General features: G+C 38.0%; 1 protein-coding gene across 3 annotated transcripts; it reads right to left on the bottom strand.

Annotated features, from left to right (window-relative positions):
* Window positions 1-40426: 40426 nt before the first annotated feature.
* KIF20B (kinesin family member 20B) lies at window positions 40427-117406 on the bottom strand. 3 transcript variants are annotated; one of them, XM_068961447.1, is made up of 32 exons: window positions 117260-117406; window positions 107917-108003; window positions 107699-107815; window positions 107093-107231; window positions 106337-106521; window positions 104144-104180; window positions 103445-103672; window positions 102146-102257; window positions 100924-100995; window positions 100689-100835; window positions 99834-99996; window positions 99016-99303; window positions 95418-95557; window positions 94762-94900; window positions 93534-93762; window positions 92743-92795; window positions 91350-91442; window positions 85320-85473; window positions 75364-76600; window positions 74888-75026; window positions 71033-71152; window positions 68960-69020; window positions 60321-60446; window positions 59347-59474; window positions 57599-57754; window positions 53550-53726; window positions 51727-51837; window positions 49955-50152; window positions 47544-47645; window positions 46985-47135; window positions 41812-41954; window positions 40427-40650 (listed from the first exon to the last, which is right to left on the bottom strand). In XM_068961447.1, exons 1-32 carry the CDS (start codon window positions 117404-117406, stop codon window positions 40573-40575), a joined length of 5457 nt encoding a protein of 1818 aa, XP_068817548.1. In that variant the 3' UTR covers window positions 40427-40572. The 3 variants fall into 3 exon arrangements, with proteins under 3 accessions (XP_068817548.1, XP_068817549.1, XP_068817550.1); XM_068961448.1 differs by having other exon boundaries at window positions 93534-93642; XM_068961449.1 differs by lacking the exon at window positions 104144-104180 and having other exon boundaries at window positions 103445-103496.
* Between the last annotated feature and the right edge of the window lie 26773 nt (window positions 117407-144179).

Genomic DNA, 144179 nt, shown 5'->3' with positions numbered 1-144179 from the left:
ATAAAATAAATGAGTCCTAGGGATGTAATGTACAGTATGGTGACTATAGCTAATAACATTGTACTGTCTATCTGAAAGTCACTAAGAGAGTGGATCTTCAAAGTTCTATCACAAGAAAAAGTTGTAAATATATGTGGTGAGGGATGTTAACTAGACATATTGTGAGGATCATTTTGCAATATATGCATATATTAAAATAATTATGTTATACAGTTGAAACTAATATAATGTTATATGGAATTCTATTTCAATTAAAAAATAATCATCTAACTTAATTCACAGAAAGGAATTTACTATGAGGAAAATATAAGCAATAAAAGAATAAAATGAGGAAAGTCTTTGCAATCTTCAATTTTCTAATTGATCTGAAAGAATTGGTGACATATTGAAGACATATTGAGAAAAAGAAATAAAACTGATTTTTAAACTTTTGACATGTTTGATCTCACTCATACTAAGAAAAATGCAAAATGAAACCAAATCTAAGTATAATTTTTAAAGCCATATGCTTGGCAAAGTTCAGAAAGTTTAACACATCCAGTTGGCAAGAGTGTCGGAAAACATTCTAATATACTGCTGGTGGGCGTATAAATTGCTAAAACTTCCATGAAGTGAAATAGGCAAATGAAAATTTCAAATGCATGTGCCTTTGTACCCAACAATTTTACTTAAAGGAATTTAACCCACAATTATATTCAATCATGTGGTAATGACATGTGTAAGGACATGAATTACAGCATTTCAGCATTTTTCATAAGAAGAAGCAACTAGAAACAACTCAGGGACTGGTTAAATTATGACATAGCTATACAATACAATATTCTGTGACAGTTAAAAATACTAAGGTACCCCTTCATATACTTATTGGAGAAGGAAATGGCAACCCACTCCAGTATTCTTGCCTGGAAAACCCTACGGACAGAGGAACCTGTTGGGCTACAGTCCATAGGGTCACAAAGAGTCAGACATGCCTGAGCATGCACACCCTCACTCATACACTTATATGGAAATGTCTCTCAGATACATTAAATGAAAAATTTAAGATTTATAATGGTGTGATAATTAAACACTACCACTGCATAAAAATAAAATTAGAAATGTGTGTGCATCTACATGAGTTTAAGTAACTTTGTATACACACACCTGGTATACACGCTGGCACAAACACAGCTGTATGGTCATAGAGCACATCACAACAGCAACAGCAAACTGATAAACTGCTTCCCTCCAGGACTGAAGACAGAGTAGACAAACTCCTAGAAGTTAATTAAGTCTAGTTTCTTGCCTCAAACTTGCTCCTTCTTTCATTTCTTCATATTCAAAAATATACTACCACTTATCCCATTCACTATGTCAGGAAAGTTGAACTCAGTTTTCTTCCTTCTCTTTTCCTCACCTTCCCTGAATTAAATTAATCATCAAATCCTGCTAACTTGACCTCCAAAACATCTCAACTTTGTCTACTTCTGGGCAGAAGATGTTAGTTGTCTCCATTGCTCATTGTCCCCTTTGCCTTTAGTCATAAAATCCTATGTTTTCAACTAGACCTTTAGTCCTATAATAATCATTTTATTTCCCTACACTTCTTGCAACCACCTGGGGCCATATGACTAAGTTCTGTCCAATGATCTGTAACTAAAAGTATCATGTATAATTTCTGTAAATGCCCTTAAAAGGAGGGGGCATGCCCTTTTCTCCCCTTCCTCATTCATGTTAGCTGTAATAAAAACAACAAGGCTGGAATCGGAGCAACAATCTTGGACCAGGAGGTAGAGACTAGATGCTGGAAAACAAGATAGAAGGATCTAGTCCCTGGTGTTGATGATTGTGAAGCCTCCAATCTAATTCTATGCTGACTATGTGCATAGTTCAATTATGTGAGCAAGAAATAAACATTTTATCTGCCAAAGCTACTATAATACAAAGTTTTTGGTCAAGGCTACTCCTAATTTCAAGTGATAAAACATCTTTCCATTTCAACCATCAACCATATGGTCCAAGCCCAACCCATCTCACCTGAACCACTGTAATAGCATCCTAACTGTCCCTGATACATCCAATCTTGACTTCTCTCTATTCAATTCTACACACTCCATCTAGGGTATTCCTATAAAAAATATACATATGATTAAATCACTTTGTTTACAATTCTTTACTGATTTTCCATTTGTTTTAGGACAAATTTAAAATTCTCATGACACCATTCAATCTCACATTGGCCCTTTCAGTTCATCACTTGCTATTTCCCATCCCATAGTCAGTGCTACTGTCGCATTCAATGTAAATCTTTTCTCCCCAATCCTTTTTGCCTAACTCCTACTAATCTTTCAGGTCACTGATAATTTGTAACTTTGTTAGAAATTATAGTGAGGGGCGACTTCCTCATGACATCTTGAGCTATTTGTATAGCCCGTGTTCAAGCTGGTATTAGAAAAGGCAGAGGAACCAGAGATCAAATTGCCAACATCTGCTGGATCATGGAAAAAGCAAGAGAGTTCCAGAAAAACATCTCTTTCTGCTTTCTTGACTATGCCAAAGTCTTTGATTGTGTGGATCACAATAAAGTGTGGAAAATTCTGAAAGAGATGGGAATACCAGACCACCTGACCTGCCTCTTGAGAAATATGTATGCAGGCCAGGAAGCAACAGTTAGAACTGGACATGGAACAACAGACTGGTTCCAAATAGGAAAAGGAGTATGTCAAGACTGTATATTGTCACCCTGCTTATTTAACTTATATGCAGAGTACATCATGAGAAACGCTGGACTGGAAGAAACACAAGCTGGAATCAAGATTGCCGGGAGAAATATCAATAACCTCAGAGATGCAGATGACACCACCCTTATGGCAGAAAGTGAAGAGGAACTAAAAAGCCTCATGAGGAAAGTGAAAGAGGAGAGTAAAAAAGTTGGCTTAAAGCTCAACATTCAGAAAACGAAGATCATGGCATCTGGTCCCATCACTTCATGGCAAATAGATGGGGAAACAGTGGAAACAATGTCAGACTTTATTTTTCAGGGCTCCAAAATCACTGCAGATGTTGACTGCAGCCATGAAATTAAAAGACGCTTACTCCTTAGAAGAAAAGTTATGACCAACCTAGATAGCATATTGAAAAGCAGAGACATTACTTTGCCAACAAAGGTCCATCTAGTCAAGGCTCTGGTTTTTCCAGTAGTCACGTATGGATGTGAGAGTTGGACTGTGAAGAAGGCTGAGCACTGAAGAATTGATGCTTTTGAACTGTGGTGTTGGAGAAGACTCTTGAGAGTCCCTTGGACTGCAAGGAGATCCAATCAGTCCATTCTAAAGGAGATCAGCCCTGGGTGTTCTTTGGAAGGAATGATGCTAAAGCTGAAACTCCAATACTTTGGTCACCTCATGTGATGAGTTGACTCATTGGAAAAGACTCTGATGCTGGGAGGGATTGAGGGCAGGAGGAGAAGGGGACAACAGAGGATGAGATGGCTGGATGGCATCACTGACTGGATGGACGTGAGTCTGAATGAACTCCGGGAGTTGGTGATGGACAGGGAGGCCTGGCGTGCTGTGATTCACGGGGTCGCAAAGAGTCGGACATGACTGAGCAACTGAACTGAACTGAACTGATACCAAAGCCACTCTGCTTATTTAACTTATATGCAGAGTACATCATGTGAAATGCCAGGCTGGATGAATCAGAAGCTGGGTCAAGATTGCCAGGAGAAACATCAACAACCTCAGATATGCAGATGAAGCCACTCTAATGACAGAAAGGAAGAGGAAATAAAGAGCCTTTTAATGAATGTGAAAGAAAAAAATGAAAAAGCTGGCTTAAAACTCAACATTCAAAAACTAAGATCATGGCATCCAGTCCCATCACTTCATGGTAAGAGATGGGGAAAAGTGGAAGCAGTGACAAAGTTTATTTTCTTGGACTCCAAAATACTATGCATGGTGACTGCAGCCATGAAATTAAAAGGCGCTTGCTCCTTGGAAGAAAAGCTGTTACAAACCCAGACAGTGTATTAAAAAGCAGAGACAGTACTTCGCTGACAAAGGTCTGTATAGTCAAAGGTATGGTTTTTCCAGTAGTCATGTATGGATATGAGACTTGGACTATAAAGAACGCTGAGTGCCAAAGAATTGATGCTTTAGAACTGTGGTGCTGGAGAAGACTCTTGAGAGTCCTTGGACAGCAAGGAAATCAAACCAGTCAATCCTAATGGAAATCAACCCTAAACATTCATTGGAAGGACGATGTTGAGGCTGAAGCTCCCATATTAGGTAAAAATACCCTGTAGCATCCTAACCAATCACCTAATCCCAGCCCTGCAGCAGGAATTGTCTTTGTCTTGAGACTAGAAAAATTGGCTACTAGCCCACAAAAGTGTTGCCACTCCCTTGAGCCAGCCCACTATTTTAACAGCATCTCCCACTCCAATAAACTCTATTCTCTTCTCATTCTGCTTTGTGACTAGAAATTCTTTTCCAACGCATGCACAGACCATGACATTCTCTTGATAGTCTTTTTTCTCCTTCCCACCTACAAAATTATTTATGCAATTTCCCTTTAACGTAGGACTTTCAGATGGTGTGTGATCCTAAAGTGCATAGGGAAATGTATATTCCATGGTCCAAAGAGTGTTTTCTTTTTCATTAAACTTGAAGGGACTTATCCAGTACATCTTTTTGGTCCGTCACAAATTTCACCAATTTGTCATTTCACTAACTTAAGTCCTTTTCTTCTATTCTCTAGGCCCTTGTCTTTTTGACCTGTCTCCTTGACTAAACAGGAAGCTTTATTAGCGCAAGAGGATGATGCTTGTCTTCCACATCATTCTATCCCCTCTATCTTAATATTGTTTGGGACATATTGAGGTGTTATAGAAATCTTTGCCCAGTGATTGAAGACAACGAACCACCCTTGCCACCATTTTTAATAGACATTTTTCTTTCTTTTTTTAGTATCATATACCACCGACTCGATGGACATGAGTTTGAACAAGCTCTGAGAATTGGTGATGGACAGGGAAGCCTGGCATGCTGCAATCCATGGGGTCACAAGGAGTCAGACACGACTGAACGACTGAACTGAACTGACCGATAGGAAGATAAATGTGGGACGCATCATTTCGGAATTGCTGCATACCAAATTTTGAACAAATTTAGTACACTGAAAAAGTACAGCATTCTGAACTTTAAAGCAAACATTTCCCTTCTTTTCTACTATTGGATTAAATAGAAAGTAAAATCATATGTTTTACCCTCATGAAAGTTTTGAGAAGGACACAAAAAACATTTCATCTGGGCCATTCTAGTTCTGCTCTCAGGAGTTAGGCATCTGGATGTCAGTGAGCCAATTCTACAGTGGCTTTTTAAACTCAAGATGCTCCAAAATGTGTGTCTCTATAAAGAGCCTGTCCTTGCCAGTGGCAACACTAAAAATGAATCCAGATCACATTGCTGAAAGTCCTTGTATATCAAACAGGATGCTAAAGACAAAACAGGAAGTTTTGCTTTATATAAAAAATTTTTAAATGAAGATACAGAATAATATATCCCTGTACTGTCTAGATATTTTATTTGTATGTTTTCTATTTCCTTACCCTTTGAAATGGCAAAATATTTTAGGATTTGTATTTATTTTCTTATTTTTTGAGATTATGAAAACTAGAGACTTTTCTAAAGCCCTGGGTCTTCTACATTTTGACAGAGAGTGTTGGGGATGAATCAGTTCTAAAAATTATAATTCCAGGTTCTACACCCCTCAGTTCAGTACAGTTCAGTTCAGTCGCTCAGTCGTGTCTGACTCTTTGCGACCCCATGAATTGCAGCACGCCAGGCTTTCCTGTCCATCACCAACTCCCAGAGATCACTCAAACTCACATCCATCGAGTCAGTGATGCCATCCAGCCATCTCATCCTCTGTCGTCCCCTTCTCCTCCTGCCCCCAATCCCTCCCAGCATCAGAGTCTTTTCCAATGAGTCAACTCTTCACATGAGGTGGCCAAAGTACTGGAGTTTCAGCTTTCGCATCATTCCTTCAAAGAACACCCAGGACTGATCTCCTTTAGAATGGACTGGTTGGATCTCCTTGCAGTCCAAGGGACTCTCAAGAGTCTTCTCCAACACCACAGTTCAAAGGCATCAATTCTTCCGTTCTCAGCTTTCTTCACAGTCCAACTCTCACATCCATACATGACCACTGGAAAAACCAGAGCCTTGACTAGACGGACCTTAGTCAGCAAAGTAATATCTCTGCTTTTGAATATGCTATCTAGGTTGGTCATCACTTTTCTTCCAAAGAGTAAGCGTCTTTTAATTTCATGGCTACAGTCACCATCTGCAGTGATTTTGGAGCCCAAAAAAATAAAGTGACACTGTTTCCACTGTTTCCCCATCTATTTCCCATGAAGTGATGGGACCAAATGCCATGACCTTCATTTTCTGAATGTTGAGCTTTAAGCCAACTTTTTCACTCTCCTCTTTCACTTTCATCAAGAGGGTTTTTAGTTCCTCTTCACTTTCTGCCATAACATCACTATATATTTTCATTGCTCTGAAAATGTCTTACACCACCTTAATGTACACACACATTTTGCTAGGTTTTCCTCACTTGGTGAAGACAGCCATCTTGTTAATATCTCTAAGCATTGTAGAGTTATTTAAGCTCAGATTAAAATATCAGAATCTTTTTTTAAATATTTTCCCCTATAACAGGCTGGGGTGGGGATAGGGAGAGGAGAGGGAGAGAAAGAGAGAGAGAGAAATCAATTTAAACTTTAAATATAATGTTCAAAATCAAAATTTTAAATGGAATATAGAGTTCCTTAGGAGATCGGTACAGAAAAAATATTTCTATAAGCAAAATAGTAAGAATATTTTCTGCCATTCAAAAAAAGTAAATCTAGACATACAGATGGCTAACACATGAAAAGATGCTCAACATCATCCATTATCAGAGAAATGCAAATCAAAACCACAATGAGGTACCGTTTCACACCAGTCAGAATGGCTGCTATCCAAAAGTCTACAAGCAATGAATGCTGGAGAGGGTGTGGAGAAAAGGGAACCTTCTTACACTATTGGTGGGAATGCAAACTAGTACAGCCACTATGGAGAACAGTGTGGAGATTCCTTCAAAAACTGGAAATAGAACTGCCATATTACCCAGCAATCCCACTGCTGGGCATACACACTGAGGAAACCAGAATTGAAAGAGACACGTGTACCCCAATGTTCATCGCAGCACTGTTTATAATAGCCAGGACATGGAAATAACCTAGATGTCCATCAGCAGATGAATGGATAAGAAAGCTGTGGTACATATAAACAATGGAATATTACTTAGCCATTAAAAAGAATACATTTGAATCAGTTCTAATGAGGTGGATGAAACTGGAGCCGATTATACAGAGTGAAGTAAGCCAGAACGAAAAACACCAACACAGTATACTAATGCATATACATGGAATTTAGAAAGATTTAGGCAACGATAACCCTGTATGAGAGACAGAAAAAGAGACACAGATGTATTGAGCAGTCTTTTGGACTTTTAGGAGAGGGTGAGGGCAGGATGATATGGGAGAAGGGCATTGAAACATGTAAATTATCTAATGTGAAACGAATCACCAGTCCAGGTTCGAGGCATGATACAGGGTGCTCAGGGCTGGTGCACTGGGATGACCCAGAGGGATGGGATGGGGAGGGAGGAGGGAGAGAGGTTCAGGATGGGGAACACATGTACACCCATGGCAGATTCAAGTCAATGTATGGCAAAACCAATACAATATTGTAAAGTAAAATAAATAAACAGAAAGAAAAGTAAATCTAGTGATGTTAATGAAAGTCAATCATAAATGTGATGTCATGAGTTGTTTTCTTCATCAATGTAATATCCCACCAAGTTAGAAAACCAAAACATCAGTCCACTAGTTTTGATCTGTGTTTGTTCAAACAGCTAAATAGTTTGTTGAAACTTTATATATTTTTCTATTTCTTTTACTTTCCCTTCTGCTCATACTTTGTTGAACTGATTTGAGGGCCAAAAGGAATCATCTTCTGTAACTTCAGCTCTCCATTTTAAAATATTTCTACTGACCTTTCCTTCAAGTCATTGGAAAGACAAATCACATTGTCTAAAAGTGATGAGTTGTGTGCTGCTATGGATGTTTCTTTTTTGCTGAGAGCAATCTGTCCAACCACCCTCTGCCCTTCAAAAATGAATTTCCACAAAACTTATAGTTCTCTAAATTACCCTCACAACATTTGTCAGGTGTTTAAATTGTTCCATATTTCCATTAGATGTCTCAGAAAAATCCAAAATCAACTGAGTTTGTCACTGATGCAATCACTGATAGTAATAATAACAGCTAGTATTTATTGAGCACTTACTCTCCTCCAGGTAATGTGTTAAGTATTTCCTAAGTGCAATTTCATTGTATGTTCCCAACAACTCATTATTAGTCAAGAATCTTTGGATTGCAAAGGGCAAAAATGCAGCTCTAAAATTCGGGAACATAGTTAGCTAAAGACATGACACAGCCTCAGTGATATCATCCAGACACTTTTTTTTCTCTCTGCTCCACTTCCTTCTAAATTGCCTTATTCTCAGGTTGTCTCTGTGTGATTATGAGATGAATGCCATTAGCTCCATGTTTACATCCTATCAGCAAAACAAACCTGCTGTGAACTGATTTCTATCACTCCCAACTAAATTCATAAGTTGAAGTCCCAGCACCCAATGTGACTCTCCTGAAGACAGGGCATTTCAGTTCAGTTCAGTTCAGTCGCTCAGTTGTGTCCGACTCTTTGTGACCCCATGAATCACAGCACGCCAGGCCTCCCTGTCCATCACCAACTCCCAGAGTTCACTCAAAACTCATGTCCATTGAGTCAGTGATGCCATCCAGCTATTTCATCCTCGGTCATCCCCTTCTCCTCCTGCCCCCAATCCCTCCCAGCATCAGAGTCTTTTCCAATGAGTCAACTCTTGGCATGAGTGGCCAAAGTGCTGGAGTTTCAGCTGATCTCCTTTAGAATAGACTGGTTGGATCTCCTTGCAGTCCAAGGGACTCTCAAGAGTCTTCTCCAACACCACAGTTCAAAAGCATCAATTCTACGGTGCTCAGCTTTCTTCACAGTCCAACTTTCACATCCATACATGACTACAGGAAAAACCATAGCCCTGACTAGACAGACCTTTGTTGGCAAAGTAATGTCTCTGCTTTTCAATATGCTATCTAGGTTGATCATAACTTTCCTTCCAAGGAGTAAGTGCCTTTTAATTTCATGGCTGCAGTCACCATCTGCAGTGATTTTGGAGCCCAAAAAGATAAAGTGCAAAAAAGATCTTCACAACTGAGATAATCATGATGGTGTGATCACTCACCTAGAGCCGGACATCCTGGAATGTGAAGTCAAGTGGGCCTTAGAAAGCATCACTACAAACAAAGCTAGCTGAGGTGATGGAATTCCAGTTGAGCTATTTCAAATCCTGAAAGATAATGCTGTGAGAGTGCTGCACTCAATATGCCAGCAAATTTGGAAAACTCAGCAGTGGCCACAGGACTGGAAAAGGTCAGTTTTCATTCCAATCCCAAAGAAAGGAAACACCAAAGAATGCTCAAACTACCACACAATTGCACTCATCTCACATGCTAGTAAAGTAACGCTCAAATTTCACCAAGCCAGGCTTCAGGAAGTAGTTACGGTTAAATGAGGTTGTATGGTTGGAGCCCTAGTCTGATTGGCTTGGTGTCTTTATAAGAGAAGAAGACAACAGAAAGCCAGTGCTCTCCACCATATGGGGACATAGAGGGGAGGCAACCACCTACAAGCCAGGAAGAATACTCACCAGAAACTGACCCTACAAGCATCTTGATGTTAGAAATCTCAGCCTCTACAACTGTGAGAAATGAATCTCTGTTATTAAGTAGTCCAGTTTATGGTATTTCGTCATGGCAGCCCAGCTAACTAAATACACAACCCCAGAGGAGTTTCTCTAATAACCTCAGCAAAAGTCCCAGAATTGATTCTGATTTGCCTGGTTCAGGTCACATGTCCACCACTGAACAATCACTGCAGCATGGGTTTTCCCATTACATTTCTATGTTACCTCTGACCCTTTGAGCTCCTTCTGTGAGTTCAATCTTACTTGAACTATTTGGATCAAAGTTAAGGGGAGGTTATTTTCTATAGGAAAATTATTACTAAAGAAACCTAGGAGAAATTGATACAAAGAAAAACAAACAAAACAGAAGTAGATAGCTTCACATACACTGTGGAAAAGGTATTTCCATTTTCTTTAAGAGGAAACAGGCTGAATAACATGAAATTACTTGCTGAAAAATTCAAGTCTGGCATACAACAGAGCTGGGTGGAATGCAGATTCTCAAGTCTAAACTCTGAGACACCGTACTTTTCAGCCTTATTGATGCTGAGGACCTTAGGGAGTGATATATAATGCTGTTCGAGCCCTCTTCACGGTCAACTGCCCTGCTTCCTTTATCACTGGAAATTTAGCAATATGCTAAATAAGTAATATGCTTCTTTCTCTACAATTTTTATCAAAATGATGAAAACAAACCCCCTCAACCAAAACAAACACAGAAAATGATAACTTTTCTGGATTGGATCAATGATCTATTTAGTCCAAGAGCATCTTCAACAATACATTGGGGATGTAATTTATCCCTGATTACCATATTAACAGGAACAACTTTCTCAAGCATTTCAGGGTCCTTTAATCATGGCTTTTTAATCTGTGAATGTATCAAAATATTTTTAACCTCTTAATATTTCTTTCCACTCACTGTCCACTCAGGAAGTACAGTATCTCCTTTTATTTATCCTAATCATGTCTCACTTCAACTCCAAAGAGGCTGCTCTCTCTTTTGTTCAGGATTTGGTGAGGCAGTTTCTACTGATAGCCAAATTAGACCGTTGATCTTAGAGATTAGCTGGGGTTTTATCTCCCAATGCACCTCTCTTCTTTCCAGCTTAGATCTTGGGAAGTTAAGCTTATCTTCTTGAGTCATCCCTCTCATGACATTTTTTCTGAAAAAAATTCACTTAGCAGTTGAGATGTGGTTCAGAATCATTTAAGGAAAAACATGTTCCAAGACAAGTTTCCAGTACAGGCAAAGACTAAGCCATCTCCATGTCTCTGGTCCCGATCAGTTGGGAAGAGAAATCATTGTGCAGTGGGGAAGACAGTGGAGAAGCTGGCAAGGGGTTGGTAAGAAATAGACAGTTGAAGGACTCCTTACCCATTGAGTCTGTAATAAAGCTAGGTTCCACAACAGAGATGTGAGTCTATAGTGTTCATCGAAACCCTTCAGGCTATTTAATTACGGGCATTGTCACAGTTTATTACAATCTTGGTGCAAGGGCAAAAGCCTCTAGTGAGGTGATCAAAAATGCATTCTTTATAGGAAAACGTTACAGGGAAATACAGAAGAAAAGAATGCTTGCTAAAGATGCTAGATTTTTGAGTCAGTCAGCAGGATAGATACATGACAGGCTTCCTAGAACAAGATTTTGTTCCATTAATATTTACCAGAAAATTACTTAAACATTTTCCTGGAATGTTCATTTCTTCCCCAAAAAGAGGTAGCAAATTACATCATATGCAAAGATTCCTTCCTATACCAGGTTTGAGGCAACTTCTCTTTCATAGTAGTCACAGCATTCAATGATAATGGTGGCCCAGTGGTTAAGACTCCGTGCTTCCACCACAGGGGGAATGGGTTCAGTCCCTGGATGGGAAACATAAGATTCCATATGCTGCACAGCGCCAAAATGAAAAAATAAATAAAAATCATAACACCTCAAAAAGGGTGCTTTCTTAAAAATGCAAATCATTAAAAATAAACGTAATGGCCATGGGAAATCATGTGACAATGTTTAGAAACTGTGTAGCAGAGTGGTTCTGAGTGTGGGTTTTGCAGCCAGACAAACCTAGGTATTCAACTTTAAGCCTCAGTTTATTCATATGTAAAATGAAGCTGATAATCGCTACCTTGTTGGGGAGAGAATATTAATAAATACTATTTTATTCCTGCTTCTTTCTCTGAATGTTTGTAATTGATCACTTTTACAATCATTATCATAAACAATAATATTTATTATTACTGTAAAATATTCACAGAAACCAGGACCTGTGTTTATATCTATCATGGTCCCTTTCAAGGCCCAAAGGTAAATTTTAAAAATTTAGAAAATCTGCACACTGGGATCTTAGGGAATATTAAGCATTGAGTTTCCCACACTATGGGAGTCAGACAAATTCCTAAAACCAAAAACTTTGTAAGTAGAACTGTTTCCTCCCAATAGATCATTGCCATGGCAATTCACTAAATAAAATAGACTTGAAGGAAATATTTTTAATGCTTTCTTGCTCAATGGCCTTGGTTCAGAGATCTTTTTTGTCTTCTAAATGGACCATCAGCAAGTTCCTGCTGCCTCCTATCAAACATTGAAAATCCAGATCAATTCAGGTTTATACTTCATATAAGGAAACATACCTTCATCCTCATCTCCACCTTCAAACTTATGTTTGGGGACTGTAGTAGACCTGGGGTTTGGTGGCCTGCTTATTCATCCGTGGAGTCCTCTCCAGCATGAAGCAACACACGGAATCCATCTGGCCACTGTCTATTCACTTTGGGAGCCCTCTGAGCAGCCAGGACAGAGGCACGGCAAGCCTTCCCTCAAATACATCAGTCCTCTGTGTGATCAGTCACGTTGCTCCCTGGCAAAGGCAATGTCTGTATTTTAAGATGTAAATTAAAGAAACATTTAATAGGAAAGCAAACACTGCACTTTTCAATGCTGGATTAAATCCTTTTCTGTTTTATAACCAATAATGAACTTATATCACCTATCTCAACAATCATCACACTTCAGTGTAATTCCTTGTCATCATCTGACACCCTCACTGGACTGTGAGTTGGGGATTCCAAAGAGAGTTATGTCTGCCTTGCTTAGTGCTATACGTGTGGAGGCCAATATAGTGCCTGATGAGCAAATATGCAGAGGTTAGGTGAACAAATAAATATTTAATTATAGTTAATTGCTTGAAATTGTGAAAAATAAGATGTATGGGACAATTAAGGAGAAGATTATTTTATCTAGGTTACTGCAACAAGGAGAATGTTCATTTTGTCAAAGAAAGGGGGGAAGTCTGGGTTTTTACAGAGTTGGGTAAACAAGGGTAAGTGTTTAGCAGTGTAAGAGCACATAATAGGCCCTTCCAAGTGGCAGCAATTGTCGTATCAAGTCAACAGAAAAGCAAAGGGTATCCTTCCTAGGACACCATCAGCAGATGCTTATCAGCAGATGCTTCCACCAGTGCCTGAGGTTCTTGGCTGCTTCTCACTCTAGGCTGCCTGCCAGGTCCTGGTAATTTAAAGGACCCTCACTGGTTCCCTCCCATCACTTTCACTTATCGGATGATGCATACTTATCAGGCCATCTCCCTTGGAGGCCTGTTCCTATCCAGCACAGTGCCAAACACATGTTTCACATAGTAGGTGCTCCATAAACATAAATTAAATTAATGCATGATCAAGGGCTGAGCTTTAGAAAATTTAACATCGTATTTATGACAATTGTCCTTGTTTTCCCTTCATAATACATATATTTGACTGCAGAAGCATGTGGGTTAATGTCATTAGGCAAGAATTTATCATATTCCATGAGTCTCTTGTGTCACATTTTAGAATCATCCTTTTAAATTTTTTTAATGTTCCCATTCTAAATGCATTATGTTGCTCATGTCCACACTTAAACTCATCTACCACTTTCCTGCCCATTAGCACAGCTTCCTAAGTCTTCCCTGCTCATCAGGGAATCAGTACTCATCAGCTTGGTTTTTCCCTACTCAGAATAGTTCAGCATTAGCTGCAGACTTGGAGATTTCACAGTACACAACCTTCTGCAGATTCTTTATAAAGGTACTAAATAAGGCTGACTCAGACCAACCCCTGAGGAACCCCACTGTGTTTACCCTTTTCCTTCTAAACAAATGTGCATTTCTACCTACTCATTTTGCTCCCCGTCTCTAAGCTGGTACCAAATCTGAGACAAAATGCCCTTACCCAATCTACAGTGACAGTGATTCCCATTAAACTGTACTTTGGGGTCTCACAAAGCACAAAATACCACCTGAGGGACAGCAGCAATTCAGTGTGCTGATATGACATTAGTGTCACCATCATGCCATTTAAGAACCATTTTAATTCAAAGGTCAAATCCTGTTCCCATAGAAATTCAGGCACAATGGAATATTTGAAACCTGAATTCCGTCAACAGCACTTATTCAGTAGATGGGGTTTCAGAATCCTGAAGACCTCATCATGATGTGCCCCTTTGGGAATGTTACTTACTTTGGAATGAGGCTTTGTCAATTGTTTACAGAATCCTTGGAGAGCTCTATGTAAATTAACATTCTGAATATCTATGAGCCAAAATGACTCTCTTTGGCTCAGTTTTGCGTCTGTGCTAACTTTAACATTTGTTAACTTTGGGAGTCACCAAGAAGGCCACAAGAGCTCCTCCTGTTCAGCACCTTCAGACTTCTCACACTGTAATGCAATTATCTGCTTATGTATTTCTCCACTATCAGCACATGATTGATTCATGGTGGGAATCATATTATATTCGTCTCTATGTCACAGGAACCTAGCACATGTAGGTACCTACTACATATTCCTTGAATGAGTGAATGGTGAACAAATGAATGACCAAGTAAACCACACAGCACTCATCCCCGTCCCCAGCCACTCGACTTGAAGCAGGAGCCACAGAGTGAGAGCGAGTTTATTAAGGACACTGGGCAAGTAGTCAATGTGTTTCACATGTGCTGAATGGAAACAGCACAGTGACCTGCGCAAACGTCCACGTGAGCACACGGTTAAGTTTCCAGCTCCATTTCTCTGCCCACTTCTCCTTTGCCTCTGACAGCTCCTCCCAAGACAGGAGTAAAAACTCTCACGCCAAACACTACCTGCCTACTAGGTGGCCACAGCAAAATACAACAGACATGGGGGTGACATAACAGAAATGTATTTCTCACAGTTTTAGAGGCTAGAAATCTGAGAGCAAGTTGCTGGCAGGTTTGTTTTCTCCTGAGGCCTCTCTCCTTGGCTTGCAAGATGGCCGCCTTCTCCCTCTCCTCACACGGCCTATTCTCTGTGTGCGCACATTACCAGTGTCTCTTCTGTAAGGACACCGGTCCCATTGGATTAGGGCCACACTCTTACGACTTCATTTAATTTAAAATACCTTTTAAAAGGCTCTGTCTAAAAATATAGGCACAAGGTGCATTAAGGCTTTAATATATGAATAAGGAGAGGAAAAATTCTGTCTATAACTACCCCACAACCGATGGTAGCCTCAAGGCGGCTTGGGCTCCACACTGACTTCTTACCTTTTTCCCTCCTAGCCCCTACCGAAGGGTTCTCTCCCAATTCAAGTCAAAGTTCCCACGTTCACTGCATTTTTAGGCCGCTTGCATCTATTCATTCAATAAATATTTATTGAATACCTATTGTGTGCTTGGCCTTTGAGGTGTATCAGTAAATAAAATACTTAATCTTAGGAAACTGTGATAGTAGATGGTGATGATAGACAATAAATGATACTGTAAATTACAAAATATGTTACAAAAAGAATAACAACAGGTAAGGAGGGTTGTGGGTGGGATAAAGAGGAAGTTTGCAGTATTCAATAGAGTGGTCCAAGTCAGCCTTATTGAGAAAGTGATGTCTGAGTAGACATAAAGAAGATGAGGGATTAGTCGCAGCGTTCATCTTGGGTGTGAAGAGATGCAAAGGAGACAAACAGGCAAAGAGCCACAGCCAGGATATGCCAGGACTGGAGATGCAGCAAAAGGCCAGTGTGGTAGGAGACAGCCCGCGAGAGCAGCAGGAGGCGAGGCCCAGGAGGTGACAGCTGGGGATGGGGAAGCTGGGCCCTTACAAGCCCTCTGACATTTGCTTTCAGCAGGACTGGATTTTGAACAGATTAATGACTTGGTCTAACTTAGGTTTTAAAAGATCACACTTGACATCAAAACATCAAATGGGCAAGGGTGGGGCGTAGTAAAAGGGTAGAGTTTTTGTACGCAAAGTTAAGTTTTTATTAGCATAAAATGGACTATTATGTACGTGTGTATATATACATAGTCAAACAAAAAACTATCGACTAACTACACTCTATCCTGCAAAACTGTCCTTCAGAAATAAAGAAGAGATAGACTTTTTCTGACAAATTAAAGCTGAGGGAGTCACCACCACTAGACCTCCCTTACAAGAAATGCTGAAAGACATTCTTCAAACGGAATAAAAGAATGCTAATTAGCAATAAGAAAACATATGAACATATATGACACACTGGTAAAGATAAACATATAACCAAATTTTAAAAACTCTAATACTGTAATATGTTAGAATGTTAACCACTTAGCTGTAGTACAGTTAAGAGCGAATCACTTTATCACTCATTATCAGAGAAATGCAAATCAAAACCACAATGAGGTACCACTTCACACCAGTCAGAATGGCTGCGATCCAAAAATCTGCAAGCAATAAATGCTGGAGAGGGTGTGGAGAAAAGGGAACCCTCCTACACTGTTGGTGGGAATGCAAACTAGTACAGCCACTATGGAGAACAGTGTGGAGATTCCTTAAAAAATTGCAAATAGAACTACCTTATGACCCAGCAATCCCACTGCTGGGCATACACACCGAGGAAACCAGAACTGAAAGAGACACATGTACCCCAATGTTCATTGCAGCACTGTTTATAATAGCCAGGACATGGAAACAACCTAGATGTCCATCAGCAGATGAATGGATAAGAAAGCTGTGGTACATATACACAATGGAGTATTACTCAGCCGTTAAAAAGAATTCATTTGAATCAGTTCTGATGAGATGGATGAAACTGGAGCCGATTATACAGAGTGAAGTAAGCCAGAAAGAAAAACACCAATACAGTATACTAACACATATATATGGAATTTAGAAAGATGGCAATGACGACCCTGTATGCAAGACAGGAAAAAAGACACAGCTGTGTATAACGGACTTTTGGACTCAGAGGGAGAGGGTGGGATGATTTGGGAGAATGGCATTCTATCATGTATACTATCATGTAAGAATTGAATCACCAGTCTATGTCTGACGCAGGATACAGCATGCTTGGGGATGACCCACAGAGATGTTATGGGGAGGGAGGTGGGAGGGGGGTTCATGTTTGGGAATGCATGTAAGAATTAAAGATTTTAAAATTTAAAAAAAAAATTAAAAAATTTAAAAAAAAACATGAAAAAAAAAAAAGAGCAAATCACTTTAAGTGTGATTTCAATAGGTGGCTTGCCTGTAATGGGGAATTGCTTTTATGACATTGGTTTCCTTTATTTATTTAGCTGTGTGGGTCTTGGATGTGGCATGTGGGATCTTGGCTGTGACACTCAGAATCTTCTGTTATGATGTGCAGGCTTCTCCAGTTGAGGCGCGAGGACTCCAGGCTGTGTGGGCCCAGTAGTTGCGGTGCATGGGCTTAGTTGCCCTTCAGCATGTGGGTCTTAGTTCCCTTACCAGGAATCCAACCCAGCCCTACTGCATTGGAAGGCAGGTTTTAACCACTGGACCACCAGGGAAGTCCCTGTAATGGGGAATTTTTGAACAGAGATGCTTCCCGGTATAATCCAGTTTATCTCAGTCGACACCCCTGCAACCACCTGCTTCCAGGCCTCATCCCCCTGACAAAGAAAACCTTAACCTGCCCCTCAACTCGACTAACTTTAAACTGGTTATTTCCGACGATAGGCCCACTACTGATCTCCCTTTTCCTAGAGCATTAACTTTAGAAAATTTGTATTGCAAATTCTTTCTCTGCCCCTTTGAGACGTAACACTTCTACAGCCTGGGCTTCTCAGGTGGCTCAGTGGTAAAGAACCTGGCTGCCAGTTGCAGAAGACAAGGGTCAAGAAGAACCCCTGGAGAAGGAAAGGGCAACCCACTCCAGTATTCTCACCTGGGAAAGCCCATGGTCAGAGGAACATGGCAGGCTACAGTTCATGGACTCACAAAGGAGTCAGACACAACTTTGCAACTACACAACAACAATTTCTACAACCTAAGAAGCATTTTCTATGAGGCAGGGGAGGGAAGGGCAGCCCTTGGAAATGTAATCATCTAAAAAGATTGGGTCCCTATTTCTCTAATCTGTGGGCTGACGTCAACAAGCAAACACATGTGGCCTAATCACATCAACCAACCTCCTCCTAATACTTTCAGTACTTTCCCATGCTGCTGCTGCTGCTGCTAAGTCGCTTCAGTTGTGTCTGACTCTGTGTGACCCCATAGACGGCAGCCCACCAGGCTTCTCTGTCCCTGGGATTCTCCAGGCAAAAACACTGGAGTGGGTTGCCATTTCCTTCTCCAATGCATGAAAGTGAAAAGTGAAAGTGAAGTCGCTCAGTCGTGTCCGACACTTCGTGACTCCATGGACTTTCCCATGAGCTCCCCTCAATACTAAACCCTCCAGGGACTTCTCAAGTGGTCCACTGGTTAACACTCTACACTTCCAATGCAGCAGGTGCAGGTTTGAGCCCTAATCAGGGAACTAAGATCCCACATGCTGCGTGGCCAAAAAAAAAAAGTAAATTAAAAACAAACAAAACCCTCCAGCCTTTTTTTCCCATGGAGTTCACTCTCTCTTCTGTTGTACCTCTATTACAATTAAACCCCTACCTAGTCTCAAATTAAATCTTTCTTGCCTGTTTAACTCCACCCAGTACAATTTTTCGTTGTCAACTTTTTCTCTTAGGTTGACTTTCTCCTCTTTAAGCTCTCAGCATCACCCACCCTGTTCTCAGCAGGCCTAGGGAAGTCTCAATCAGAGCAATGTTTCCCAGCTGCTCCTTTGCAACTTAACTAAGAGCAACAGCCTAGGAGAGGTGCTTGAGTTTCTCTTGTTATAAACAAACCGGAGAACAGATGCCAAATTGCATTATGCTGTAAGAGGATGCACTCTTCCTTTATTTCTTTTTATCTAAACTGTCCCAGTTACCCAAAGCTCAATTTTGTGTATGTGTAGAAATAAAATTCCTTTTCTACGTTCCTATATCCTAGTCAAAACAAACCATTTTCTGCCAGACAAAATCTGGCAAAGGGACAGCTTTAAAATGAGGAAAGAGCATCAGATTTTGGCCACTAACCAATTGGTATAATTTTAGGGAAACCTTCACCCTTCTCCAAAAATTCTTTCCTCTGCTGAGTAGTAAAGAAACACAACGAGACCAAGGATTACCTTTCATCCCGCATTCCCACTAATTACCAGGTCAAATAACCTGACTCCCACTGTGAGAGGGACCAAAGCCAAGTCATTCTGAGGAGGATATTTATATAGTTACAGGCCCCATGTTGCTCTATTTATTATCTTGCATGCGTTTAAACACTGCAGTGGTGAAGCTGAGAATACATTTTTTACTATCATTTTTAAGCACAAGAAAAATAGTAATTTCATTACTAGTAGAAATTTTGTAATTCCATTGGAATATATGTTATGGCTACACTAATCTAAAGCATGAAACTATTTTTAAATGTAAGAGTATAGTAATGGGGAGTGATTAAGAAAAACAAGAGATCCAAAATGAATAACCTATATATAGAGATCTTACTCAACTCATGAGCCTAGGGTTTTATTAAGTTATGTAACAAGTGGGGGGAAATATTCTTTCTTTCTCCCTCCCCCCAGACTCTGACGATTGCCTCGTCTTTCTTCCTATCTCCCCACCTACCTCTCATTGCTGTGTTTCATCACACTGATAGCAAGAAGGGCGAGAAATCAGCAAGAAGAAATCCCACAAGAGGGGGAAAAAATAATTGTGAGAGAAAATAAGAGAGAGGAGACAGAGAAGTGAGTCTGGAATTGGAGGAATATTTAAAGTTGTGAGTTGAAAGAAATTGAGAGCTTCTGAAAGCAGCTTTTGTCCATGAGGAATATTTTAAGAGAGGCAATGATAGGGACACATATTTTAAGTTCTGCTATATAGGAGGAATGTCCTTTCCCACCTTGTTAGACCGAGTACATTTTTTAAACTTATGCCTTTGTTGTCAATCTGGGTTTTCTTAAAAATCCCTACCATGCACGACTGGTGTATTACACCAGAAAGAAGCACAAGAGCCTTGCTTTATTCCAGTTATGGTTTTAGACTTTTTAAAAAAATCGTGAGTTCCACCATCCTGCAGTCTGTAATTTACATTAAGTACTTGGTATTAACTGCCTGCTAGCTCCAGGCTATAATCTTTAGTGGTCAGTTGCCCTAAGGGGAGCACCACTCCACAGGGGCAGCTGGTGTGGGAAAGACTGTGGCAGGAAGCCACACTTCAGAGCTGGCTCCTACGACCGGCTCAACCATCTCTATCAACGCCAGGTAGTGATAACGAACTATGGTTTTCCACGAGAGTGAACAGTCTTCACGACAATGGATTTGGCTAAAAGTCTTATAGTCTTTTACTGCTCTAGTGTGAGACGTGTAAACAAATTTAGCAAGTGCAGGCATCTGTATCCTCTGAAATGTACCCCCTTGATTCCAGACAGAACAGTGACTGATTCAAGGGATTCTTGCCATTGGGATTTAACTGTAGAGTTAGCTGAGTCTAGCCACGTTTTCTTCTCATGGAGGTATAGTAACAAAGATTTTCTCCTTGATCAAACTCTAATCTGTGTCCTCCGAGCTCTGCTTCAACAAACCTCTGTGCTTGGGCATGTCCTCAAGAGAAGAGTTCCACTGAGTCAGTTTAGCCAGAACCCCCATCTTCCACCTCTCCTTGCTCATTAGGGTCTCCATTCTCCACCATTCTCCAGGTGATATCTGATCATCCTAGCTCGCCTTCAGTGACAGTCTAATGAGAGCAGTTTAGCCAGAGTCCCTCCCTCCCCTTGATGTTTCCTCAATAATTTCCTACCCACTAATCCATTCACCCCACAACACACACAGTTCCACTTTTTAAAAAATTCCCACTTTTTCTTATTGTATCAGGATTTGAGCACAATCTCTCTCCCTTACATCAAAGCCCCATTGCATTAGTCCCTATACCTATCTCGAAGGTCCTGAAAAAAAACTCTGCCTTACTGTTGTAACAAATGTCGTGGATAATTTTTTCTTTAGCAATAGTCAAAAGACCTCAAAGATCAGATCTGATCATTTGGGGGTCTCCTTGCTACTAAATGTTGAGTATGTATGTCAGGTATGGCTTGAAATTTGCTTCCATCCTAACCTACTAGAAAGTTATGAGCAGGAACATATAACCCTTAGCAGCTTCTAATAATTGAAAACTACTTACACATTTGCCAAAAAGAACCCAGTGGTTGTACCAGAGCGATTTGGGTCATTTCACAACACCTACCTCAGTGATGATGCAGACTAAGGGTCAGAATTGTGAAGATCTCCCCAGCTACAACCTTCCACCATTTCATCATTTCCCTAAACGTGCACAGCATCTGGCACCCATGCCTGGAAGCAGTTACATAACCATGAAAGCACTCCTTGTCTTTCAATCTTCATTTTCATGTTGACTTTTTTTACCCCAAAGTAGATAAAGAAACTAACTAGGTTTTTCCAAAGCCAGCAATCCCTATTTTCAAAGGTGCTATTAAATGGTGATGGCATAATTGATGTTAGCAATCACTGGAACTCAACAATAAAGCCCCCGAGAGAGGAAAGCGGGTTTGTTCTCCTGCCTACCTGTTTGAGGAGACCTCCCCACTGAGTCATGCCTCCTATGGGGAGGTGATATTTGAAGAAAGAAGCTGTTCCACTGCTTTACTCTTTACTTGTCTGGACTGAAAGCTTCTTACTGATATCTCCTGCTGCTCTTTTGACGGAGGGTCCTTTCTCCTATAGCAGGAGTTCTGCCATCACAGGAGAAAACCAGCTGGAGACCAGGAAATGGGATTTTAAACTCTCTGGGTACCTGGCACTGACAGGTAGAGGTGACTACATGAGCTCCTAGAAGAGTTTCCATGGAAACATGAAGCACTTTGGACATGCAATGTTAGCATTAACCAGTATTGTTCCATGGACAAGCTCTCTTTTTCTAAGGGTGTGTGCTAACTTGCTTCAGTTGTGTAGGGCTCTTTGCGACCCTATGGACTATACCCCGCCAGGCTCTTCTGCCCACGGTATTCTCCAGGCAAGAATACAGGAATGGGTTGCCATGCCCTCCTCCAGGGGATCTTCCCAACCCAGAGACTGAACCCACGTCTTTTGTGTCTCCTGCATTGGAAGACTGGTTCCTTACCGCTAGACCCACCTGGAAAGCCCCCTTTCTTTCAAGGAAGAGTCCTTAAAATTCAGCTCAAACCAATATTTTATTGAACACCTCCTATGGGCCAAGCACAGTCTGCCATGAGTACAAAGGTGAATCAAATAGAGTCCTTTGCCCTCATGAAACTCTAGTCTAGCAGACAAATGTGTCCTGGAAAGAAAGATCCAAGGTATGATAAGAACATACACCAATTCGATTAAACCACTTCTAGAAGTGTGAAATGTGAAACCTGAAAGACAGCTGCATATATATATATATTTAAATATAAATGTATAAATATACATATATATATATATATAGGGACTTCCAGGTGGCTCAGCAGTAAAGAATCTGCTTGCCAGTGCAAGAGATGCGTATTTGATCTTGGAGTCAGGAAGATCTCCCAGAGAAGGAAATGGCAAGCCATTCCAGTATTCTTGCCTGGGAAATCCCATGGACAGAGGAGCCTGGCGGGCTACAGTCCATGGGGTCACAAAGAGTCAGACATGACTTAGCTGCTAAACAACAACATATGTTGACAATATATATTAAAAAAAATTTTTTCACTTCTAGGGGTGAGTGGTCAGAAATATTTAAAGTTTCCACTCCAGAGCAAATGATCCTCCAAACCTACTTCATATTAATTTCACCAAGGTGCTTATTAAAAGGACAGATTCCCAGTCCTAAGCCTGAACAATTAAGTTTGGTAGGTTTGGGGTAAGGTCCAGGAAACTGCTTTTTGTTTTTGTTTTTGTTTTTAATTTTAAAATCTTTAATTCTTACATGTGTTCCCAAACATGAAACCCCCTCCCACCTCCCTCCCCATAACATCTCTGTGGGTCATCCCCATGCACCAGCCCCAAGCATGCTGTATCCTGCATCAGACATAGACTGGCGATTCAATTCTTACATGATAGTATACATGATAGAATGCCATTCTAATAAACACTCTAAAAATTTTTAATGGAGTCTTGCTCTGCAGACCAGTTCCCTAAAAAACTAATTTTCTTTCTCTGCCCTAAGTCCCAAAGGAGATCTTTAGGTCTAGCCTATTCCAACTTCAGGTGGGGAGTAGATTGCTTTCATTTTTTTGGCATTTGATTATTTGCTTATTGGTTATTCAAGGTGGCCTCAGCAACCTCTCCAACTTCTGAGTTTCCCCAATTACTGAAGAAGTTCAGCTTTGTGACTCTGCAGACCTACTTCAAGCAGTTAACTCCACCCATATCCCCTTACTCCTGACCTCAGCCTATCCATCCAGAGTTCACTGAGGCTGTCTCTTTCTCAACAGTTTTTCTTGGTCCTTTCCAGGAGGATGACCAACTGTCTTGGTTGGCCCAAGACAGAAAGGTTTACTGGAACTCAGGATTTTCAGTGATATAGCCAGGAAAAGTCCAGGTAGACCAGGATGAGCTAGTCATTGTAAATAGCTGTGCATTTTGGCAAGTTAGCAGGGGAAAAGTTAATGCTTCCTGGTAGGGCTGATTTCTTCACCCCAACCATTTCTAAGCCTTCTCTGTTTTCATCTAACTTCCACCTAGATCCATAGAAACAGAACTAGAATTTGAAACTTTCTTGTCAATTTTAGCTGCTGGCTGCCTGCACTCAGAAATGCCAAGTTTTACCTGCCCCTCTTGGATGAAGGCATGGCAACCCACTCCACTATTCTTGCTTGGAGAATTCTATGGACAGAGGAGCCTGGCAGGCTACAGTCCATGGGGTTGCAAAAAGTCGGACATGACTGAAGTGACTTAGCACAGCACACACGTGTTTAGAGGGGGACAGAAATTAACACACCAGTGTCAACGTTCGTAAGTGCTGTCAGTCAACCCAATCAGCTCCCTCTCTCTCTGGCTCTAGACATGGCTTTGTATGTTTTAAAAGTGAAAGTGAAAGTGAAAGTGAAGCCGCTCAGTCATGTCTGACTCTTTGTGACCCCGTGGACTGTAGCCCTCCAGGCTCCTCCATCCATGGGATTCTCCAGGCAAGAATACTGGAGTGGGTTGCCATTTCCTTCTCCACTGTATGTTTTAACATGTATGTAAATGTTATATTAGTAAGATGTTATTCTTTTCACTCGGCTTGGGTTTTCCAAAATCATTCTTCTTTTTTTATTTTTTTCCTGGCCACATCATGTGGCATAAGGGATCTTAGTTCCCTGATCAAGCAACCTATGCCCCTGCATTAGGACTGCAGAGTCTTAACCACTGGACAGCCAGGTAAGTCCCCTCTCTGCTTCCGGGTAATTAGAATTACATGTCTTCAGGCCTGTGGCTTGCAGGGCTGTGCTGGATCCAAATGACAGGCCTCCTGCAGTGACCTGCTCTGTTCCTTGCAATCTGTGTTAAAACCAAAAACTAGAAAGAGGGTTATGTGAAATCATTGTCAATTCCTGCCACCCCAGGCTTGCTAGATCACCAGAGGAAAAGTTAGTTTCTGCTGAGGGAGGAAGAAATGAGCCAATATTCACTGAGAACCATCTACATGTTAGGTAGGGCCTACCATAGCTCTTTAAAAAACCCATCTCCCTTCATCCTCTAATCACCCTACAAAGAAGGCATTTACTATTCCCCTTGACTAATGCGAAACTCAATACACAGACAAGTGTTGGGAGCACATTCAAGCTTACACAGCAAGAAGGTACAGAGTCCAGATTCAAGCAGTGGAAATGGGCTGAGCAACAGCTTCCCCTTCACCTGGCACGCTCTGCTTCTCCCCACAGGGTTCCTGCTCCTTTCCCACATTCAGTTTAATTAACATGGAACAGGCAAGGAGGATGCTTTTCAAAACCCAGCTCCCCGCAGTGGAAGCTCGCAGCATCCCTCACTTCGTCCTAGCAGCACCTGGATTCGTAGAGAGCAGGGCAGCGTGCAGGCGTGCTCTCAACTCTGTCTCCCAGGAAGCAGCCGGATTTGACCCTGAGGTTTCCTGACTCTGCAGGGAGTCGACCCTGCTTTTCTCGCGGAGGGATCTACCTCTTGCCCGCCCTCAGCCCCACCTCCTCTGCCGCTGCTGCTCTCCTAATTTTTTCAGCAGCTGGATATTTCCAGAGGCTCCTCTGCATCTGAGATGATCCACTCTGAGAGTCCCCATCCATGATGCCTCTTCTTTCTAATGGCTTAAGAAAAACCGGCACTGCTGTCTAGTCTGGATTGACTGATTGTGGAGAAACTAGTTGTTCTATCTACAGTTCATGAGCCAGATGTTGTTCGTCAGGCACTAGAGTTTAGTCTGGACTTAATGCAACCCCACGAAACACCAAATCCACAAGCTTTCCCTGGCTGTTCTGTAAGGTAGAGCTTTTGTCCACCAACCCTGAAATTTCCCCAAGGAAATCTGCTCTTCCAGCCAGAGGCCAAACCCAGACAACAACATAGGAGCCTGGAAAAAGTCCCCACTTCCACTTCATTTGTTTCATATACCTCTTCCCCAAAATCTAAGGCATCATTCAAATAGTATTTTCAGGAGGAGCTCTGAGTATCTGGCTATTTTTCCCAGGAAAATAGGAATATTTAATTTTAAATTATAACCAGAGTTACAATGAAATCAAAATATATGTATAAGATCTTTATTTCAACAGTCTCTTTGCTGTCCTGGTTAGATCCTGGGCTTTATAATTAGATGGATAGCAGAGACTTTCAGATTCTTATATTGTGAGGGCCATGGAGAAGAAAGGAAAGACAAATCCCTACTGGCAAAAATATAGAAGAAGCAAAAAAAAAGTGAGAAGAAACAAATATTTTGGATCTCTTTGTGGACAGTTTACTTTCTGTGATGACACGATGAGCTTGGAGCCTAGATGTTAAACCTAATCTCTTAATTCACATCATTCAAATTTCTAGAAAACAACCTGACCTTCTCTCCTGCAACTTGGGAAAAACAATGGCATCAAATTACATGTTCACTGTAAATTATCTGCTGTTCTTTTTAACTCAGATATATCTTTTTTTCAAGCTGATTGGGTTAGCAGAGATACCCCCAAAGCATACCTGACCTACAGATTCCTTCCTCAGATACATCATCTGCCTCATGGACAGCAATGTTTTATTTCAGACAGCATCCAATTCAGCAAAGACCTGCTTCCTTAAACCTGCCTCCAAATTACCCACCACAAGCCCAAATCCTCCAAGTGCATTCTAAGACATCCCCTCTCCCTGCCCTGCCGCATTTCTCCGTGACAGTCGTTCTCCCTCTTTGCAGCTCAGTAAGCTCTGTTCTCGGAGCAGGCAATGGCACCCCACTCCAGTACTCTTGCCTGGGAAATCCCACGGACAGAGGAGCCTAGTAGGCTGCAGTCCATGGGGTCGCCAAGAGTCGGACACAACTGAGCAACTTCACTTTCACTTTTCACTTTCATGCACTGGAGAAGGCAATGGCAACCCACTCCAGCATTCTTGCCTAGAGAATCCCAGGGACAGAGGAGCCTGGTAGGAGGCCATCTATGGGGTCACACAGAGTCAGACATGACTGAAGCGACTTAGCAGCAGCAGCAGCAGTAGCAGCAAGCTCTAGTCTGTCTGGCAGTAGTGTGTACCTGGTGACTCTCAACTGAGGCACTGAGTGGGCACAGAGGTTCTAGGAACAGTGCTGTTGCTCAATAACTGAATCCTTGAATAAATCACTCCTTTTCTCTGGGTCTCACTTCTCACATGAAAAATATAAGAGCAGATGTGACTTAACCATAAATAATCTACATGCAAGCATAAAATTCATTTTATTTTCACAAATACTGAAATTTTTCTTTCGTGAGAACTTATCTGGGCTTCCCTGGTGGCTCAGATGCTAATGAGTCTGCTTGCAGTGCAGGAGATCTGGGTTCGATCCCTGGGTCAGGAAGATCCCCTGGAAAAGGGAGTGGCTACCCACTCCAGTATTCTTGCCTGGAGAATTCCATGGACAGAGGACGTGGTGGGACATAGTCCATGGGGTTGCAAAGAGTCGGACACGACTGAGTGAGTACAACTTTCACTTTTCATTCGTTATCAGAAATGAGGAAACTAAATTTACGCCAGTCTGGAAGACTTGATTCAATCTAGTCATTTTCTATCATTTCGGGTTTCAAATGTCGCTTTCTTAAGTAACGTCATTATCATCAGCCACCATGGAACCCTAAGTCCTCTGCCCTAAGTTCTCTCGGACCTGAGTCCCACCAGCCAGTCTGTCAGTGCAGGGAACTCACCCATGACCCGCATCACATGAGTCTGAGTCTTGTGGAGGTCAGTCCAAACATCTGGGTGCACAGGATCCTGATTACTCATCAGATTTTGGGGTTTTACTCTGCTTTTTTCTCCCACCCAGTGAAGTTTCATGGGTGATCCTATGCAGACAGTCCTGCTTCCTCCCTGTCAACAGCACAGGCGTTCAGCAGTGGAAAAGTGACCAAGCCGTCCCTGCTCTCCACTCACTTCCCCACTCTCTTGGGGCCCATGGGAGAACTTGAGTGTGTCTGCCGGTTGTACCACAGGACACAGTTGTCGTCTTCCCTCTCACTCAGTTGTGTCTCTGCACAGGCCCCCCTGTCCGGCTCTCAGAGGCACCAGATCAGAAGCAAGCACTAGCTGGTAACTCCAAGTCAACTCTTAGCCTCTGGGGGATTCTCTTGGGCCCCCTTCCAGACCCAGAAGCAGCCTCCTCTCAAACAAGACGAAGAGACTGGGAACTTTAGGTTAAGACGTGACGTCTGCTTACTTTAGGAAGGCCCTCGCTTCCTTCCAGTGTCTTCATTTCTTCTTCTCTAGCAAGACAAAAAGACAGACCAGCTTAGGTCACCTCAACTTTGCTCTCTGCTCCCCACTTGGGATGAGCCCCAAGAATTTGGGTTAGAACCCAAGGGCCTCACAGAACCCAGCTTGAAAAACTACAGTTTTTCCTTCTTCTACCAAAGAAAAATTTTTTTTCAATTTTTGTTGGCATATAGTTGATTTACAATGTTGGTTAGTTTTAGGTGTAGAGCAAAGTGAATCAGTTATATAATATCTAGATCCACTCTTTTAGATTCTTTAGAATTCTTGTATCATAACATTAAATGGGGGATTTGCCAGGCAGTCCAGTGGTTAAGAATCCACACTTCCAATGCAGGGGGGCTGTGGGTTCAGTCTGTGGCCAGGGAACTAAGATCCCACATGCTTTAGGGCATGGCCCAAAAAAAATTGTAGAAAAAATATAATAACATAAAATGAGCCCTGAGACTTCCACTTAGTGCTTGACTTTTCTTCTCGCACCAAAGACAGGAACTATCTCCACCGTGCTGGCTGCAGACTGCCTCTCTGTGGGAGCATCACTGGGAACTTGGGGCTTGGATGAAGGTCTGAGAGGGCAGTATGTGTGTGTGTGTGTGTGTGTGTGTGTGTGTGTCTGAGATGAGTCACACAGTGACTGAAGGGGCTTCCCCAGCACCATCTTAAGTGAAGCTCAAGTTGTTAAGGGATTTGTGCATGCCTCTCTGTTTCCAAGAAAGAGGCAGGAATAACAGTAACATTGGAAAGAGAAAGGAGCCGGAGGCTCTGCTCTCCTTCCACCTGCAGAATGCAAAGCGAGCAGCGTTCGTGGGGTGAAACCTGCTAACACAGGTGTGGTATAAAGTGAGAGACTATGACTGACAGGAGAGAAGCAGGTCTTCAATGGCCAAGAAGGAGCAATCCAGCAACTGGGCAGTCGCACAAGAAAGTTTGACCAAAACACAAAGTGAAATCTGGTTGGGAAGTGGGTTATGTGTAAATATTTTCTCTATGAATTGACCTAAGGGAAAAAACATTTAATACATTTCACTGATGTATATTATACTTTAGCTTCAATATTGTTGAGGGCAGGACGTTTTTAATAGGGAAAACCTGGGAAAGTCAGATGACCAACAAAGTAGGGTAGGCTAAATGAATCCTAGCACATCCATCTGATAGAACACTGGTGCTGCTGCTAAGTCGCTTCAGTCGTGTCGGACTCTGTGCAACCCCATAGACAGCAGCCCACCAGGCTCCGCCATCCCTGGAATTCTACACAGTCTTTAATGATATCAAGGGAAAAAATTTAATAAAATCAGAAGATGTTCACTAACTATTGTTAAATGAAAAAGCAAGCCACAAAACAGTATGTATATTTGCTTCTCTTTTTGTTGAAGAAAAAAAAATACATAGGGGAAAAAAATCCAAAAGAATATACCTTAGAAATCCCCCACCTCCCCTCCCACTCTAGAGAGACAGAATTACATCTGATTTACACTTACTTTTTGAAAAAGCCTATGTTTAAATTTTTTCAACAGATATAATTTTGTAACCCATGAAAGAAAAACAAAAATGTTTTTTAAAAACCAAAAGTGAATGGAAGACAATACCTGGCCATTGAGAGCTGTGTCAAAATGAGAACATTTGTTCCAACGTGCACCTGGGAATTTTCAATAGCAGGAAGACAAGGACAAAGCCGTGGGTTCAAACCACTGACCTTACAGTGGTCAAAAAGAACCTTTGCTGAGTTACGCAAAATATGAAAGGAGGAAAAAAGAGACTTGGCAGAAGACAGCAGTGAGAGATGTGAGATGACCGGAACTCAGGTGAGCGATCCGGCCTGGCAGAGGGAGGAGGAAGGAGAGAGAGCCAGGAATCCTGCAGAGCAAGGAACTGTGAAATCTGCTAACAGCCTCAGCATGCAAGTGGGTGAGAATGAGGATTATGCCCAAAATGACCTCTTCTACCCCCGACCCGGGACACGCATGCTGTGGGAGGAGGCTGGGTCTCTGGAATGCCTCTTTGAAAGGTTGGAGGGGAGGGGAACACATTATAACTTCATCATCCTACACTTTAGCAGAGACAGGGCTTCTAAGAAATATCCAAAATTAGACAGGCAAATTCAGAGCTAAAAACAAGCAGAGGAATCATCTGCGTATTAGTTTTAGAAAAAAAAAATGGAAAGGAAATAAGGTTATGCTGAAAGCAGGTGGAAAAGAACAAGAGCTGTGAGTCAGACCAATGCTCACTGAAATACTGTTTAGAATTGGAAGCAATGCATGCCCGTCACATAGTAAATCTTAATAAATGCACCTACAGTTACCCGTCATAAGTTTCAGCTCTTCTACTAAATTCAGAGTGCCTTTTCAAATTTTCTCTTTGCACTCTTGTTCCAAAGTGCCTAATACATTGCCTTGCCTGTAGTAAGTGTTCAACAAACATCTGTGGAAAGAATAAATAAAGGCAGTTACTAATTCTACTTTGTCCTTCCCAAGTGTCAAAGGAAAGAATGACATCTGATTAATCACAATCTGGACGATTACTTCCTGTAAAACGAATTCACCTGGACACACAGATTGTCACAGGCAGAAGGGATTTTAGAAATCACCAAGTCCAGTGCTTCTCTACCGCTTTCAGGAAGGTGGTGACCCACGCTTGGTTTCAATCAGAGCAACTCAGCTTTTCTCTGTTTTGTATAGTGGGCTTCTGAATAAAATTTCACTTGTGCAGAGTTTCTGAAGACAAGCAAAATCTGAAAATCATGGCATCTGAAACCCTCCCATTTCTTAAGGTAAGGAATCAGTGGAGTGGTTTTTTAAGCCATTTCCATGCCAAATGAAACACCTGATGTCCATTATATTTGAATATGAGATAAACAACACACAAAAATTTTAGTATGTCTCAAATACAGCTGCACTTGCCCAGATGTCCAAACACCAGGGTCCATAAATGCTCCATCTTAGAAGCTGCTACAGCACCAAGGCTTTCAGTGTATTGCTATCAAGAGATTACTCTTTAAAATTTTTTTTAATTTATTGAAAGGTAGTTTATTTACAATGCTGTATTAATATCTGCAGTGCAGCATAGAGACCCAGTTATAGACATTTTCTTTTTCATATTCTTTTCCATTATGAGTTATCAGGATATTGACTATTGTTCTCTGCGCTTTACAGTGGTTCTTGTTCAGTTACTAGGCCATATTCAACTCTTTGTGATCGCATGGACTACAACACTCCAGGCTCCTCTGTCCTCCACTGTCTCCTGGGGTTTGCTCAAATTCACGTTCATTGAGTCAATGATGCTATCTAACCGTCTCATCCTCTGCTGCCCGCTTCTTGTTTTGCCCTCACTCTTTCCCAGCATCAAGGTCTTTGCCAATCAGCCAGCTCTTTGCATCAGGTGGCAAAAGCGCTGGAGCTTTAGCTTCAACAATAGTCCTTCCAATGAATATTCAGGGTTGATTTCCTTTAGGATTGACTGGTTTGATCTTGCAGTCCAAGGGACCCTCAAGAGTCTTTTCTAGCACCACAATTCAAAAGCATCAATTCTGTGGTGCTCAGCCTTCTATATGGACTAACGCTCACATCTGTACATGACTACTTGAAAAACCATAGCTTTGACTACGTGGATTTTTGTGGGCAAAGTGATGTCTCTGCTTGTTAATACTCTGTCCAGGTTTGTCATAGCTTTCCTTCCAAGAAGCAAACATCTTTTAATTTCATGGCTGCAACCATCAGCCTCAGTGATTTTAGAGCCCGAGGAAAGAAAATCTGTCATATGCTCCTACTTTTTCCCCTTCTATTTTCCATGAAGTGATGGGACTAGATGCCATGATCTTAATGATCATGGTCTTAATGTTGAGTTTCAAGTCAGTGTTTTCACTCTCCTCTTTCATCCCATCAAGAGGCTCTTTCGTTCCTCTTCACTTTCTACCATTAGAGTGGTATACACTGCTGTACAGTAGGACCTTGTTTATCCACAGATAATAGTTCGCATCTGCTAATCCCAAACTGCTCAGCAATCCCTCTTCCACCTTCTCCCCCTTGGCAACCACAAGTCTGATCTGTCTGTGAATCTGTTTCTGTTTGGCAGATAAGTTCATTTGTGTCAGTTTTAGATTCCACATATAAGTGATATCAGGTGGTCTTGTCAAGACACTATTCTTTAACTCCTAGTTTGAACAATAAAAACTCGGCTCATAAATCATACTCTCCAGTGTGCTATTATGGACAGAGCCAGGATCAAGCAGCCATTAGGACAACGATCCTCACTTTCATTATGGTAAAATGAGCGCTTTCCTGTCAAAAGTGTAAGGTACAACTAGTCAGTGTTACCTTAAACGTAATGCCCTTTACATGTTCACAGTTTAACAGCTCGAGCAGATGTGCCCATTTGGGACTGATGACAATACATGCATGTGTAAGGGAGCTGTAGTAGCTGTGATGCTGATTTTTAGGGCCAACTGAACAGTACATGAACCATGAACTTCCAGATGTTCAATCAGGATTTAGAAAAGGCAGAGGAACAAGAGATCAAATTACTGACATCCGTTAGATCATCAAAAAAGCAAGAGAGTTCCAGAAAAAAACATCTACTTCTGCTTTATTGACTATGCCAAAGCCTTTGACTGTGTGGATCACAACAAACTGTGGAGAAGTCTTATAGAGATGGGAATACCAGACCACCTGACCTGCCTCCTGAGAAATCTCTATGCAGGTCAAGAAGCAACAGTTAGAACTGGACATGGCAGTATTGTAAAGTAAAATAAAGTAAAAATAAAAATTAAAAAAATAAAATAAAATAAAAAAGAACTGGACATGGAACAATAGACTGGTTCCAAATCAGGAAAGGAGTATGTCAAGGCTGTATATTGTCACCCGGCTTATTTAACTTACTTGCACAGTACATCATAAAAAATGTTGGACTGGATGAAGCAAAAACTGGGATCAAGATTGCTGGGAGAAATATCAATAACCTCAGAGATGCAGATGACACCACCCTTATGGCAGAAAGTGAAGAACAACTAAAGAGCCTCGTGATGAAAGTGAAAGAGGAGAGTGAAAAAGTTGGCTTAAAACTCAACATCAGAAAACTAAGATCATGGCATCTGGTCCTATCACTTCATAGCAAATGGGAAACAATGGAAACAGTGACAGACTATTTTTGGGGGCTCCAAAATCACTGCAAATGGTGACTGCAGCCATGAAATTAAAAGACACTTGATCCTTGAAAGAAAAGTCATGACCAACCTAGACAACATATTAAAAAGCAGAGACATTACTTTGCAGACAAAAGTCCGTCTAGCCAAAGCTTTAGTTTTTCCAGTAGTCATGTATGGATGTGATAGTTGGACTATAAAGAAAGCTGAGTGCCGAAGAATTAATGCTTTTGAACTGTGATTTTGGAGAAGGCTCTTGAGAGTCCCTTGGACTGCAAGGAGATCCAATCAGTCCATCCTAAAGGAGATCGGTTCTGGGTGTTCATTGGAAGGTCTGATGCTGAAGCTGAAGCTCCCATACTTTGGCCACCTGATATGAAGAGCTGACACATTTGAAAAGACCCTGATGCTGGGAATGTTTGAAGGCAGGAGAAGGGGACGACAAAGGATGAGATGGTTGGATGGCATCACCAACTCAATAGACATGAGTTTGAGTAAGCTCCGGGAGTTGGTGATGGACAGAGAAGCTGGTGTGCTGCAGTCCATGGGGTCATAAAGTCGGATACGACTGAGCTACTGAACTGAATAATCAGACCATAAATCATCATTTACTTCCTTGTCCTGGCCATCAAATTACATTTCTTTCCAGGCAAACTAATATCTTTTCACTTTGGCTCCATCCCATAATGAGGTCCATCACATATGGCATTTGCCAAGCACACTGCTAGGTAATGAAGAGAGAGAAATTTCTTTGCCATTTTATTCATGAAGGGAAGCCCTCCCCAGTGATTTTCATCTCCTTCTCACTGACCTTCTCCAGCCACAAGAGGACAGAGATCAAGTTTGTAGATTTTATGGCTTTTCTGATGGAGAAGGGGGCTTCCCTGGTGGCTCACATAGTAAAGAGTCTGCCTGCCATGCATGATGAAGTAGGCATGAGATGGGAGAAATTAAAATTGGGGGATGCCAATCAAATACATCTAAATCACACTATTATGTCTGCATATTTCCTAAAATTTTGTGAGCATAACTTAAGCCAGTTTACTTTTGCTGATGTTGATTTCTATTTGCATGATTCTTCGAGTGACCTTATGTCAAATTTTTCAAGTGGTCTTATGTCAACTTTCCACTTGATATGAACAATATAACCCTTTTTTTCATGCAGTCTATTTTATCAAAGTGAGGTAGTAGAAGGAATGAAAAGATCTCTAGATGCTAGTATAGGTAACTGGATGAATAAGAGATATTTTTAATGATGCTACTTTTAAAATTAGTTCCTGGAATTTTCTCCTGCTGCTAAGTCGCTTCGGTCGTGTCTGACTCTGTGTGACCCCATAGACGGCAGCCCACCAGGCTCCTCTGGCCCTGGGATTCTCCAGGCAAGAATACTGGAGTGGGGTGCCATTTCCAGTTCCTGGAATTTTCTCCAGTGGTGGCAAGAACTTCTTTGGTTGGCAAGGAAGAGTGCCAAAGATAATATTGCCTGTCTGCCCGCATTTTTGTCCTGCTTGGCACTTTACATAAATTGGTGCAGCTGTGAAGTCAGAGAATGGGTTTCATGACAGGCCTTTTCACAGAGAAGTGCTTTGTCTCCCTCTGGTGGAAAAATTTATCTTTGCAACGTCAGTTGCAGTGCTCAGGCCTGGGTGCACTTTGGGATCCCCCTGCACACAAGCTCTGTGGTGACCGACTCTTTCGAGACCCCGTGGACTGTATCTGCCAGGCTCCTGTCCATGGAATTTTCCAGGCAAGAATACTGGAATGGGTTTCCATTTCCTTCTCCAGGGGATCTTCCCAATCCAAGGGATCACACCCAAGTCTCCTGCATTGGCAGGCGAATTCTTTACCACTGTGCCACCTTGCAAGCCCTTATAATCACCAGGGGTTCAATAAACCCAATACCCCCGCCCTGCCCCAGACTAATTCAATGAGCTTGGCAACAAAATCCAGCCAGTGATATTAGGTTTATAAAATATGTACATAATTTTAATATGCACTGAGTTAGAAGTTCTAAAACAATGATAAATACTGGACATTCATTCCTCCTGTGAGATTGCCACAAAGGGAAAAGAGCAACGTGTATGCAGATTCTATCATCTTCCAGAGGCCCCTTTACAATTTCCAGAGGGGAAATCACTAAGGACTGTCTTAGAATATAAGAACTCTAAACCCCAGTTTCTTCCTGAGTGACTCTCCCTGTGATGAGAGAGAATGCACTAAGCAAACACACACCCACAATAAGTACGCAATCAGGTACTTTGGCAAAACTGTCAAGTAGTTTTAACCGGACTTGCATGCCTTTTGTGTTTACCAAAAACTTTCTCACATATTTTCTCATTTAATTCTCTTAAGGACCCGTTAAGGTGGATATTCATTCCTCCTGTGAGTATCAACACTCACCTAAGAACACAAAGCCCTTACGGTATCTTAGGTACATACTCAGACCTGGCTTTTCCCTTCTCCTCCTCATTAATACTTACTTCACCAAATACCACCACCATACTGTGTAATGGAAATTTGCTAGAACTTGAAGTTTTCTTACCAAAAGGAAAAAAAGGGTAAATACGTGAGGTGATGGATATGTTAATTAACTTGATGGGGGATATTTTCACAATGTATACATATATCAAATCACTTTGTACGCTTTAAGTATCATAATTTTTCCATCGATTATACCTTAATAAAGCTGAAAAAGGGCTTCCCTGGTGGCTCAGAGGTTAAAGCGTCTGCCTGCAATGCAGGAGACCTGGGTTCGATCCCTGGGTCGGGAAGATCCCCTGGAGAAGGAAATGGCAACCCACTCCAATATTCTTGCCTGGAGAATCCCATGGACAGAGGAGCCTGGTGGGCTACAGTCCACGGGGTCGCAAAGAGTCAGACACGACTGAGCGACTTCACTTTCAAAGCTGAGAAAGGGAGAATCTGAGTAAAAATTATATAGGTATTCCATATAATATCCTTATTCTTGCAACTTTTCTATAATCTTGAAGTTATTTACAAATGTTTTTAGAATATTTTTCTAATATTTGCGTTGCCAAGATCTCAGCTTGTCTCTTTTCCCCAACCAATACAGATCTATCTGATGTGCATTTGTTGAACACATAGTTGGTAATCTTGAGAGAAGATCATCAAAGGCATAAATATACAACTATAGAAGTTCTTACCCACGTAACATGGAGGCTACATCTTATCTATTGTTTTTTTACATATCCTAGAAGACTTCAAATGAAGATTAAATAGGTTGAAATTGATTGTTATCTTTTAAAATCTTGCCAAACTAATTCCCGCTGATAATGGCTGTTTTCATCATAAATATGCATTACTGCTATAAAATTTAGTTATTAAAAAGGAAACTAGTTCTACTTCTGGCAATACTGAATCAGATGGTTCTGGTCAACTCTCTAAGTACAACATGAAAAATTATTCAAACTATATATCATTAAAAGAGTGAAAAGGCAAATCAGAGAGAAAAAATACTTGCAACACATATAAATGACAAAAGAGCTCATATCTAGAAGACACAGGATTCCTACAAATAAATAAGACTGACAACCCAATTTTAAAATGGGCAAATGACTTAGTAAAAGGAGATAATCAAATAGTCAATAAATATATGACAGGATCTCAATCTCATTAGTCATCGAAGAAATGCAAATTAAAACCATATAATGCCAAGTGATTGTGAACTACAACTCATGCCCTGCTGAGGTGCACATGTACATGATAATGGACTTTGGTACAACCATTTTAGAAAATTGGTAGTATCTTCTAAAGCTGGACACACAAATATATCCTATAACTTAGCAATTTCAATTCCTAGATACACCTCAGAGATATGCGTTTATGGCAGCATTATTAGTAAATAACGAAAAACTGGAAACCTAAATGTCCATCCATAGGAGAATGGATAAATTGTGATATACAATGGAATATCACATAGCAATAAGTGAAAAGACTACAACCAGAAAGAAAAATATAGATAAATCACACAAGTATATTTTAGTACAAACGGTGTCAGCCACAACACATGCATACTTTTTGTGCATTCTATGCTGTTAGAAATTAAGATGGTTGGTTACTTTCCAATAACAGGTTGTAACTGGGACAGACCAAGAGAGTAATGACAGAAAATTTGCCTTTTCATTAGATAGATGCATTCACTTTCGATAACTCATTGAGCTGTATACAATTTTGTGTACTTGAGAATTGTTAACATTTTTTTTTAAACCAGGATGGTAAAAAACAGTTTCATTAGGGATCAAGTCTTCCCTGTGCTTTTCACCTTAAGTGGGGGAGTTTTAATTGATACTATCAATTTTCCAAAATGGTTGTATCAAGTACATTACCAGCAGCAGGGCATGAGTAGAAGTTGCTCACAATCACGTGCCATTGTATTTTAACTGGCAGTGCTCCTCAAACTTTACATGACTTATCTGGAGATCTTGTTTTAAAAAACAGCTTTTTTCCAGGAGTCGTCTAGGGTGGAAATTGTGAGTCTCTATTTCTAGCAAGCTTTCAAGTGATGCCCACACTGCCTATTGACTGCACTTTAAGTACCAAGGACCTTGGATAGTCCTTCCAAACTATATTCCTCAAACAGTAATGCTTCACAAAATCATCTAGAGACAGTGTTAAAATGTTAATCAAAATTTTCTTTTAAAAATAATACTAAGCACTTCTAGGCTCTTCTTATTTTGTGATGATCCATTTTTAAAAATAAGGGTACCATATACTTAAACAGGTAAATTAAAACAGTAAATGCTCAAAAAATGTACCTATGTGCCAGACAGTGTCATACTACATTAAATCCAAAATATGCCAGGAAGTGGCAGGAACCACCACCTGATGACGACCAAACATGTCTGGCAGCTTGCTGGATAAATACCACTTACCCACTGGCATTATGTATGTTGGACTGTCTACTACAGGAGCCAACAAGCTTCTTCCGTATAGGACCAAATGGTAAGAATTTCAGGCTTTGCACACAAGGGTCACAACCACTCAACTCTGTAGTATGAATATAACTATAGATGTATGAGTGATGGGCATAGTACGGTCTACTAAATAGACCTCTGGTTACTGGATCACTGATACATATCTTCATCAACGACATGTATCTTGTCTTCAAATTTCCACTTAATGTGTTATCCGAGAAGTCCTTTGGTTTCTTTTCTGTTCAAACATTCAGAAGTTAGTTGTAACACTGCCCAATAATCCATGTACATATTTTACCTCAAGAACATCATTTTGGTGCTGTCAATGGTTATTCACGGTTATTCGTTAAGTAAGTTTTAAATGGTATTCTAAGGACAAGCGTCCCAAAATAAATGATAAATGGAATGATAATATGGACGGGGGCTAAGTGTTCATACATAAACTGTATTCTTGAACCATACTCTGCTAGTTGAAGCATGCAAAACTAATATTGCACTAATTTTGTGGGACCAGTCATCAATCATATTGCTGAACTGGTGTACAAATTGTATGAAAAATGTGTCTGAATTTAGATTGGATATAGAATCTAGTCATGCTGAGTCTGTACCATAAGGTTCATCTACTGTTTTATATAAATTTATGTTCCTCAGTTACATGGAAAATAAAAAGTGAGTTTTAGAACCAAAGACCGAATTCTTAGCTATTACAAGACTAGGCTCTGCTAGCTCAAGCCTTAGGTTTAGAAAGCCACAATGAAGCCTCCCGTTTATGAACGTTTAGCCTACTTGGCCACGAAACAGCCCAAGCAAAGCCTAAACTTCCTCTTTGTGTGTGTGTGTGGCTATGGTTTTTCCAGTGGTCATGTATGGATGTGAGAGTTGGACTGTAAAGAAAACTGAGTGTTGAAGAATTGATGCTTTTGAACTGTGGTGTTGGAGGACTCTTCAGAGTCCCCTGGACTGCAAGGAGATCCAACCAGTCCATCCTAAAGGAAATCAGTCCTGAATATTCATTGGAAGGACTGATGCTGAAGCTCCAATACTTTGACCATTTGATGTGAAGAGCTGACTCATTTGAAAAGACCCTGACGCTGGGAATGATTGAAGGCAGAAGAAGGGGACGACAGAGGATGAGATGGTTGGATGGCATCACCGACTCAATGGACATGAGTTTGCGTAAGCTTTGGAAGTTGGTGACGGACAGGGAGGCCTGGCAGGCTGCAGTCCATGGGGTTGCAAACAGTCAGACACGACTGAGCAACTGAACGGAACCTTAGGTCAAAAAATGCCTCTAAAACATTTTCCAAAATATGTTCTCTTGCCCAGTAAAGAACGAGTGCAGTTACTCTACAAGGGAAAAAAAAAATTTCCTTTAAATATACATGCTAGAAGCCAGAATCTTTCACTCGGTACTGTCAGTCTTTCTAATTTTAGCTACTCTGGTCTCCACAGAATGGTACCTCATTGCAGTTTTGGTGCTTATTTTAAAATCTTTTTTCCCAGCTCTATATTTCAAGCAATAAAATTAATTCAAAGACAATTTTATTTTTAGAGATTGCATACAGAATACAGAACACTCAAGGCACAGAACATAGCCATTCCCCCAAGAAGTTTCCTCATGTCCTCAGATTCCATCTCCTGACCACGGCTTCAAGGCAATCACTGATCTTCCTTCCCTCACTGCAGTTTTCTCTCTACTTATGGCTTTAATATTATTTTTATTTTATTTTTTGGTTGCACTGGGTCTTTTTTGCTCCATGTGGGCTTTCTCTAGTTGCAGAGAGTGGGGGTTACTCTCTAGTTGCAGTGCGTGTGTGGACTAAAATTCTATAGATAACAGTGTTATTTTTTGCCCTCTAGATGTTGTTATCTCCTCTTCCCTTCTAACTTTCTGCTTCTAATCATCTGTGTTGTGTCCTAAAAAAATCAGAAAGCCAACTCTATTCTATTATTTAAAAATAAAAGATATTCTAATTAAAAACCTGAGATCTCTTCTAAAATATGTGCACATTTTAGCAACCAGATGACCTATACACACTTACTTCCTGTACAGATATGTAAAATCACCTGTATTTCCTAACAGATGCAGTAAAAGCAAGTCCTACAACAGTTAAAGATAAGTAAACCAAAGATCTAACTTATAACATCTATGTATATAAACACAAACAAAAACCATAGCATCTTTCCTTGGCTCCTCACTAGGCCCATGTCTAGGATAAAAGAAGCTATTATTAAAAAGAAGCTATTATTTAAAAGCCTTAGAAAAGTAGGCAAGTAAACTTACTGTTGACATGTTTTCTTTATTGAATTAAAATTATACCAGTACAAAATAACAATGTATATACAAAGGGATTTGATGCAACACAGTATATACAATTATCTTTAAAAAGTCACAATACAAGTTACAATGATTATGAATATAAAATTTATATTAAAATACTCTCCGTAAGTGATTTATTTGATTGTTTTGGTTCGAAGTCTTCGTTTGAGAATCTGATGATCGCTTTCTTTCACTTTATGGTCCATCAAAATCTGAAATTAACAATTTCACAAATTTTATAAGTGAAAATAAAAGTAAAAATGAAACCTTACTTACAATTAATAAGATATGTTCATATTTCAGTGTTTAATAACTGAAATAAGAAGTACATGACAGTAATTTTTGTCCTCCTGGACTGCAATTATACTATCTTCTATAAAAAAAGCATGCCTAAGGCAGTAGATTTTATAAAAGATTCTTACAACACCACCTCATTCTAAAATAAAAGAAATCCATACTTTTACTGAATTCAGGACATACATAGTTTGAAATAATAACTCAAATATTTCAAAACAAGTATCTCAAGCAATTTTTAAGAAATTATTTTTTGCAATAACAAGTAGAAAGAGCATTATTTTGCAACTAAGAAAAGAAACAATTTCAGCCAAGGGAGAAAATCATGTAGTTTATCAGACAGATGGAAAAAAGCAACCAAGAGAAGAGCACTTTGAAAAGCATGTCCTAATGACCCTAATTCTTGACTACTTGCTTCAAGTGTCTATCTTTTATCTGACAGCTACTGTTACAAAAAGGTCTCTCCTGATTTTTCTTGACCACTTCCTGTTGAAGGCTTTTCCTTTAATTACTTTCCTATCTTCACTTTTATCCACTAGGCAAATGCAAGCATGATAGAAAATTAAAACTTTCCCTGTAATAGAACAGCGTGTTCTGAGTAAGGAGAATGAGTCACAGAGTCAGGGTGACAAACTAGTCTTTTCTTAAGAAAACATGGAAGCCTTTGAGGCAAAGTGGGAGGAAATGACTGAATGTCAAGTCTGTATTTTTACCAGGCAGAATTATGCCCAGATTTGTACAACTCTTATGATAAAGATAACATGAAAAGCAGATGTTAGAAGCCAATAAATTATTAAACAGTGATAATTCTATTGATGGAATTAAAGTTCTAGAATTCTAATGAATTTACAAATGCAGATGCATGTGACACTTGTATATATTAATGCAGCATTTACATTCAATTACTATAAACTTAACACATCCAGTACCAATAGTATAACTTTTAAAGCAAGTTTTACGAGACTTGGTGTACAGAATAAGAGATCCAAACCACTATATAATTCAAACTGTAAGAGTACTTCAGAATTAAAAAGAACATAAAGAGTTTTACTTTTAAGAGAACTGAAATAGCAGCTTACCACTTGGCCAGATATATCAATAGGAGACGAAATTTCATTTGTGTATAATTTTCGTTTGGCCCGTTTTGGTCGAGACACATTTTCTTTACTTACTTCTACATTTGAGAACTTTGAAGAGCTCATCGTTTCAATTATCTTCTTTGCTATGAAAAAAATTTACCAGTTAAATCCTGAAATAATTTCCTAATGGCAAATATTATAAATCCTTCATAAAGAGCCATATTTAAAAAGCACTGCAATTTATAAATGGTGAAAGGACACAAATAGAAAACAAAGAAATGCCCAATATATATATGACTTAATGATCAACACCAAAAATAGAAAGACAAATAAATAAAATGTCACTTCATTAGTGTTCAACATATTGTAAACGTTGAAATTTTGTAAATTTGGTAAATTTACTATTGGTAAATTATACTACCACCAGTAAAACTCAGGCATCTTTAATGACTCGGAAGAGGTTTACACTACATTTACGGAAAAGACCAGTCCACATACATAGTGCACCATGTAGCATTAAGAATAATAAGGTGCCGGAGCTAGTTCAGTATTCACACGTAAAGATGTCCACATGAATATTAAGTAAAAGTAACTTGTAACTGTGAGCCATTTACTTCCAGTTAACAAACACATGCACACAGATACATAGATTAAAAGAAAGAAACCAAATTTTTAACAGTTGATCATTTCTAGGGAGTTGAAAAGGAATTTTTCAATTTCTTACTTTGTACATCTGCTTTATTTATTTATTTTAACAGACACATACTGATTTCAGCAGAAAACATTTCCATTTAGGAAAACTTCTGGATATAAAATCCATATATATATATATATGATATCAAATATATATTTTTTTAAAAAAGAAAACATTTCAAGAAATATGCAGAGTTAAGTGTCTACCTGTCAACGGCTAAGCTGAGCCTAAGCGGTGAGCTGCCAGATTTCAGAGTAGCTAATTATGACAAGTCAACATGAAAGTTAAAGCCTTTAACCATCTACTGCAATTGAATAAGCAAGAGGCTAAATTGAGTGAGTGAAGTTCCTCAGTCATGTCCGACTCTTTGCGACCCCATGGACTCTAGCCTAACAGGCTCCTCTGTCCACTCTACTGGAGTGGGTTGCCATTTCCTTCTCCAGGGAATCTTCCCAATCCAGGGATCGAACCTGAGTCTCCTGCATTGCAGGCAGACGCTTTTACCACCTAAGCCACCAGGGAAGTCTAAACTGAGAACATACCAAACTCCCACCCTGTTCCACACTCCCCCACGGATTAATGCGTGGTCTGGGTCAGGTGGATCAGCACAGAAGTGGCCATTCTATCCCTGTTATGGACCTTGGTGCTGGAGACCGGAGAGGAGGGCTAGGAGTGGAAAAGTACAGTCAGAGTGGAAAAGAGTGTCTCCAAGGTTCCTTCTCCTTCCCCATCATAAAGTCTCCAGCAGAGATGCCTGAGGACATTCTCTACTGAAGGCACTCAATTAGGAGCATCCAAATGAAGGGTCCTAGGCTAGGAATTCCATGGTGGCTCAATGGTAAAAGAATCTGCCTGCAATGCAGGAGACCCAGGTTCAATCCCTGGGTCAGGAAGATCCCCTAGAGAAGGAAATGGCAACCCACTCACTATTCTTGCCTGTAGAATTCCATGGACGAGGAGCCTAGCGGGGGACGAGGACCCCTAGCATGGGGTCACAAAGAATTGGACACCACTGAGTGGCTCACACACACACACACAGGCTAGGAATGCAGGTAGGTGTAAGAGTATGCCCAGCAGGAGACCTGAGTCCTTGACTGACTGGCTCCCTTCGAAGACTGGAGTGCACTAGCTGTGTATGTTTGATGAGGGAAGGGCAGCTTTCCCTTATGAGGCCTAACAAGTAAAACCTTTGTAATCGCCCATGGTCAGCCTGAAACAAATCACACATAGGATTTGGGTTGGAGCCTCAAAATCCCTCACTACTATGTGCAAACCACTGTACTAAGAGCCAAAGATGTAAACAAGACAGATATGTTGCACCTGCAGAGCTTATATCCCACTGGAAAAGATTAGAAAACAGAAAATTAAATGGCTTAAATAATTTGTACCGTGAAAAGATCACTCTGGCTGCTATGTACTGAATGGATAGGAGATATGCAAGGGATAAATGGGGAGAACAGTGATACTGAGTAATGGATTAAGAGTAGTTATCAGAGCAACAGAATTTTAAGAACTAGCCTCTATTTTCTTCTATTTTCCCTTTATTTCCAAGTGATCAACAACAGACATGCACTGCAGTTACAATCCGAAACAGGGAATCTTTATACTCCTAGAAAGAAGTTAAAAAAAAAAACAAAAACCACACACCAGGTATATAGCAGGGAAGCTGTTAAACTAAATCAACCAAGTCAGGAAGTCATTACCATCTGGGTACTTCCCTCTACTTGAAAACATGTTTCCTTTCAATATATAAACCACATATGCATTGCTTTTTATGGCAATATATTGTTTATATATCAAAAGGAAATATGTTTTCAAGGAGAGGGGCTTCCCTTGTAGCTCAGTCAGTAAAGAATCTACCTGCAATGCAGGAGACCCAGGTTTGATTCCTGGGTTGGGAAGATCCCCTGGAGAACGAAATGGCAACCCACTCCAGTATTCTTGCCTGAGAGGACAGAGGAGCCTGGTGGACTATAGTCCATGGGGTCGCAAAGGGTCGGACACAACTTAGCAACTAAATAAATATAAACAATGGTCAATATAATTAAGTGAGAATACCTAAGAATCTAAAATAACAAGTCTCACCTCTCCAAATTTAAACATTTAACAATTTGCTGTTTACCTCTCCAGGTATTTTCTATGCTTATACAAATGATACCTTTCAAACAACGTATACTTTTAAATATATATATACACACACACACAAATAGATCTAAGTCTGAAGTTCCCAAACGGTGCACCAAGACATGTTGCAGGAAATTCACAAGAGCAACTTGGAATATTTTAAATTTCTAAGGAAAACAGTGACACTCAACTCAAGGTAGTTCACAGTTTCAAAACGGTATCAAATATCCTTCCTTTTGATGGTGACATATTTTAGCAACCTGGATTATCAGAAGCTAAATTTTCAGAGATTGTTTGGCCTTAACTATTAATGGATGGGACTATTTAGGTGTTTCTTTGGGTGCATGGATGCACTGAAAAAAATTACTGGCACATTAAAGGCATTGTAATCCAAGAAAGTTTGGGAAGCTCTGTGCTAAGTTTTTACACAAAGTATTTTTACACAACCAATGTGACTCAATTCAGCTGTCCCCCTGCTTTTAGTCACTTTCTCTCCTCATTCTCCCCATCTCTAGTCTCCAATTTATCCCACCACCACCACTCAGGTAATGTCATGAAAACTCACTCCTTCCTGCCCCCTTCCTCCTAATACTCTCTCCACATTCTAGAGGCTAGATGCATACTGCTACCTAGAACTGCCCACACAAGTCCTACACTTTCCTGGTACTCTACTTACATTAAAACTGTTCTTTCTGGTAGATGTGTATATAAGTATGTATTTATGTATATGTGTATAGAGAGAATATATATCTTAGCACATATTAATACCAGAGTATTAATATGTCTATATTATACAGAAAAAAGCATTAAGCAACTAAACTTAATAGATATTTAAAGAAATATGTTTTTGATATAGTACATAAGATTCAGTTCAGTTCAGTTCAGTCGCTCAGTCATGTCCGATACTTTGCGACCCCATGAATCGCAGCACGCCAGGCCTCCCTGTCCATCACCACCTTCCGGAGTTCACTCAAACTCACGTCCATCGAGTCAGTGATGCCATCCAGCCATCTTATCCTCTGTCGTCCCTTTTTTCTCCTGCCCTCAATCCCTCCTAGCATCAGAGTCTTTTCCAATGAGTCAACTCTTCGCATGAGGTGGCCAAAGTACTGGAGTTTCAGCTTTAGCATCATTCCTTCCAAAGAACACCCAGGACCGATCTCCTTTAGAATGGACTGGTTGGATCTCCTTGCAGTCCATGGGACTCTCAAGAGTCTTCTCCAACACCACAGTTCAAAAGCATCAATTCTTCGGCGCTCAGCCTTCTTCACAGTCCAACTCTCACATCCATACATGACCACTGGAAAAACCAGAGCCTTGACGGACCTTTGTTGGCAAAGTAATGTCTCTGCTTTTCAATATGCTATCTAGGTTGGTCATAACCTTTCTTCCAAGGAGTAATCATCTTTTAATTTTATGGCTGCAATCACCATCTGCAGTGATTTTGAAGCCCCAAAAAATAAAGTCTGACACTGTTTCCACTGTTTCTCCATCTATTTCCCACGAAGTGATGGGACCAGATGCCATGATCTTTGTTTTCTGAATGTTAAGCTTTAAGCCAACTTTTTCACTCTCCACTTTCACTTTCATCAAGAGGCTTTTTAGTTCCTCTTCACTTTCTGCCATAAGCGTGGTGTCATCTGCACATCTGAGGTTATTGGTATTTCTCCCGGCAGTCTTGATTCCAGCTTGTGCTTCTTCCAGCCCAGTGTTTCTCATGCTTATCCATGCAGAGGAAAAAAGCACTAGAATATATACCATAATGCTAACAGTGGTTACCTCTAGGAGGTATAATCTTCTAGTATTTCAATACCCAAGTTAAATCCCATCTGTTCTATTAATATCAAATCTTCCCATAGCCCCCAACAGTTCTTTCCCTCCAATACTACCATAGTTCTTTCCTTGTATCTCTACAACGCATTAAGCAGTCTGCATGCATGTGTGCTAAGTCACTTCAGTTGTGTCCAACTCTGTGCGACCCTATGGACTGTAGCCCTCCAAGCTCCTCTGTCCACTGGTGTCTCCAGGCAAGAATAGTAGAGTGGGTTGCTAATCCGTTCTCCACAGAATCTTTCCATCCCAGGGATCTCTTGCACTGGCAAGCAGGTTCTTTACCACTAGCACCACCTGGGAAGCTACTCTGGATCAATTATTTAAATACAGATTGTTCTCTTCCACCAGACAGTGAACACCAAGGCACATCATAGTTTCATGTTTCCTCCCTCAATACCTAACGTTAACACAACAATTTCTACTGGAGCTATAAGAGTCACTCTGGTTGAGTTTATACCAATCAGATATTAGAAAACACCATACATCTAACATAAAGGGTCATTTAATTAATAGTCTGCAAACCTTTTGATTGAAGAATAATTGGAGAATGTTGTAAAAAGTCTCCAAATTTCTGTAGCGTTCCTTCTTTTTTCTTAGCAGGCCCGTTTACATCACTTGTGGATGCGTGACTTCGTAAAGAATAAGTTTTCTTAGATGATGGGTATATGGAAACCTAATAAACAAACACTTTTTTTGTTGTTACTGGTAATGAGGCATGTTAAAACAAACAGTTATAGCCACAGTTGAATTAAAGAGGCCAGACACAAGTTACAAATTCTCAGGCAGGGAACTTGGGGTTAATCATGTAAGGAGAGGGATGAAAGGGCCAGAGAATGAGTGTGATAAGAGTGCTAAGTCAGAGGTGAATACATCAAGAAGTACCTGCTACTTGTCAGATGTTAAAGGTTATGTATTTTAAGTTGAATTAGATAAATAGAAAATGGAATATAAGTGAGTTATAACTGGACAAAACTCAACTTCTGAATAATTACTCATCAAATTTGACATTTTTATTTTCATCATCTACTTCACAAATGTAACTTATGAAAATGGTCAATTTTGGACAAATTAAAAGACAAACCTTTTGTTCCTTTTTTACAGAAGAATTTCTATGCCCAGTAACAGGGGACTTCAAATTAATTCTTGGTGTAGCATTCTTCTTATTTTCAAATTTCACAAAGTCCTAAAAATAATGAAGTTCAGCACTGATTAATTTCTTGACAACATATTCTTTCTCCAGACTCCAGAAGAAGGGAAAAAAGAAAACAAATAAACAAAAAACCAAGCAAATAGTTCTTAATCAGGAGCAATTCTGACCCCAGGGGACACTGGCAATGTCTGAAGGTATTTATGGTTGTCATTGCTGGGTATAAGAGGCAGGCTTAATGGCAACTAGCGGGTAGAGGCCAGGAATACTGCTAAAAAATCCTACAATGTACAGGACATTGAACTCTTCAAAACAAATATCTGGCCAAAAATGTCAATCATGCTGAAGCTGAGAAACCCTGACTGAAGGTACAACATTTTTCTCACAACTTTTTCACCTTCAGTGAAATATCACTGATATATAACATACGTAGGTTTAAGTGCACAGCGTGAGGATATAATACATGTTTTTATTACAAAATGGTTGAAGGTATGAATTTTTCACATGCATCATAATGAAATTACATTAGTTAAATGAAGGGATAACATCTTTTGAGTCCCATCTTTAAAATACAGCATAGTAATGTATCTACCCTTTCCCCAACTCCCAAATCATGCTGAGCATGACCTCTAACTGGTACTTAGCAACACTGAAAACAAAACAAAAATCTTCAGTATAAGCACAGGTAAAAAATGATAATCCTAACTGTGATGATAAGCACATCGGGGGGGGGGGGAGGGAAGAACATAAAGAGAGAGAAGATCATGACTGAACCTCAGAATTCAAGTTACAAAGTAAAGTCATAAGGATGACAAGAAGCAGATTTTCTAAAGAGAGGAAAGATGGTAATCAGGGAAAGCAAAGGAAGAAAGATTATAACTCCATCACACTTGCTGTTTTCAATAGAGCACTTCAAATTTGGAGTCTTCATGAGTAGAATATAGCATTGTATAAATTATTTTCCTGAAGACTTTACAACACTGTTTACTACAGCAGTAAAGAGCCTAGTTAAAACTTTTAAGTTTCTACATGGTACAGTAAAATGAATAAAATAACTGTCTCTTAACCCTTGGGGTACACAGCCAATTTTTCCTTTTCCCTTGAAAAAAATGATTCAAGCTGACTTAGGTGTCAGCCACTATGTTAACAGATGATGATGAAATCAAACTACTTAGTAGAGTTGGCCCTTGAACAACACAGGTTTGAAATGCATGAGTCCACTTATACACTGATACTTTTCCATAGTAAATACTATTCAAAGTACACTGTGTACTTTGGTTGACTCCACGGATGAGGAACCTCACACTCAGACAGCCAACTGTAAGTTACACAGGATTTTTCTGCACAATGACTGACACTGAGCCCTCATGCTGTCCAAGGATCATCTTAATGGTATCTAAGTGCATTAAATATAGAATAAGAGTTAACTAAGGCTCTCCAAAACAATCTTTGAAAGTGTTCTATGTGTAGCAAGAAATATGCTAAATAATATTCATTCATCAAATGTATTACCTGACAGAGAGCCTCAGGAGTATGTTTAATATTATTTCTGTTCTTCCACCAGCTTGAAAATACACTACTCTTTAAAGAAGTGAAAAAGACAAGTTGGAGAAAAAGTTATTGTGCTAAAGAGTTTTAAATATAAATATTGCTTTTATTATGCATTATTGCATTTATTATGTACCTATCACAGGTGGAACAAAAGCAAAACATTTTAAACACATTATATCTAATTTTTTATTTCAAAAGGAGGAAAGTAAGAATCAGAAAATTTATGTGACTTGCTGAACCGACATGGCTAGAATATGATAGAAGGTTGGTAACCCCACAATCAGAAAGCTGCAGAAGCAACAAGTAAATCATTTTTGGCCTACCACTAAATAGGATCCAAATTTTCATACTGGCTCACAGAAAAAGAATTTCTCTTCTGAAACCTACTATGATTTTAACTAAATCACAAGGATTCTACTCAAGCAAGTTAGTCATTTCAGATTCTCTAATTCCTTTATCCTTAATCTCTTTTCTATTCCAAAGGAGGGAAAGTGACTAAGTATGAACAGAACTGGAATAGTGAAATAGCTTTCTACTGAAATTCACCACTATTTGACCTATCACAGCTTCACTGAAACAAGGAAAAATCTACACATTTTAAAATCCTCAAGCTTTTTGTTTAAGGACTATTTACCACAGCAACATTCTTAAGAGTATTAAATACACTGTAAACTATGACTCTGGGTTCTAATGCTAGTGCTTATGCACAGGAGGGCAATGTAACAGACCTTAACTGTGTAGCGGAGCAATAATAAAACTTACTTGTCTGGTTCACTTAATAGTTAAGTATTTACCTCTTCCATTTCATGACTTTTCCTCTTTCGGGCCTTGGGAATCTTAACCGTCACTGGTGAGGTACAACCTGGGTGTTTCACTGCCATTCTGTTTGGCTGTAAAGGTGTAAACTGAATCTCTAACTCAGGTTTTGGAAATCGAGTGCTTTGATTATTTTCTGTTGACACTTCACAAGAGTCAAGGACTATAGATCCATCCTACAACAGAATTTAAAAGGAAAACAAATCTTATTTGCAGAACATGAATTTCTAAATTGCCAAAAATTACCTCTGTCAAATACCTATTAAAAACAATGAATGGGGAAAGATAAAACATTTGGGTCAAACTCAGCACAACAGGGATAGAAAGAGTGAGTTGTCATCTACTTTCTCCAGGTTTACACATGGTACTCAGTATTTCCCACACCTGTATCATCCTAAGAATCCTCTGGAGAAATAGTTTAAAAAATTCTTGAACTCTACCATGAATTTACTAAATCAGGAATCTCGAAGCAAAGAGTCTAGGATTTTTAATAAGCACTCTATCTATTCCATTACCTACTGTTTATTGAAAGTTGCTCAGTCGTGTCCAACTCTTTAGGACCCCATGGACTATAGTCTGCCAGGCTCCTCTGTCCAGGGGTTTTCCAGGCAAGAATACTGGAGTGGGTAGCCATTCCCTTCTCCAGGGGATCTTCCCAACCCAGGGATTGAACCCAGGTCTTGCACAATGCAGGTGGATTTTTTATTATCTGAGCTACCAGGTAATAAGCAGCCTCATTGTGGTAAACTACAGTTTGCCGTGAATACTGTTCTTTCTACTGAGAGAGTCTCACTCCCCCTCCCCTGGATGGAGGCTGGCCTTAATGGCTTCTGTGACTAACAGCATGTGGTGGAAGTAACATGATTCTTCTGAAGCCTTGTAAGGAATGGCTTATGCTATTTTCCTGTATTAAAATGCCTTTCTCTTCCCATTCTCTGCTTGGTAAACTTCTGTTAGCCTTCAAGACCCAGTATAACGTTACTTTTTCTACAAAGCCACTCAAGCAAAATTCATCCTATCTTCCTCAGTGTCCCTTCTCAGCACTCTCTTCATAACACTCAGTCCGAACGGTCAAACAAGACAGTCATTAAACACCTGTCTTATTAGAATTCTTACTCCTCGAGGATGGTGATCTTATGTCTTTATCCTCAGGGCTTAGCAAGGTTCCTAACAATGCATGCTCCCATTAAATGTTTTTGAAATAAATATTTTAAAAAATAAGTTTATTTTCAAAAAGTGACATATGATTTTTACCTATTTCATAAGCACTCTGATAAACTCTATGCTATACAACATGAGTCACAGAACCCCAAGGCCACTTCAAACCAAAGAAACTTCACTGTCAGGTTACTGGGATTTGGTGATAAAGTTGTAAAGTGGGTAATATTTCCAAAAAATACTATTTACTAAAATGCTTATTAAATGGACTACTTATGAGAGAAAACAGTCATCCAAATTTTATCTTTTGTGGGATTTCCTATTTCTGACCATCAAATTTATTTATATTAAAAGATCTGTTGTTTGAGATCAGTATCATTTTGAGGAGATAAGTATCATTTCGGGATCAAATTTCCTCAGAACTGCATCTCCCCTCAAAAGCCTTTAGTTCTCCTTCCCAAGAGCACTCATAGCTAACTGTACGGCAAGATACCTTCAACAGCTGATTAAATTATACTTTCAAGTGTTATTTACTAATTAATGGTCATTGGCAAAGAGGGTTAAAGAACAGGCTGTGTTATCAAATACCCACCTCTACTTCACCTCTGGAAATTTCAAAACTTGTTGACTGAGGTTCAGTTTCAACCTTGCCAGGATCTGCTGAACTCATTTGTGTGGGCTGGATATCCATGGTCTGTTTTTCCTAAAGTAAGGAAATATTAAAGCAACAAGCCGCTGTAACTGAATATACATTAAAATAATTCACCTAAAGAATATAAAACCAACATTTGGATGAATTAAATACTGGAAGTAACTAAAGACTTCAACGACCAACTAACTGTCCTTCTTCCTCTTTTGCATGCTCAGAGAATCGGCAACCTCCCAGCCTCTTCTGAGTCTGACCTAAACAGAAGCTTGAAAGATTACTTTCAAGTTCCAAGGTGTTCTAAATATATTCTCATTTTACTTTCACTGAAACTCGGACTTAGATTTGGCAAGAATCATTATTTCTACTTTCCACATAGGAAACAGAGACCTAGAGACATTAAATAACAAAACCACATTCTGTACTGAGTTGGAGCTTAAACCTCCCAAATCACTTTGATAATGTAATTCTGAAAACCTAGAGGAATGCAACTACAGAATTCGAGTAGAAAAGATTATACTGATAACTAAACTTCTCCTTGCTGCACACTTTGTCATCCCACTTAGTCACAGGATATTCTCTATTCCTAAACCCTATCTATAAAAAAAAATCAGATTTACATTGCTAAACTTGATAAATTCTAACATGGACCCTCTAATCACTACCACCAAAATCAAAAGTCAAATACATCTCTTATGTCACCTACCCAAAATTGCAAGTAAAAAAGATCCTAATTGCACTCATAATGTGGAAAGCAACTAGCATGTACTGACTTGCACTATTGTCATAACTGTGCTGTTTTACAAACACTCTCAATAAATTTTCACAATTCCATTAGAAGACATCATCACCTCTGATTTAAAGTTCAGAAATGTTAACTAAGTTTCCCAAAGGTCCCCAAACCACAGTAGTTGATACTTCATTTTTCTAACTTTCTATTCTGTATAATTTATACCACATGCTAATACCTGTTTTGAGCAGACAGTCTTTCTCTGAGAATCACAAGGTCTTTTGATGTTAAGAGACAGATACACACATACACATTATTTATCTGGAGGCTTCAGAATGGCATATTTTCAAATGCCAATAATTTACTCTGAAAAGGACTAGCTTTAGATGTACCCTGATTCAATTTTCCTGGGAAACAGCTATCTGAGAAATGCAATACTTTCTTCATCTAGGGTTCCTAACTCTGGTGCATATTACAGAAGTAGCTCCTGGGAATTCCGTGGTACTTCAGTGGTTGGAGCTCAGCGCTCTCACTGCTGAGGCCCAGATTCAATCCCTGATCGGGGAACTAAGATCTTGCAAACTGAGTGGTATGGCCAAGAAAAAAAAAGTACCTGCTGAATGACTCACACCTCCTCACCATTGTGCTTATTTTCAAAAACAGTGTGTATCTTTATCATAAATTTAGGATGGGCTCAAATATTTAAGTATCAGCAAGAGTTCAGGCTGAGTCACACTGCCATATTTTAAAGACAGATGAGGGACTAACTCACCAGTTGTTTATTTTCTAAATACTCTACCTGAAGATATAGCCAAAATATTAGAGAAAGTACTATTCCTCAACCAGTCACTGATGAGTGATGAGTCAACTGAGTAAACTCTGAAAACTCAAAATTCATGGCAAATATGCAAAGAATTTTTTCAATCTACGATTCCTCACTGATCTACTAACATTTTTATTCTTTAAAAGTTAATTAAATAATTTTGGAAAACTCCTATGTTTAATCAAAAAGGCACAGAAAGAATAAGATTCTACTGACTGTCTTAGAAGCCTCTGATGCGATCTTTTTTAACTGTTCGATTTCCTTATCTTTTTGTACATTACTGGAGATCAGTGCTTTCAACTGTATTTCTAAAGCTGCAACCAGTTGATCGCGTTCCTCCCGCCACTGCTGGAGGTTACCATCTTTCTCAGCCAACTGTCCTTTAAGTATTTCCTAAACAGAAAACACACAAAATGCTAAAGTAAATGTTGTAACATTATGAATCTAAGAATTTTTGAAGTTATTATGGATAACACAATAAATACAACTGTGAACAGGATATACAAGAAATTACATAGACAAGTCTAGATAAAATATTTACTTAAAAAACCAAATACATAATGCCTTTATATACCTTAACTATCCACATACTATATCCTATCCCACCTCATTCCAAAACAAAAAAAGCTTACTGGGCACTTCCTTCAATAAACAATTATAGCTTTTAAACTAATTCTAGCATTTCCCTCAATATTTGCAAAATGAGATGGTAAAATTACAAAAAAAAAATGATAAAACCAATAGCAACAAACAATAGAAAAATGAAAATTAAAAATACTTTTTCACTGGGTTCAAAATAGTGGCAAATTAGAGAAAATATGTGCAAGATCTAAACATAACTACAAGACACTGCTGAAAGAAATAAAGGAGCACGTAAGTCAACAAGGGGCTTCCCTGGTGGCTCAGACAGTAAAGAATCTGCCTGCAGTGCAGGAGACACAGGTTTAACCCCTGGGTTGGGAAGATCCCCTGGAGAAGAGAATGGCAACCCACTCCAGTATTCTTGCCTGGAGAATTCCATGGACAAAGGAGCCTGGCCAGCTACAGTCCATGGGGTTGCAGAGTCGAACAAGACCGAGAAACTAACACTTTCACTTTCTTTTTTAAATAAAGAGAACCTGTGTTCAAAGAGCAAAAGATTCAGTATTTTTAAAATGTCAGTTCTCCCTTAGAAGATCTAGAGTCAAAGCAACTTCAATAAAAATCCAAGCAAGTGTGTGTGTATCTGTGTGTCTGTGTGTGAGTAGAAGTGGAAAAGCTGACTCTAAAAATAATATGAAAATGCAAATGACAGTCAAATTTACTTTGAAAATGAAGTACAAAGTAGAAGCAATCATACCATGTCATTTTAAGCCTACTATATATAATAATAAAGACAGTGTGATATTGTCTTAATGTTATACAGACATCAGAGAACAGAGGATACAATCCACAAATATTATGGTCAATTGATATTCCATAAAAATGTCAAAGAAACTCAATGGAGAAAAGAACAGTCTTTTCTACAAAGGGTGACGGAACAACTGAACAGCCAAATGGAAAAAAAGAAAGACTTATAATCTCACACCATATACAAAAGTTAACCACTGGACAATGGACCTACATCAAAAGTTGCAGAGCAGTAGAAAAGCAACAGCCTTTTCAAAAAGTACTACCAGGTCAATTGGTAATTCAAATTTACAAGAACAATGATGGCCTTTACCCCTATCTCACCCCAACACAAAAATTAATACTGGAATCAAAATATGAAAGGTAAAACCCCAAACCTTTCAGGAAATAATGTAAGAGAACATATTCATATCCTTGAAGTTCATAAAGGAAAAGACTGAGAAAATGAATTAGAATAATTCTTCATTTCTGTTCTAAAAAGGCAAGGAGAGTAAAAAAGTAAACCAGAGGTTGAAAGAAGGTAATTGCAATACACTCCAATCCAGAAAGTATAAGGAATTCCTGTATAATAAAGATAGTCAAATAGAAAATAAATAAGGGGACTTGGGTAGGCAAAGCCAATAAACAAAACATCCAATAATACGAGTTGCAGTATAAATGCATAAAACTACTTTGAAAATTAGTCTGGCATTCTACTAGAATTCCACATATGTTTACCGTGCCTGCCTGCCTGCTAACTGCTTCATTCATGTCAGACTCTGTGTGACCCTATGGACTGCAGTCTGCCAGGCTCCTCTGTCCATGGGATTCTCCAGGTAAAAATAATGGAGTGGGTTGCCATCCCCTCCTCCAGGGATGTTTACCCTGTCCACTAGCAATTCTATTCTTGGCTATATACGCAATACAAATGAATGCACACGTGCACTAAGAAAAGTATATAAAAATGTTTACAGGATATCTTACTCATAACAGCCCCAAACAGTAACAACCCCTTTATCTTCAACTTTAAATTGAGCAGACTGTGGTATACTTATATACTGAAATACTCAGCAATGAAAGGAGACTAACTCCAGCTACTTGGAACAAATACAGATGATCCTCACAAACATAATACTAAGTGAAAGAAGCCAGGCACAAGAAAATGCATTCTACATGTTTATTTATATAAAGTTTTAAAAAATGAACAAAACTGAAGTTTAACATTAAAAGATAGAAGAGTTATTATCATTGAGAAGACAGGGTCTCTTGGATGCTAATATTGTTATATTTCTTAAACTCTATGGTAGTTAACTGGGGACTGGCTTTATAATAATTCATTGAACAACGTTTCTTTTACTTACTGTGTTGTGTGTATTCCAGTTTAAAAGGCTTTTTAAAAATCAACAATTTATTTCTTAAATATTGCAGACACACATCCTAGGTACAAGTGTAAAGAAATATATAGGAGAAAGGAGAAAGCTAGTTTGCTCTAGGACTAAAAATTCAAAGGAGGTTTACTTGCTGGCATTGCTGCCAGAGGCACCACTGATTTGGAAAAGAAGTAGGCCCATTCCTGGTTTGGGGCTGGAGTGACTATAAAAATCAACAACTCTGATTTTACTTCTTGCCTCTTGTTACTGTCTGGAAGGCCGAATGGGCTATGGACAGAAACAGAACCAGCAGCAGCATTTCCTGTTAAGATAGATGTAGCATTTCAATCTTGCTCAACACAACACCTCCTGAAGCTAACTCCAGTCAGGTGGCATTGGTACATGAAGTGAAATATATTGCCACCTGAGTGCCATAGTAATAACAAGTATTAGTCTCACATACTTTGGCATGTAACAAAGAAAACAGAGTCAGGACTCTAAGGAAACTTGACAACTAAATGGAACACAGTATCCTAGATATGATCCTACATCCAGGAAAAAAAAAAATTAGTGGGAAAGTTGGTGAAATTCTAGTAAGATCCATAATTTAGCAATCAGTATTGTAATAATATTAATTTGCTGGTTTTGATCACTGTACTGTTGTTATGTAAGCTCTAACATCAGAAGTTGGGTAATAGATATATAGAAATTCTCTGTACTAGCTTCGCAACATTTCTGGAAATAAAGTGATTTCAAAATAAAAAATACTTTTTAAATTCTGTGGGAAAATCTTCTTTAACTTAGTGAAAATTAATGTTTTTGTACAGAAAAGTTTAGCTGATATAAGTAAAATTCTGTCATAAAGGAAATGCCAACAGATGGCAATGTGATTCTGCCATGTTACTATTACTATAAATAGGGTTACGGTTAGGTTATCTTTTCCTTTAAAGATAATATATTACTCAATACTCTTCTCAGGATCAACGATGACTTTGAACTTTTTTCTGATTGAGTATCAAAGAGACTAAGTTGTAGATTAAAATAGAAGGAAAAAACTATTAATAAGACAGAATTACTTGAGAACTATAGTTAGTAAAACAGAAAGTTATTTCTACCTATAGTCTTCTAGAAACTATACAGTTGATTTTTTTTTTAAAAAAAGATCTGACGAAATCAGCTTATGAGGTAAAATGCATACACCATGTTAGCAGAATCTATAGTTCAAAATGCAAATATTTTACATTATAGTAGGGATAACCCTGTGGCAGTCAAAAGGAAAATATTTTTAAGTTCTGAATCTAGATATTGAGAAATAATTATTTTCCCAAAAATAAGAACTTCAAGATAAACTGGGATAGAAAATTCATCTCACAAATAGACAAACTGCCTTAAAAACAAACAAACAAAAAAACCAAACCCACACAACCATGTAGACACTGATAAGAATCTAAGAATCCCAGGCAAAAATTTAAGAAGCCAAAGAAAGCAGGCAAAATACACAGCAGATAAAGTATAACTATTACCAACCATTTCATTTTGTTGCTTCAAACAATGCTCTCTGTCTTCAGCGTATTTTTCCATCTCTTTGTTTCGTAGACTCTCAGCTTCTTTTGCTTGAGTGATAAGTATCATTTTTTCTTCTAACCATTTTTTTCTTTCAGCTTCATGTTTCTGTTCAGATTCCTACATGTAGAAACAGCACAAGTAACTATCACATGTTTCGAAAGCAGTTAATAAATCTGCATTTGTAAACATTTCCATATAATCCATGGCTCTTCATTTCACCTTTTCAAAAACTTAAAACAAGCATTTCTCTTTAAATAATGAGAACGTTTGAGTATATTTCAGACTATAAAATGAACACTGTTGGTTGCTTTCCTAAATAGTTATTTCACTCATAAACTTAATTTCGCTATAAAATCCATTTAGCTTTCCTTCATCAGTGAGCTTAAGAAGAAATAACTAAAATTTCTGAAACAATTACAGAGAACCAAGTTGTTTTAAATGCTAGATTAAAAAAAATAATTTTGATTTGTAGGGGGCATTTCCAGCTGTGATTCCAAAAATAAAATGTTCCCAGGTATACAGAATGTCAAATAAAGAGTAACTTGTGTAACAGGACAAATATTTATTAAAGAATATAAGGAATAGCTGAATAGAAAATACAGCTGATCAATAAATTTTAAAGAGGCTTCCATAGATCCTTCAACTTCAAAAACATCTCATTTGTACACTCAAAACTGACATGAAACTTCTTCTGAAGCAAAAATAATACTACACTAAAAGCTATGTATTTAAAAATCTACTGTTTTTAAAACTTGCAAAACCACTGTGCCAGATAAATTATCACTAGTTCATTACAGAATTACAAAGTTTATTATCTAAGATACATGATCATATTATTTTAGAATGCAAAACACACCAGTATTCCTTAGTATGAACATTCGCAAAGTAATTAGTGTATTTTTTCATAACTAATGGATTATCCACTCTGCTCCAGCTGCTTTTGGTTCTGACAATGGAAAGGATAAATTCTTCAGTATGTAATTAATAATTACAAAAAAGAAAGGAACGTATTTATTTGTTTAATATATACAGCCTGAATTTAAGAAAATAATTTAGATGCAATCTTTTCAAAACTCATTACTATGCTTTCTTCAATGCCAAAACTACATTGGATTGTAATTTCTAATAAATAAAATATAAAATTTTACATAATATTTGTTAAGTGCCATTAAAAAATCTTTGCCCTGTATCTCCTATTCTACGCATGGTATGTGAAAGGTAAATATGGAAAAATATATAAACAGAAAACAGGTTATCTTCTATGTAGTAATATAGTTTCAAATGTAGTAATATAGTTTCAAATGTATTCCAATGTTCAGACATACAATTCTATTCTTTTCCAGCTTAATAATTAAATTTACAATAATCAAAATAATTTTCCTAATAGTTTCTTCTCTACAGCAGTACTTGCAGAGCTAAAAGTTTAAACAGTACAAAAACAGGTACAAAGACATAAGACATGATGATACAAGAATTAAATATGTAAAACTGAGGACCCAACCACTGCATTTTCATTGGCACTTAGTAGCCTGTATTCTAGGGAATCTCTTCCCCATGTCATTTCAATGAGTACTGAGAAATTATATTCTAACATTTCCCAGCTATGAGTATATCCATATCTAAATTAATTATAAAATATTTACTAAATCATCTTATGAGAAATATAATAAATATATAGATACAATTACACATGTAGATAAAAATCATACCTGTAACTCATCTTGAAGCTTGGTGAGTTTTGTATTAAGTACATCTGTGTTATCCTCAAATTCTTTATTTGAACTTTGACTGTGTTTGGCTTCCAAATCTTTGCATTTTTCCTTCCATTCTTCCAATTCTGATATGGAAATATAAATTTTTTTTAAACTACATGCAAAAGTTACACTGCACAGAGATGTATGTGGCATGGGATACAGACAGCAGAGCCCAGAAGCAGATCATAGACCAAGATACTAAACAGAACTGAGACCATTCTGGGCTTCCCTTGTAGCTCAGCTGGCAAATAATCCACCTCAAGTGCAGGAGACCTGGGTTCGATCCCTAAGCTGGGAAGATCCCCTGGAGAAGGGAAAGGCTACCCACTCCAGCATTCTGGTCTGGAGAATTCCATGGACTGTATAGTCCATGGAGTCACAAAGAGTTGGACATGACTGAGACTTTCACACACACACATAAACACAGACCATTCTACAAGTTCACCAAATTCTTAGACAAGAACTATGAAAACCTCTCAATAACTCATTGAATAGTGCTCTGAGTATACAGTTCAAATGCGTGCCAATATACAGGAAACCTCATGCTCTCAAAAATTAAAAAAAAAACAAAAACCCTTCGATGGTATTCTGAAGGACAGAATCAGAGTATTTACTGAGCTAAACATACAGATGATACCAATTGCTGTTGAGAGGTGAAAAAAGTTGGAAGTTTATTCTTAACATCTGGGGAACACTGCAAGCAAATCATCCAGTTACTATGAAAGTGTACTGATTCCTTTTTTCAATGAGATACAACGATCTTCATCACAGTAAAACATAACAAGTGACAGGATATTCCAAAAAGACAATAAATACTTTCTTATTATAAATTATTATAAATATTAAACCACATTAAAAAGGAAAGCAAACTAGTAAAAGAAAGAAAATGAAAAAGTATGCTTTGAAATATGTAAGCAATCTTGTTTTACCTCTGGCCAGTCTTTCGGTTTCCTCTAATTTAGCCTCAAGCACTTGATCTTGTTCTATCTGAGTTTGCTCTTGTTCTTCCAGGGTCATTTGCATGTCTTTGATTATTTTTTCTTTAACACTCAGATCTAAAAATTTAGAAAGAACATTTTAGAAATTATTAACATCTACATCTAGATATCCATATTGAAAATTAAGTTAACTTAAATAGAATATGAGTTCCACATAGACAAAACTTTGTCTCGTTCACTGCTATATTTTCAATGCCTAGACCAGTACTGGCATAAATGAAGGATCAAATAAATAATTGATGTACAGATGAATGTAAGAATAAACAGATGGAAAAGCTTTTCAAATAAAATTAATCATTTTCAATACAATTAAACTATTAATAAAAATCATAAAACTACTATTTTACTGTTCTTCATTTAATTGTGCTTCAGATACACTGTGTTTTTTATAAATTCAAAGTCTGTGGCAATCCTGCATCAAGCAAGTCTATAAGCACCATTTTTCTAACAGCATTTGTTCACTTCCTGCCTCTGTATCACATTTTAATAATTCTATCATTATTGTTGTATTTGTTATGATGACCTATGATCACTGATCTCTGATGTTACTGTTGTATTTCTAGGGGAGACGCTATGAACTACAACAATGCAAGACAGTAAGATTAACCCATAAAGACTGTGCGTGCCCTGATTGCTCCCATGACCAGCTATTTCCCTGTTTCTCCCTCTCTGTGGACCTCTCGATTCCCTAGGACACAACAATATTGAAATTAATCCAATTAATAATACTACAGAGGCCTTTAAATGTTCAAGTGAAAGGAAGTGTTCAAGGAGAGTCACACAACTCTCACTTTAAATCAAGCTAGAAATGAAATGATTATGTAAGGAAGGCATATCAAAAGCTGAGACTAGACAAAAGCTAGGCCTCTTGTTCCAAACACTGAAGTTGTGACTGCAAATTAAAGTTCTTCAAGAGACTTTAAAGTCCTACCCCAGTGAATATTCAAATGATAACAAAGCGAAACAGACTTACTGCTGATATAGAGAGATTTTCAGTGGCCTGGATAGAGAAATCAAAAATAACCACAATATTCGCTTAAGTGAATTTAGAGCAAGGCCCTAATTCTTTCCATCTGATGAATGCTGAGAGGTAAGGAAGTTGCAGAAGGAAAATTTCAAGCCAGCAGAGGTTAGTTCTTGAGGTTCAAGGAAAGAAGCTGTCTCCCAAACTTAAAAGTGCAAGGTGAAGCAGCCAGTGCTGACGTAGGTGCTACCAGTTATCCAGAATATACAACTAAACTGCTGCAATCTCATGATAAAACTTGAACAGATGACCAGTTGCTTCTTATGGATGAGCAAAGAAAGTGGTTTCTTGAGATGGAATCTACTCTGAGTGAAAAATGTTGCAATGACAACAAAGGATTCAGAATGGTACATAAACTGAGTTGGTAAAGCAGTGGCAGAGTCTAAGAGGCTTGACTCTAATTCTGAAAAAATTTTACTGTGGGTAAAAAGGCATCAAACAGCAGAGCATGCCACAGGTTTATGAAAGGAAGAGTCAACTGATGTGCCAAATTTCCTCACAGTCTTACTTTAAGAAACTGCCACAGCCACCCCAATCTTCAGCAACCACTACTCTGTTCAGTCAGCAGTCTTCAGCATCAACGTAAGGCCCTACTCTATCAGCCAAAAGTTTACACTTCCCTGAAAGCTCAGATGATGGTTAGCATTTTTTAGCAATAAAGTATTTTTTAATTAGGTGTGAGCACTGTTTTTTTAAACATAATACTATTATGTCTTAATCTGGAAAAGGTAAAGAAGCAGATTCTCCCCGAAAGCAACCAGAAGGAACACAGTTTTGCAGATTATCTTGATTTGAGCCTTATTAGACATTTTTCAGAGTTCTGACCTCCGGAGTTGTAAGGTAATGTATTTGCATTGTTTTAAGCCATTTAACTATGTGCATGTGTGCTAAGGGCTTTCCTGGTGGCTCAGACTGTAAAGAATCTGCCTGCAATGTGGGAGACCTGGGTCCGATCCTTGGGTTGGGAAGATCCCCTGGAGGAGGGCATGGCAACCCACTCCAGTATTCTCGCCTGCAGAATCTCATGGAGAGAGGAGCCTGGTAGGCTCTTTAGTCCACAAGGTCGCGAAGAGTTAGACATGACTGAACTGATTTAGCATGCATGCACAGGACCAAATCTGAAACATCTCTGAGGTACACCAGTAGTAACAAACACATATACTGGGATTTAGAAAAAAACCCTATTTGACAAATCTTACTGTTAATATTCTTAAACCAAAACTAAAACTAAAATTTTTAGCTCCTTAAAACAATAAATTCTCAATCCCAAATTTATTTTGAAAATCTCAAGTAATTATTTTTTCTAGAAAAATTTTCAAAGCAAAATATTTACTTCTAGTGTTTTTTAAACCAGCTCCTCAGGAACAACTGTGCTATTATAACCTTACTAAAACTGTTTCTGGCCCTTGAAAAAATGACTATAATAATGGATTATAAATAATTCTAATCCTACCTGAAAGAGATAAGGAGGAAAGACTGGCTTACTGTCTGGTGACACAGTACTAGGGCTCACTTCCCACACCTCTTACCAAGACTACTATTCATGTCAGAGGTGATGAATCTATAAATGCATAGCTCAAACTCACAGCACTGAAAGTAACACTAAAAATGACACAAATATCTAAAGATGGCCCCTTTAAAATACTTACTATAAAGTAAGCTTAAAACAAAACAATGAGAAAATATTTTGAGTACTTTTCAGTATTTCTGTTCATTGATATAAGCCACCAGGAGAATTAATGAAACAGAATTCTTTCTTAGGATTAAAGAAGTACTGGTATTATACCCCAAACTCTTCCTTTGAAAAAGTATGATATGCAACTATATTGACTATATAATCACAATTTTATTCAAATAATCTGTTCTTCTTACATCCTATTTTCTGCTCTAAATTAGAGGGTTCAAAAAAAGGAGTCTAAGTACCTAGACAGCAATCAGTAAAGTCCCAAGACACCAATGATAACTTCATTAATGGCTATCCATCTATTTTGAAAGGCAGAAACAGTAAAAGAAAAAAGATAATTATATTGGTCACAGCCTCCAATAACTGAACTTTATTTCAAGAAAAGAATCCAGAAATATGCAACAAATAACACAAAATAAAGCAAAAGGACAGGAACTAGATATTTCATCAAAGCTATCTAAAGACAGCTATGAATTATCATACCTAAATAAATGCCTGGCAGACAATCAATCAATCAAGTGTTTAACATTCAGGGGAGAGGATCACTGAAAGCTATATAATATCCTAGCAAGGCTTCAAGGAGGAAAAGCTTAAGCATAATGTTCGAGAACAGGTTGGTTGTGGAAAGAAGGGACACTGCATCAACTTGGGAAAGAAACGACATACAAATGTCATGTAAAATTCTGGATTAGAAATACTTAGTGATTGGGAATTTCACGGCAGTCCAGCGGTTAAGATCTCTCACTGCCAGGGCCCCAGGTTCGATCCCTGGTCAGGGAACTAGATACCACATTCCACAACTAACAGCTGGCATGTCACAACTAAAGATCCCAAGTGCCACAACTAAGACCCAGGGCAGCCAAATAAATTAATTTTTTTTAAGTGAGAGAATTCACACTTCTCAATTTCAAAACTCACTAAAAGGTAAGTAACAATACTGTATGGTACTAGCATAAGGAATGACATATAGAACAATGAAACAGAGTCAAGAGTTAGGAGATAAATCCTTACATGTATGGTCAACTGATTTTCAACAAAGATGCAAAACAATGCAACAGGAGAAAGAATAGTCTTTTCAACAAATGGTGCTGGGACAACTGGATCTCCAAATGAAAAAGAATTAAGTTAGATATCTACCTCACATAATATATAAAATTATACTCAAACAGATTAATTCAAAGTGAATCAAAGACCTAAATACAACAGCTAAAAAGTATAAAACTCTTAGAAGGAAACTGAGGTAACTTCAGATTAGGCAACAGGTTTTTAGACATGATACCTAAAGCATAAGCAATCAAAACAAGATAGGTAACGTCAAAATGAAAAACTTTCACTTTGTAAACATTGTAAAGCAACTATACTCTAATAAAAATTAACTTAAAAAAATAACAACTTTTATCTATCAAAGGATACTATCCAGGAGGTGAAAAACCACCCACAGAATAGGAGAAAACATTTACCTGATAAGGGTCTAGAAGCCAGAAAATATAAAAATCACAACTCCACACACACACACACACACAACTGGGGGGAGGGGCAAACAACCCAACTGAATTGTTTGAAGGGGCAAGAGGGGGCAACTTTCGCCCAAAATAGGCAAAGCACATTAAGGACATTAACAGACATTTGTGCAAAGAAGATATACCAGTGGCCAATAGCAGAAGACAAGATGCTCAATATCAGTAGGAAATGCAAATCAAAACAACAAATAGGACTTACCGGGTGGTCCAATGGTTAAGAATCTGCCTTGCAATGCAGGGGATATGGTTTCAATCCTGGTCAGAAAACTAAGATCCTACATGCTGTGGACCAACGAAGTCTACATGTCTTAACTACGAAGCCTGTTCTGTGGAGCCTGTGTCCACAGCTAGAGAAGCTGTGCACCAGAACAAAAGATCTCAAAGACATAATGTAGATCCCATGGACCACAACTAAGACTTGCTGCAGCTGAATAAATAAGTGAACCAAAATGACATACTCCTTTATACCCACTAGGATGTCAGAGGAAAAAATTATGTCTACTCCTTGTGAAAATGACCTTACTTGGAAAAAGAGTCCTTGCAGAGGTAATCAAGTTCAGAATAAGGTCATACTGGATTAGCATGCCTGAATGCAAAGTTGCTTCAGTCATGTCGAACTCTTTGCGACCCCATGAACTGCAGTCCACCAGGTTCCTCTGTCCATGGGGTTCTCCAGGCAAGAATACTGGAGTGGGTTGCTCCAGTGGGAAGTCCCAGGGGATCTTCCTAACCCATGGGTGGAGCCCATGTCTCCTGCATTGCAGGTGGATTCTTAATACCTGAGCCACTGGGGAACTCCCGCTACTAGATTACAGTGGGCCCTGCTGCTGCTGCTAAGTCACTTCAGTCGTGTCCGACTCTGTGCAACCCCATAGACAGCAGCCCACCAGGGTCCCCCGTCCCTGGGATTCTCCAGGCAAGAACAATGGAGTGGGTTGCCATTTCCTCCTCCAATGCATGAAAGTGAAAAGTGAAAGTGAAGTCACTCAGTCATGTCCGACTCTTCGCAACCCCATGGACTGCAGCCTACCAGGCTCCTCCGTCCATGGGATTTCCCAGGCAAGAGTACTGGAGTGGTTTGCCATCGTCTTCTCCACAGTGGGCCCTAATTCAACATAATTGGTGTCCTTGTAAGAAAAGGGAACTCTGTATGGCAACAGCTAGGGAGAAGAAATACACTCAGAGGGAAGATGCCTATGTTAAGATAGAAGCAAAAACTGGAGTTCTGGTGGAGGCATGAATGGAGAGTGATTGCTAATCAGTACAGCATTTCTTTCTAGGGTGATGAAAATGCTCTGGAATTATATAGTGGTAGTGGTTGTACAAGTTTGTGAATATACTAAAACCTACCATACTGTACACTTTTAAAGGGTAAATTTTATGGTTTGTATATCTCAATTTAAAAACTCAGTAAGATACCTAAGTAAATGTCATTCAGTATTTAAATAGAACTTTAGAAGCCAGGAACCTCATTGGAATGAGGTTCCTGACATTGTACAGGAGACAGGGATCAGGACCATCCCCATGGAAAAGAAATGCAAATGAGCAAAATGGCTGTCTGGGGAGGCCTTACAAATAGCTGTGAAAAGAAGAGAGGCGAAAAGCAAAGGAGAAAAGGAAAGATATAACCATCTGAATGCAGAGTTCCAAAGAACAGCAGGAAGAGATAAGAAAGCCTTCTTCAGCAATCAATGCAAAGAAATACAGGAAAACAACAGAACGGAAAAGACTAGAGATCTCTTCAAGAAAATTAGAGATACCAAGGGAACATTTCATGCAAAGATGGGCTCGATAAGGGACCTAACAGAAGCAGAAGATATTAAGAAGAGGTGGCAAAAATACACGGAAGAACTGTACAAAAAAGATCTTCACGACCCAGATAATCATGATGATGTGATCACTAATCTAGAGCCAGACATCTCGGAAAGTGAAGTTAAGTGGGCCTTAGAAAGCATCACTAGGAACAAAGCTAGTGGAGGTGATGGAATTCCAGTGGAGCTGTTTCAAATCCTGAAAGATGATGCTGTCAAAGTGCTGCACTCAATATGCCAGCAAATTTGGAAAACTCAGCAGTGGCCACAGGACTGGAAAAGGTCAGTTTTCATTCCAATTCCAAAGAAAGGCAATGCAAAACAATGCTCAAACTACCACACAATTGCACTCATCTCACATGCTAGGAAAGTAATGCTCAAAATTCTCCAAGCCAGGCTTCAGCAATATGTGAACCGTGAACTCCCTGATGTTCAAGCTGGTTTTAGAAAAGGCAGAGGAATCAGAGATCAAATTGCCAACATCCACTGGATCATGGAAAAAGCAGAGAGTTCCAGAAAAACATCTATTTCTGCTTTCTTGACTATGCCAAAGCCTTTGACTGCGTGGATCACAAGAAACTGTGGAAAATTCTGAGAGAGATGGGAATACCAGACCACCTAACCTGCCTCTTGAGAAATCTGTATGCAGGTCAGGAAGTAACAGTTAGAACTGGACATGGAACAACAGACTGGTTCCAAATAGTAAAAGGAGTACGTCAAGGCTGTATATTGTCACCCTGCTCATTTAACTTCTATGCAGAGTACATCATGAGAAACGCTGGACTGGAAGAAACACAAGCCGGAATCAAGATTGCAGGGAGAAATATCAATAACCTCAGATATGCAGATGATACCACCCTTATGGCAGAAAGTGAAGCAAGGAGCTAAAAAGCCTCTTAATGAAAGTGAAAGAGGAGAGTGAAAAAGTTGGCTTAAAGCTCAACACTCAGAAAACGAAAATCATGGCATCTGGTCTCATCACTTCATGGGAAATAGATGGGGAAACAGTGGAAACAGTGTCAGATTTCATTTTGGGGGGCTCCAAAATCACTGTAGATGGTGACTGCAGCCATGAAATTAAAAGACGCTTACTTCTTGGAAGGAAAGTTATGACCAACCTAGATAGTATATTCAAAAGCAGAGACACTACTTTGCCAACAAAGGTCAGTCTAGTCAAGGCTATGGTTTTTCCTGTGGTCATGTATGGATGTGAGAGTTGGACTGTGAAGAAGGCTGAGCACTGAAGAATTGATGCTTTTGAACTGTGGTGTTGGAGAAGACTCTTGAGAGTCCCTTGGACTACAAGGAGATCCAACCAGTCCATTCTGAAGGAGATCAACCCTGGGATTTCTTTGGAAGGAATGATGATGCTAAAGCTGAAACTCCAGTACTTTGGCCACCTCATGCAAAGAGTTGACTCATTGGAAAAGACCTTGATGCTGGGAGGGATTGGGGGCAGAAGAAGGGGATGACAGAGGATGAGATGGCTGGATGGCATCACGGACTCGATGGACGTGAGTCTGAGTGAACTCCGAGAGATGGTGATGGACAGAGAGGCCTGGCGTGCTGCGATTCATGGGGTTGCAAAGAGTCGGACACGACTGAGCGACTGAACTGACAAGCCAGGGAAACCCTTAAGAGCTAAAAATGTACTTTTCTGCTCATCAGGGAATGTCTAATACAAAGTTAAAATCACAAAGGTGAAGGAACTCAACAGTGAAAACATAGAGAAAAAAGATAATGATGCCTTATTCAGGAAATCTGTCACAGCAGCTAAGGTTTATTCTGAGAGAAAGGCAGTAACCAGGGGAACAGATCACACAAGCCAAGGTAAAAGAGTTTCAGAAAGGGGGAAGCTACACATCACCTTCATACTTAGAAAAAACACGCTTATACAATTACTACTACCTAGAAAACGAAAATGAGAGAAAATGAATTGACAAATAATTAAAAAAATAAAGGAAAGGACAGATTGCAAAAACCAAAAAGATCTGAAACTATGTAGGTTACAAGTGGCCTGGATCAAAGTTTAGAGAGAATGGAGAAGATGGAAGATTAAGAGTACTCAAAATGGGCCTACACCACACATCTCAATATGTGGCCAAGAAATAAAATATTAAAATATAAAAATAACTATATTCTGGTTCCAAGAATGTTTTCTAGAATAGCCAAGATCTATTCACACCTGCCAACAGTGACAAAGGAGCCAAAATAAAGGAAAATTCCAAAAATATTATGGAAATATGAGATGCTTATGGGACAATGGCCTAAAAGGGTAGGAAAAGTAAGATTCTGTAGGGACATATATTTTCACATCCAAGTTACTGATCCAAGTTAATCCCTCTTCATTGATAAATTTCAAGGTAGTAAGTTACTCTTGAGAATCAATGCTTTTCTCTTTTGATAAAGTTACATTTTATGTTGCCCTTATTTTACTTCAGAATTTTCAAAGGAAAATGATGAACCAATTGTTATTCTAGCTACTTATTTTGCAGTCTTTTTAGTACTGGAAGAAGAGTTTTGTTTCTGACCTTTGCACACTCTCTCATACTGTTGTATAGCTTCTTCCACCTTTTGATTATTTAACTGCTCCTGCAAAATGAAAGAACATGAAATGCAAATGAAACTTAATTATACGCCAATATTTAATAGAGGGACTTGAACAGGGTTTATTATTAACTTTGAAATCTATCTCCTAGAAGGCTAAGTCTTAAGATTCCAAGTTTGTTTCACCTCAGGGTAAAGGTGAGAGTGATAAAAGGAAAAAATAAAACAAAAACAACCCACCCAACTTTATACCTTTAATCTACCTAAAAAATGCCAAATCATTTTCTTCATTCAACATTTTAAGCTAGCATGTATGTTCTCTTACACAACACAAAAAGCATAAAGGGGAAGAAATATACTTAATATGGGAACAACAAAGTAAACCATAAATAAATTCCTTATCAAGTAAACTCAAGATGCAGAAAAAAATAGGGCCCCCACATCCCCTATATGTAGAAAGTAGCTGGAAGGTTTGAAAAAGAAGCAACGTTAATTTATGGACACTGGAAATCCTTCAATTCTAGTTTTAACCTGTCTGGTAACCTAACCTTCCATCTGCAGCTGGAGGGATGGTGCAGAGACAATGACAGAAAATGAGGGAGGAGCTTCAGAGGTGGATGGACAGAGACGGACAGAAACACAGAGAGCTACCAAGGCTGACAGACAGGGACAAAACAGACCGGAAACAGCACTACAGAGAGGGACCCACAGAAAGGAAACAGAACCCAGGAGGTGGACGGACAGGATGGAAGCAGACGGAGAAAGGCGGAGTAGGCAGATGGAAAGCGACGCAGGTGGACGTAGCATGATGCAGGCAGCACTGCCACAACTGAAACAGAGAACAAGGACGGTGGACAGAAACAGAGGAGAGTGGCGGAAGGGGGCGACCAGACACCCAAACACTCAGAACACAGGCTGTTAACAGAGAGCGGTGGAAGGGGGCGACCAGACAGCCGAACCTGAGAACACAGGCTGTTAACGGAGAATGGTGGAGGTGGTCGGACAGGACAGAAGCAGACGGAGAGCGACAGAGGTGGGCAGATGGGGACAGAAACGGAGGGAAAACAACAGCGGTGGTCAAAGGTGGTCCGACAGTGAGGGAAGGAACCTAGTCGGTGTCTAGTTACATAAGGGCACACTATAAACAAAATTTCCATCTGTTTTGACACCTCACCATTCCTTTGGATTGATGCGCAAATCATTTATCGCCAAGTACTCATAGCTGTTCCTCAAAGTCCCCTAAAGATCCCTAAGGTGTTGGAATCATGAAATAATTGTCTTCTTGAAAGCAGGATTTTAACAGCTTTTTCCCCCTAAAAGCCTCCAAACATCTCTTGAAAACGTGACTCTTGTTCTGCAGGTGTCGGGGATCTTGCTGGCAGACTAAGAGATCCCCGTGAAACTGGGCTCCCCAAGGCCTGGGAATCTCCCCTAAACCTGGGGCTGCAGTGCCCTTCCCTGACGGCAAATGCAAACGCATCTCTGGAGCAATCCCAGCTGTTCTAGGCACCTTTACCAGACAACTGGGCTGGGTTTACCACCTAAGAGTCCTGAGTTGTGATAAACATTTTAAGGCAGGAGAAGAAAAAAAAATTTTTTTCTAACATAAAATTCTCTGTGCCCGCCTCCTACCCTATTTTAACTGTGCATTATGCACTGGCATTAACCTCTCCTTAGAAGACACAGGAATGCCTGCTGGATGGGAAAAAGCTATTTTCTCCTGGTGCCAACAAGGTAACTCCTTAGGAGATAACCTTCCTTCTTATGGTCAAAGGGCTATGATTACCCCCTACTCACTTTATACTGCACATCTGAGTACTGTAAATTGTCAACAATATATCATTTGATGCATAACCCTTTGTCTCAAAAAGTATGCAACTTTGCTTTGACCTCTAATGGGTAGAACAGTCCTAAGAGCTTTCTGAAAGACTGTCTCCCAGGTTACAATCCTCAGATTATCCATTTCTTACTTAAAAAAATATATATATACATTTAATTAAACACTAAAATATACCACCAGAATCTACTGAAATCATCTTTAAAAACAAAACTGTTACCTTAAGTTGCTGAATGGTTCGCTGTTTCATATCTATTTCCTGAGAACACTGGTTTTTCTTTTTCTCCAGTTCATTAATTTTAATCCTCAACAATTTCTCCTCATCACGCATTACAGAGACCTACAAAGTAATAAATTAAGTATTTCTAAAAATATTAATTGCTTTTGTTGTTTAAAATTCAAGGCCACTGTTTCAAAGATTAATGTCCTTTTAAGAGCATTAGAAAAATTACAGATTCCAACATACATGATGCAACTCAAATTATCAGAATCTCAAACTCTGTAAATACTACTAAAAAAGACTCAGAATAGTCCCATGCATGCAAGAGGGAAATTATTATCATGGAAAAATCAATAGAGATACTCTAGGGGAAAAATACTGAATCTGATTTCCAAGATTTATTAAGTAATATGATCCAGTAATATAAGAAAGAACTTAACAGCTAATAATGGCATGTAGAGGATGAAAACAGAACAATTACAAGATCAAAAGATACCCATGCAAGGGAAGGTCAATTGATTTTTGGTGCTAATCCTACAAACTTAATCCTACAAACCTATTAAAGAAATCAAAAAGCACTTTGAATTAGTATGCAAATCTTAAAGGAAAAGCAGGGAGGAGAGGGGAGAAGGGAAAGGGATAAGTATAGAAAACATGTAATCAAAGTACATTTTTAGGGCAATTTTCAAGATAGCTATGGCTCTCATAAACCAAAGGAAATTAACTGAACAAAGTTCCCCTTCATAAAAATTATGGAGATACCATAATAATAGTATTTCTTTGGTTTCAGGTGATTTTTACATTTCTTTTTCAGCTTCCTGTATGTTCCAAAATTACTAAAATAAACACATATTCCTTTTATAATCATACATTAATAAAATTTAATTTTATATATTATCTTATTTTGTTCAAAAACAAGGGACTTCCACTAATAAACACCATCTTCAATTTTACAGAAATAAACTGTCTGCCAATAACATAGAGACTATGTATCGCACCAAGATGCACATAAGGACTGCTTCCGTTTCCATCCTAGCTCTAACACTGGACAAGTTATCTCTCTCAATGCCTATTTCCCTAGTCATAAACTGGAAGCTAAAAATAGTTCCTATGCCTAATATTTGTATGAAAATTAAATGAGATAATACATGTAAACTTAGAACCACCAATCCAGAGTAAGCTTCTATTATTATTAGCATTAACATTATACATTGTTTATTTTGAAAGACAGAAAACACTCTTAATTCTCGCCCTTGAGAGTAATGCTGGTCATATGCACAATAAAACATTACTTAAAAAGAGATACCACCTAAAACTACGAAAAAAAAAAATCTTAAAATTAGAACAAATTTTAAAAGCAGTATTTATATATAGCTGATCCCATTTATAAAAATAAAAACACACAAGCACATAGAGTTAACTATTTTACATATATGGATACGGAGGGTATCTACCAAGTCATGGCGGGAGCTTCTCTTTACCAGTACAGGCCTAACAGTCATGAAAATTATAATTTATTTGATCAGAAAGTTCACACTCATTCTTTTCATTCATTTTTAATTTACATTAATGCTATATTATTGTGAGTTTTCTTATGCTACCTAAAAAAATTATTCAAGGACTTCAAATGCTGGATAAAAAAGTTTTAAATCTTTTTAAAAGTACTAAGGAACAAAAAAATAAATATCGAGATAACAGAAAAAAATTAAGTGAAAAAATAATCACAGACATAAGTGTAACAATGACTGGCTTTCACAGAAATAGGAGGCCTGACTTTCAGCAAGTAAGCTAGAAGGTATTTGCAATACATTTTATAAGAATTAGAACCAAGGACTTCCCTGGTGGGAAGTGGTAAAGAATTACTGATGGAAACTAGAGAAAGCTCGTGCAGCAATGAAGACTGTACAGCCAACAACAAATAAATAAACAAAAATTTTTTTAAAAAGAATCAGACACAAGAATAAAGAAATCCAACACAATAGTAATTTTTAAAAGGACAGCAAAATTAAAAGAAAATATGAACGAATGTATTTCACAGAGTGAAAACTAGAATAGACATATAGTGAATAAAAACAGACGCTGAGAGGAATACAACTTAAAACCATAAGATACCCCTTTATCTCCTGACCCAACAATTCCACCCCATGCTCTACAAATTCTTGTACACGTATACCTAGGGCATGTTTAAAATAGGATCACTCTTCTAAGAGCAATGAATGAAAACAATCTAAAAGGTCAAGAGAATAGATAACTAAACTGTATAGTCACACACACTTTGGAATATTACACAGCAGTGAAAGTGATTAACTATAACCATACATAAATGACTCTCAGGAATATGATGTGGATAATGTCTCAGAACACAATTAATGTGTAGAAATAAAAAAATATATATATAGTTTAACTTACATTTTTAAAAGATCTAAAAAAAGACAAATACAAAAGATTCATTATAGTAACTTCATTGGGGATAGGAAACAAAAAATGGATGAGACCCACAAACATCTGCTGTGTGAATATTCTTCAGACCTTAGCATTTAAGTATTCTTTTGTAACTAACTCTAAGTAATGAAAAATATTTAAAATTATTTCAACTTTTAAAAAAAGTCTAATTATGATACAAAATACAGCAGTCATAAAAGAAAAATAAATGGCTCCAAGGGAAAAAAGCACCATAATCAAAATCAAGAAAAATGGCAAGATAGGGGTCAGGTTACAGGGGTTATCCATAATTAACACCTTGAAAAGCTAATTTCCTAAATATATAATAAGCTCCCATAAAGCAATAACAATTAAAAAAAAAACTAAACTAAAACAAAGAATATGAACACTCAGACCACAGGAGAAAAAAAAATAAACTGTAAACCAAAAAAAGTTCATTCTAATTAAAAGATATGCAAGTTAGAATTATAGTTGAGATATACTATTTACATGTCAAGTTAGCAGATATCAAAGAAATAATGATAAAATACTACCTTGTGGATAAGAGTATAGAGAAAAATACTTTCTTATACATTAGTCCTGGTGAGTAAATTGGAAAAATCTCTAAAAAGCATAATAAATATCAAAATGTACAAACCAGCGACTCATAAATTCCACTTTTAGGAATTTATTTCACAGGAAGACTTACAAAAGTTCAAAACAACATCACTGCATCATTAACTGGAAATCACCTTAATTGTTCAACAATAGGGGACTCATTAACCATAAATACATGTTCCTAGTCATTAAAAAAGTCATCTGGAAACTCTTTATATCTTGAGATGGAGAGACAGCCAAGATACACTACGTGAAGAAAAACGAGGTTCACACAGTGTTTATTGGAGGTTTCCATTTTTTAACAGGAAGAGAAGGAAGGAACAACAGAGGAAGACGGAGAAGGAAAAAAAATATTGGTAACATTTGATTCCTCGGTGGGAAGCTTGATGGCAGTTTTCCCCTCACTATATATACTTCCATGTATTTTAAATTTGGAACCATGTGAACGTATTTCCTATTTTTAAAATCAAATTATAATAAAAACTTGTTACAACTGCACTACATACTCTCCTACATACAACCTGTAAACAGAAGTTTACTTTTTACTTTTTGAGGGGACTTGAGCTTAGTCCTTACAAGAAAAAAAAAGGTTCTAATCTTATACAAGGCACATATTTTTTCTTACTATCAGACATTTTTCGGTTTGTTTAAGCTGACTAAATTTTTGGTCAAATAATAGTTCTCGTCATTTAAAAAAAATTATAGAGTTGACAAATGTTCTCGTCAATACTAAAACTAGTGTCTAAACATGATATATAAGGAAAACAATGATTAATTATCATTTAAACTGGCCACACAACTTTTCAAATAGCTAACCTCTTTCTGTACTTGCTCAATCTGCTTTTTGGCATCGGCCAGTTTCTCTTTGAGCTCAGCATAATCTTCTTCTTTCCTCTGAAGATCAGCTTTCAGATTCTGGATAAGAGCAGTGCTTGCAGAGAGCTCCTCTTTCAACCTAAAAAGAAAAAATCACTTTCCTATAGTGATATATCACTAATCACTTAGGATCATATGTGTGACTAGTAATCTACAAAATTAGATCTTTTCACAAACTTGGAATGTCCATAGCATGAATGAGTACTTCAAGGATTTCAGGAGATTTTATAAACAGAACTCTGCATGTAAATAACATTCAGTCCCACAGGTTTATACAAAGTTCAAGTTCTTCTCTTAACATACATGCTATATTTAACCAGATTAAGTTATGCCCACGTAAATTCTTTAAAAGCTATATAGAAAAATCAATAAAAGAAATGCAAAATTTTTAAACCTTTTAATAACTTTTAGCTTACTTTTCTGTTTCTTGCCAGTTTGTTTCCTTTTCTTCTTCCTTTAATTGAAGTGAATGTTTAGCATCTTGCAAATTTTTTGTTAATTGCATGATTTCTTCTTTCAATTTGACTTCCCTTTCACTTAAATCTCTGGCATTTTGGATAGAATCTTTAAGATTTGCTTGACATTCATCCAGATTTCTTTCTTGCTTTAAAATGATAGATTCCTTTTCCATAATTTCTTGTTCTAACTTGGCTGAATGGCTACATTCATCTTTCTGAGTTTCTAACATTGCTTCAAGTTCCTTTATTTTCACCTTATAGGAAGTAACATCTTGCGTAAGTTCTGAAAGTGCTCTCTTTCCTTCCACTACATGCTGTACTTCAATATCAAGACTAATGGTTTTTTCTTGCACTTCTTTCTTCAGCTGCTGTATAAGACTATCTTTTTCTTTTAGTAAATCATCTTGATTCTTTTTCTCCCTCTCCTCTATTTTTAGTCTGTTGTTTTCATTTGTATAGTCTTTTACTTCTGCCTGTAATTTTTCAATTTGTTGTTCTAGTTCCTCAATCTGATGGGTTTTTTCGGAGGAAGTCTTTACAATCTCTTTACATTCTTCCCAAATGGCTTCAACAGTAGAATGGAAAGACCTTTCCCTACTAAGTTCTTGAATACCATGTTCTTTAACCTGCTTACTTATCAAATAATCATTATCCAAATGACGTAACTTTGTATTCGGCAAATTATCTTCTCGAGAACAACTGGACAAATCCCTGAGATTGAGTAAATCTATGCTTGCAATCTGAGAGACTGAATCAAGTCTACGTAGTTCATCTATTTTTGCCTGCATTAATTTTATTTGGGAAACATTATTTGTGATGTTTCTTCTAGCAGTTTCTATCTCCTCTGACAATTTCATGATCCTTTCCTTCTGTTCTTGATTTATACTTTTCTGCACATGTAATTCAGAAATCACATTGTCATAACTCGACTGAATTTGTTGGACCTCTATACTAAAGCCTAAACTTTTTTTTTCAGAAGAAGAAAGTTCCTGCTGCAAACTAACAATCTGTTTATTTAATTCTGTTTTTTCTTCCTTTTCATTTTTAAGTTCATTCTCAATGGTGAGTAAACGTGTTTTTAGCTCTTCATTATTTTCTTGTAGAACTCTAATGTTTTCCTCATCTGAAATGCTCTCTTGCGTTTCTTCACTTTTCTTTTGGTCTTCAGTGACAGTTGGACTAGCATGTGTAAGTCCTTTAAAAATAAAAAAATATATACATTATTAATCCTGCAAACTTTAATAAAATCAAAAAGCTACCATATAAGCCAACAAACATATGAAAACAAACAATGAAAAACAAAGAAGCTATTGAGTTAAAAAAGAAAAATCAGGTTGCAAAACATACATAGTATAAACCGAATTATGTAAAAATCATAGTTCTGTTAAGTCACAGCAGAGTTATTAGCAAAGGATGTACAAAAAATACTGGCAGCTACTTCTGAGTGGGATTACCAGTTACTTCTACTTTCTTTTTATAGCATTTAATGTTATTTGAATTGTCTACCACAAATCTTTATTATTACTAAGAGACAGAGGGTAGGGAATCACACCCTAAGGCTGACTAAAGAACAGTTTAAAAGTACAGTTATACTATAGGTCTACTAAATCAGTGATTTACAAACTGAGTGCCTTACACTTTCAGAGCGGAAATTAGGAGAAAAATGGTTAAACTTCTGCTAAGTCTAATGGAGCCTTATCTTTAATAGTTGCATAACTGTCAATAAACTGATTCCATGGCTGTTTCCTCAAATGTAAAATGGAAATAATAATATCACCTATCTCAGAGTTATTGTAAAGATCAAGAAAATAAATGAACTTGGAACACTGTGTTTGGGATATAGTTAGATATTATTAGAAATTGAAAATCTGTACAGAAGAGCTCAGCTAGTTAAAAATAAATAAAATTTTGTCTTTTTCAGGCTTAATACCTACATTTCAAAAATAGGATATTTCTCTCTGCCCTACTTTCTACAGGATAGTGTTAAGAGGGCCAAATAAATTAATATATAATGTATGTTAAAGCATTTTCTAAATGTTATGTAAGTACAAGAACTTTAACAAATACAGTTGATACAGATTAAATTAAACTGTCCAGAGGATGCACTATTAGCTAAAAGTTAATTCTTAACATTTATGTTGACAAAATAAATCATCTTACACAACTGTCCAGTATAAATTATGTTCAAATTTTTCTCACAGATTGCATGATTAACTCTTGAAACATAATTCTCAATTCTCCAGATATACAAATTTATCTTTTTATGTTTTTATACAATTTCTGTTATAATAATAACTGATCTGATGAGTGTCTTATATCCTAGGAAAATTACTTCAAAACATAAGAATGTGAACTTTTGGTTTTTAAATTTTTTTCCTATTCTATTTCACTTCATGGTTTGATGTTTATATGTGTGAATTTTATATACAACATGACTCTAATACAATTTATATGTATTTTTTATACAATACTGTATTGATCAACTCAATACGTCCTTTTGACCTTCATGCATCCCCCTCAATTGGCCATTCATCTGTCAATTTCACCTATATTTTTATTTGGCAGTCTCGTTAAGCACATTAAGAATCAAATTCCTGCTTAGAGGTTCCAGGTACAATATGAAATCCACAAATGCAGAAGGCAGTCATCAGGGAGAACGGGACTGAAACTCTCCAAAAATCTATTACTGTCAGTTGTTAACTGTCCAAAGAATCTTTAAAAGGTATATTTTATAGCTGTCTTTTTAATAAGTCCCCACATATTATCCCATGAATCTGAGTACATCATATTATATTGAAATACTATGTATACTTGTTGCTCTCATCTATTATATTCCAAATTTCCTGACAGAAGACTTTCTGTGTCTAATGCATCTTTACATACTTGAACAATAATCCTAAATGAATTATTTTTGACATTTAGCTATGTTGCTTATGTTCTCCTTTTCTATCTCTAAGACATATCACTGGATCAGAAAAACACAATTTTTGTAATCAGTCTAGATATGTGCAAATTTATAATCTAACATGGCCCAGTTGTATTAACTCAGTTACTGTAGTGTAATTTTATGTTTTAAATTTTAAGGTTTTATCTTTACAGTATCATTTTTACAATGGTGACTCTCTAGTTTTAGAGAGTGAGCAAGAGAGCTCAGAATGTAGATTCCAAACAAATATCAAACATACTGATTTGGTAAATCTGGAATGTATTGTACACGCAAACACCTTGAGCGTACATACACAACGATCCAGGCACCTATCTGTTTAAGCTTCTGGAAGAACTTGATGGTCACCCCTATAATACATTTTGGAGCTACACATATCAGTTTGCTTCATTACAAAGCCCCTATCTGGCAGGCCGGCTACATGTAATTGTTCCATAAGAGATAAATATCAAATCTCACACAGCAATGAGATTCAAGCCCTTAAATTTTCCCCCTGCTGTGGCAGGCTCCTGAGCATCTAGACGAGACAACAGTGCCCAATCTAATGAATCTGTTCAGTTAAGGAGGCATCTTTAGGATCATAAAAAGCTCTTTAAAATTAATACTATCCTACATACAAACAGTATGCACACCACAAGAAGCAGTCAACAGAATGAAAAGGCAACCTGTGGAATGGGAGAAAATATTTGCAAACCATTTGTCCGGTAGGACAAGGAGTTAATATCTAAAATATATAGGAAACTCACACAACTCAACAGCCAAAAAATCAAGCAATTCAATTAAAAAATTGGCAGAGGAGCCAAACAGATATTTTTCCAAAAAGACATACAAATAATCAACAGGTACAGGAAAAGGTGTTCAATATCACTAAGCATCAGGGAAAAGGAAATCCAAAGTACAGTAAGATTATCACCTAACACTTGTTAGGATGTCTATCATCAAAAAGATAAGAGATAACAAATGTTGACAAGAATGAGAAGAAAGAGGAAATCTGATCACTGTTAATGGGGATATTTAGTAGTATAGGCAGCAGAAAACCAGTATGGAGGTTTCTCAAAAAATCAAAAATCAAACTATCATATGATCTAACAACCCCACTTCTGAGTATAAATCCAAAGGAAATGAAATCACTATTGAATTTCATGCAAGTTCATGCCCTATGTTCACTGCAACATTTTTTACAATAGCCAGGACATTGAAAAAAACCCAAGTGTCGATGGATGGGTGAACGGATTTTTTAAAAAGGGGTATAAGTATGTATACAATGGAATATAATTACTCAACCTAAAGAAGAATGAAATCGTGCCATCTCCAACACAGGTGAACCTGGAGGGTTCATTTTGTGAAATAAACTACACATGGAAAGACAAATACTGTACGGTATCAATACAAGGGAACAACAAGATTTAACTCATAGAAACAAAGAGTAGAATGGTGGTTGATGGAACCAGGGAGAGGCTTGTAAAAGGGTATAGTTTTTCAGTTGAAGATGAATAAGCTCATAGGATCTAACTATAACATGGTGACTATAATTGATAACAATGTATTGTATAACTGAAATTTGCTTGGGGTATGTAACTTGAGTGTTCTCACCAAAAAAGAAAAAGAGGGTGAAAAGAGGTGAATACATGAGATGATGGATGTATTAATTAATTAACATGGTGGGAAACTTTTCACAATGTATATCAAATCATGTTAAACAGTTTAAATATATCACAATATTATTTCTCAATTATACCTCAATAGGACTGGGGGGAAAAAAATCCCAGTTAGAGTATCCCCTCACCCCAAACTCACTATATAATCTGAGAACATCATCTTGCCACTCCAAGAATTTATCCATTTTTACATTCAGTAGTATACTTGCGAAAACAAGCTTTGTTTGTTTTCATTTTCCAAATACAATCCATATTCTTTTCCTTCACGCAATAGTTTAAATGCTCTTGGGCAGCAGTAATTATGTAATCCCGTAACAGGATTCTAAGATTTCTTTAACAGACTAACTAAAAGCACACTGGATAATGTTTTAATCCCTATAAATTATATTGTCTCTTCTGACTCAAAAAGGAGAGGAAAATCATGGCATTACTCCTGCTCCATAGCCTGGTTTCTGAAAAGCTAATGAGTTGATTTTTGAAGATTTCCCTATGTTTGTAGTTACATTTTCATAATTTAGGTCCTTCAGATTCTCAGTTTATTCTAAGGATTCTAGCTACTTTGGAAACTAACAGATTCACTCTTATTTACTTTTATAACAAACTTGCCCATTTATTCTAACGAATTTTTTAAAATTCAGACTGTCTCCTAACATTTTACAAAACTGTAGCCAAGTCATCCCAAAGTGGAATAACTTTCTTTCCCCCTGATTCACACTTCTGTTCTATTTCCCTTTAAGTAATTGTGTACTTATGACACAATTTTCACACCTATGACTTCATCGGTGGAACTTCACCAGTGGAAATGACTAATCCTTCTGCCCTTTAAGAAGACAAATTATAAAAAAAATGTCTAAACCCTTTATCAAGAGAGATGGGATGTAAGCAAGTTAAAAATGATAAACAGAAATTCAGAGCTCACAAATAAATCCTGAATATCCTGAGAGAAGAGACTTGAGTCATGTATACTATATGGACATATCCCTAAACCTTGAGGTAAATTAAATTAAGTGCAACATAGCTTTTGTGATCAATAAAAGCATTCTGTCATGTTGTTCTCTTACTATACTTTAATAAACTAGATAATTACAAAGGATACTTCAGGAAATTAGATTTGCATCTGATATTCAGATATTCACATTATCCTTTTAGAAATTTTTGTTTCATATCAAAGGACCCATAGAACATATTCAGAACAGTGTTAGGGAGAAATTAAATTATTAGTCTAGCAATAAAGATGAAGTAGATTATACAGTATATGAGCCTAATATAGGTTAACTTATAAAAAGTAAACATAGCAATAAGAAAGACAGTTACTTTAATTCAATCTTTCCAGCACATCCAACCTGTACATATACTGCTTTACCTGTATTTTGCTACAAAAATTAGTTTTGGTTGAAAAGTCACAGGTGAGCAGACTACAGCATATTTCTGGTTTGTCTCCTTTATTACTATTCTGAAGGCTTATTTCTTGAAATGTTTACATGGTTAATCAGCTTACCCAAAGTACGGATATAGTGACACAAAGAAGTAAATTCACTTTCATAGGGAGATAGCTTTGCATTTCCTTTTAAGAGCAGAAAACATCAATCCTGCATAACTATCAGCCCCCAATCCTATCCTAGTAAGTACAGAAATCACATATTTTGTTTTGGAGATTTTTTAGTAGCAGGTTGAGGGTGAAAAATGGTTATATTATAGCTACAATTTTCATATGATCTCTTATGTAGTCCTTATAGTCTCTTAACGACAAAAATTAAGAAATAGCCACAGTGGTTATGATTTTAGGGGGGGAAAAAGTATTTTGTTACCTAAATTTATAAACCTACTCACATCCAAATTATTTATCACTAACAACCCAGACTATTATATAATCATCTCTTCCATGAATGGGGTTACCCTTAGGATTAGCTGTACCATGTGGATCACTCACTCCTGCACACTTCCACTTCCTAGTGATCGACAGGTCCTACATTTTCATCTACCCTGAATTCTCAACTACTCTATGGCCCCAAACAAGGTGAAAAAACAGAGGCACAGTGCTATGGAAATCATAAAAAGATTATACTCCCTGTAGTTAAGGCACCATTCATTCAGTGGATAATAGAAAATGACCATGCATACTAGTGTGCTGTTTCATACTGTTCATGGGGCTCTCAAGGCAAGAATGCTGAAGGGGTTGTTTGCCATTCCCTTCTCCAGTGCCTAAAGAACTATGGACGGAGGTTCATACACTGTACAAGAGGCAGTGATCAAAACCATCCCCAAGAAAAAGAAATGCAAAAAGGCAAAATGTTTGTGGAGGCCTTACAAATAGCTGAGAAAAGAAGAGAAGTGAAAGGCAAAGGAGAAAAGGAAAGATATACCTATCTTGAATGCAGAGTACCAAAGAACAGCAAGGAGAAATAAGAAAACCTTCCAAAGTGAACAATGCAAAGAAACAGAGGAAAACAACAGAATGGGAAAGACTAGAGATCTCTTCAAGAAAATTAGATACCAAGGGAATGTTTCATGCAAAGATGGGCACAATAAGGGACAGAAATGGTATGGACCTAACAGAGACAGAAGATATTAAGAAGAGGTGGCAAGAATATACAGAAGAACTGTACAAAAAAGATCTTTATGACCCAGATAACAACAATGGTGTGATTACTCACCTAGAGCCAGACACCTTGGAGTGTGAAGTCAAGTGGGCCTTAGGAAACATCACTACGAACAAAGCTAGTGGAGGTAATGGAATTCCAGCAGAGCTATTTCAAATCCTAAAAGATGATGCTATTAAAGTGCTGTATTCAATATGCCAGCAAATTTGGAAAACTCAGCAACAGCCACAGGGCTAGAAAAGGTTAAGTTTTCATTCTAGTCCCAAAGAAGGGCAATGCCAAAGAATGTTCAAACTACCACACAATTGCACTCATTTCACACACTAGCAAAGTAATGCTCAAAACACATGTACACCCGTGGCAGATTCATGTCAACGTATGGCAAAACCAATACAATATTGTAAAGTAATTAGCCTCCAATTAAAATAAAATTTATATTAAAAATATATATATATTAAAAAAAAAATTCTCCAAGCTAGGCTTCAACAGTAAGTTAACTGAGAACTTCCAGATGTTCATGCCGCATTTAGAAAAGGCAGAGGAACCAGAGATCAAATTGGCAACATCCGCTGGATCATAGAAAAAGCAAGGGAATTCCAGAAAAACATCTACTTCTGCTTCATTGACTATGCTAAAGCTTTTGACTGTGTGGATCACAAGAAATTGTGGAAAATTCTTAAAGAGATGGGAATACCAGACCACCTGACTTGACTCCTGAGAAACCTATAAAAAGGTGAAGAAGCAACAGTTAGAACTGGACATGGAACAACAGACTAGTTCCAAATTGGGAAAGGAGTAAGTCAAGGCTGTATATTGTCACCCTGCTTATTTAAATTATATGCAGAGTAAATCAAGCAAAATGCCAGACTGGATGAATCAGAAGCTGAAATTAAGACTGCTGGGAGAAATATCAACAACTTCAGATATGCAGATGAAACCACTCTAATGGCAGAAAATGAAAAGGAACTTTACAGCTTCCTAATGAAGGTTGAAAGAGGACAGTGAAAAGGCTGGCTTAAAACTCAACTTTCAAAAAATAAAGATCATGGCATCCAGTTCCATCACTTCATGGCAAATAAATAAAGAAAAAGTGGAAACAGTAGAAACAGATTTTATTTTCTTGGGCTCCCGAATCACTGTGGACAGTAACTAAAGCCACTGAATTAAGAGATGCTTGCTCCTTAGAAAAAAAGCTATGACTAACCTAAACAGCACGTTAAAAAGCAAACATCATTTTGCTGACAAAGGTCCATCTAGTCAAGCTATGGTTTTTTCCAGTATCATGTACAGATGTGAGAGTTGGACCATAAGGAAGTCTGACTGACAAAGAATTGATGCTTTTGAACTGTGGTGCTGGAGAAAATTCTCACAAGTCCCTTGGACAGCGAGAAGATCAAGCCAGTCAATAGTAAAGGAAATCAACCCTGAATATTCATGGGAAGGACTAATATTGAAGCTCCAATACTTTGGCCACCTGATGCAAAGAACCAACTCACTGGAAAAGACCCTACTGCTGGGCAAAATTGAAGGAAGGAAGAGAAATGGGCAATAGAGGATAAAATGGTTGGATGGCATCACCAATTCGGTGGACATGAGCTTGAGCAATCTCCAGTAGATAGTTAAGGACAGGGAAGCCTGGCGTGCTGCAGTGCTGCTGCTGCTAAGTCGCTCAGTTGTGTCCGACTCTTTGCCACCCCATGGACTGCAGCCTACCAGGCTCCTCCGCCCATGGGATTTTCCAGGCAAGAGTACTGGAGTGGGTTGCCATTGCCTTCTCCGACACTGCAGTGCATGCGGTCCCAAAAAGTCAGACACAAATGAGTGACTGAACAGCAACAAATGCATATTAGTTTCAACCTATTAGCTCATAAACTATTACACTAATATAGCTAATGCTACCAGTTCAGTTCAGTCGCTCAGTTATGTCCAACTACTGCTATATTATCCTTTACGTCAACTACTTTTGAAAACATTACTTTTACTGAGGTTCTGTGACGTTTGTATTATATTGGTGTATTATCCAATTGTTTTTATTCTTAACAACCTTAGGAGGCAGGTATATTTAACTTATTTTACTAATAAACAAAGCAAGACTTAATTTATCCATTTATCCCAAGGTGAAGCAGCTAATTAGGTTTCTAAAGTAATGTATGTTCTCTTAGAAAGTCTTCCTTCTCTGTACTGTATTGTAAGAGTTTTCCTAAAGACAGAATAGTTTAGGGGAAAGTGAGAGCTGCTATGTTCTACACAGCCAGGGAGGTATAGCATAAAGTGAGTAAGCTTAGACACACTTTTTTTTCTAGTAGTTTCATAGTAAACACTACTTGACCACATTTGCCTTTTGTAACGTTTAGCTCAAAGTCTTCCTGTTAAATGGCCTTTCCTTCAAATGAAAAAAGAAGAGGGAAAAAAAGTGTGGAGAAATTTTGACAGAAAAGGTGACTTTCAATTACGACAGGCACAGAAATAAGAGAATTACCACGATGCTAAACTGATAAGAGCACAACATCTAAAAGCATTAAAATGAAGGCGGCTTTAAATACCGGCATCCTCTAGACAGTTTATAACATGTTAGTGTAAAAATTAGGGACACTTAGATTTTCTCAGGTTTCTTCCTTAGATAAGTAAATTTCCTTCTACTTGCAACTTTTGAGTTTCCTGGTTTAGGAGTTAGCTTTCTTAATGGCCTCCTGTTAGCAGCTGAAGAAGTACCTTTCTTTGCTGGTGGTTCATCTTGTTGAAGTTCAGTTTCATTGAATCTTTTTCTTCCTGAATACGTTTTAGTTTTGCTGTCCTTAGACATTTCAGTCATTTCATTACAAACCAATTTATTGTTTATTATTAAAGAAGAATTACCAACATTGTCCTAAAGTAAAATAAATTAAAATTAGTTCACATATAGAAAGCTATAATAAATCTAAGAACTATATAAATTAAAATTCAATACTGCATCATAAAAATTGTATTTTCAAGTTTGTTGAGATATTTTCTAGGTTATTTCCTAAATCTCACCCTACCCTAAAATAACTGATGACTCTACGAAATAAGTAATATTAACTAACTTGTATAATCACTAAGCAGGACCCCCCCCCCAAAAAAAAGGTAACTGTGTAACTTCATCCTGATACCAAAATTAAAAACAGATTCATCTTTAGATTTTCTAAGATCAGGTGAGTTAGACTTATTTGCAGATAACCAAGTCCTAAAACACTTACCTCTAAATCATAAACAAAATGAGCTTTGACAAAGAGAAATAGGAAAACACTATGACATAATTGCTCCTTATAGATACTTTCACTTAAAATTTTGAATAATCATGAATAAGTAGAAAACATCAATCATTTTGTTTTGCAACCAAAGCTCAAAATAACCATGTCCTACACTTTAACAAATCCCAGAAAAAGTTCTAATCTTAGCTTCTAGCCTTTGTATATTCAAAGATACACAATCTACATACTGCTTTAAAACTGAGCTCCTAGTTTATCTAGATGAAAAAGACCACTTAGAGTTTCATTTTTTAAGGCAAAGACTACACCTCCCTAATAGGACAGCAGAAAGGTACCCAGAAAGAAGGGTGAAACCTTAGCAATTAAGTGCATGTTTATAAAGTAATTAAAGGTTTGGGAAAGGTAGAGATGAATTAAATCCCTACATATTGGTAGCAATCCATTTGCAGGGGGCAGGTAGGTGGTGGGTAAAACTATATGAGAAAATAAAACATCATTTTATATTATAAAATCATCACTTTGTTAAGATACAGACTAAAATGATTTTACTTCATAATGATTTTTTAAAAAGCAATCTTTTTAGATAGCCCTAAACAAAGAATATCAAGAAGAACAACCTCCAGGCTTTTTCACAATTAGTCCCTTGGTGTCACTGATAAGTGACAAAGTCCTGGGATAGAGGAATCAGACCTCTGACAAAGTCTGAATTTTCAAACAGTCCATGACATTTTAAGTTGTCCCCCTTTCACGTTCAGATGTATTATAATCACCTAATCAATTTTCTCCTCTTCAAATTATACAATCTTCACCAAGAAAAAAATCTATCCTCCACAAGTGTCAGTTACTGAAAGGAGTATTTTCTGCCTAGAGTATTCTTGGTAGGAAGGATGCTACAGAACCATTCAAAACAGACTTTTATCATTAAAAGAGTCTATTTTGGACTCTTTGGAACAGTGACCCCAGATCAACAGCTGATCAGCACAGTCAGGCTAAGTTCTAATTTACTTTGCATTTGTTTATTTATGTGAACAATTTAGCACACTGTTTTAAGTTAGTTGATAAAACAGTCTACAGCCTACCTAAAAACTTTACTCAAAGACGAGGATTATTAAGTTAGGAATACTGCTTATTTTATATTGCTTTTTTTTTTTTACTATTATTTACATAAACATTATTAACATTATGTGATATGCAAACATACTACAGAAATAGATATAATCCCCTGCTAAAGTTCCAACATTCTTCTTCAAAGTTGTAGGCACCAGAAGTGATCTGTCTCTGGCTTCTCTTTTTTTTAGTTTTTCTGTTTTTGTTTTTTTTTCTTAACCTTCAACAAATCAAAGGCTGAACTTAAAATTCAGATCAAGTCCTGGGAGCTCAGCGGGTAAAGAATTCACCTGCAATGCAGGAGACACCGGTTCGATTCCTGGGTCAGAAAATGCCCTGGAGAAGGGATAGGCTATCCACTTCAGTATTCCTGGGCTTCCCTGGTGGCTCAGCTGGTAAACAATCCATCTGCAATGCCAAAGACCTGGATTTGATCCCTGGGTGGGAAGAGCCCCTGGAGAGAACAGCTACCCACTCCAGTATTCTGACCTGGAGAATTCCATGGACTGTATAGTCCATGAGGTCGCAAAGTCCGACAGACTGAGCAACTTTCACTCACTCACTCAGAACAAAAACAGGTGGCAAATAATCTCAAAGTGCTAAGAGTCTGGAGGTCCAGCAATTCATTTACTTGAAAAAGTCAAAAGCCCTAAGTTGTAAAAAGTTTTTCCTCCTTTTATTTCACAAATCAATTTCCTCTTCTTAATCCATACCACCACTACCCAACTACCTTAAATCAAAATCCTCATCAACTATCACCTGAACTTTTCCAAGAGTTTTCTAGTTGGTCTCCCAGCCTTCATTCTAATTCCACCTCAATCCATCTTTCAAGTTTCTAAAAATATCAACTCAAAATAAAAAATCAACTTTGCTATTCTTTTCCTTAGACTCCTTGCTGCCTACAGAATACAACCCAAATGCTTTAATGAAGTATTTAAGGCCTTCTGCTTCCCCAGTGGCTCAGATTGTAAAGAATCTGCCTGCAATGCAGGAGATCCGGGTTTGATCCCTGGGTCAGGAAGATCCCCTGGAGAAAGAAATGTCAACCCACTCCAGTATTCTTGCCTGGAGAATCAATCCCATGGACAGAAAAGTCTGGAGGGCTGTGGTCCATGGGGCTGCAGAGTTGGACACGACTGAGTGACTAACACACACACCACCTCACCCCAGTACACTGCTCCTAGGTTCATCATTCACCTCTCCTGCTTCAGACTTTCTTCTTGAGCAAATTTAAAACTTACACTTTCCTACAATGATTGAAAAGCTTCTCATATGTCCATGACTGTGCATTCTGATTCTTTTATCTAGAAAAGCAGTGTATCTTCTTGTCCCTAACACCCACCAACTGCTCCTACTTTGGACTAGATAAATTTCACTTGCCATTTAAGATTCAACTTAATCATTTTCATCTGCACAAAGTATTCTCTCAAACCCTATCCATTCTCAGCTTCTTGTACATACTGACTACCACTGCACATTTCATTATAAATACATTTATGTTGGTTTTCTCTTACTGGGGAGTTGTTAAGGGGAGTAGTTTTTATTAATCTGTATAATTCCTAGAATCTAGCAGAGCACTGGGCACACAGAATCTGTTTTTCTTGACAAAACAAATCATTTTATGCTTCTCCTCCTAACTCTCTACCTTACTACAGGGGTATTTCTCCCAGTTCAGAAAAGTTACACAATAATACATATAATAGATCTGAAAAAAAAAAATCCAATAATATATAATTATAAATTATAATTAAAATATTAATTACATTACCAATATAATTTGTTGATAACTATATTAACATAAATCCTAAACTGTTAATATAATTATTAATTAATTTACAATAATGTATTCAACAGAAGTGACAAAAAGTCAGATGGGGTGAATAATGCATCTAATAAATGCCACAAGAGAGGTCTGCTACAAGAGTAGACAGAGGATGAGCTATGCTTCTCCAATGTTCCTTATTTACCCTTGTAGTATCAAAAACCTATTTGATGTTGAGATGATACAGAGAAAGCTGTGGGTACTAGCATTCAACTCTCAAGACACAAAGCAGGGTTAAATGTAACATTTTATAATATGGTAGTCCCTGCTTCAGTTCAGTCGCTCAGTCGTGTCCGACTCCTTGCGACTCCATGAATCGCAGCACGCCAGGCCTCCCTGTCCATCACCAACTCCCGGAGTTCACTCAGACTCACATCCATCGAGTCAGTGATGCCATCCAGCCATCTCATCCTCTGTCGTCCCCTTCTCCTCCTGCCCCCAATCCCTCCCAGCATCAGAGTCTTTTCCAATGAGTCAACTCTTCGCATGAGGTGGCCAAAGTCCTGGAGTTTCAGCTTTAGCATCATTCCTTCCAAAGAAATCCCAGAGAATACATTCTGAGACCTAGTAGTTGCCTGAAACCATGGAAATATTGAATCTTATTTACACTATGCTTTTTCCTGTACATGCTTACAAAGTTTAGTACGAGGCCTGGAGCGCTGCGATTCATGGGGTCGCAAAGAGTCGGACACGACTGAGTGACTGAACTGAACTGAACTAAAGTTTAATGAAAAAATTAAGCACAGGGACCTCCCTGGTGGCCCAGTGGCTAAGACTTCCTGCTCCCAGTGCCCGGGACTCAGGTTTGATCCCTCATCAGGAAACTAGATCCTACATGCTGCAACTAAAATCCCTCACCCCACAACTAAGATCTGGCAGAGCCAAATAAATTTTTTAGAAAAATTAAGCACAGAATGAGATTAACAATAATTAAATAATAGAACAGTTGTAACAATATACCATAATAAGTTATGTGAATGCAGCCTCTGTTGCTCTCAAAATTATCTTGTACAAATTTAGTGCTTTTTACATCTTAAGCATTTGTGCTCTATGGCCATAACTTTTGCAGTTTGAGATGTAACAGCAAAACTAGCACAAATTTTCATTTTCCTTCTTCACAATTTCACAAATAGAAGATTCATTCTTACCATAGATCTTAGCAACCTCAGCATACAATTTTTTTCTTTCCTTATTGAGAATTTTCACCTTTACTTTTTTTTTTCACCTTTACTTTTAAACAAAGCACTTTACAGCTTCTCTATGACATATCCAAATTGTCAGCATCACTACTCTTCTGCTTTGGGGGCATTATTAAGCAAAATCAGCATAACTCGAACACAAGCACTATGATACCAACAACAGACAATCTGATAAATGTCTTAACAGGAGGGATATGCTAGACAAAGTGATGAGTCAGGCCAAGCAGGCAGGATGGAGCAATATGGCATAAGATTTCACCATACTACTCAGAACATCACACAGTGTAAAACTCATGAATTATTTCAGGCATTTTTCATTTAATCCTTCTGACCATGGTTAACCCACAGAAATTGAAATTGCAGACAAAGGGGAACTATTGTATACCACGCTTGCCTGTTAGAGAAAAGACATACAAAAGCAGAGAGGTTTAGCTATTAATTTACTCAATCTATTGTGTTACTAACAATATGTCAAAAAATAATTTGAAGGTACCTGCAATAAAAAATGAATATAAAAGAAAGCCAAAACCATTGTTTAATTTAAAAAACAACTAAAAGACAGGCTGATCATCCAATCCTAAACTAACTAAATATAAAATTACTTAAATTTCTATTTATGAAAGGATACTTAAAAACCCTTAAAATGTTATAGTTTATATTTTAGTCACTGAGTCATGTCCAGTTCTTTTGCAACAGTATGGAGTGTAGCCCACAAGGCTCCTCTGTCCATGGGATTCGTCAGCAAGACACACTGGACTGGGCTGCCATTTCCTTCTGCAGGGGATCTTCCCGACCCAGAGATCAAATCCATACCTCCTACATGGCAAGCGGCTTCTTCACTGCTGAGCCCTGACAAGCCCAGAAAGGCTTTATATGCTATAGTTAATAATGTAATTTTTAAAAGAAAATATCCCTGCTATTAAATAGATGAACTTTAGCAAAACTGTATAAAATAGAAACAAGCTTCTAAAACCTAATGTCATTTATAGTTCTATAGAGATGATGTACAGATATAGACAGATATATCAATAGAGCAGAGCTACAAAGAGATACAGATCTTTATGATCCATGGATATCAAAGCACATTTAAGTTTCTTTCACCCCAGAGCTCCCCATCCAGTTTGCTGAGGCTTAAACTTCTAAGGGCTACACGGACTTGTCCCTCTTATGTACAAAGCATTCATAGCTTAGTCTGTGGAGATCAAACTGCCATCTTCTAAGTTCTCAAAACTTCATATTGGCACGATAGTGCATTGAATTCAATGCCAAGATAAGCAAGTTAACATTCTTAGTGAATTAGTCTCAGTTGTATAAGCTATTTTAAGTTATTTTAAACCAAACCAAACATACTCTTTATTTAATTTATAACACAAAGTTAGATTCTTACACTGCCTTTACATGTGTTTTCCATAATAGTATCCTCTTTTTGGTCAATTTTATCCATTAACTCTTGAATTCTTTGATTCTGCATAATTATTTTCTTTGGGAAGGAAAAAAACAAAGTTTAGTGAATGTACTTTGGGGATAACAAGAATGCAAATATGATACAGTTCAGAATTCCTTCAAATTTTAAGATTAAGCAAACAAAACAAAAAATAATAGCAATACACTATGCATAGCATGACTTTATTTTCATTTAAAAAATTAACATGCCTAAATATAAAATGAAAGAGAAGCAATATATCATAATGGATAAGAGGAATCAGGAGTCACATGAACTGGGTTTGACTCCTAGCTTCTCTACTTTCCAGCTGTGAACCTCAAGCAAGTTATTTATGCCTACATGAAAAACAAAAAACAGTATCTACATCATAAGGTTGTTCTGAGACTCATAGAAAATGTTCTATAAAAAATACATGTATGTGTGTAGGTATGTGTATATATACATAAAATAATCTCAAAGAGCTACCAACCAAGTTGGTTCGGATTTGTTTTCAATATAAGAGAGACATTACCGGGGACTACTGTACCTTCTATTTTACATAGTTTAATATAACAGTATGTTTACAACCAGCAGCTATTTTTATAAATAGGAAAAAAAATAAAAGGAGGAGAATAGGAACTATCTAAACAACAGCTAAAATGTCTTGTATTGAGTACACTATTTTGGTTATCTTTTTAAGTACTGGGTATTAGATGTCAAGATTTTAAATTATTTATATCTGAGCATATGTTAAAATATTCAGCTCTTTAGAAGAACAAATATAAGTTAAAAGAAGGTCAGGAAAAATATTAAGTTTAGAGTTTTAAATTCACTTCACTTCTATGTATATCTGCAATTTCATACTTAGATCTAACAATGTCAAATCCATCTACAACCACTTAGAGTAATTATCTGATCTGAAGGTATAAGTGCTAGAGATTTTCAGATTCTGATGCTGCACACTGATCAGGCCATATCCTAAATTTTAAAACAGTAACTTCAGACAAGATAAATACTATTTAAATAATCTATTCAACACAATGCACCTGGTAAAAGAATGACACAGAGATGATTCTCTGGCAGCACATACAGATATAAGATGCCTTCTAAGGGAAGAAAGCAAGACACAGACCTACAATCCTATTCATATAAAAATTTTAAAAGATGTATGTTACACACATACACACACATATATATGCACATATACAAATAAAATCTTTTCTGGAAAGGCCAAAGAAACTTTCTAGAGACCATATGTGGAAAGAGGTATGAAAGTGAAGGCACTTATATACTCATTAATTATTCATGCTATTTTACTTATTAATTTCCTTATCAAGATAAAGCTTAAAAGCATTACCTTATTAGATTTCTCAAGCTCTTGAACCAATGAATTTAAATTAATTTCTGATTCTGAAAAAGTAAGAAAATTAAAAATAAATATTTAAGCACCTAAAAAAATATATCGCTAAATAAACATGAAACATAAGCTGCTACAGTAGACACTTCATTGTTATACTCAGGAAAAAGAATTTTCACAGCAACAGAAGCACACACACAGCTACAAATTCTACCACCAGAGAGTAATGTTTCTGAAAAAGCCACTTTCAAACCCCAGGGCAAAAATGAATGCTGTCTGCCCAATAGTAGAAAATTTCTGGAATAATGTCAGAAGAGAAGTAGCTTATACCTTTCTGATCCACCTCATAATGAGGCATCACTTATCTGCTATTTTCCACCCATCTTGTTTCACACAGAAAAGGGCAGAGTATTTCATCTAATACTTGAAACTCAGATGTGACAACCCCTCCCAGTCCCCCACCCGCCCCCCGCCCCCACACACACACACACGAACAAACTTCACAGCTTTACAATTTCCTATGAGATTTCTTAATTTGCTGATAAAGCTATACTTAGGTTTTGGGTTTTCCTGAAAGTCTATTTTCTAGTAATATTAGTCTAAAAGTAAAGAAAAGGAAAAATATATTTTTACTAGTAAATTACTGGAAACTCATACGAATGGTAAAATATCAAATGTTACCTCCATCATTTTCTGACCACTTGGTAAATAAGCTGCATAAACCTCATACGTACCAACTGTCTTTTTAAGAATTTATAACATCTACATAGGGATATAATACAGCCACTTACCACTTTCTCTCCTTTTTAACTCTTCTTGGGTTTTGATTAATTCTTCTTTGGTTTTAGCTAATTCAGCTTTAACTTGATTAAACTTTATTTCTAAACAACCAATAGCTTCCTGGGGGTCAGCAAGAGATGCAATATATAAGTGAGCAATTTCAGCCTGTTTCTTAATACCAGTGACATCATCTTGAAGAGAATCAATAAAATCTTCAATTCCTACATAATTATGTCCTTCCTAAAAATAGCAAAAACCACATGCCTAATGTTAACAGTGGCTTTCACTACTTCAGTGTGGTACCATCTAGCGTGTTTTAAAAACAAATAGCAAAACAAATGCACAACTTACAAATTTTTAAACATATTTTGTGTTTTTCTATTAGGTGACTATAGACATGTTTATGTTTTCTTATATAGAAGTACCTCCAAATATGAAAAAGATGTGTTCCATTAGTCATTTTCTATTTTATGGAACATGAGACATTATTTCTCCGTAAGAACAATGTCATAAACTGTTCGTTGTTTATGTACAGTTTACAGAACAATTATAATTACCTAGTTCAGGTATACTCTTAGTCATATAACGAGTCTTTAAAAGATTTTGGGGGCAAGCTGAAGAAACAAATCCTCATTTTCACAAATCAGACTGAATCCCAAACTATGTCAGGGACAGAGAATGATGGTTTGATGGCAAGAGCCTAGACATCATCATCCTGGACCGCTGAACTAATTAAAATACAAAGCAAAACAAAAACAACCAACCATTCCAAAAAGATGTGATTGATTTCAGCTTCCGTAGAAGCAGCAGAGAAGAAAAATGTTTCCTCAACAGTAGAGAATGGTTATTCGGCCAAGCAAGAGTGATTTTTCTATATATAAATATTTTTTTTTTAATCAGAAGGGAATTAAATGACCCTACAGGTCTGTCAGCCATGTAAAATTCTTAAGTTTAAAACAAATCTGAGTGAGTATCCCATAATCAGACAAAAAGCAATCTACCTACAAACAACACAATGACTCAAATAACACCAAACTAAGATATAAATGTAAAAGATATTTTTTTCTAAGTTCAATAGCTATACTTAAACTATTTGTGTTTACATTCCTAACAAAGCCCATCTACTTAAAGTTACATATTAAGTTTTTTTAAACTCTGAAGTATATTGAATTATCACTGATGTCATATACTAACTCCTGGCACCTATGCTTCATGTATTTAACATTTCAGTTAACATACTTCAGTTTCATCCTTCAGGGCATGATCTTCATTCTTTGATTCTTCTTGAGCATCACATTTACCAATCAAATCCTTGAAAATAGCCAAACGACATTCAGCATTTTCTTCTAAAATTTCTCGTTCCTGAAGGAGAGTTTCCCTTCATAAAGAAATTAATCCCATTAAGAAACAGAAAAACCACTACTTTACATTTTTATTTTAAATTTCTAAGATTAAACACATTATAAATTAAAGTGAAAGTGTGAAAATGTTAGTTGCTGAGTTGTGTCCAACTCTCTGAGACCCCACTGACTAGCCCACTAGGCTCAACTGTCCATGGGACTTTCCAGGCAAGAATACTGAAGTGGGTTGATATTTCCTTCTCCAGGGGATCTTTCTGACCCAGGAATTGAGCCCAGGTCTCTTGCATTGAAGGCAGATTCTTTACCATCTGAGCGGCTCAGACAGTAAACAAAAAGATTTATAAATTAAAAGTCAATTTAAATGATCACTCATATATAATTCAGTCACCAAAGGGATTACTAACAGCTATTTTCAAGCTTGCATAAAGGTGAGAGTTTAGAAGTCACCTAATATTAAAAAGCAAAGAAAAAAAATTTTTTTTCACAAGTAAATAAAATTTTCAATTTTTATTGGACATGAACAAAAAAACTTACTTAAAGTCAGCTTCTCGTTGGGCCAAATACTGAGTAAATTCCTGTGTAACTTCTTCACGAATTTTAAATTCCAATGTTAACTTTTCCTTTCTTTCATTTATTAGTTTTTTTTTCAAATTTTCTATTAAATCCAAAAGTTTCTAAAATATAAATATTAAAATTCTAATTAAAAAGCAAACCAATTCCAAGAGAAAGATATTCCATGTGTTTAAAAACTTTTCATTTCATTACTATACGTTTCCTTTTAATAAAGAGAGTATTTTCACTAAAAACTATGTATATGCAGAGATTGATTAATGTGAAAAATCAAGTTCGTCTCACCACATTTTAGAAACATAGTTCAAATGTCTGTCTGGTTACACAAAGAATGAAGAGAAAAGAAAATCTGAGCATCTATTATCTACTAGGAACTACTTTGGGGAGTTCATATTTTATTTCATTTAATCCCCGCAACCCTTTTTATACTTAGTAGGAGCACTCAAATTTCCTAGGTAGGGAAAGTAAGGACGAAGCCTGTGGTAAATGTTTAAGTCTGAGTTTCAAGTTAGTCTGCCAAAATATAAACTTGACATGTTACACAGAGCAGTTACTGCGAATCCCCAGTTTTCAAAATGGCAAAGGGAGATATTACATATTTTATCGGGTTTCTATAACTATTCAAATGTAAGCAACAACTCTGTCATTGAAAGCACACACATAATTAATCATGTAATATGGACAATGAACAATAAAACAATTAAAATTTGACATTATAGCCAGTATAGGTATGTAAATTATAAGTCAAGAAAAGAGCCTGATAGCCTTTTTTTAAGGTTTCTGATTAAAGTTTCTCAATAATAAACTAATTAATAAACTCTCTCAAAGCTACAGATCTTTCACTTTTTCAATTTTATATTTGAAAATATTTTACAGATATCTTGACTTTGAAATTCTAAGAACTTCTACTGAGGAAATAATTTTATGTTTTGGCTATAAAATAGTCACTGTGTTTCTTGCAACAATGAGTGATTGTATGCAAACAAAAAAGAAGTAACACTCAACTCAAAAGTCAAGCTTAAGAAATGGGTTCAACTATGGTACCATCATACAGTAAAACTACTGTAATGAATTATGATGACATATTTACAATTCATAATTTCCACAACTTATTTTTAAATGAAGAAAATCCGTTAACAATATTGTAACAAACAGTAAAAATCCATTAACATGATCAGTAGATTTAGAGACGTTTATATTTACTTTCCTTTTTCTAGATTCTATCATGATTATATAATACTTTTATAATTTTAAATAACCACAGACTTTTCCCAGTTTAAAACAATAAATATTTAATAGTAACTCAGTAACTATTGAAGAAGAGGGGCTTCTCTAATGGCTCAGATGGTACAGAATCCATCTGCAATGTAGGAGACCCAGGTTCAATCCCTGGGTGGGAATGATCCTCTGCAGAAGGGAATGGCAAGCCACTCCAGAATTTTTGCCTAGGAAATCCCATGGACAGAGGAGCCTGGCAGAAGAGCTCATTGGGTCACAAAGAGTCAGACACGACTTACTAACACTTTCACTTTTCACATTGAAGAAGAAATGTGGGAGACTCAAAAGAAATCTGTATGAATGTGGGAATACCTTGGGAAATTGGTTTCTTTAAGTAATTCCCAACAACTAGTTTTCTATCACTGTTAGTATATGATAAAGTATTGAATGAAAAAAATTCTGGTTGGTTATTCAAGTTAAATGAATTTTAAGCATAAATATGTTATTATCAATATATTTCATAATGATCTTTAATATATTTCATAATGATCTTTAATACTGAGAAACCTAATCATTTTCATTTTGAGAAGTATTACAAAAAACTTGGATGAAATTTTAATTTTGAAGTACCCAGTCAATATTATAAGATATGCATTTACACTATATAATCCTACATAAATGACATTATTTTTCCTTAATAAATTCATTAATGACTAACAGTAAGTTTAACAAACATTACACTGATATATAAACTTCAGTTTTGAGATCAAAAAAAATTAAAGGACGACTATTAACGACTTAGCCTAGTTTTTCACTGAGGGAAGTACTACATTACAGAGATCCAGCGTAAACCAGGTTCAATCACATAGTGACCAGATAAACTAGAACTAATGGCATCTGGAGCTTTCATCTTCATTTCCAAGCAACACAGGCACAACAATGGCTTTCAGGGACACTGGAATAAACTATTAAGATGAGAGTATTTAACTCAATACATCATTGATCTATTTAAACCTCTACAGTCCACAGTACTATGATGTCAGATGTGTCAATACCACTAACTCAGTTAATGAGGGGAACCAGTCATGTGGACACGCTCTGTATTTCAGAACTGTGTACATGCATGCTAGTCACTCAGTCATGTCTGCCTCTTTCCAACCCCATGGACTGTAGCTCGCCAGGTTCCTCTGTCCATGGGATTCTCCAGGCAAGAATACTAGAGCAAGCTACCATTTCCTTCCCCAGGAGATCTTTCTGACCCAGGGATCAAACCTGCATCTCCTGCCCTGGCAGGCCAATTCTTTACCACTGAGCCACCTGGGAAGCCATATTTTAGGATTAATGAAACTTAAATATATGTATGAATTTTATTTGGACAGAAATTACAAGAAACACCATTAAATCTTATTTGTTTCTATAAATGTAAGAGGATCAAGCGATTTTTGTTTTAAATAAATTGAATAATCGGTACTAGGCACACATTTTGAACTCTTGTACTTAAGACTGCAAGGTAAAATTTTGGAGAAGTACGCTAAAATCACAGGGTGAAAGGATACTGGGGAACGATGAAAAAAGACCTGAAACACAACACTGAGTTAACCAAAACTTGGCTTCACCAAAAATGGAGAAATCAGACATTGTCTGCCTCCTAATGTGATTCAATGGGAAATTCACAACTTCATATATATAACAAGCTTGCCTGAAGTGTTAACCTAGATCATCTTATGATAATTATCTTATGATAATAAGATGATCCAGACTGGAGGTTTTCTACAAGACAACTAACCACAGATTTTCAAAAATATCTATGCTAGATTAGAGATTAACTGAAGAAACCTAATAATCAAAAGCAATGTATTGAGTTGTAGATCAAAAAGAAAGTGGCTATGAAAGGAAATACTTGGACCACTAGAGAAATCTCGATATGGACAATACAACACTATGTTACTGTATTAAAGTGAAAGTGCTTAGGTATCACAATGGCCTTTTGGTTGTGAGGAATGTGCCCATGTTCTTGGGAAACATGCTGAAGTAGTCAGTTGTAAGGTGTCATTATGTCTGCATCTTGTTTTCAAATGATACAGGCAAAAAAAACGTGCATTCACACTCACAGAAAGAAAATATAAAAATGCCAAAAATTTTAACAATTAGCAAATCCAGATGAAATGCAAATGAGTATTCATTATATTATTCTTTCTATGGGTGTGAAAATTTTCAAAACATGTAAATGAAAGATAAACTTAGTGTACTGTTGGAAAAAATGGGAGAAAGAGCCTTAAGAATTATTAACCATAACTTCAGAATAATAAATAAGCCCATTTTAGAAATATGAGTTAATACATACTCTCTTCCCCGCATGGCTACTGAAAGCCTTATCATCCTCTAATGTATTATCTAGATCTTCATTAGTAAATTCAGTTTCCACATTCTGCTTCTCTTCAGCTTCTTCTAGATCCTCAACCAAATCTTCATCTTCCACCACATCTTCTAGGCTACTTTCCCATGAAATCGTGGACCTTTTTTCATTTAGTATTTTATTATCTGAATTATTAATATCTAATGATTCATCTTGAGATTTGACAGATCCAAATGATTTCTCTTGAGAGCAATTTAAAATATCTGGAACACAAACCTGGTAAAATATGCAATGTAACTATTAAAACAAAGGTAAAAACTGTCAACAAAGAAAAAATAATTATAAATTTAAGTCAAATGACAACTTGAGAATTAAAAAGAAAAATCTATACAAATATACAAGAAGGAATTAACACACTCAAATACATATTTGATAAGAAAAAAGCTAATTACACATGTATACTACATATAAATCTACTTTCCTGGGTTAAGTTCTTAGTACTATTCCAAGCAGGGAGTTTCCTAATTAGCCACTAAATAAGCCAGATGGACAGCAGAGCATATAATTCGCTGCATACTTCCAATCTGTAATGGGTAAGTTATTTATTACTGAGGTCATTTTACTCTTAAGCAGGGGTAATTTTCAATTTTTTTCCTATGCCTACTACTCAAATATTACATTTTTAATTTTCAATTTTCTAGGTTTACAGCTATCAGTACAAAATGTATTATCTACTCTAAGAAAAAAAATCATTACTACTCTAATAATACTAAGCTTAACAAATTCTGAAATTTAGCTATATTTACTTTTTGTGCAATGGCTGAGAACTTCAACACATTGAGTGTCTCATCATAGGCAAAAGAACACTGGCTGATGTTGACAATCATACATATCTTCCCTTTACCATTAAAAAAACTTTGAAAATAGTGGGTCAATTTACTTTCTCGGAAAGGCACATGCTGTTGAAACCTATGGAAGATATTTTCAAAAAATTAAAAGTTAAAACAAGTCTTGTGAAGTCAGAATATTGATAAATTTTACAAAGAAATAACATAACCCCCATGGACTTAAATTCTAGGTTAGCAATTAGTTTCATTTGTACTAGTCATTTTCTGTTTATTCATGTTGTTTTCTTTAAACACTGCTACTATTATTAATACTGATAGTAATAACCAACTAGGCAAAATGTAAAGAAGTCACAATGAAGTGGGTTGTGTTCTCTAGTGTATAGCAATTATGCAATATATTACCCTTAACTAGAAAATGGTAAAGGCTGGATTTATCATTCACTTAGCCTAAAATGCTAGTTAATATAGAAATCTATCACATCCAGAAAAACAAAATGCATTAATAATAATAATATGGTTTCAAAGTCTGTTAATAAACCAGCATTAAAAGCTTGTTATCTAAGTTGTCTGTTGATACATATTTGCTATAGAAAATACTGTGTTTACCTGAGTCACTGGCATTGACTGATAATGCTTTTCATTTCTATCATTTTTTTAATCCAAGATCTCTAAGAAATTTTGATTATAATCCATTCCTAGTCATTACATAAGAAGCAAATTAAAAACAAAAGCTTTTAAAACTAGCAAAGCTGAAAGTTTAAATATTATTAATATAACCCTTGATATGCTGATAACATGTTCAGCAACTCTTACTTTGACTTTTCACTGTTCTTCAAAACACTGATACACTTTCCCAGAGTCAATAAAGAAGAGTTGATGTTCCCAGTCTCTCTTAACCTTTCACCTTCATTCTGTGTCCTCATGCTTCGTTCTGAGCCAGCAAGATCACATAAAGACAATCTAAATTAACCAGAGGAAAAAAACTTTAAAAAATTCTTCAAAACAAAAAAATTCAAAATAATTACAATTTAAACAATGCTCAACTTACTCACTGACTCGTATTACATGTGGTATTTCTGAATCTTCAATCTGTAATATTCTAATGGTAAATATGCTGTGACTAAAAGAAATAAACAAAGTTAAATATTATCACTCACTCTTTATTTCTGCACTCTAAATAGAAGAGGCAAGCATCTAAATCAATATCTATTTTTTATCCTAATACTAGCCATCATTACAGTACTACATTCTCCAACTAGCTGTCAGGTGTCTCAACTTAGTGCTCCACTGTCACCTCCATAACACTCGACCACTAAAACCAAAGAGCTTATCTTTCTTTCACTTAGCCCCAGGTCCTTCAAAGTTACTCTTCTCAACATTCCAGCTTCTATGAATGAAGTAATTCGTAATAAAGTCTCAATTTGCTTGCAAAGATATTACTTATAAAAATGGTATAACGTACAGCTAATCACTTAAATCAAGCAAAGTACACATTTGGCTTACATGCCTAAATATTGGCTTATCTGGATTACATGTTGTCCTTAAGCCATACATGGGAGACGGGGCTCTTTCCCCTTTAAGAGAAAATCTGTTTTCAGTATCTCACTATTTAAACTTAACATCTTTTTGTCTCTCATTCTCTAATCCCTTCCATTAAAAACATCCTTCCTTAGCCCTTTGAAATACTGGCCTAACTCAGTATTTATACAGTGTCTATGTTCACGGAGTAAGTAGAAAAAACACAGAGAAACGTCCTATATTACAGGCAATTAAAACATTGAGCTTAGATATTTACATACAGAAAGAATAAAAATACTTCACATTGAGTGCAAATTAGTAAACTGTATGTTAGAACAAGAAATTAGTCCTGATAATCTTATGTGTTTAGCGTTCTTTAGTTTACAGAATGTATTATGCCTACAAATTAATTTAACATATCAGAAAACCTACTGTCTAATTTAATCTTAAATTAGTTGTATTTAAATGAGCACAGCTACTAGGGCTTCCCTAGAAACTCAGTTGGTAAAGAATCCACCTGCAATGCAGGAGACCCAAGTTCAATCCATGGGTAGGGGAGATCCCCCTGGAGAAGGAAATGGCAATCCACTCCAGTATTCTTGCCTGTAGAATTGCATGGACAGAGGAGTCTAGCAGGCTATATAGCCCATGGGATTGCAGAGTCCAACGGGGTTATGTGACTTTCACTTTCAAATTAGCACAGAACAGCTGGGTGCCTCAGGTCAGGCTTATACCACAAATTTACTCCTTACCTTCTACTAGAAGCATTGTTCAGTTTTGTGAAAGCAACACTCTGGTGCTTTGTTCCTAGCTTTAAAAGTCTATACGCTTCTTTGGCATCAGATACTTGAATCCACTGTAGATCTTTAAAAAAATGAAGAGGCACATATCAATTTACAAATGTACAGCATTTTCTATACAATGTAATCTCTTTGAAGATTTTTAATCTCTTTCCTAAAGACATATAATGAAATCTTTCTTTTAATAACACATCCTGCTGCTGCTGCTGCTAAGTCACGTCAGTCGTGTCTAATTCTGTGCGACCCCATAGACAGGAGCCCACCAGGCTTCCCCATCCCTGGGATTCTCCAGCCAAGAACACTGGAGTGGGTTGCTGATTTCCTTCTCCAATGCATGAAAGTAAAAAGTGAAAGTGAAGTCGCTCAGTCATGTCCGACTCTTAGTGACCCCATGGACTACAGCCCACCAGGCTCCTCTGCCCATTGGATTTTCCAGGCAAGAGTACTGGAGTGGGGTGCCATTAGGTATAGCCAACTCAGCTATCTCATATTCCACTAGAAAATAAGTATACAAGATGAGGATATTATAATGATTTTCTAGCATAAACACAAAAAGTAAATGTTCTTCAACAGTTTGCCAAAGGGAAAATTAAAAATAGGTTAAGAATCCTCAGAATTAGACATCCAAAAAAAAAAAAAAAAAGGAGAAAGTACATTACAGAGTAAACCTAGAAAATTAACTAGCTATGAGATTTTAGATAGATTGCAATTCATTTGTGAGTCATGGAATCAAATTTCTTGAGCCATAACTAGCATTTTGTAAAAATGAAGTAGAATGTATAAAACACCAAAGTGTATTCCTTGCAGTGAGGGTAAATATAATTAATGATAATTTTCAATTGTAAATATGCACCCACACACACATGCAGGTGGAGAATCGTGATGTTATTTAATAAGTATTTCCTACTGTAGGGCAGTGATTTTTAAAAGGTTGGAAAACTACCACTGTGGTATACCAAGTAACTCCAAGGTCTGAATACTGTTACAAAGTGGCAGAAAAATGTGAATATACACACACAGCTTTTCCTATTCCCTAAAATTCAATCAATAATACTCAAGAAACAAAATACTAAACCCTTTTACCTTCAGGTTTAATGAACATACCAAAACATATTTTCAAAGCACAAACTACTCTTACTATCTTGCTATGAATAAGTAGTATAAAAACTTTCAATTTCCAGTCTGCTTTCCTGTAACAAAGCCTAGAAAGAAACATCAGAGCAAAAAAGTAAAAAATATTCACCAGTGTACCTTTTATGAAAGAATAGCCTTTTACATCTTGGGAAAGGCGCAGTGTCTTTCTCTTCTGGAACTTAGATGATACAGGAACAAACAAATCATAAATACATTCGTTGTAAATCTCAAAGAAAGATACCCACACAGAAAATTTTCTATTAATATCCATATTCAAGTTCGAGTGTTCACAATCTTTCATGGATTCTTCAAACTCTGGGATACTCAAAGAGTTTGTTAGACTTCCTACAGAAAATTAAAAAAAAGATAATCACAAAATTAAATAAGATAATAGGCTATTATCTTATTATCTTTTAAGACTCCCCAGCTTGAGAAACTAAGTATCCAAATCTTATGATCAGCAGTGTTAAAAATTTTTTGGACCAAAGCAGACAAAAATATTTGTGTTAACCAAAATTTGGCTTTTTTGTTTTGCAAATATGTTAATAAACCAAATTGAAATTAAATGTAAAGGACAGAGAAAAAAACAGTGCCACTCTTGAATTCAACATAAAAGTTAACAATCAGTAAAAGTTAACAATCAGTTATTAAATCCAAATAAAACCTTATAGTGACTGGCATTTCATATAGTTATGTACCATTTTTAAGTATTATTGACTGTGTCATTAAAGAAATTAAATCACCAGAAGTGATTAAAAAATTAAAAGCTTTTAAATAATCAACATCTTAAAGGTATATGAGAAAAGGAAACCTTACCATAAAGAGCACCGTAACTGTCATTATGCATAACAACCTGAAAAAGATTTCTTAAGTTAAAAAATGTTTTAGTTAAGATTAAATAACCAGTAAATTCATTACCTATCCAAATAAGTCACTCAATTCAACAACCTAATAGGAAATTTGGGGAAACTACAGAAAATATTCAAAGGAATGCCATTATATATAATCCCTGCCACTCAGAGGCAATTACTATTAATACCTCAATTACTATTAGTATCTTCTATTCTTTTCCCTACACTGATTGCATTGTAGGCTTTCTCTATATAAAATTAAAAATTATTAACAAACATTTGGTGGCTGCATAACTGACTAAATGTGATATGAAATGACTTAATTAAATACTACTAAGATAAACATCTTATATACCTTAGCATATTTTTTCTTTCTGTAATTTCATTGTTCCCTTAGGCTACATACTTTAATCTGAATTGGTAGACGAAAAGATATGAACTTTTTTTTAAGTTGTCACTAATAATATAGTGTTGCTAAACTGCTTTGGAGAAATACAGTTTACAATCAATATATGGAAGTGAAAATGTGTATCTCATGTCATATAATTGAAACATATAATAACCTCAATAAAAAGAGATTTTAAAAAAAGAGTGTGATCTCATGTTTTTAATATTTTAATAATTTCATAGGCAAAATAATACTTTAACTAGATAACCTGTTAGAGAATTTTTTTTTCAATATTAATGACTTGAATTTCCTCTATGAATTATCTTTACAAATGTCCACCAATCTCCACAAATCTTGTTAAAATACTATTTTACTTTCAGAGAGCATAATCATGGACTCTGAACTTTACTCTCTACCGAGCAACACTACTTTTAAACCCGGATTTCTAAATTATTTAAAAACAAATCCCCATCAGTGTTTTCAATATATCCAAAAAGATGTTTAACAGTTTTTAACAATCTCAGAATAAACATGTAAAAACATAACACAAAATCCAGAAGGCCCAGAAGGAATAAATAGACAAGTATATATAACTTTATTAAAACATGTTTTAATAAAAAATGATTAAAAAGGAAAAAGGATAAAACATAAACAGATCAGACATGTGAATTAATGTAATAAGAGATTTATGATATGTTAAATGAAAGAGCAAGTTATAGTCTGTATAATAAAATCTCATTTTTGTTCAAATAAAAGACCATTATCCCACACACAAAGAAAAAAGGAATAAAGATATATGCGACTGTTTACGCTGCTGCTGCTAAGTCGCTTCAGTCATGTCCGACTCTGTGCAACATCATAGACAGCAGCCCACCAGGCTCCCCCATCCCTGGGATTCTCCAGGCAAGAACACTGGAGTGGGTTGCCATTTCCTTCTCCAATGCATGAAAGTAAAAAGTGAAAGGGAAGTCGCTCATTCGTGTCCAATGCTTGGCGACCCCATGGACTGCAGCCTACCAGGCTCCTCCGTCCATGGGATTTTCCAGGCAAGAGTACTCGAGTGGGGTGCCATTGCCTTCTCCAGCGACTGTTTATATATGACTATATTTGCCTGTGTATATGAACTTCCTGGTGGCTCAGAGTAAAGAACCCGCCTACCAAAGTGGAGATGCAGGTTCAATCCCTGGGTCCAGAAGATGCCCTGGAGGAGGAAACAGCAACCCACTGCAGTATTCTTGTCTGGGAAATCCCATGGACAGAGGAGCCTGGCGGGCTACAATCCATGGGGTCACAAAGAAGCGGACATGACTCAGCGACTAAACAACATATAGACATACATAGAAACCTTAGTACATAGATTTCATTTTTTTTTGATATACCGAGAAAAAGATCAAAAAGGGTATGTTCATATCTGTTAATATTAGTTTTTCTCTTCAGAAATGAAATTATTTATTTTTCATATCCTCTTGTTTAGATTTTGTATATACACATTACTTTTACAAATAGAAAAAGGAATTTTAAAAAATCATTATATAGAAAGTTGCTGTTTCTACAACCACCTAAAATGATTAAAGAACATTTACATTTATTTTGTTTAAACATTTCAGCTGTTTGTACAATACAAAATGAAGAAATGTCTTCAAAAAAACTTTTAATCACAAAGAAAAGACAACAACCACAACAAGCTATTTCAATACAGGCTGAAACAAACTGAAGAGCTAATAAAAGGTCACAATTATGTGTATTTTATCTGCTAAAATACTCCCATACCTCTTTAATTTGCCGAAGTAATGCACTTTTGCTAGCGACTTCTTCTTTCTCTTGGTCTGGTGATAACCGTAAGTATTCTCTGGACCTATGTGGTTTAAGGTTCATCTTCGTATACAGTCTTTCCTGAAGACTATCAAATAATACATTCAAAGTTCGAGGAAGAATGCCGGTATTTTCTTCTGTGCCTATGACAAGAATTTGTGTTTTACAGTCTTTCAAAGTATTAAGAAAGAGTAAAGAAACATTGTTGAACTACCAAGACTCCTTTTATACCACCAATAGGCAAGGGTAAAAAAGTACGACAAAAAGTGAGAAAAGTTGCAGATTACTCAGTGTTCCATCACTTTGGTTTTCATTGTATAATTGACATTTATCAACTATTAGTCTGATGTAAAACCTGAAATTTTACATTCACATCAGATTTTAAGACTGGCTATCATTCATTATCACAAAGTATAAAAGTAAAATAAAATATAAAGTGTTTCCCTGGTTTTCTGTGCTTAATTCTTTATGTTACATCAGTCCTTTTTCCCAGTTTTCATCATCATTTAATTCTCTTATCATATGGGTAAAGTAGTTTCACAAATTAAGATTTGATTTAAGAGCCATGGGCAATACACATTCAATATGCTATTACTATTACTATTAAAAACAGAGCAATTTTGCAAGGTAATGGAAACAAAACTATAAGTATTATGAAAATGAGCAAATATTAGGGCTTCTTTTTTTCTTTCTAGCAAAAATAAAACCATTTACCTTGAAATGTGTAAGTTTTTCCAGAATTGGTTAGCCCATAAGTAAAAATCAGCCGACTCTGTCCTTTCAAGAGGTCTTTAACTGGCTGCAGAATGCAACCCTCGAAGAATTCCTTCTGTGTAGTTTCTGGGCCAAAAACCTAAACAAGCATTTTTTAAACCAAGTCTTTTTAGAAAATTCAAGTTAGTAGCCACGAGTTCTACCCTTTACTATTTTTAATATTTAGAAGATTCTGTCTTACAAGCCTCATTCTTAGAATAGTTGAAATATCCACAATCCCCACAGATACAACTGCTAGTTTAACTACTGCCAAAAGTTTTCATGATAGAAATCTGATCCAGCCAATAACCTTTCATCTAAATTTTTAAAAGAACATTTCCACCAACCACAAAGAGACTGTAAGATTTTTACAATGATTTATTCAATTATATATTTACACACCTAAAATTTGAGCCCTACCATTGAGAAAACAATACCAGAACCTAAATCTAAGTTTCAAAAGCACAAGGTGTGTAGAGTTCATTATATACAATTAGGTAGCAATTTAGCTTAAGCCAAGTCTCTTTATCTTAAAAGAAAAACCTTCAGTTTCATATGGGTACCTACCTTGGAAAAACTGAATTTCTGTGCCATCTGCCCAGAGCTTTTCTCACTTAAACGACCAAGGGTACACTGAGGCTCCTTCAGCACAATAGTCTGTGAATCCAGAATATACACACAGCCCTAGAACACAAATGATTAAAAACCCACAACAAGTATATTAAAACGATGATATTGTGCCCACTTAATGGAAATAAAATTATAAAATTAAATTCAGCACCAACCTCAGACTCATGTTCTTTTTCTGTCTGTGTGAATGGTCTTACTCGAAGACAAACTTGGAGATAATCTTTAGATTCAGAACTGTTTGCCTTAAAAAGGAGAAAATATTTTAAAGATATAAAATGTAGATTGTCAGAGATCACCTTTCTTTAAAGTGGCTAATTGTTACAGAATAATCTGAGATTATACAAAACCTCTAGGCAAACAGTGACTCTTCTGTCTTCATCCATTTTATATTTGTTTAAAGATTCAATTTTCCCTGTCTTCTATATTTATATTTAAAGTTTACAATATGCTTCTTTGGCATAAAATCATAACTTTTATAACCAATACAAATAACAGGGCTGAGAGTCACTAAAACATAGAAGAGTAGAGTAAATCACAAGTAACCAGAATACTCAATTAACCCACAATACATCATGTATTTTTATTCATTTATTTTGGTGTATTATATTCTCCTTACTGCTCCCTTTGAGAAAGGAATTAGCTTAGTTCACTTTTTTAAAAATAATTTTAAAGAAATGCTTTATCTTAAAAAGTAAAAAGAAAACAACTACATGAAAAACACAATTCACCAAACAAGACACAAAAAGAAAAGTTGAATAACCCTACACCTATTAAAGAAATTCATCTTATATTCAAAGAAAATAATCCTACATAAAAACTCCAAACCCTCCAAAAACCAATACCATTTGCAATAACCTGGTAGTTCATTGGTAAATTCCCTCAAACATTTAAGGTTATAATCACACAAATTAAAGACAAACTCTAAGAAAATGGAGAGGGAACACCTTTCAATTAATTTGAGTTTGACATAACCTGAATACCACAACCTGACAAAGATATCCTCAGAAAAAATGACAAAACAATATCCCTAATAATTATAAGATAGAGGCAAACGGTTCTCCAAAGTGTTGTACCATCTTCTATTCCCACAAACAGTGGATAACACGTCAGCTGCTCTGCACATTCACCAGTGGATGATGTGGCCAGTGTTCCTCATTATTGCCCTTCTAGTGGGTGTGAGGGTGGTATCTGATTGTGGATTTAATTTATGCATTTCCCTCATAGTGAAGAGGAACTAAAGAGCCTCTTAATGAAAGTGAAAGAGAAGAGTGAAAAAGCTGGCTTAAAGCTCAACATTTCAGAAAACTAAGATCATGGCATCCCGTCCCATCACTTCATGGCAAACAGATGGGGAAACAATGGAAACAGTGGCTGACTTTACTTTTGGGGGCTCTAAAATCACTGCAGATGGTGACTGCAGCATGAAATTAAAAGACGCTTACTCCTTGGAAGGAAAGTTATGACCAACCTAGATAGCATATTCAAAAGCAGAGACATTACTTTGCCAACAAAGGTTCGTCTAGTCAAGGCTATAGTTTTTCCACTAGTCATGCATGGATGTGAGAGTTGGACTATAAAGAGAGATTAGCACCGAAGAATTGATGCTTTTGAACTGTGGTGTTGGAGAAGACTCTTAAGAGTCCCTTGGACTGCAAGGAGATCCAACCAGTCCATCCTCAAGGAAATCAGTCCTGGGTGTTCATTAGAAGGACTGATGCTGAAGCTGAAACTCCAATATTTTGGCCACCTGATGCAAAGAACTGACTCATTTGAAAAGACCCTGCAGTTGGGAAAGATTGAAGGCAAGAAGAGAAGGGGACAACAGAGGATGAGATGGCTAGATGGTATTACCGACTCAATAGACATGAGTTTGGGTGAACTCTGAGAGTTAGTGATGGACAGCGAGGCCTGGTATTCTGCGATTCGTGGGGTCACAAAGAATAGGACACAACCGAGCAACTGAACTATGACTAATGATGTTCAGCACATTTTCATGTCCATATTAACCCTATGTATAGCTTCTTTTGTGAAGTATCTGTACAAATCTTTTACCCATTTTTATTAGACTGTTTTCTTATTCAGTTCAGTTCACTCGCTCAGTCGTGTCCGACGCTTTGCAACCCCATAAATTGCAGCATGCCAGGCCTCCCTGTCCATCACCATCTCCTGGAGTTCACCCAAACTCATGTCCATTGAGTCCGTGATGCCATCCACCCATCTCCTCCTCTGACGTCCCCTTCTCCTCCTGCCCCCAATCCCTCCTAGCATCAGAGTCTTTTCCAATGAGTCAACTCTTCACATGAGGTGGCCAAAGCATTGGAGCTTCAGCTTTAGCATCAGTCCTTTGGACACCCAGGACTGATCTCCTTTAGAATGGACTGGTTGGATCTCCTGGCAGTCCAAGGGACTCTCAAGAGTCTTCTCCAACACCACAGTTCAAAAGCATCAATTCTTCGGTGCTCATTCACAGTCCAACTTTCACATCCATACATGACCACTGGAAAAACCATAGCCTTGACTAGACAGACCTTTGTTGGCAAAGTAATGTCTCTGCTTTTGAATATGCTATCTTGGTTGGTCATAACTTTCCTTCCAAGGAGTAAGCGTCTTTTAATTTCATGGCTGCAATCACCATTACTGATATGTAATTGTTTTCATATAATCTGAAAAAAAGTTCTCTGTCAGGAAAAAAAGAGGCAAAAATTCCCTAACAAAATATTAGCTAATATATAAAATAGGAAAGTATATCCTAACGAAAAATAGTTTATCCTAGTGCAAGGTCAAGCTGGCATTCAAAAATCAATTAGTACATTAAAAGAATAAATGAGAAACTTTCATCACAAAAGAAGTGCATACGAATGACTTGAATTTGGTATATGTATTCAACATCCATTCATAATAAGAATTACAGCAGACAGGAACAGAAGGGAACACCTTAACCTGATAAAAGCACTTATAAGAAACCTATACTTAACATCATATTTGATGACAAAAGAGTGAATCAGAGAAGAGTAGCAAGATGAGTAACAACAAACGGATTTCTGCTTTCACCATCTCTATTCAACACTCTATTAGAGGTTCTAGATGTTTTAGCCAAAGTCATCAGGTGAAAGGAGGGGGAGAGGAGGAAAGAAGTGAAGGAGAGGGAAGAGGAAGAGAAAAAAAAGGAAGAGGAAAAGGATGGGAAGGTAGAGATAAAACTGTCTTTATTCACAGACATCATAAACATCTACATTTTTGTATGTTAAAAATCTGAAAACACCTTCAAAAAAGTTCAAAATTATTAAATGAGTTTAGCAATGTAGTATGATAGAAGACCAATATCCAAAAAGTCATGTTTCTGTATATGCTTGGAAGAAACAGAATTTGATTTTAAAAAACAATACCATTTGCAGTAACCTCAAAAATTATGAATTAGAGAAAAATCCTAATAAAAGATCAGGAACACCATACACTGAAAATTAAAAAACATTGCTCAGAGAAATGAGAAGGGACCAAAACAAATGGAGATATGCCTCATTCATTATTTGGTAGACTCAGTGTTGTTAAGATATCCATTCTTCCAAAACTGATCTACAGATTCAATGCAAATGCAACAAAAAAATCCCAGGAAGTGTTTTGGGGGGATTAACTGACAAGCTCATTTAAAAACTCACAGATAAATGCAAAGTTCCTAGAACAGTCAAAATAATTCTGATAAACAAGAAATTTGATTGGCTAACACTACCACCTGAGTTCAACACATTTTAAAGCTACAGTGATCAAAACAGTGGGGTACTGAGAGCCAGAGATAGATAAATGAAACAAAATATATAGAGTATTCAAAAATAAACGTCCACATACAAAAGTATTAGATTTATGACCAAGTTGTAAAGGAAATGCAGTACAGAAATCATAGCTCTTTCAAACAACTGTGCTAGAAGAACAACTGGATATCTATATGCAATTTCAAAAATAGCAATTTGAATACATACCTCACATTGTACAGAAAAATTAATTTCAAATGGGTCACAGATCACAGACTTAAATATAAAACAAAAACTAAAACTTTCTAGAAGAAAACCTTTGTGGCCTTAAGCAAAGATTTCTTAGATATGCCATAAACAGCACAATACATAATAGAACAAACTGGTAAAATGGACTTCGTCAAAATTTAAAACTTCTCTTCCAAAACACTTGAAGGATGAGAAAACAAGCCACAGGGGAAATACTTGCAAAGAATGTTTCTGACAGACAGATGTATCCAGAGAACATAAAGAACACTTAGAATACAATTTTTTTAAAAATCTTTTAATGGGCAAAAGATTTAAATTGACATTTCTCTGAAGACACACAAAGGGCGAATAAGCACACAAAAACATATTTAGCATCTTTGGTGATTCAGTTCAGTTCAGTTCAGTTGCTCAGTCATGTCCGACTCTTTGCAACCCCATGAACTGCAGCACGCCAGGCCTCCCTGTCCATCACCAACTCCCGGAGCTTACTCAAACTCATGTCCATCGAGTCGGTGATGCCATCCAGCCATCTTATCCTCTGACATCCCCTTCTCCTCCTGCCCCCAATCCCTCCCAGCATCAGAGTCTTTTCCAATGAGTCAACTCTTCGCATCAGATGGCCAAAGTACTGGCGTTTTAGCTTTAGCATCATTCCTTCCAAAGAAATCCCAGGGCTGATCTCCTTCAGAATGGACTGGTTAGATCTCCTTGCAGTCCAAGGGACTCTCAAGAGTCTTCTCCAACACCACAGTTCAAAAGCATCAATTCTTTGGTGCTCAGCTTTCTTCACAGTCCAACTTTCACATTCATACATGACCAGTGGAAACACCATAGCCTTGACTAGACGGACCTTTGTTGGCAAAGTAATGTCTCTGCTTTTGAATATGCTACCTAGGTTGGTCATAACTTTCCTTTGGTCATTAGGTAAATGCAAATATCAATTAGATTATCAATACATATCTATGAGAATGACTAAAAATAAAAAGACTACTCAGGATAGCCAACATGAAATTCAAAGAGAGGAAACAAAGATGAAGGACTCACAATACCCAACTTTAAGACATACTATAAAGCCACAGTAATCAAGATAGTGTCGCGATAGCAAAAGAACAGAATCAATGGGACAGAAGAGAGCCCTGGAATAGATCAACATGAATACAGTCAGTTGATCTTTGACAAAAAAGCAAAGGCTACACAACGGAACAGTCTGTTCGACAAATGGTGCTGGCGCAACTGGACATCCACATGCAAAAAAGTTAACCTAGACATATACTTAACACCCGTGAAAGAAATTAACTTAAAAAGAATACAAACATAAACGTAAAATGCAAAACTATTACAATTCTAGAAAATCTGGATGATCCTGTGCTTGGCAATGACTTTTTTGATTCAACGCCAAAGGTATGATCTATGAAAGAAATAACAGATAAGCTGGGTTTCATTAAAACTAATTTTATGCTTTGTAAAACACATAAGCAAGAGAATGATGAGACAAGCCAGAGACTGGGAGAAACTATGTGCAAAAAAGATACCAAATAAAGGACTATTAGCCAAAATATATAAAGAATTCTTAAAATGTAACAATAAGAACACAAACTGATTAAAATGGGCCAAAGACTTTATGAGATACCTTATCAAATAAGACATACAGATGACAAATAAGTATATAAAAAGGTGCTCCACACTTTATGTCATCGGGGAAATGCAAGTTAAAATGAGCTATCACTACACATCTATTCTAATAGCCAATATCTGAACACTGACAACCAAATGCTGGTGAGAATGTGGAGCAACAGGAATTCTCATTCATTTCTGATAGGAATGCAAAATGTTACAGCCATTTTGGAGGATAGTTTAACAGTTTCTTACAAAATTAAACATATTTTTGTTCCATACAATCTAGCAATCATGTTCATTGGTAATTATCCAAAGAAACTGAAAACTGATGTCCACAGAAAACTTGCACGTGAATGCTCTTAAGTTTTTTTCATAGTTCCCCAAAAGGAAGCAACTAAAATGCCTTTTAATAGGTGAATGAATAAACCACAGTACATCCATATAATGGAATATAATTCAGAACTAATTATAATTCACAACTAAATTTATAATTATAAATTATAAACATAAATTAAAATTATAAACTAAATATATACTTATATATATTTAGTTTAAATTATAAACTAAATTAAAATTAGAACTAAATATAATTCAGAACAATAGAAACAGTGAGAGACTTTATTTTTATGAGCTCCAAAATCATTGTGAACACTGACTGCAGCCATAAAATTAAAACGCTTGCTGCTTGGAAGAAAAACTATAACCAACCTGGAAAGTATGTTAAAAAGCAGAGACATTACTTTGCTAACAAAGGTCCATCTAGTCAAATCTATGGTTTTTCCAGTAGTCACATATGTATGTGAGAGTTGGGGACTATAAAGAAAGTTGAGCGCTGAAGAATTAAGGCTTTTGAACTGTGGTGTTGGAGAAGCCTCTTGAGAGTCCCTTGGACTGCAAGGAGATCAAACCAGTCCATCCTAAAGAAGTGAGTATTCGTTGCAAGGACTGATTGCTGAACCTGAAGCTCCAATACTTTGGTCACCTGATGCAAAGAACTGACTCATCAGAAAAGACCCTGGTGCTGGGAAAGATTGAAGGCAGGAGGAGACAACAGAGGATGAGATGGTTGGATGGCATCACCAACTTGACGGACATGAGTTTGAGTAAGCTCCAGGAGTTGGTGATGGACAGGGAGGCCTGGTGTGCTGCAGTCCATGGGGTCGCAAAGAGTCGGACACGACTGAGCAACTGAACTGAACTGAACATCCATATAACGGAACGTAATTCAGAACTAAAAACAACTGAACTATCAAGCCATGGCAAGACATGGAAAAATCTTAGATGCCTACTGCTAGGTGAAAAACGCCAATCTGAAATGGCTACGGATAGTATAATCCCAACTATTAAAATATGATATTCTGAAAAAGGCAAAACACTGGAGATAGTTAAAAGATCAATGGTTGGTGGGGTTGGGAAACAGAAGAACAGGTGAAACAGATGAATTTCAGGGTAGTGAAAATACACTGTATGATACCATAATGATGGATACATGTGATTACACATTTGTTCAAAAGAATGTATAATACCACGAGTAAACCACAATGTAACTATATTGTAAAGAATCTGAGTGATTATGGGTCAAAGTACATCCATGAATTGTAACAAATGTACCTCTGTGGTGGGAGATGTTAATAATGAAGGAAGCTATGTGGGGGTAAAGAGAATATGGGAAATTATTTTATCTTCTCTTCATTTTAGCTGTGAATAAAAAACTCCTCTAAAAAATGAAGTCTATTTAAAAACAAACAGGTTGACCACACCAAGGGTTGGTGAGGATGTGGAAGAACTTAACTCTCACACACTGTTACTGAGAATATAAAATGCTATTATCACTTTGGAAAAGTTTGGTAGTTTCTTAAAAATGATCCAGTCATTCCAACCCTAGGTATTCATCCAAGGGGGAAAAAAGAAAAGGAAACATGTATCCATACAAAGATTTGAATACAAAATTTCATAGAAGCTTTGTAATAGCCAGACACTATAAACACATGTGTCCATCAGCAAGCAAATGCCACTGCGATACAAAAGCAGACCTAGAAAATAAGTAAACCAATCAATATTTGAATTTCATATAATTTTCATGTCATGAAATAGGATTTTTCTTCAACCATCTAGAACTGCAAAAACCAGTGACAGCTTGTAAGTACAAAAACAGGCCATCCCTTCCTCTCTTATGATTAAATGAGCTAAAGTAAAAGAGCCTGCCACATGAAATGGGTATTAAATAATTTCCTTTATCTATGTTCCCTATACTCCCTCTTCCCCATCCATCATTTTTTTTTTTACCATTACATAGCTTTTTTTTTTTTAATTGGGTATTCACATGGTTGTTGTACATTTCTGCTTTTCAGAGGTCTCATAAAGGTATTTTAGTCAGTCTCTAGTTACTGTTGTTGTTTTAATGTTTCATGGGGGAAATGAGGACTTGGAGCATTCTAGTCTGCCTTTTTGCTAGTGTCAGTTCCTAGACCACTTACTTAAATAACACACACACAACAAAGTCATTCTGAGTAGTTTTGAATTCCCAGCAAAACTGAGGACAGAGAAAGTACATGAGGAAGTACAAAGTTCTCATATACTTTCTGTCCGGACACAAGCACAGCTTCCCCCACTATCACCCCACACGAGAGTGGTAACTTTGTTACATGTCATTATCACCCAAGTACAGAGTTTCCATTAATTAGAGTTCAGTCTCTTTTTTATTAGAATACAGTTGATTTACAATGTTGGTAGTTTCTGCTATATAGCAAAGTCAATCAGTTATATCTATGCATATATCCACTCCATCTGTCCTTATAAAATGGGTTAGTACATCTCTAAGGCACCAAAGCTAACAATCTAATCTGTAATAAAGAGAATATAAATAAATTGAAAGTAAATTTTTAAGAAAAAGTCTATAAACACAGCAAACACAGTAACAGGTAGGGTGGTAGAAACTTAGTAATGTTTATTTCTTAAACACTAGTAAGTTAATATTTTTTTAATCTGCATTATTTTTTAAACTAAGGCCTGCAGTTCCCAGGGGCATAGTGGAATATTTGACATTTTTGAGAGAACCATAGCAATATTTGACACATGTTGAAAACCATGAAGTAATTTGGTTTCAACACTGGATCACACTACTTCTTTTGATAAAGTCGTACCTTAGTGAAGCTGGATTTCTCAGTGGTTGCTGTGATGAAAAGCAAGTACAACACCAAAACATGAAGAAAAGGAACTGAAGATGGCAGTGTCTATCCGATTCCGAAGTTTGAGAAGTTGTGCAGCACCCAAAAGGCACGCATAACCCATTAGTAAGTAACCCTTGGTTAGTGAAGAAGGATGTTAAAATTCTTTTTTCATTTCATTTTTTCCTCAAATGGTTACTAGGTCAGGCTGGAGAAGGCAATGGCACCCCACTCCAGTACTCTTGCCTGGAAAATCCCATAGACGGAGGAGCCTGCTAGGCTGCAGTCCATGAGGTCGCTAAGAGTCGGACACAACTGAGCGACTTCACTTTCACTTTTCACTTTCATGCTTTGGAGAAGGAAATGGCAACCCACTCCAGTGTTCTTGCCTGGAGAATCCTAGGGATAGAGGAGTCTGGTAGGAGGCCGTCTATGGGGTCGCACAGAGTCAGACACGACTGAAGCGACTTGGCAGTAGCAGCAGCAACTAGGTCAGGCATAAATAGTTATTAAGTTGTCTGCACCTACTATTTGGAAAGGAACTGTTATGTATTTAGGGCACAATGAGAAAATTACTGAGATAAAAGTTTGTCTTAAACCTACACGGTTCGCAAAGCTCGTCTTCAGTCGTCCCTGTCAACAAGTGTATGTGTGCATGTGCGCACGTGTCCATTTCCACTCAATCACGACAAGCAACATAATACTTTTCTTGTACTTACCTCAGTGCCTGAAGCAACTAAGGAAAATTCACGAGAGAGGTCAAGCTTAATGCCATCAAAATTTACTTCTGAAGGTCTTGCAAGTGGGTCAGCACTGAAAACATAAGATGGTCTAGACATCCCATCTTGATTTAAATTAGATTCCATTCTGCAAAAATAACAGTAACATCTTTAGAAAATCTCAATAATCAGCATAGAAACCATCCATAGTTTAAAAAGTCTATGAGTCCAGCCCGCTACTTCTTGCCACATAACTAGATTTCCAAAAGATATTACTATTTAATCTATAACATAATGAGCCATGGAAAAGACAAAAGAACAGATTATTTATAGCTTTTAAATCAACTAATATTGGACACTGCCTACCACTACTACTCATGATCCAACCTACAGGTAGATTCATCCAAAGAGATTTCAAGAGTGAAGATAATCCACAAAGTAAGATAGTATAAAACATTCAGTCTCTGTCTGAAATGCTCTCAGAAGTCAAATAATAAGGTGGAATAAATATAACCTTGTGCTTAGTTTTTTTAGTGTCTTCTCAAGAATATTAGACTTTGTAATGTTTATAATTTAGGAGTTAAATTCGGTTATCTGGACAATTTCTTTCAACTAAATTTTTCCAAACAATGTAAGTAAAAAGTAAAGTACTGGGCACTCCCTGGTGGTTCAGTGGTTAGGACTCAGCATTTTCACTGCCAGGGACAAGGTTCAATTCCTGGCTGAGGAAATGAGATTCTGCAAGCCATGCGGCATCACTTTAAAAAAAAAAAAAAAAGTGATGTGAACATATTTAAAACAGTACCTGATATGTCACAGGTGAATATGGAATACTTTACAGGTAAACTACTACACCCAAAAAAGATGTACTTTTTCTTAGAACTAACACCCAAAAAAGATGTCCTTTTCATTAGAGGGGGCTGGAATGCAAAAGTAGGAAGTCAAAAAATACCTGGAGTAGGGCCTGGTACACTGGGATGACCCAGAGGGATGGTACAGGGAGGGAGGTGGGAGGGGGGTTCAGGATGGGGAACACGTGTACACCCATGGCGGATTCATGTTAATGTATGGCAAAACCAATACAACACAGTAAAGTAAAAAAAAAAAGAAGAAATACCTGGAGTAAACAGGCAGATTTGGCCTCGGAGTACAGAATGAAGCAGAAAGAAGTAGAGTTTGGCCAAGAGAACGCACTGGTCATAGCAAACACCCTCTTCCAACAAGACAAGACTCTACACATGGACATCACCAGATGGTCAATACCGAAATCAGACTAATTATATTCTTTGCAGCCAAAGATGGAGAAGCTGTATACAGTCAGCACAAACAAGACTGGGAGCTGACTGTGGCTCAGATCATGAACTCCTTATTGCCAAATTCAGACTTAAATTGAAGAAAGTAGGGAAAACCACTAGACCATTCAGGTATGAGCTAAATCAAATCCCTTATGATTATACAGTGGAAGTGACAAATAGCTTCAAGGGATTAGATGTGACAGAGTGCCTGAAGAACTGTGGACGGAGGTTTGTGACACTGTACAGGAGACAGGGATCAAGATTAACCCCACGAAAAAGAAATGCAAAAGGCCAAAATGGTTGTCTGAGAAGGCCTTACTATTAGCTGAATAAAGAAGAGAAGCGAAAGGCAAAGGAGAAAAGGAAAGATATATCCATTTGAATGCAGAGTTCAAAAGAACAGAAAAGAGAGATAAGAAAGCATTCCTCAGCGATCAAAGGAAAGAAATAGAGGAACATAACAGAATGGAAAGACTAGAGATCTCTTCAAGAAAATTAGAGATACCAAGGGAACATTTCATGCAAAGATGGGCACAATAGAGGACAGAAATGGCACGGTCCTAACAGAAGCAGAAGATATTAAGAGGTGGCAAGAATACACAGAAGAACTGTACAAAAAAGATCTTCACGACCAAGATAATCACGATAGTATGATCACTCACCTAGAGGCAGACATCCTGGAATGTGAAGTCAAGTGGGCCTTAGAAGTATCACTATGAACAAAGCTAATGGAGGTGATGGAATTCCAGTTGAGCTATTTCAAATCCTAAAAGATGATGCTGTGAAAGTGCTGCACTCACTATACCAGCAAATTTGGAAAACTCAGCAGTGGCCACAAGACTGGAAAAGGTCAGTTTTCATTCCAATCCCAAAAAAAGGCAATGCCAAAGAATGCTCAAACTACCGCACAATTGCACTCATCTCACACGCTAGTAAAGTAATGCTCAAAATTCTGCAAGTCAGGCTTCAGCAGTACGTGAACTGAGAAATTCCAGATGTTCAGGCTGGATTTAGAAAAGGCAGAGAAACCAGAGATCAAATTGCTTTTGTTGGATCATCAAAAAAGAAAGAGCGTTCCAGAAAAACATCTATTTCTGCTTTATTGACTACGCCAAAGCCTTTGACTGTGTGGATCACAACAAACTGTGGAAAATTCTGAGAGAGATGGGAATACCAGACCACCTGACCTGCCTCTTGAGAAATCTGTATGCAGGTCAGGAAGCAACAGTTAGAACTGGACATGGAACAGACTGGTTCCAAATCAGGAAAGGAGTACGTCCAGGCTGTATACTGGCACCCAGCTTATTTAACTTATATGCAGAGTACATCACAAGAAATGCTGGGCTAGAGGAAGCAGAAGCTGAAATCAAGATTGCCGGGAGAAATATCAATAACCTCAGATATGCAGATGACACCACCCTTATGGCAGAAAGCAAAAGAGAGCTAAAGAGCCTCTTGATGAAAGTGAAAGAGAGAGTGAAAAAGTTGGCTTAAAACTCAACATTCCAAAACTAAGATCATGGCATCTGGTCCCATCACTTCATGGGAAATAGATAGGGAAAGTGTCAGACTTTACTTTTTGGGGCTCCAAAACCACTGAAGATGGTGATTGCAGCCATGAAATTAAAAGACGCTTACTTCTCGGAAGAAAAGTTATGACCAACCTAGATGGCACATTCAAAAGCAGAGGCATTACTTTGCCAACAAAGGTCCGTCTAGTCAAGGCTATGGTTTTCCAGTAGTCATGTATGGATGCGAGAGTTGGACTGTGAAGAAAGCTGAGCGCCAAAGAATCGATGCTTTTGAACTGTGGTGTTGGAGAAGACTCTTGAGAGTCCCTTGGACTGCAAGGAGATCCAACCAGTCCATTCTAAAGGAGATCAGTCCTGAGTGTTCTTTGGAAGGAATGATGCGAAAGCTGAAACTCCAGTACTTTGGCCACCTCATGTGAAGTTGACTCATTGGAAAAGACTCTGATGCTGGGAGGGATTGGGGGCAGGAGGAAAAGGGGAAGACAGAGGATGAGATGGTTGGATGGCATCACCAACTCGATGGACGTGGGTTTGGGTGAACTCCAGGAGTTGGTGATGGACAGGGAGGCTTGGCATGCTGCAAGTCATGGGGTTGCAGAGTCAGACACGACTGAGCAACTGAACTGAAGTGAACTGATGCTGGGAAAGACTGAAGGCAGGAGGAGAAGGGGACAGCAGAGTATGGGATGGTTGGATGGTATCACTGACTCAATGGACATGAGTTTGAATAAACTCCAAGAATTGGCAAGGGACCGCAAGGCCTGGCGTGCTACAGTTCATGGGGTCATAAAGAGTCGGACACGACTGAAGGACTGAACTGAACTGAAACTACTACAACTAAATTAAGCATCTCACTAAATTTAAAGACAAATGTAGAGGTAAGCTTCACTGATAATATATTTACTGAGAATCCACTAGGTGCACAATATCAGGGAGAAATGGAGAGAGCACCGTATTCTTTAAATATTATGATATACTGAGAACAGTTACTGCCAATAGGGTTCCTGGCTGAAGAAGGTACTTGTAATGGGCATCCACAGGCATTAAGTAAATGAGCCAAAGATGGCCCCCGTATATTGGTCCTGCATTGCTTACTTCTTCACAGCAGGCTGGCAACAGTAGTTCAAAAGACCAATGAGGTGTCAAACTCAAAATTTTTTACATCTGTTTGCTTTATACATAGCCAAAATAATCTTAGTTTTAGCCATTTAGAGCCCATCTAGTTTGCACATTCCATGAAACTGCACTCAACCATCTGCTAGCCACAGACAAAATCCAAGACTGTAGAGACCCCAAACCATTGCTGCCCTTTGAAGTTCTCAGACATGCAGACTCCCTACGGCGCTGCTGAGCAAGGACACTTATACTGAGCTCCCTCTGCTATCACTGCCACTTCTCCCCAGTGCCTTACCCTCCCCTTCTAGGTGACAGCCCTTCACTCTTGTCTCCGAGAAGTCTCCTGTTTTGGGCAGCTTTCCAGGCTTGCAGTCCTGTCCAAGTGCTCACCTGGTAAAGATCCTTGTATGTTACTGCCACCTTGTGGTGGTATCTTTTTCCTTGATCAGCGTTGAAACCCCCAAACTCAATACAAGGCTGTTTCTCTCTTTTTCCTAAACTTCAAAGATTTAAAGAAACTATACATTTACCTTCAACAAGCCCAGAAAACTACAAGATCAACCAATCATACAATTACACACGTTTAATCTTTATTGCTTTTTGCTTTCATTGTATCTTCAGTGATGTAATCAAAATGAGAAAAGTATTTACATGTAGTTTGATAGAATATTTCAAATATTTAATTTATGGGTGAAAATTAGAAAGAAAACGTATCTGACAGAATAAAAACCACTGATCTAGAACACAGAGGAAAAGTTTACAAAAACATGAACATAATGGCTTGACATTTCATAACTCAAATTTCATGGAAATGCCCAGGAAACTGGAAAGTAACCTTCATTCTTGGCCTTCAATTAACTTTTGGCTTAAAAAAATGTTGACACATCTTTTATGAAATTACTAAGTTAAAAAGAATATTGTACCTCATTAAAAAAAAATAAGGTTACAGTTGTTTGTGCTTGCTTCTATGTTCAGTTTTCAATGAATAAAATGCCCCTTAACAATGATAAACGAGAGATATATTGTCACTACCTGTACTTTTAGTTAACTTCTATGGATATGTGGCCTCCCTAACTAGACTAGAAACGAGAGCAAGGACCTTGTCTTATACTACTCTGTACTCTTACAACAAATTCAGAGATTTAGGCAGTGATAAAGACTCCCTGTATAGTGGATTAAATAATAATAAAATCCTCTGCGCAAAAAAAAATTTTTTTGGTCCTATCTGTAGCCAACAGCAAGGTTCAAGACCTCACTGCAGAAGGCTGTTCCCACGTCTGAGAAATGGTATCTTTTATCTTGTCTCCAATGAGATTTCACGGTTGAAGACTGATTGCTACTGGGGTTGCTGCATGTCAAAAAAAGTCTTCACAATTAACGTATGAAGCTTTTACATTATTTTGCAACCTGTAGTCTCAGGTCTTGGACATTTAATAAAATGTACACCGTTATGGCTGTTTCGGGGTAATACTATCTTGTTTTAAGAACGGATTCAAACCTGAATTTGATCAGCTTGGGGATTAAAAACAAGCTAACCCATAAGGCTCGAACTTCTGTCAATTAGCCCTTCAGTAAGGAATATTAAAGAGCGACACTAAGCAGGAATCACTGAACCAAAAAGTATAATGAGATGGGGGAAACCTTCCAAACTGGGGGTAGGGGGTGGGTGGGTGGCTGGAGATGACTGCAGTCATCGCACTCGCCACACACACCCCCTTTCGCTCCGCACTGCACGACCAAGAAGGGAGCGCCCCGGCACCCGCGGTAGCAGTCTGGAAATAACTGCAAACATCGAACCCCCGACTGCCCTAAAATCAGACCACGCCACTTGCCGAGCAAAATGCTCACCTTGGGGATACAGGACACCAGATTTGGCAAAGGAGGCCTGCTCCCCAAAGCAGCAGTAACAATAATTAAAATACTAAGGACTGGAAATACATAGTGCTTCCTATACCAATGGCACTGTTTCTAACAGTTTTACACATTATCCTTATCTTCGTAAGAGTCGGAAGAGGTAGGTTCTATAATTAATCCCTTTTAACAGATGAAACTGAGGCCCAGAGATACTGAAAACGACGCCTGGCCTCAGAGCTAATAAGCGGCGACTGTTGTTCAGTCGCTCGGTTGTGTCCGACTCTGCAACCCCGTGGACTGAAACGGCGGAGACCAGATTTAAACCTTAACGCTGTAAAATGGTTCAGCCCTCCACAGAGCACCCGGAGCCCCAGGTATCGACAGTAACCTGAGGGGCGTCTGGAGCCCGGTCAGAAGGTACTCACACCGTCTGAGACCTTTCTTCACCTCACCTGGTATGTACGCAGTCCCCTTTTTCCTTCCTCGGGCCCCCACCTGCAAACGTTATCCTGCTAGCCCGACCCGAGACCAGCACCGAGTCATCACCCTTTTCAAATTCAAACAATGGCGGCCAGGGTCCCGCATTGAACGCTGGGAGTGGGCGGAGCTTCCGGAAAGACGCGTCAGAGCGGCGCGGTCTCAGTCTGTGGACTTCTCTTCTGCTCCCGGGAGAAGCTTTCAAATTTGGGGGCGGGTCTCGGTATGCCGAGCGACCAATGGGCGGAAGCAGACTGGAGAGCGGCTAGTGGGCGGAGCTTCCCGCGGGTATCCGCGTGCCAAGTTGGGCAGGTTGCTGCTTCCTGGCTGCGGTCGGTACCACCCTCTCTTGGCAGCGTTGCGGATCTCGGATTCCAATCTGGAGACAATAAAGACGTAACGGAGGCCCCGAAGTGAGGCCGCTGCCACTACACTTAGCTCCGTGACTCCCCTAGGGACCAGGTGAGAAATGGCAGGCCTTTTCACTGCGGACCGGGACAGGCTCTGCTTCGGAAGAGTACCTTAGAATGAGCGCTGCCCGCCGAGAAGGTCACTTCACTTCCTTCGCTTCATGATCCTACCTGTTGTCCACAGGCGCCCTCATGGACAAGGTACATTTTTCTCAGAAAAGATTTTCAAAAGCATTCTTCACTTTTTGTGGGTTTATTTGCTTGTTTTGCCCACTGAAAATATGAAGCAGCTGCCTATCTTCCATGCACAGGCAGGGGCTTTGCAGTGCTCAAAATGTAAGTGCCAGTACATCGTCTCTGATTATCTTAAAGTGATCCTTTTCTTTTGGTGCAGTGTTATTACAGTCATATGACAAGTATTTACTGCTTGGGCCATCTCTGCGTGCTGTGCTTCATTTTAAAGAAAAGTAACTGCTAACGTTAACTGAGCATTTACCTTGTGCCAGCCGTGGTCCTAAGCACTTTAAAACTGGTTATGGTACTGATCCTGAGAACAACCCTATGAGGTAGATACTGTTAATATGCACCTTTTATAGATTTTGAGGAAACTGAGTTCAAGATTAAATTATTTGCTCAAAGGCATACAGCTATTAATGGTGGAACTGGGAATTTAAACTCAGCTGGATGACTTCAAGACCTGCCCTCTCACATGTGATCTTATTTTCCACTGTTTTACTTGGTTAGTAGCATTTGTAACATAGGAACTGTTTTGCTGAGCTTATTGTCTTTCTTTTTCTTATTCTATATTTATGTTTCCCATAACCTACCCCGCTTCCCTTTTTAACTTCCCACTGCCTCATTCAGTTTCCTTTCTTTGCCCACAAAATCGTATTTGTGGTGAGCCAGTTTGGAGTAAAGAAGGGATGCAAGGCCAGAAGTAAAAATGAACAGAGAAAGTAGATGTGAAAGGGAAGAAAGGAGAGATGATCAAATAAAACTAATCTACTGTTTGGGGTGGAACTTAAGTCTCTAGGGGCTTCTGTGTCAAACTCTTCATTACCCCTTCAGGCAAGTCTACCCAAAAATCTACCCTTCCAGCCTGCACCTCATAATGCCTGTATTGCTTTTTACTAGCTGTTACTGATTCCAACTCTTGGGCCCTCCAGGTGCTACATTTATTTATTGTTCAACCAATATTTATTGAAAACCTGCCAAGTGCCAAACACTAGACTAGGCGGTATTGAGACAGTGGAGGAGAGCTACCAAAAGAGACCCTAACCCTCAAGGAGCTTTGTTGTTGTTCAGTCTTGTCTGACTGTTTGCAACCCAGTGAAACTACAGCATGCCAGGTTTCCCTGTCCATTACTGTCTCCAGGAGTTTGCTCAGACTCATGTCCACTGAGTCGGTGAGGCCATTCAACCATCGCATCCTCTGTTGCTCCCTTCTCTTGCCCTCAGTCTTTCCAGTGAGTTGGCTCTTCACATCAGGTGGCCAAAGTATTGGAGCTTCAGTTTCAGCATCAGTCCTTCCAGTGAAAATTCATGGTTGATTTCCTTTAGGATTGACTGGTTTGATCTCCTTGCCGCCCAAGCAACTCTCAAGAGTCTTCTCCAGCATCATAGTTGAAAAGGATCAGTTCTTCGATGCTCGGCCTTCTTTATGGTCCAACTCTCACATCTGTCCATGACTGCTTGAAAAACCATAGCTTTATACGGACCTTTGTCAACAAAGTGATGTCCTTCCTTCTTAATGTGCTGTCTAGATTTGCCATAGCTTTTCTTCCAAGGAGCAAGTATCTTTTAATTTTGTGGCTGCAGTCACCATCTGCAGTGATTTTGGAGCCCAAGAAAATAAAAATCTGTCACTGTTATATTCCAATAATTGACAAAAAATTGCAAATACAAATAAAAAGACAAATAATTGAGAACTTACAACTGTACTGAGTGTTTTGAAGAAAATGTTTAGAGCTGTAAGACAGTGTTACTGGAACCTGAGCAAGTAGTGTTTGATCTGAATCTCCAAGGGTTATTAGGTGTTAATATAAAAAAAAAGAGAGAGGAGTAAGCACCCAGGTATAGGGGCAGGATAAATACAAGAGCCGTGGATTTTCTCCCTTATTTTATTCTAGCTCCCAGAAGCATTCCTCAGTTTGTTTCATCCACACAGTTAAATGTTTCAGCCTTGAAACATTCTTCGTTTGGCTTCTGGGCCAGCAAAAAGTCACCCTCTCCTTGTTTACTGTTAACCTCTGTCTTAGCATATTCAATATGGAATCGTGATTTTTCATTGTAAACGTGAAGCCTCTCCTCCCTAATCTGTGCCTCAGTAAATGACACCACCACGCATCTACCTAGTTATTCATGAGGAAGAATCATTTCTGAGGTCTCCTTTTCCCTCACCACTCTCATCCAGTTCATAAACAAATGTATCTGGTGTACTTTTTTGTTAGAAGTGAAAGAAAATGCTCCCCTCCCTTTTCATTGCCCAGACCCCTACAGCCTCCAGCTGGTCACCTGCTTCACATCCTGTTCTCCATTATTTATAGGGCAGCAAAACCAGCTTCAGGTGGGAATGATCATGTCAGCCTCTGGCTTAAAGCACTTCAATGACGTTTTAGAATAAAATGATACTTATATTGTTCAGTGAAGAAAAAAGATGCAAAAGTATATAAAAACTGTACTCTTATGTAAGCAAGAAGAACAAATGAGAGTTTACATACATATATATTCCACACACTTTTTTGGTATATTTTTGAAGATAGAAATACAAAAACTATAAAACATAAAATTAGTTGTAAATGGTTATCTATAGGGGATGGGAATGTGACTTCTGTAACTTTTTTAAAAAAACAGAGTTTTGCTTTTTCAAAAAATTAAACCTAAAAATAAAAGCAAACCCTAAAATTTAATGCGAAGAAAGAGATGAATTTATCTGTATATCAAATTGTCAGCATAGCTACACAGAGATGAAGAGCTTGTTCAGTTAACTTGGGCACAGTATTCTATGTACAGGAGTTAGGAGTTGTGGGATATGATGAAGAGCAAAAAGAAATGCAAAAAAAGTAATAACTTGGCTTAGTAGGCTTGATGTTGAAACGGGTATTGGTATAACTTTGAAACTATTATGCACATGTTATAGAGAAAAGCAAATCAGTAAATATATTCATGTTTGGTTCCAGGGTTCTCACTGTGGGAGAAGGGAAATAAATATGGTATGATAGAAAGTAAAGAAGAATCCCATGATGTTAGATTTGAATTCGTAGTAGAATGACCTGGGTTGTTTGTTTTTTTTTAATCTTTTTTAATCTTAATTGGGTCCACTGAGAGGGCCTGGAGGCATAGAAGCCCTGGCACCCCAGTAACAATGAACACGCCAGGACCAAGCCACCCAAATGGTTTCTATATACCGTTTATCACTAAAAGAAACCAGTGCCTCTTGGAGAGAAGACTGCTTCCAGGTCTGGGGCAAGGAAATTATAAAGTGAGCCTAGAACATTCTTGTCAGAAAAAGCAAAGAAGTCTTCAGAATGAATGAAGTCGTTTAACAAAGGATACTGGATCTGGCCTAAAGGGTTTTACACTGACCATGTTTGGAACAATTTGTGCATCAAAAGAATAATGATGGTAATAGTTTAATAACACATTTAATGTTTTAAGTCCTCTTTGTAGGAGGGTGGATAAGGGAGAAAAGGACTAAAAATGGAAAGCTCTTCTTTACATGAGAAAGCCAGTTAATGTAAAAAGAATAGTAAAATATCCCCACTTTGCAACTCCCAATGTAAAATTTGACATCCCTGCTAAGTCACTTCAGTCATGTCCAACTCTTTGGGACTCTGTAGACTGTAGCCTGCCAGACTCCTCTATCCATGGGATTCTCCAGGCAGGAACCCTGGAGTGGGTTTTCATGCCCTCCTCCAGGTGATCTTCCTGACGTAGCAATTGAACCCGCGTCTCTTACGTCTCCTGCTTTGGCAGGCAGCTTCCTTAACCACTAGTGCCACCTGAGAAGCCCAAAAATCAACATAGACAAAGCTTATCAGTTAATACTAAAACAATGGATTGTGTGTGTGTGTGTGTGTGTGTGTGTGTGGTCACTCAAGACAGACTCTTTGTGACCCCATGGACTGGGGCCCACCCAGGCTCCTCTCTCCATGGCACTTTCCAGGCAAAAATACTGGAGTGGATCGCTAGTTTCTACTCCAGGGGATCTTCCCAACCCTGGGATCAAACCTGCATCTCCTGCATTGGCAGGCAGATTCCTGCCAGTGTACCACCTGGGAAGCCTGCCAGAAATGTTTAACCTGAATCTAATCATGAGGACCATTTTACAGGTCAACAGACCTAGAAATGTCAGTGTTAGGGAAAGAGAAAGTCAAAAGTCAGGTGCTTGTTGCTAAATGAAATTCATTCATTGGTTATGGATTTTTTTAAAAAGTAACTGCAAAAAGAAAAACATTTTGTGGACAATTGGGGAAATTTAAATATGGATTACATAGTAGATTATACTGAATCAGTATTAATTTGGGGGCATGTGATAATTTGTGACCATGTAGAAGCATGTCTTTATTTTGGAAAGATGTTTGTTTCAGTATTTAGCAGCAAAGTGTATCAGTGTCTGCAACTACTTACCTTCAGAAGATTTGGGGGAAAAAACAGAATGTTATGGAGAACAAAAGAAGAGAGAACAAATAAAATAGAACCTAAACAGTTATGTGACAAACAGTTCATAGTTTTTATAGCTTTGAGCTTTTCTAAAATGAAAAGGGAAAAAAAAAAAAAAATCCTAATTTTTTTTTTTTTTTTTTTGCCACACTGCCCTGCATATGGGATCATAGCTCCGTCACCAGGGATCGAACCCACACCCCCCCTGCATTGGAGGGTAGAGTCTTAACCCACACCCCCTTTACTGGAAGACAGAATCTTAACCACTGGACCACCAGAAGTCCCCCAAATTCCTAATTCTTAGGATGACCTACTAGGCCGTACAGGATCAGGTATCAGCCAGTCTTACTCCCCACTTTCTTGCCCCTGTACAGTGAGTTCTACTCTGGGTGCCTGAAACACACCAGCCTCTTCTCGCTCATGTGAACCTCTGTATAGGTTCCCTCCACCTGAATTCTCTCCTCTCCACTTATCATGCGACTCACTTCTCTTCCTCCTTTACATCTCTTTTACCATATTACCTGCTTAGAAAAGACTTTCTGTCCGTCTCATCTCAAATGCTCCTCTTTTTATTTGCAGGCTAGATTGCATTTTCCTACTTATTACAATCAGCAATTATTATCTTTTTTATGGTAATTACTACATGTCTGGTTTTTGTTGCCATTGTTCTCCCACCTCCTAAAAGGTAAGTTCTATAAGAGCTGTGTTTCTCTTGGTCACTGCTGTATCCTCAGTGACTCCGTGAATACGTGGTGATCAAACAAATACTTGCTGAACAATGAATGAAGGCTGAGGTGGGTGGAGAGGGATGGGCTAAAGCCAGATCCTACAAGGCTTAGTCAGCTAAGTTACTGATTTGGATTCTTATTCTAAGAACAATGAGAAACCAAAGGACTGTTGGAAGTGTGCGTGTCATACAATACCATTTGCCTTTGAGTTTTAATAAGGTTAATCTCCTGGAGCAGAGAATAGAGGCAGCCAAGGAGAATGCTGTTGAACCAGCCAGGAGGCTATTGCAGCCATCCCAACAAGAGGTGGTGATAATATGGAACTGGGAGATAGCAGAGGAGATGCAGAAAACTGAACGGATTTCAGAGGTATTTTCTCCTGCTTTTTCCATTTCAGCACCAACCACTAGTTTTCCCTTAGAAACACAGAGCCAACTTGATTGGGAGATGCTTAAGATTTAGGCCCATTCTGAATAATTCCCATTAGTCCCCTTGAAGTGAACGTTAGTTTAAAATGAAAAAATTATGTTACATCCGGCTGATTTCTTGCTCTGATCACAGCCTGTACAAGTAGTAATAATTAAGTTCCTCTGTGCTAGGTATGATTCTAAGCACTTTAGACTCATTCAGTCCTAGATACCATGTGAAGTGTTCTGTTATCAGTATCGTGCCTTTAGGTATTGTTCAGTTGCTAAGTCATGGCCGACTCTGCCTTTAGTAGAGAAGAAAACTGAGACATGGCAGTATTGAGGAATAGTAAAGGTGTTTACTACACAGAGGTGCTCGGTTTGGGCAGGTAATGTCTGTAAAGTACTTTTAAAAGTGCCTGGCACATGTTAAATAATAACTATTGTACAAGTAGTAAACGATAGAATTGGAATCTGGGTGGACGGCTATAGAGTCTGCACAGTTAACCACTGCCTCCTACTGCTTCTTAAAGTTTGGACTGAACACCCCTGAAACTCTATTGATAAGGAAGACTGAGAGCCTAGCTCCTGCTGCAAAGCCATCTCCAAATGCAGGACTAATGTAGACAGTTTTTCAGTCTGAAAACTGAGTAGGTATTTTTGCAAAGGTTTGAATAACAGGTTCAACAAACATTTATCAGGTACCCATTATGCAGCAGGTGTCTCTGTCTTTAAGAAGTCTTCATCCTAAAGCAAGTCTTTCTCAATCTGAGATTTCAAGCAAGAATATAATCCCTGTTCCCTACAGCACCCATAGTATGTAATGGAATCACTTCCCTCTTGTGCCTCTAGAATGGTGTTACTTCTGTGGCAATCCTGAGAAAACTGAGAAAATAGTCACATGAATAATTTTTTTTTTTACATCCTGTGGTTTATTTGGGGAAATCCATGCACAATTTCAAAACAGTATGACAAATGTTATGATAGAAGTGTACAAAGAGTAATAGGGGCAGAATGAGAATAATTCAGAGTGACAGCTCTGATGATAGACAGATTTGAGTTTGAATATAAACTCAGTCACTTACAGGAAGTGACCTTGAGAAGGATATAAGTCTCCCTAAGGTTGTGAGGATTAAAATAGCATGTGTTAGTCATTTAGTAAAGCCTAACACACAATACGTTTCATCATGCTATTTGTTTTTATTCAATCCGCAGAAGTCACTGGTATGCAAGCTCATGAGTGTCTGTCTAGAACCTCTGTAACTCTGACACTTACAACAGTGCCTTGCATATAACAGCCATTGAATAAATATTTTTTGTATTTATAAATGACATCCACCAAGGAAGGTTTTGTACAGTGACATGTAAACTGAAATGAATGAATGGGGTTTGCCAGTGAATTGTAGAAGGAGGCCATTCCAGGCAATGAAAACATATGAGGCAATGAAAAAAAAAGACATGAGCACACAAAAGTCATTACAAAAACTGTAAGTACCTAGTTCAATAAGACTTTGAGTATAGCTACCGTGGACAATGACAGGAGATGAAAAAAGCAGGCAGAACCTACATAGAAAGGGTCCTGTATGTATGACATGCTAAAAAGGAGTTAGAATTACTGTATTCTATAGTGCGTAGGAGGTTGTGCACGGCAGAGACATGCAGGGGGGAAATGGAGGAAGAGAAGCCACAGAAAGGTTTAGGTCTGTAATATCCCAGGCTTACAATGTGGGAGTCAAGAGGTGAAGGAATAGGAAATAGAAGTTAATGATTTATAGCTGTGAAGGTAACCAGTAGAGGCAGGAAAATAACCACACTCTCTTGGCTAAGTGCTTATCTATCATTGTAGGAAGTAAGTAGATAGTGCCTGTAATTAATACATGAAGAAATAACATTAGGAGTGTGTTATTCAAAAATATGTCAACGGAACTGAAAGTAGATTGTAAGGGTGATTGCTTCTGAGAAGCAGGACAGGAGGGGGACTGGGGAAGATTTTTGTTACAAACTCTTTTTAAAAAATTCATAATAAGAATTTTCTAATGTGATGTTTCAAAGAAATAACACACTCTTCACTTACTGTGTGTTAAGCTATAAGACCCCATCATCCCCTCACTGAAGGAGGCTCCCCACCCCTGAGCTTGCAGAGGTTGCGTCAATGTCCATCTTTCTAAAACATGGTCGACTGATACTTGCCTGAGAGCTTCTGCACTCTCTCTTCCCTCTGTTCTCTCCAGATGTCTCTCCATGACTAACTTGTCATTATTCAGTGTTACCCTCCCCAAAGAGGTGATCTTTGCCCACTCTCCCTGAGGTTGCTCCCTTCACCCCCCACCCCCGCCAGCCAGTCACTTTCTATCCAACTGACCTCGTTTACTTTCTTCATAACATTCTTACAATAACTGAAATTACTTTCTTTGTTTACACTGTGTCTTCCCCCACCATAGGGCAGACCCATGAGACAGAGACCTCATCCACCTTGTTCACCACTATATCCCTAGTGCCTAGGATGGTGCCTGGCACATAGTAGGTGCCCAATCCTCACTAGGTATTCAATAAAACTTTTATTAATAGGATGTATAGAGGAGTTCACGCTGTGCACTTTCTTATATGCCATCTCATTTAGTCTTAAGACCCTAATATTTCTCCAGCATAAATACATACATGTAAGTGTACACACGCATGCACACACACATACTCCACAAATGGGTTTCCCAGTCCAGACTCTTGCAAGTCCTAAAGCTGGGGTTTCTGTTTTCTACTTCATCTTCAGTGTCCTCTGGTGGGGAAGGATCTCACATGATTTTGAAAAGATAAACATCTTTTAAAATATGTATCTTTTCAAATATATCCTGTTGACAAGGTTGAAATTCACAGCAGTGCATTTGGGAGCCTGGCAAGGTCTTAGGACACAGGCAGATGTTCTTTGGGCTTCCCAGGTAGCTCAGTGGTAAAGAATCTGCCTGCCAAGATCCAGGTTCTATCCCCCAGTTAAGAAGATCTTATAGAGAAGGAAATGGCAACCCACTCCAGTATTCTTGCCTGAGAAATGCCATGGACCGAGGAGCCTGGTGGGCTACGGTCCATGGGATTGCAAAGATTCAGGCAGGACTAAGCAGCAGCAGATGTCGTTCAGCTGGATGAGCGGAGAGGCCCAGCGCAGGTGCGGCAATGAGCTGACAGCAATGGCAGTCGCGCCTGTGGTTCTCCTCATATGCGAAGAGGTGCTCTCACTCGAATGTGGGCATGAACGGCAGTCCCCAGCCTCCGTTCCACACAGCTCCCCATGGTTGGTCAGCAACTATCTCCTCACACGGGCTCCCTCCCCTACTCTGCTGTTTTTTGGAAGTCCGTCTGTTGAGTTATAAACTGTCTCTCTTTGAATCCCTGATCTAAAAATCTCAGTTGTCCCCAAGTCGACATGGATAGATCTAACTACATGGAAGTATGGAACAAGAAAGAAGAACTCAGCACTAGCTTTTCAAGACCTTTTCTCACTGCAAATATGAACAGACCATTCTGTTACCAAAATGAAAGTACTTAAAACCAAAACAGCACTATTTATGCATTATATCTCGCATTGTTTTGAAAATAAATAGCACAAGGCGGTGCTAGTGGACCTCACATATGTTCTTTTCAGCAGCAATTATAGATTTTCTGGTGAACTTTTCTAAAGAGTTCTCTTTCTGATGAGCTATTTCAAGATTCTGGCTTCCTCAGAAGGAGGAAGAAGGATCATGCCAATGTGATCTTTTTATTTCAGAAAATATTACCTTTATTATATGCATTTCAGATTTTCATTACTAGGGAAATAATGATGTCATGAGTATTTTGACTATTTTTGGTTGAGAGAAGCCAGTGAATTCACTGTAATTAATTGGAACATAATGAGACCAATTTTAGTAACTCCCTCAGAACATACAATCTTTGCTCTATGCCAACAGGGCCTTAGTGATGTTGGGAGGGAAAAAGAAAAATGAGAAAGAAGGGGGAAAAAGGAAACACCTGTTTGGGTAGTTTTTGTTTTCAGTCATCTAAAGGAATATTTCTGAGTCTTTAGTCACAGAGTTATAGAATATTAGAGACATAATGGGACATGCAAGTGATCTGATTCAACTTTCTCATTTTATAGGGAAAAAAACCAAGGCTCTGAAAAGTTAAGCAGCATGCCCAAGCACTCATCATAGGCAGTGGCAGAGCCAGAATATGAATACATAAATTATAAGAACCTAACCAATTTTTAAAAAATAGATACACAAGGAAAAGTATCAAGCTACAAATAATTAGAATAGTATGATCTCATGTTAGCAACTCTCACACTGGCACACATATTTTAAAAATACATGAACGCTTCTTTAGCAGTCAGAAGATGAGCATTGTTCTTTTTACTTCCTGAGCTCCTTTTCATTCCATTCCCCCCAGTATTTCACCCTAATGCAAGTTTTTTTACCCTAATACAGTGTGCTCCAAAGACTTTCATTGATCACCTTATCATGTGCTTCAAACAAAAACAGATACAGATTTTAATTTTTTTAGTTCCAAGTTAAAAAAAATACTCTATAGTTAAGATTATTATTGTTATACAAGTACTTAAAAAATATAAATATATTAAATATTTTTTATAATTGCCAAGCACCTAAGTAGAAACTTGCAGGCATGTACATTTTACTGAAGTTAGTGGGGGAACTTTCCTGGGGGTCCAGTGGGTTAAGACTCTGTGTTTCCAGTATAGAGTTCAAGGGTTCAATTCCGGGTCAGGGAACTAAGATCCTGCATGCCATGCAGTGTGGCAAATCTTAATTAAGGGGGATTTATCATTATTTCAGATACTCATGGAAGAACGTTATTTCTAAAAATAGGACAGAGTACCACTTCTATTCTCTTGCTGTTTTTCACAATCAGTTCAGTTCAGTTCAGTCGCTCAGTCGTGTCCGACTCTTTGCGACCCATGAATCACAGCATGCAAGGCCTCCCTGCTGCTGCTGCTGCTAAGTCGCTTCAGTCGTGTCCGACTCTGTGCGACCCCGTGGACTGCAGCCTACCAGGCTCCTCCGTCCATAGGATTTTCCTGTCCATCACCAAATCCCGGAGTTCACTCAGACTCACATCCATCGAGTCAGTGATGCCATCCAGCCATCTCATCCTCGGTCGTCCCCTTCTCCTCCTGCCCTCAATCCCTCCCAGCATCATAGTCTTTTCCAATGAGTCAACTCTTTGCATGAGGTGTCCAAAGTACTGGAGTTTCAGCTTTAGCATCATTCCTTCCAAAGAAGTCCCAGGGCTGATCTCCTTCAGAATGGACTGGTTGGATCTCCTTGCAGTGCAAGGGACTCTCAAGAGTCTTCTCCAACACCACAGTTCAAAAGCATCAATTATTTGGCGCTCAGCCTTCTTCACAGTCAAACTCTCACATCCATACATGACCACTGGAAAAAGCAGAGCCTTGACTAGATGGACCTTAGTCGGCAAAGTAATGTCTCTGCTTTTGAATATACTGTCTAGGTTGGTCATAACTTTTCTTCCAAGGAGCAAGCATCTTTTAATTTCATGGCTGCAGTCACCATCTGCAGTGATTTTGGAACCCAAAAAAATAAAGTCTGAGAGTGTTTCCACTGTTTCCCTATCTATTTCCCATGAAGTGATGGAACCAGATGCCATGATCTTCATTTTCTGAATGTTGAGCTTTAAGCCAACTTTTTCACTCTCCTCTTTTGCTTTCATCAAGAGGCTTTTTAGTTCATCTTCACTTTCTCCCATAAGGGTGGTGTCATCTGCATACCTGAGGTTATTGATATTTCTCCCAGCAATCTTGATTCCAGCTTGTGTTTCTTCCAGTCTAGCGTTTCTCATGATGTACTCTGCATATAAGTTAAATAAGCAGGGGGACAGTATACAGCCTTGACGTACTCCTTTTCCTATTTGGAACCAGTCTGTTGTTCCATGTCCAGTCCTAACTGTTGCTTCCTGACCTGCATACAGATTTCTCAAGAGGCAGGTCAGGTGGTCTGGTAGTCCCATCTCTTTCAGAATTGTCCACAGTTATTGTGATCCACACAGTCAAAGGCTTTGGCATAGTCAGTAAAGCAGAAATAGATGTTTTTCTGGAACTCTCTTGCTTTTTCCATGATCCAGCAGATGTTGGCAATTTGATCTCTGGTTCCTCTGCCTGTTCTAAAACCAGCATGAACATCAGGGAGTTCACGGTTCACGTACTGCTGAAGCCTGAATTGCAGAATTTTGAGCATTGGTTTACTAGCGTGTGAGATGAGTGCAATTGTGTGGTAGTTTGAGCATTCTTTGGCATTGCCTTTCTTTGGGATTGGAATGAAAACTGACCTTTTCCAGTCCTGTGGCCACTGCTGAGTTTTCCAAATTTGTTGGCATATTGAGTGCAGCACTTTCACAGCATCATCTTTTAGGATTTGAAATAGCTCAACTGGAATTCCATCACCTCTACTAGCTTTGTTTGTGGTGATGCTTTCTAAGGCCCACTTGACTTTACATTCCAGGATGTCTAGCTCTAGATGAGTGATCACACCATCGTGATTATCTTGGCCGTGAAGATCTTTTTTGTACAGTTCTTCTGTGTGTTCTTGCCATCTTTTAATATCTTCTGCTTCTTTTAGGTCCCTACCATTTCTGTCCTTTATCGAGCCTATCTTTGCATGACATTTTCCCTTGGTATCTCTAATTTTCTTGAAGAAATCTCTAGTCTTTCCCATTCTGTTCTTTTCCTCTATTTCTTTGCATTGATCGCTGAAGAAAGCTTTCTTATCTCTTCTTGCTATTCTTTGGAACTCTGCATTCAGATGCTTATATCTTTCCTTTTCTCCTTGGCTTTTCGCTTCCCTTCTTTTCACAGCTATTTGTAAGGCCTCCCCAGACAGCCATTTTGCTTTTTCGCATTTCTTTTCAATGGGGGATGGTCTTGGTCCCTGTCTCCTGTACAATGTCACGAACCTCATTCCATAGTTCATCAGGCACTCTATCTATCAGATCTAGGCCCTTAAATCTATTTCTCACTTCCTCTGTATAATCATAAGGGATTTGATTTAGGTCATACCTGAATGATCTAGTGGTTTTCCCTGCTTTCTTCAATTTCAGTCTGAATTTGATAATAAGGAGTTCATGATCTGAGCAACAGTCAGCTCCTGGTCTTGTGTTTGCTGACTGTATAGAGCTTCTCCATCTTTGGCTGCAAAGAATATAATCAATCTGATTTTGGTGTTGACCATCTGGTGATGTCCATGTGTAGAGTCTTCTCTTGTGTTGTTGGAAGAGGGTGTTTGCTATGACCAGTGCATTTTCTTGGCAAAACTCTATTAGTCTTTGCCCTGCTTCATTCCACATTCCAAGGCCAAATTTGCCTGTTACTCCAGGAGTTTCTTGACTTCCTACTTTTGCATCCAGTCCCCTATAATGAAAAGGACATCTTTTTGGGGTGTTAGTTCTAAAAGGTCTTGTAGGTCTTCATAGAACCGTTCAACTTCAGCTTCTTCAGCGTTACTGGTTGGGGCATAGACTTAGATTACTGTGATATTGAATGGTTTGCCTTGGAAACGAACAGAGATCATTCTGTCGTTTTTGAGATTGCATCCAAGTACTGCATTTCGGACTCTTCTGTTGATCATGATGGCTACTCCATTTCTTCTGAGGGATTCCTGCCCACAGTAGTAGATATAATGGTCATCTGAGTTAAATTCACCCATTCCAGTCCATTTTAGTTCGCTGATTCCTAGAAAGTCGACGTTCACTCTTGCCATCTCCTGTTTGACCACTTCCAGTTTGTCTTGATTCATGGACCTGACATTCCAGGTTCCTATGCAATATTGCTCTTTACCTCATCTGACCTTGCTTCTATCACCAGTCCCATCCACAGCTGTGTATTGTTTTTGCTTTGGCTCCATCCCTTCTTTCTTTCTGGAGTTATTTCTCCACGGATCTCCAGTAGCATATTGGGCACCTACTGACCTGGGGAGTTCCTCTTTCAGTATCCTACCATTTTGCCTTTCCATCCTGTTCATGGGGTTCTGAAGGCAAGAATACTGAAGTGGTTTGCCATTCCCTTCTCCCAAGGGGTATCTTTTTCACAATAATAATATAATAATAGAAATTATGGTAGTGTCACCCAATTCTTTTAACTTCTTTCAATTTAGATGTCAAAAATAAGTGATTTATTATCCAAAATTACTTAAAAGTTTTATCAGCTAGTAATTGAATTAGGTCCTCTTTTTAGTTTTATTGAAAGCTATAAATTAGAAACCATCTCACTTATAAAAGGTTTTATTAGACAGATATTAAGAGTCTCAGTCTCTGAAACGTACCAAAAATGCTATTATCACAGATTATCAAGTAAATGTTAATTATACCTTTTATTCTTTCACTCAGCAGTGTTTCATTTAAACCAGTATACTCAGTCAAAATTGGAGATACTAATTTCAGTTATTTATGATAGTAAGCATTCAGAAAACGAAGATCATGGCATCTGGTCCCATCACTTCATGGGAAATAGATGGGGAAACAGTGGAAACAGTGTCAGACTTTATTTTTCTGGGCTCCAAAATCACTGCAGATGGTGATTGCAGCCATGAAATTAAAAGACGCTTACTCCTTGGAAGAAAAGTTATGACCAACCTAGATAGCATATTCAAAAGCAGAGACATTACTTTGCCAGCAAAGGTCCATCTAGTCAAGGCTCTGGTTTTTCCTGTGGTCATGTATGGATGTGAGAGTTGGACTGTGAAGAAAGTTGAGCACTGAAGAATTGATGCTTTTGAACTGTGGTGTTGGAGAAGACTCTTGAGAGTCCCTTGGACTGCAAGGAGATCCAACCCGTCCATTCTGAAGGAGATCAGCCCTGGGACTTCTTTGGAAGGAATGATGCTAAAGCTGAAACTCCAGTACTTTGGCCACCTCATGCGCAGAGTTGACCCATTGGAAAAGACTCTGATGCTGGGAGGGATTGGGGGCAGGAGGAGAAGGGGACGACAGAGGATGAGATGGCTGGCTGGCATCACCGACTCGATGGACGTGAGTTTGAGTGAACTCCAGGAGATGGTGATGGACAGGGAGGCCTGGCGTGCTGCGATTCATGGGGTCTCAAAGAGTCGGACACGACTGAGTGACTAAACTGAACTGATGATAGTAAAGTGTTTTTTATAAACTTCTTTTATCATATTTTGAATATAGTTATGTCAAAACTTAAAGCTTTGATTCAGTGAATATATGGAAAGTACCCCTATCTTATGGTCAACCAGACCACAAATGACAAAGCCATATGACCCAGTTAACAAAACCAGTCCTCATTTGGAAAACTAATCACTAGAATATGACTTATTTTCTGTCAGAAAAAGTCCGATTATATTTTTCAGTTCAGATATGCTAATATTTCTTTTAAGGAACAGTATCAAAGTCACTGAGAAGTTACAGAATCCATGTTGTACAGTGTATTTATATGAGCTATCAAGATTACAATGATATAGCTCTCATATAAGTAATTTTACATTACTTAAAGCAATAGATTTTTCATATCTTAATTTGCAATAATGCAATGTCATATCCAGCTAAGAGTAGAAGTTACATATTAATCAAGACCTATGAGAACAGGTGTTATATTCTTTAGGAATCTTGATTTGAAATCTGGTATGCTTAATAAAAGTAAGTAGTTTTTTAGTCGCTAAGTTGTATCCAGCTCTTCGGCATTCCCATGGTCTGTAACCTGCCAGGCTCCTCTGTCTACAGGATTTCCCAGGCAACAATATTGGAGTGGGTTATCACTTACTTCTCCATAATAAAAGTATACATTGTTTATATTAATCAGGGTAATTAAAGCTAGATGCTATTATAGCTCCACACTATTTGTCATTCATATCATAGCCCCAGTGACAGTAGGGTGACTCCTGTGCAGCTGTCCTCAGAACAGTGGCTTAGTTCCTTTCATCTGGTAATCTGCAGTTTTGACCTCCGTGGGCCCAGCAGAAAGGGAAGAGAGAGCTTGACTAATGGTGCCCAGAGAGTTTATAACTAGGCCTAGAAAGTGGTGTCGATTGTTTCTGCTCATGTTCCTGGGATAGGAACCTCGGCATGTGGTCCCAGTCTAACTGCAGGGCAGAGTGGGAAATGTGGTTTTCTAACACACCCAGGAAGAAGCCCAGTTGATGAGCACACAACCAGTCTCTGTCACACAGCTAATAACCTAATTGGCCCAGCATCTAGCATATTCACTTGTTGTTATTAGGAGGTGTTGTTATTAGGCTTCCTGTTTCCTACTCCCGGGGATCGTAATTACCAACCCAGGGCTCAAACCCACATCTCCTGTGTCTCCTGCGTTGGCAGGCAGATTCTTTACCATTGAGCCACCTGGGAAGCTATTAGGAGATAATAAACAGTAAATAACTCAAAAGATGAAATAAAATGGGAATGGGGGACTTCCTTGGTTGTCCTGTGCAGTGGCTAAGACCCTACATTCCTAATGCAGGAGGCCCAAGTTCAATCCCTGGTCACGGAACTAGGTCCCACAGGCCACAACTAAAGCTCCTATAAGCCACACCTGAGACCTGGCACAATCAAATAAATATTAAAAATGGGAATGGAATTTAATCAGGATAAATATCTCAAGATCTGATTTGATAAAATAGGATTTAACTCCCTTATTGGATGATAGACAACTAACCTGAGAAAAATCTTATAATTTTTTCTAGTAATGACAAGTGCCAAGATGAGTATTCTTTATATAGCTGAAAAGAATTGCTTTCCTTAAAAAAAAAAAATTTAAGCTGTCTTTCCTTTACTATCATGGTACTTTCAAGGACACTGCATTCTTTGATTCTAGTCCAAAGAAGTGGACTATGGCAACCCACTCCACTCTTGCCTGGCAAATCCCATGGACGGAGGAGCCTGGTAGGCTGCAGTCCATGGGGTCGCTAACAGTCGGACACGACTGAGCAACTTCAGTTTCACTTTTCACTTTCATGCATTGGAGAAGGAAATGGCAACCCACTCCAGTGTTCTTGCCTGGAGAATCCCAGGGACGGGGGAGCCTGGTGGGCTGCCGTCTATGGGGTCGCACAGAGTCGGACACGACTGAAGCGACTTAGCAGCAGCAGCATCCCAACACTGGCCAAAATATGCTGGTTCTAAAGCAACATTTTTCTCTTTAACAGAAATATGTATAAGAAAGACAAACGTCAGGCAGGATTTTATGTGCCTTGATTAATTATTCAAGGAGCCTTCCCCAATCAGTTTTTTAGGATTTTTTTCTAATATGGGCCATTTTTAAAGTATTTATTGAACTTGTTACAATCTTGCTTCTGTTTTATCTTTCAGTCTTTTGGCCACAAAGCGTATGGGATCTTAGTTCCCTGATCAAACCTGCACCACTTGCATTGAAAGACAAAGTCATAACCATTGGGTCTCCAGTGAAGTCTCCGAATCGTTTGAATTGTCCTTTTGTTGGGCAACCAGGAGATTTTTACTTATTGAGATAATACACCATAAGATTCCAGATAAGTTAGGGTATGCCTTTCTTTTCTAAAGTAGGAGAATGAACTATAGTGAAGAGACAGGTGGGAACACAGAATATACGCTGAAGGCAAAGGAAAGAGTGTTGTTTAAGTTACAGTGAAAAATTAATAGAGCTTTATAGTCAAGTGAAGTGAAGTCACTCAGTCGTGTCCGATTCTTTGCAACCCCATGGAGCCTACCAGGCTCCTCCCTCCATGGGATTCTCCAGGCAAGAGTACTGGAGTGGGTTGCCATTATAGTCAAGTAGTAGAGTCAATTCCAGATTCTGTCACTTAGAAGTTTGTGACACTGAGCAAGGTCAATGGACATTCCTGAGTCTGCTGCTTTTTAAAAGCCAGCTTCTGTTGGGTACAGAAGGGACCAATAAATGGTAGTTATTATTGCAGTCTTACAGGAGAGACCAATGTAAAAAAATAACATAAGTGTGGTATAGATTGTAACAAATGTGATCCCTTCCTCTCCTGAGGAAGAGAATTTTCATTGGATATTACATTATACATTTATACATTATACATTTCTCATTTTATTTACTAGATTTTAAACTTCTGGGATTACAGGAACGGTGCTTTACACAGTTTTATAAACCCCTCAGTCCTAAGTTCTGTACTCGCACATAATGGGAAAAGAGAAAAAGGTTTAGGCCTGAATCAACAATCTCCAGTTCATTATAGATGTTTCATGAAGAGCTACACAGATGTGGGGATGATGAGACTAAGGGAGAAAGGCTGGTCCTCCACAAAGAACTCATAAAATAATATTTGCTGTAGGACGCTAACCACAGGCTCTTAAAAGGCATTCAAAATTCTAATGAATTCTTTCTAAGTTAAAGGAAATATTTTAGCAAAATGTCTGAAATACGTTTTTAATTCTGAAACTTGAACAATAATTCTGAGTCACAGTTGGGATGTATAATTTAGGGAATCATTAGAAAAAAACAAACAAAACCTTTCAAATGAGTGGATATTTATGGGAAACTTGTAGGAGTATTTGAGACAGATCTGAAATGAGCTGTTTTCTCTCATTTATCCTGATTACTCATTGTGGGGCAATAAGTATCTAGGCAGATTAAGTACCAAACAGATCATTTGGAACAAAAAGAAACATCTATATTCAATGTCTATAAATTGAGCACATCCAGCCTCTTCTTGACTAGGCATCTTCACACTGCCCAGCACAGGCATCAACTATTGGCTGTGTCAGTCAAACAGCCAAGACTATTAGGTTCCTTTGCTAAAAATATTCCAACTTGAATCATCTTGGCAGACAATACCAAAAAAAAAAAAAAATTTCTTTGTCCAATAAAGTGGCCAAAGTTTAGGAGACTGAAAAGAAATAGAAAAGCAAGTTACTAATTGAGCCTCAGTCTTGTCACCATTAACATGATATTTTTAATACAGGTCCACAGTATCTACTCCACAATTCCAAAACAGATGAAGCAAAACCAAAAAAGTACTGTCTGAGACCCCAAAAGCGTTTTTATTAGTTTGGCACCAGGATTATTTGGCAGCAAACCTCAGCTGTGCAGCCTTAGTTATATCTCAGCACTCGTATCCATCATATCCATCACCACTCATGTCTCCTCTCTGCTAACGTTTGGTGGCTTGAGGATTAATTGCGCTGTGAAAATGACCCAAAGAGTTAAAGACCTGCCTCTGGGTAACAGAAGAAAAGGATGCATCTCTCTTTGTCAATTGCTCAGAAAGTGGAGTTACCGCAGAAGCTTGGTGATGATATGTCTGTGAGATGCCTTACTGAGGAATATGGTGTGGGAACCATCACCATTTATGACTTGTACAGACAGAAAGATAAGTTCTTAAAATTTTTATGGTGACAATGAACGAAGTGCTAGTGAAAAATAGAAAAACATTTCATAGGACCAAAAACAAGGATCTTGACTGTGTGTTAACTGAATGGATTCAACAACAAAGAAGTCAGGATACACCACTGACTGCCTTATCATTAAACAAGCTAGGCTATACCATGAAGAACTGAACATTGCGAGTGTGAATATTCAGAAGACTGGCTGTAAAAATTTTAAAAGCATCGTGGTATCAAGTATCTTAAAATCTGTGGTGAAGAAGCTGCCGATGATCACGAGACCACTGGAAATGTTATTGATGAATTCGCCAAGATCGTATCTGATGAAAACCTTAGCCCTGAACACATTTACAGCTCTGTACTGGTACTGCATTCCTACACACCTTGACAATGGCAGACAAAAAGGCACTGACAGATGTCTAGGATGCCAAGCAAAGGGTGACTGTTCTTGGTTGTGCTTAGGATGCAGACACACACAAGATAAGACTGGCAGTGACTGGGAAAAGTCTCTATCCAAGGTGTTTAAAAGGTGTGCACACGGACTCCCCTGGCGGTCCAGCGGCTATGACTCTAGGCTTCCAGTGTGAGGGACCCGAGTTTGATCCCTGGTCAGGGAACTAGACCTCACGTGCTAAAACTAAGACCTAGTGCAGCCAAATGAATACGTTAAAAAAAAGTGTACACAATTTACCTTTGCGGTATTATGCAAACAGGAAAGCACCAGTTAACAAGAGAAATCTTTTTGGATTGGTTGCATTAGCACTTTGTGCCAGCAAGCAAGCTGGACTGAAAGACAATTGCAAAACTTTACTGTGCCTAGACAACTGTTCTGCACATCCTCCTCCTGAACTTCTTGTGGAAAATAATGTTTATGGCGCTTACTTTCTCCCCAGTGTGACATCCATGATATAACCCTGTGACTAGGGAATTCTATGCTCCTTGAAGAACAAATATAAATCCTTCTTTCCTTTTTTTAAGTAGTATTCTTGCTTTGGTCAACAGGAGCCTGAAAATCCAAGATTTTCTTAAGAATTTAGTCTCGAGAATGCCCTTTGTGTTAGTCACTCAGTAATGTCTGACTCTTTGCGATCCCATAGACTGTAG

Source organism: Capricornis sumatraensis, chromosome 23, assembly GCF_032405125.1.
Source record: "Capricornis sumatraensis isolate serow.1 chromosome 23, serow.2, whole genome shotgun sequence".
Taxonomy (NCBI): Eukaryota; Metazoa; Chordata; class Mammalia; order Artiodactyla; family Bovidae; genus Capricornis; species Capricornis sumatraensis.
The sequence above is the reverse complement of the archived record's forward strand: the minus strand, read 5'-3'. Positions and strand labels throughout refer to the sequence as shown.

Coding starts and splice junctions, on each gene's coding strand:
- KIF20B (XM_068961447.1), bottom strand. CDS start 117,406: ATGGAATCTAATTTAAATCAAGATGGGATGTCTAGACCATCTTATGTT. Junction 107,232..107,698: donor AGAAATTCAGTTTTTCCAAG/GTAGGTACCCAT, acceptor ATGCTTGTTTAG/GTTTTTGGCCCAGAAACTAC. Junction 47,646..49,954: donor AAAGTCATGAAATGGAAGAG/GTAAATACTTAA, acceptor CATTATTTTTAG/GACTTTGTGAAATTTGAAAA.